We start from the raw sequence: 144,179 nt of genomic DNA, 5'->3' as shown, positions 1-144,179 counted from the left end.
GCGTCAAACTCGGTTTTGCATCTCTGCATCATGGTCATGAGGGTCTGTGGTGACCTGCTCTCGTGACCCTTCAACCCACTGCTTAAGATCTTGCCATAGGGTGGGATGCTGCCTAAGCAGATCTCCCAGGCTAAGTGTTACAGGGGTAGTCACCAATGTGGTCAGGAGATCATTGGGTGCTCATCTTTCTCCTAACCTGGATCGTCCTGACCAATGGCGGTGACTGATCTACGGCCCTGTAGCATCAAGGCTTGGCCTTAGCGGCACTGCTTGTGGTGCAATTGCTTCTCCCGACTTTGGTTGAGGAGGTGAGATTGGCGTGCTTATGCTGGAGAGATCATCGATCTCATCCTCTATGATGGGCTCAGTGTCTTTTAGATGCTCTTGAGCCTCCTTCACCCATTCCTTCACTTTTTCTATGGCCTCTAACTGTCGCTTCGGATGCGGGTATTCCCCTACCTTAGCACTTCCCTTTTCGGCCATCTTAGGGGTTGAAGTCTCTGCCTCTGCATCAAAGACCTTTCCAGCAGGCAGAGTTGTAGCACTCTCTGTTTTTAGTGCAATTTTAGCTTCCGACCTCTTCTTCTTTCGCCTGCAACTTTTCTTCCCTATCGAAGCTGCGTCAAGGTTGCTAGGTCCTGGCAGTGATATGCTGGCCTGCTTTGTCTGGGCACGGGTCATGACCCGCAATGGCATAGGTGTAGCCTCCCCATCGAGGTTCTCGACACCAAATAGCCCCAATGGGACAGATGATATGTTGGCTGAGCTAGAAGACGGCTTTTGCTTTGGGCAATCGACGAAGAGATGAGTGATTCCGCACTCAGCACACCTTTGGTCAGCCTTGTCTCTATTTTGCTACTCCCTTTCAGGGCAGCGTGATGAGACATGACCTGGGTGACCACAAGTCCAACAGGTGATTGGATCCTGCGTCTGCCCTCCTAGGCCTCTACCTCATCCTCTTCCTAATGCCATCACCGACACGGGGCGATAATCCATGAGGATAGCGTTGCCCTCATCGTCATGCGAGACGTAAGGGCATATGTAAGTTTCTTTCTCATTTGGTTCTTCCAAGTAGTGGACTGGAGCATCGCTCGGTGGATGGGTCACGTAAGGACCAGGCGGTCTGGGTATGCCAGTAGGGTTTATGTCATCCTAGAAATAGCTGGCTTAACATCGTTAGGCGCAGAAGGGCCAATGGGACTCCCATTCCGAAGAATGGCTATGGCCTGTTCGCTAGGTAAGGCTGGCCGTAGGGTTGCGAGTATGGAAGTCTTCTTGGTAATCTACAATGCACGACGTCATGACCGAACCTACCGCAGTTAGCATAAGGTCTTGACCTAGGGTGTTGACACTTGACTGGCAAGTGGTTTCCGCCACAGTATACGCATTGGACGTGTGGGCACGTTGGTCATCTCAACATGTCTTGCAACTTGGCTAACTCCATCTTTACATCAGCCAAGTCTTGGTTCGTCTCGGTGGCCTTCCCCTTATCTTGGGATGATGGGACTGATCACTTACTAGAGGCTGACACTCTCTCTGAGCTTCGCGAGTTGGTCTCTTCTAGGTTCGAGCTCCTAGAGCTCTGCTCTTTCAGCTGATCATCGACTTTGATGGCTTCCTCAAACATTCTAGCTAGCACGTCTCGTTGCAAGCTCGAATTGCATGCCAAAGCCTTGTATAACTCCTCGTCTCAAATTACGTTGATGAATATAGTAAAAAATGCTCTTTCTGTCAGTCGCTCGCCCATAGGGATTCTCTTGAAGAGACTCCTCACGTGGGTTACGTAGTCGCGAATGTCCTCCTTCTCTTTCTGCTTGACGTTCATCAAGCGTACTAGTAGATTATCGGAGTATCCAGGCTCGACAAATTTCTTAATGAAGAGATCCTTGAGGCCACTAAAGTTTGCTCGTTCTTCTACGGCATCTAGGCTTGTATACCAAGTCCTTCCCTTCTCACCTAAGTAGAGCCCGAATGCTTGAGAGCGTTGAGTCAGGTCATTGAGGCCGTTGGCTTTGCAAACTTGCTCGAACTACTCTACAAAGCTGTATGGATTGTCGTGGGGTTGGTACTTGTTGAGTTGCTTGGCAACAATAGGGATTTTAGATTGGCTCTTTGAGCCTTGGTTCGCTCCTAATCTTGCGAGCAATGATGTCGCTAGTGCCGCGGCACTTTGCTCTGCTGTCGTGTTATCTAGCAGTCGCTTCATGAGAAGCTCGCTCAGCATCAAGTCTCCTTCTAGGGCTCTCTCGTGATCTGTTCAGTTTCTACCTGCTAAGTTCAGCACTCACTGTACCTCACGAAACTCCGTGCTTTGCCTTTGACTCCTAGCCTGCTGGTCCCTATTGTATTCAACTATGCTTTGCAAAGCCTTGTGGGCTAGTTTTCTCTCTTCCTCTAGGTCTGCAATGATAGCATCTGCCGTCCTACTGCGGTGCTCGTACCGGGCGTGTGCATCGTAGCTGCTGACCAGTTGCTAAATAGCCTCCGAGAAGACGTTCAAGTCGAGTTCCTCATTAGACCTATGGTCTGAGCCTCCTTCTTCCATAGTCGTGTTGTCGTGCTCCACCAAGATTTCGATCAGGTTGAGTAGATTTGTCAAATCTACATCGTTGATGCCACCTGCTTGGTCCTACTGCACGCGTTGATGGTTTGTCTGCATCTTGGGTCCTCTCCTACGGGTGGGTTTCTTGAGTGGTTTATCTGAGTGAGTTCCTTAGTTATTGAATACAATCCTCAATTTATGGTCACTCTGTGTGTGTGTCGCTTCTCGTGCACTTGTGCTCAATCAGGCTTTCAATTTCCTTAAGTGCATTCAAGTGCGAAAATTCAAGGTGAGTGCAGCAAACAATCTCGAAGCGTCTTACACACTCTCGCTTTGTTTCGGGCCTGATAGGCTTATTGGTCAATTTTCTGGCTGCCTTGACAGGGTTCAGGGTTCTTTAATATGTTGCCTCGTTTGTTTTTGGCCAATTAGGTTTTAACTGCTCAGTGCTTTGCGTCTAGGTCTTGGTCTCATTGCTGCCTACTTCAAGCTGCTAAGCGGCTGCTCCCTACGATTTCATCTATTCCGTGTGCTAGAATCAAGTTCTGAGCGTCAAAAGGACTTTCGACAATTTGCGCTGCTGAGCTCTAGCTGGGTCAGGTCAAATTTCTGAGAATTTGATAAAAATTTACACTCGGCCCAGCTGGTCCGAATTATAGGGTCCGAGTGGGTCACTCAGACGGGCCGAGGTACATGGGCCGAGGGCCGAATTCGTGACTCGGACAGGGTAGACTTGGACGGGCTGAGGCATAGACTCGAAAAAAGTTGCTTTTTTAGGTTGGCTCGAACGGGCCGAATTGTCAATTCGGACGAGGTCACTTGGACGGGCCGAATATGACACGTGGTCACTCGGACAAGGTCACTCGGACGAGGCCACTCGGACGAGGTCACTCGGACGGACCGAATATGACACGTGGTCGAGGGCCAAATTCTATGGCTCGAACGGTTTGGCTCGGACAATATTAGTCGATGGTCCAAATGGTCGACTCGGACGGGCCGAGTAGGTCTGGGCCGAGGGCTGATTAGGGTTTCGGGCCGAGTGGCCTGAACGAAAGAGGATCGAGGGCTGATTCTGGGACTCGGCCCAGAAGTGACCGCTCAGACAGGCCAAACGCGGCGCGACGACGATAGCGAGAGGTCGATTTTGCTCAATCCTTGCAATTTAATCAATCATAGCAAGCATAAACCTCCAGATCCTATCTAGGGGGATAGGGGAAGGGATTCATATACCTGAATAGAGCGGTAGGCTCGTCTATGGTGCGATCAAATCGAATCGTGCGATGGCTCTCTCTCTCTCTCTCTCTCTCTCTCTCTCTCTCTCTCTCTCTCTCTCTCTCTCTCTCTCTCTCTCTCTCTCTCTCTCTCTCTCTTTGTGAAGTAGTCACAAATGAGCTCTCCCTTGGCCTCTTGGATCTTGTACCCCTTCCTGGGTATGGTGTTGATGCCCCCAATCACTCACTTGCCAATCTTAGGCATCACAAGCAAGCTCTTTACCATTTTTTGCACGATTTTTGCCCTGTTTTGCCCTGTTTTGCAAGAGTAAACCCTACCCTTCTCTGGTGCGATTTCCTAATCCTAACCTACACTAAATGCAATAAGAATCGAAAGCAAAAAACTGAAATAATTTCTCCATGTTTCCCAATCATCAAACAAACAAAATATCCCAAAATACTCACTTGTTTTGAAGATCAAAAACACCCAAACTTCCTACCTATCTCAAGCTCCTTTTCAGGGATGAATCCCTTACTTCGATGCTCGATATGAGGCGCGCAAGTGCTCAAGCTTGAATCCGTTGGTCCCGGCAACGGAACCAAAATGTAGTGGAAGCTCACGCTCAACCGCCAAGACCCACGGACCGCTTATTGCTTCAAACATTTCAAGTGAGCTCTAATGGCTATCTCTCACCTAGCCGATGCGTCGTCGATCCTATGAGTGTAGTGAGCTTACCTTGATGCCGATACGAGTTCCCTCCTCTCTCACACACCCTGATAGCTCCACGATCCTAGATGCTAGCTCAAGCATCCTCAAGCATCCTCCATCTCCAAGCTCCATCCTTCATAGCCGCGCGCGCAAGAAAAGAAAAGAGAATAGAAGAGAAGAAGAGAAGAGGAGATGGTGAGGAGCTTCACCCACTTGATCCCTCACTCTCACACACTCACTCCCTCACACTCTCACACTCCCTCTCTTAAGAGCACACACCAGCAAGAAGATGAGGAGAAAAGAAGAAGAAGAGAGCTCTTGTTAGCCACACACCAAAGAATGAGCTCTCATTCACTTTTTGAGCTTTATATATACAAACCCTAAAATCCCATGGGCACCCATCCCTTTTTTACATGACCAGCCATTGTGGCAAGGTCCTTTTTCCATTTCCCTCTTCTAGCCTTATGCCTCTAGCCTACACCTGTCTAATATTTTACAATTGGCACAGGAGGGAGCCTAGCGCTCTTTTACAAGAGTTTTCCAAGTTTTTTGAGACGCCTTTCATTTAAAATTGTGCTTTTTGCCCCGGCTTAGCTTTGGAGGTCGCATGCGTGTCTTTGCTCTTTTTCCATGTTTTTTTCTACTTTTTCTTTCCTTTTTCCGCCATCTCGACTTGGGGTTAACAGATGTATTATATGTGTCCTCCATTACAAAGATTTTAGTATATATTGGTCAAATAGTAGAGCAAGGATATCAGATTTGATTTACTGTAAAATACTACTTTGTGAAAGATTATAATGATAAGTATAGGTTAGTCGTAGAGTTTGTTGCATGTTTACTTAAAATACTAGAATTCCTATTGTGAATATTGCTATATATGCTAAAGGAAAAGGAGTGGTTTTGTAGACATTGAAATATGACGCAAACATATTGGATATGCAAATATGCAAAGGTTGAAATTAATGCAGTCCAAGGGTTGGTTACAAGGTAGTTTGATAAGCAAGCAATAAAATATTTTTTGCATGACAGAGATGTGAGCAAAAATATACTTGATGTTGGACATACAGATATTTGGGAGCCTATGCAAAAAAAATCTCTTCATGGTAGCAAATTTTTTATTACGCTTATTGATGATTATTCAAGAAAGCTATGGGTATATTTCATAAAGGAAAAGAGTGATGTATTTAAGCACTTCACAACTTTCAAGGCTATCATTGAAATGGAAACAAACTTGAAAGTTAAGTACTTGAAGTCAAATGGAGGGAAAGAGTACCTCTCTAGTACAATGACTTCTTGAGGTCTCATGGGATAACGAGATAGTTTACTTGCAAGCATATCCATAGCAAAATGGAGTTACAAAAGTTAAAAATAGGCATATTGCAAAAGTTTCACTAGCATTGATTGTTCATATTGTTGTCTATATTATTATGAATAGAACTCCCATAGCTAGAGTTTAGGGGATGATCCCCAAAGAATGCTTTACAAGCAAGAAGTTCAATGAGTCACACTTGAAAGTGTTTGGTTGTATTGTATATGTTCATGTGCGAGATGAGATACGAAAGAAGCTTGATCCAAAGGCTAAAAAACGTGTTTTTATTAGATATTATTTAGAGAAAAAAAAATATCATTGCTATAATCCTATCGCAAGTGAGTTTAGAGTGATCATGGATGTTATTTCTCATGAGATGAGAAATTGGTATACATCTAATGGTAATGCATTAGATGATGATGATGATGATGATGATAGTTATGTGTAGAAAGAAAAGTAGAATCATGGAGCCTCAGTGAACCAAAAACATCATTTGGTATTACATCTATAGTTAGCCCTTAATTTAGGAGGCTAAGGAGTATCGCCACATCTTCAAGTGCATCTACAAGTGTTGCATGTAAAGACAAAGGAAAGAAGAAAGTTTCTAATGGTAATGATACATCTACTAATCAATAGCCTACTAATGATACATCTACTAGTCATTTAGAATTTTATGGAGATTCCAATGGTTCAGAGATTTTGGATGATAAGCTTGGTATTCCTTCCATTATCATCAGGTATACATAGAGCACAATGGTAATGTAAAGGATCCACTAAGTGACCCAGTGGTATGCAAGTCTAGTAAGATTAGATATCCTATTAAAAGATTTTATTTCAATCAGCATCCGTATAACCTGTCAAGTCAAATGACTTTCCATGCTCATAAAATGGCCCATAATCAGCAGTGCTCTTCATATGTACCGCATAATCCTCTTAACTGCATCTAGATGTGGCTTACGAGGCTTGTGTATAAACTAGATAATCAACCCCATTGCATAATTGATGTCAGGACAGGTGATAGTGAGATAAATTAGGCTTCCCACCATTTGTCAATACATATGACATTCTCTATTTCATTCCCAACATCAACTACAAGTTTGACATTCTGGTCCAATGGTGTTTCTATGGCTTTACACATCATCATGTCATATTTCAGTAACATATCATGAGCGTACTATTTTTGCAACATCCATATACCTTGAGGTGTAGACACAACCTCAATCCCAATGAAGTATTTTAGCCCTCCAAGATCCTTCACCTTGAATTCAGCTTGTAACCATGACTTAATTTCAGTAATGCCATGGTCATCATCTCCAACGTTGATCAAATCATCCACATAAATCACCAAGAAAACATAACCATTCTCTGTCTTCTTTGTAAATAAGCTATGGTCTACATGACCCATCTGAAAACCAAGCTACTATAAATAAATACCAATACGAGCATTCCATGCTCTCTTAGTACCTGTTTCATCCCATGCAAGGCCTTTTTTAGGTTGCATACATGTGTCGGATAGTCAGGGTGTACATAGCGCTCAAGCTGTTCCATATACACTTCCTCAATCAACTCACAATTCAAGAATGCACTTTTGACATCCATCTACCATAACTTCCATCCCCTAGAAGCTGCTAATGCAATGACTATTCTTATGGCTACCATCTTTGCAACTAGGCTAAAAGTCTCCTCATAGTCTAAGCCATATTGTTATGCATATCTCTTTGCAACAAGCCGTGTTTTATTCCTTTCCAATGAACCGTCTACCTTACATTTCACTTTATAAATCCATTTATAGCCAATGGGTGTTTTTCCTTTAGGCAAACTAACTAAATCCCATGTTTCATTTTTAGTTGTGCTGTTTATTCTTCATCCATGGCAAGCCAATTTCTATCTACAACTGCCTCACTAAACTTAATAGGTTCTTTGTATCCCATCACTTTTGTCATGTATGCATAATGTCAAGCTGAATACCCATTGTATGTCAGCCTATCAATTGGTTTTTTGATCCTTTTGGACCTTCTCAATTGTGGTTCACTATGCAATTGTCTCTCATGAGGCAACACATACCTGCTTTGCCTTGCACCGGTGGCAGGTGTCATAATTGACGGTATGTCCAATTCACTATCAAGAGTGTCACTGCCAGGTGACTCATATCCAGATGTAAGAAAAGGCCAATTACATCATCAAACACCTTCTCTTTGCCTTTATCTAGTCTCCACCTCATTGACATATTCATGCTAGTGGGGATGCAAAAACATGACTGCGTAATCATCTTGTCCAAGGACTAACAATAGAAGTACCGTCACCTATAGGTCCACTCATGGTAGTACTAGCTAAATGATAATTTTCAACACGAGTAGGGATGGTTAGTCCATCAAAAACCACTACATTCATGCCACCATACCATGATGCCAGTCATCAAACACTACATTCCCTATTAATCAAGGTCTCCTCAGTGGATGGATTATAACACTTGTAGGCCTTTCTATCTTGTGCATAGCAAAGAAAAACACTTTTTATAGCTTTTGGATATAATTCCCTCCTCTTCTCATCAGGTACATGTACGTAAGCAATGAAACCAAACACTTTGAAGTGATTGATATAAGGCTTGTGACCATATAACTTCTCATACATTGTCAAATCATGAATTCCAATTGTAGATGTTTTGTTCAGTACATAAACAACATTGACAACTACTTCAGCCCAATAAGCATTTGGCAAATTCTTTTCATTAAGAATTGTCCTAGCATGTCCCATAAGTCCATGATTCTTTCTCTTTGCCCCACACCATTCTACTGTGGGGTGTAGCTACATGTGAGCTACCTTTTTATGCAATATTTTGCCAAGTACCTGTCAAAATCTCTAGAGACATATTCTTTGCCTCCATCAGATCTCAAACATGAGATATAACATCCAAACTCATTTTTAGTGTGTGTCTTAAAATCCTTGAATACATCAAGCACCTCATCCTTGTGCTTTAGGATATACAACCATGTATACTTCTTGAAATCATTGATAAATGACACATAATACCTAGCACCACCAAAAGATGCATTATGGGTAGGACCCCCTACATCCGAATGTATCAATTACAAAGGTCTTGTATTGTTTCTAACATGTCTTATGAATGGAAACCTTGCATATTTCCCAAACTGACAAGTAGAGCAAACATGTCCAAGTTCAGTATACTTGAACTTTGGCAAGTCAAGTACGACCTTATTTTGCTATATATTTTTTAGTCTCGAAATATTTACATGAATAATGCATTTGTACTAGATTCCTACATCTCTAACTGCTCCATTATCATGGGCAAACATGGCTACTTTCAACTCACGTATAGATGCATCCAAAGTAAACATTCTACCATCTCTCTTACCTTTGGCAATCAATTTGCAGCCATTTCCATATTCCTCAATAAAGTAACCATATTTGTTCAATCTAACTTGTAGATTTTGTTTTGTCATTTTTCCAATCGATAATAAATTCTTAGTAATAGAAGGCACATGTAGTACATCATATAGTCTCTTCTTTCTACCATCAGGCCATGATTAACGGAACCACACGTATATGCTCAATATCATGTTGTGTGTCATCACTAGTGCATACATATCCATGGGAACCTGTTGTCATCTCATCAAACCACTCACCATGCGGAGTCATATGATTGGATGCTACTGATTCTATATACCATTTTTTCTCCTTGCCTTGCTTAGATGTATTCTTAGAAACATGTTGCATAGCAAATAGCCTCTCCCTGATCATCCTGTGTACCATGGGAAGATGCATAATTTCCATGTTGCTCACCTTTTGCCTTCATATCTGCTTTCTTTTTATGATAGTTCTTTTCTATGTGTCCATATCTTCCATAATAATGATAGTATTTATCTCCATTAGACTGCTCATCTGATTGCCAAGAGCCACCTTTGCCTCTAGGTGATATCCCCTTGTCTCTAACGGCTCCAAATCCTCATTGTCCTTGTGCATTTGAGCTTTGCTATGCATTCTATTGCTGCTATGTCCATATGTATTTTGAGTGTCCCCACGACATCTAAAAGCTCCACGAGCTCTACCACATCTAGCTTGATGACTAGAGTAAAATATATTATCTCCGCTCTAAGAGGTACTCAAACTTGTATTCAAGCCAAGCTTAGCTTCCTCATGTATCAACAATGCAAGTAATTCATCCCAATCAGGGGGATCTGCTCTCACAAAAATCAAAATATCAAATGCTTTGTACTCATTGCCTAATCCATTCAATGTAATTCCAATCATGTCATCCTTTGAGACTTTAGAACTAATAGTAGCAAGCTCCATAGATGATTTTAGTGGCTATATGTCACAAAATAACTATACTTTTATTTTTTCGGATTTTTTTTCGAAACTCAAGTAGGTTGAGTTATAACTCCAAAAATTTTTATTCGCCAACATTTCTAAGGTATGTTGAGATTTTGAAGGCTCTTTCTCCATTCATGAGAAACAAATATTAAAAGAAATATATCAAATTTGCCACAGTATTTATAAGTTATAGGATATATATAGAAACATTCGCCACATGTACATATGTACTCATACAGTACATATATAGACACATGTTACATACCACTTATCCTTGCTCCTTCTTTACATACTCATACACATGACTCTCACACACCCCTCCAGAGTCCACACACACACATTACTCAGCATTACATCTACTAGACTTGTATTCATACATACATATACACAATTCTTAGAACCAAAAGGTTTGAGATACTCATGGTTCAATAACTTGAGCTAGTCAGATCTTTAAAGCATGCATCTTGAAAGTTCCAAAGCAAGAGAGAGCTCTACCTAAAACCCATAAATGCTAAGGGACTTCCCCTCTTCATAGACTTGAGAAAAAAAAATGCCTCTCCTTCAATGAATGGTTTATCCAAGAGCAAGCTAATTTCAGCAAGGTGCCAAGGACTCTCTCCATTTCCACATCCAAGATTTCAACAACACACTAGGACCAATCAACAACACTCTTTGGCTAGCTCAACTTCGGCTAGCACTGAGAGATTCTTGTGGAAAATAGTAGCATATCCTAGTCAGTAGTCATCAATAAAGGTGCATCTATTTTTGTCCTAATTAAATGTGATAGTCTCTCTTTGATGCTTAGATTTGAGATAGTTGAAGTAAAATTGATATGGAGCATCTCTTAGGAGGTCCTACCTAACTTAACAAGAGGATCCAAAATTCAAATCGAATGTTTGAGCTACTAACACACAATGATAAGTAACAATGTCAATCAAGAGGTTGGGTCAAGTAGTTAGCTATGTGAAACTCCTTCTCAAGTAGGGTTTTATACAAGAGGGGGTGATGCTCTAATTTTGGATGTAGACCAAGTTACATTAGAGAATGATGGAGAGAATAGAGATGTTGTTGCAGTGAGTTGGATTCGATTGAATTGTTTTGGTGGTACATTGCTACTCTACATTGCTCATGATTTGACAATCCCTACAGGCACTGTCAACTCGATGCATATATGATTTCTTCTAAAACAGGCATTGAGAGTTGCATTTTTATTTGATTTCATTGACTTGGGATTGATCCTGAATTTCTGTGGCAAGTGCACAACTAGGGATAAGCCTAAGTTCTCTAGCATTCTTCTTGGGCAACATCTTTACTACGACTCGTCATGACTAGCAGTTGCATGGGGCATCCTTCAATATGTATAGGCATGTGGTTCACAAGCAAGCGCATGAGGACTTGATTTTTAGGAAGGATGTCCATCATTTTTTCCACATTGGCCATTTGGATTGAGATAAACTTTTGTGGAGTACTAGGGAACAGCCTTCTTGTGCACATATTTCAAGCTAAGTTGAGTAACACCTTAGTAGGATCAAGATTCATGCTCTATGCTAGGGTGATAGTTGTGTGAACACAAGCATTTGTCATACATGGAGCAAGGGAAACTCACGAGTCACTACATGGTCTTTGGGACCAAAATAGATGTAGCCAGTTTTCCAAGCAACTCAACAAGATAGAGATACTCTGGTATTACCTTTTTCAATGACATTTGTATACGTGGTGGTATTACTTTTTGATTATAAGTCACTTGTGGATGAGGGAAGGAGAAATTTGACACAAAAGAAAAAGGCTTGTAGGTGATAAGTCTAGTAAGAGATGTTGAAGACTTTTAGAGCTAGCAATGCGGGCCGCCGTGGGAAAAAGGGAATAAGTTGCACGGAGGAAAGAGATGGAGTGTGTGGTCACCCTCTAAGGAGGGGAAGGGAGGAATCTCCTAGAACCTTCTCTCTCTCTCTCTCTCTCTCTCTCTCTCTCTCTCTCTCTCTCTCTCTCTCTCTCTCTCTCTCTCTCTCTCTCTCTCTCTCTCTCTCTCTCTCTCTCTCTCTCTCTCTCTCTCTCTCTCTCTCTCTCTCTCTCTCTCTCTCTTACAGGTTCGTAGAGAAAAAAAAAGGGGGGAGAGAACTAAGTAGTGTCCTTTGCTTCCTTACAATGGGGGGTTATATAGGGAGGAGGGTGGTGTATTATTGGGGGGGGGGAAGGGATAGGGGGTTTGTGGTGGTGGCAGTGACCACCACCTTTTGCATGGCAGCAAGGGCTCCCAATCTCCCAGTTACCCACGATTTGACTGTTATGCCCGTGAGGGAGGGGGTGGTAGGCCACATGGCCTCCCCCCTCTTCATCATCGTTATTGTGTTCCTCTCCTACTTTGTCAGCATCATCAACTCCTCTTTGTCCTCTTCCCCTTCCACCACATCGCCCTTCTCTTTCTCCCCCCACCACCTATCAGCAATGACAGGGGAATGGTTCCTACACGGGCGGGAAACGTTACACATTTTGATTGGGAAAATTGATATAATAAGCCACCTTGAACTATTGAAGGAAAGCATCCAAATCCTAGGATACCCAATCCTTAAATTTGGAAAATGGAATCTTAGATGTCATCAAATAATGGAACGGAGAGATAGAAGGAATGACCACCAACGTTAGCGAGGAGAAGTATTGACCGACTAACTTTAGTTGTGTCTAAGGGGTGATCAATAGAATTAGTGGAGATCCCCATGATGGAGGGAGTGACCACAAATGTGGAAGGTGTGGGGATACACAAATCCCATCCTTGTTTCGCTCCTCATCACTACAAGAAGTAAATAAGCTAGGAACCTCTAGAGTACAAGCTTGGCTTTGGCTCATGCCATGAATGCTGCCCAAACATGGAGTAGCAAGGGTGACAACAGACCTTAAGAACGTATGTGCATAGAAACTCACAATTGAGGCAAGGATCATCATGGTCGCCAAGTGTAATCAAAAAAATATATAGCTAAGAGATAATGTAATCTATGATAGACAAACATAACATATAGGAAGGCATACTTTAAGTACATCACTTCATTGTGCAAAGAACAAAATTAGTACAAAAACAAAGGAATATCAAAGAACAATTTTCTCATGAATTGTATTGCATTGCGCATCATTTAGAACACATTGCATTGAATACATCATTTGGTTACATCCTAGTCAATTCATAGATTGCTATGGACATGACTAATAATACATGACTTTTGATTCCTCAAGATGCAAATTATAATTCTTTTGCACTTTGTGTCTAGCATCTAACACTTAGCTCATAGGAGCCCCACAATTGGCATTGGCAAGGTTGAAGGGCTTGTAGCCTAAGACCCTTATTTAAACTAGACTTGAGGAGTAAGGGAAAGCTTCTAGATTATGAGACCATTGATGATATAAGCATCAGTAGCAAGTAATGAAATTAACAATATTGATGAAAGCACAAATGCAAACACCTCCCAAAAACTCCTTAAGGACTTTTTGAGCTTTCATGAATCTTCTCAAAGTTTCTAGAAGATATAGCTTTCTAGATGTCCATGACATTACCCCCTTCTTCTTTACCGATGAGTTCTAAGTGGTGGGGTTTCTCTGTAAGGCTCTTGGCTTCAATTTGTGGCATCAATGAAACTCCTTTACTTTACAAAGTTGGGAGTTTGGTTTGCATATTCACTCATTGGAATCATAGCCCTTCCAAGTAACAAGGTATTCAAGCCTTCTATAAAAAGAGATCCTAAAATCAAGGATTGTCTCAACTTCATACTTTGTGTGACCTTAGAGTTCAACAAGTGGTGGTCATTACAAGTTCCTCCCCCTTATTGAGGATGTATATGGCAAGGCTGCAAGTCAGTAAGACATGGAACATTGGGTAAATTCTCATAGATTATGGTAACTAGATATAATAAGTGATTGGATTCATTTGGCCAATGGTATTGAATAGCCCAAGTCTTTAATAATCCAACTTCCAAGAAGAGTGAGAAGAACATAAATCTTGATATAAATGCCAAATTTTCTCTAATGTTGTAAGTTGGATGTTGTATCCATTGGTCATTAAACATTTTCTTTTTAAATATATGACTTTAACTCCTTATGTATATTTAACAAGTGTTTAGTTAGATTTATAGCTATTGGATTATTTGTTATGTGACTTATATAAATGTCTACAAAAAATAACTAAGTCTATAACATGATAAAAGGCTAATATGAAAAGTACCACAACCATGTACAACACGGTCATTAAGTATGGGCCCACTAAGGAAAGAAGAGGTGTCACAATGAATGTGCCATAAGCAAGGATGGACTACGTGGGTGTAGTCCAATTGTAGAATCATTGGTGTATCCTCATGTTGTTGAGATGACAAGCTTAACACATGTGGACATTGATGATGGACCGCGTCTGGTTAGATGGGTCCACACATCTACACTTAGCACGTCAGTGGTCATTATGGCTCACACATGGCCACTGACTCATTACTTATTATATTCAGGTTGTTACACCTATTTACAGCTGGCATAGTTATAGCGCCAGTCGACTAGTGTAGTCGGTTATGCATTGTTTGACTTAGTAGGCCACTTTCCTTTATGTTGTATCTTATCTATACTTTGTGGACATTGAAAAGTGTGTGGAAGAAGAAGAAGAAATCAGCAAGAAAACGTTTTGGCCTCCATCTCTCTTCTTGTCTCTTGAGTGAGTTTCTCCTTGTGCATTCTGTGTGTGTTCGGCGCAGCATCTTGAGCAACTCCTTCCACCACGCGATTCTTGACATGGTATCAGAGCCGCACCACTGAGAGAGGCTGATTTCGAAGGCTGAAGCAAAAGAGAAGAAGCAAGGTTCGAGCAAGCAAGCCACAGGTAAGAAGCTCTCCTATTCTTCCACTCTCTCTCTTGGATAGTGCTTGTGGAGGCACCGAAAGCAGGGTCGAGCAAAAATCTCAGATTGCAGTGAGATTTGGTGTGCGCGAAGAGCGCTATCTATTCTGTAGATAAGCCATTTAGGGCAATGCCACAGTTATTCTGGGCATCTGAGGCCGTTTCAGGCCCCGTTTTAGAGCCGCAAGATTGCATACAACAATTTCAAGGTACACTGTGACTTCGACTGTATTGACCGAAAGTGGGTGCATAGGTTACAGCTTTCAGATCTGTAAGTTCAAAGGTGTTTACCAGTGAGTAAACACAAGGTTTATCTGCAAACTTGTTGCAGATTGCATGTATTGTTGAGCAGACAGTGAAAAAGGCTGTCTGGTATATTGCTGTGCACTACAGGTCAAGGGTTGCAGAAAATTTGCTCGCTGTTGGTATTTTGTGATAATGGCAGAGAATAATGGAAGCCCCATCATTGAGAAGCTCGACAAGAACAACTACCCTTCATGGAAGTTCCGTGTCACGAACTTCCTTATTGGAAAAGGCCTCTACGAGTTTGTTTCAGGTGAAGAAAATGAGCCATAGGTGAGTGATCCTCCAACTGCAGAAGAGACAAAGGCACGGAAGGAATGGAATGCAAAAGATAAAAAGGTCATGTATTGGTTGTCTGCAATAATTGACAATAATATGCTGGGACATATTAGAAATGCAGAGTATTCATATGTAGCTTGGACCATACTTGAAAGTATGTTTTCTGTAAATACAAAGGCATGAAAGATTCAACTCAAGCAAGAGTTGAATACATTGAAGAAAGGGAAGATGTCTATCAATGAGTATGCACTGAAGGTAAGGAGCATTGCAGATGCATTGGCAGCAATTGATGCAATGCCCCATGATCATGATTTGGTGTCATCTACCTTGGGTGGGCTTAACAATGAAAAGGCTTGGAAGTCTTTTGTAACTTCCGTATATGTCAGAAAGCCATTTCCAGATTTCGATGAGTTGGTCTCCCTTATGATCATTGAAGAGATCAACATGCAGAGTGAGACATCTGAAAGAAGTGGTGAACAGGTCCAGGCTTTCTACTCGAGTTCAGGAAGGGGACGTGGCAGGTTCTCAAGAGTTCGTGGTACAGGACGTGGTAGTGACAACCAGCAAAATAGATTGAATCAGCAATTTGGAGATATGCAAGTTTCAGGAGGTCATGGTAACTTTAGAGGCAAGGAGAGCTTTAGAGGAAGAGGTGGATGGCAGAACAGAGGTTCTAACAACTCTGGTATTGTGTATCACTACTGTGGCAAAACAGGTCATATCGTAGCCCAATGTTGGTAAGTTGCAGCAAGGAAACTCTGCATCGTCTTCACGACAGAATGAAGAAAAAAATGAACGTCTGTTTGTTATGCAGCATATGCTGAATGCTGTTACAGGAAAGGGAACACATGATGATGTTTGGTATGTTGATTCAAGTGCATCCAATCATATGACCAGCCATGCAGAATGGTTTGGAGAGATGCAGAATTTACAAAATGCAGGTTATGTGCAGACGGGTGATGATTCATGCCACCCAATTTCACACATTGAAAAAGTTCCATTGTCCTTGCATGATGGTAAGACAAAGAGTCTTTCAAATGTATTACATGTGGGTAGAGCAAGGGCTGTAAGTCAGATTTAATGCAAAGGGCTGCTTTGTAGAAAACTTCAATGACAAGTGCAGGTTAGTTGCAAAGGGAAGTAGAGTTGGATGTATGTTTACTCTGGATGCTGGAATTCCTACTATGAATGCTGCTATGTATGCTAAAGGAAAAGGTATTGTTGCAGACATTGAAATTTGGCACAAACTCATTGGACATGCAAATGTACAAAGGCTGAAATTAATGCAGTCCAAAGGGTTGGTTACAAGCTTGCCTACATTTAGAGTTGCAGAATTTCATAAGGTATGCGAAGCATGTCAGTTTGGTAAGCAGGCAAGACAACCCTTTTCACATGACAGAGATGTAAGCAAAAATATCCTTGATGTTGTGCATACAGACATTTGGGGGCCTACACAAAATGTATCTCTTGGAGGCAGTTCATACTTTGTCACATTCATTGATGATTGTTCTAAAAAGTTATGGATATATTTTATGAAGGAAAAGAGTCAAGCATTTGAGCACTTTAGAACTTTCAAGGCTGTAGTTGAAAGAGAAACAGGCTTGAAAGTAAAGTGCTTGAGATCAAATGGAGGGGGAGAGTACCTCTCGAATGAGTTCAGTGATTTTCTAAGGTCTCATGGGATAAAGAGACTATTCACATGCAGGTATACCCCACAGCAAAATGGGGTTGCAGAAAGGAAAAACAAGCATATTGCAGAAGTTGCACGTGCCTTGATGGCTGAAAAGAATATGCCTAAGCATTTTTGGTCTGAAGCTATTCATACTGCTGTTTATATTATGAACAGAACTCCCACAGCTGCAGTTCATGGTATGACTCCTGAAGAATGCTTTACTGGCAAGAAGCCTGATATCTCACACTTGAAAGTGTTTGGCTGCATTGCGTATGTTCATGTGCCAGATGAGTTACGGAAGAAACTAGATCCAAAGGCTGAAAAGTGTGTCTTTATTGGATACTCTTTAGAGCAAAAAGGGTATCGCTGTTATAACCCTACTCGCTATTATAACCCTATCACATGTAAGTTCAAAGTGAGCAAGGATGTCATCTTTGATGAATGAGCAGTTGGTATGCATCTAGTGGTGATGCATTGGATGATGATGATGATCATGACACTCATGTGCAGGCTGAAAAGCAAGAATCACAGACTCTTAGTGGACCAGAGACATCATCTGGTAGTCCTTGGTCTAGGAGACTAAGGAGTAGCTCTACATCTTCAGGTGCATATAGTAGCACTACAGGTAAAGACAAAGGAAAGAATAAAGTGTCAGATGGCATTGATGCAGTTCTTGATGGAGACTCCAGTGGCTCAGAGAGCTTGGATGATGAGCTTGGCATTCCTTCAGTGAGGACTCCAGGTGTGCAGAGAGCACATGCTAATGCAAAGACTCCATTGAGTGATCCAGTGGTACGCAGGTCTAGCAGGGTGAGATACCCTGTTAAAAGATTTGGTTTTGAAGGTTATGCAGCTCACCATTATGCTTATATGCTGAAACTAGTTGAGGATGTTGAGCCCACATGTTTTGAGGAGGCTGTTGGTCATGCTCATTGGGATGCAGCAATGGATGAGGAGATGGCTGCATTAGAGGCCAATAAGACTTGGGATCTAGTATCATTGCCGAAGGGCAAGAAAGCCATTGGAGATGTGGGTTTATAAGATTAAGCACAATGCAGATGGTTCTATTAGTAGGTACAAAGCTAGGCTGGTTGCAAAAGGCTATGCCCAGACATATGGCATAGATTATGATGAAACCTTCAGTCCAGTTGCTAGGATGGCAACTGTCAGATGTGTGATTTCTTTGGCAGCAGCCAAAGGATGGAGGTTGCAGCAAATGGATGTGAAGAATGCCTTCTTGCATGGTGATTTGCAGGAAGAAGTGTATATGGATCAGCCAGCAGGTTATGAAGATTTAGAGCATCCCACGTATGTGTACAAGTTGAAGAAGGCGCTCTATGGGCTCAAGCAAGCACCTAGAGCATGGTTTGATAAGATTAGAGAGTATCTTGTCAATATTGGCTTTTATGTTTCTGATGTTGATCACTCACTTTATGTGAGAAAGGGAGATGCAGGTTTGGTCATCATAGTCATCTATGTGGATGACTTGATTATTACAAGTGATAGTGATAGTGGGATTGCTGAAATCAAGGATTTTTTGAAGAAGAAGTTTGAGATGAAGGATTTAGGTGAGCTAAGGTACTTCCTTGGCATTGAGGTGATTAGATGTGATGATGGTATATGGTTGTCCCAAAGACAGTATGGCTTGGATATGTTGTCCAAGTATGGTATCACAGCATGCAAACCACTTTCAGTCCCGTTGGAGTAGAATGTAAAGTTGAGTGTTGATGTTGGGGATGAGATAGAAGATCCTACTATGTTCAGGAGGATAGTGGGGAGTTTGATCTACATGACCATTACAAGGCCAGACTTGAGCTATGCTGTTGGTCTTGTGAGTCAGTTTATGCAAGTACCTAGAAAGCCACATTTGGATGTAGTCAGACGCATATTGAGATATGTGAAGTCCACATTACATTATGGACTTTTCTATGAGGCAGGTACAGATGTACAGGTGTCTGAATACACAGATGCAGATTGGGCTGGTAGTATGTCTGATAGAAGATCTACCGGCGGATACATGTTCTCTCTTGGTAGTGCAGCAGTTGCTTGGAGCAGCAAAAAGCAATCTACAGTTGCTTTGTCGAGTACAGAGGTTGAGTATAGAGGTGTTGTTGTTGCAGCATGTGAGGTACTATGGCTACAAAAGTTATTGGCTGATCTGGATGTGCAGGTGGAAGGTCCAGTTGTCATTTATTGTGATAACACGAGCAGTATACGGTTGGCTAGGAACCCTGTGTTCCATGCCAGGACAAAACATATTGAGATACACTACCACTTTGTGAGAGAGAAGGTACTATCAGCAGGTGAGATTGACTTGGTGTATGTCAGCACACAGGATCAGATAGCTAACATCTTCACGAAGGCATTGGGTACAGAGAAGCTTCAAAAGTTTTGAAGCTTACTTGGAGTCGCAGAGATGCAGTTGAGCTTGAGGGGGAGTGTTGAGATGATAAGCTCAACACATGTGGACATTGATGATGGACCGCCTGGTTAGATGGGTCCACACGTCTACACTTAGCACGTTGGTAGTCATTATGACTCACACATGGCCACTGACTCATTACTTATTATATTCGGGTTGTTACACCTATTTACAACTGGCATAGTTATAGCGCCAGTCGACTAGTGTAGTCGGTTATGCATTGTTTGACTTAGTAGGCCACTTTCCTTTATGTTGTATCTTATCTATACTTTGTGGACATTGAAAAGTGTGTGGAAGAAGAAGAAGAAATCAGCAAGAAAACGTTTTGGCCTCCATCTCTCTTCTTGTCTCTTGAGTGAGCTTCTCCTTGTGCATTCTGTGTGTGTTCGGCGCAGCATCTTCAGCAAGTCCTTCCACCACGCGATTCTTGACACATGTTGGTGACCTAATATGTGAGTGAGTAATATCCTACCATACCAAGGTGTGTGGTAGATACTAGCTCATAAAGATCTCGAGATCTTAACACTCTCCCTTGAGCCAACATAAGCTCATGAACTTCAAGCATAGTCCTAAAGTATTCAAGCTTCCCAAGGCCTTGAAGAAAATGTCAAAAAATTAATCCTTTGTGTTTACATATTGCACCTATATCCACCTATATCCCCAAATCACAAGGTAGCTTTCATAGCCAAGCTACTTCACATATTGCAATTATAGCACCCCTATACTTTGCCTTTGTACTAGACAAGGCAACTATCAATTATTTCTTATTGCTCCAAGTAATAGTAGCATTGCCAAAGGAAAACATAAAATCACTAGTAGATCTCGTCTAAAATACTATCATCCCAATATGCATCTGTATAACCATACAAGTCCCATGGTATACTTGTACCATAGAATAAGGCATAATTCAATGTGTACTTGATATACTACAATGTGCACCACATTGCATCTAAATATGGCTTTTGTGGAAGATGCATAAATTAACTCTCCAAACCAACTATATAGTTTAGGTCTGGCCTACTGATCATCAAATAAATAAGGCCTCCCATAATATTTTCATATATAGTGATATCCTCAATCAAGTCACCATGTGTATTAAGCTTAGCATTAATATCCAAATACATAAAAATAGACTCGCAATAAACCATACTATACGTTTTAAACATATCCAACACATATTGTCTCTAAGACAACCATAAATCCTTTAGAGTCCTAATTATCTCTATGCTAAGAAAATAGTGTAGCTCTTCCAAATCCTTCATCTCAAATTCACTCTTGAGAAGACCTTTCACATGGTTAATCTCTACCTCACTATCATCCACAATCATCAAATCATCCATATGTATACTAATGACCACAATACCTCCATCACTCTCATATACATAGAGTGAGTGATTAGTCTATGCTCTGTGAAATCCAATGCTAACAAGGTATTTTATAAACCTATCATACCATGCCCTAGGTGCTTGCTTTAGCCCATTAAGGCCTTATAAAGCCTGCAAAAAATAATCTGGATGACTCTCATTTACATAACAAGATGGCTACTCCACATAAACTTCCTCTTGCAACTGCCCCTGCAAAAATGCATTCTTAACATCCATTTGATGCATGATCCAATCTTTTAATTTAGCCACTAATATGAAAGTCCTTATAGTGGCCATTTTAGCCACTAGAATAAAAGTCTCCTCATAATCAATACCATGAGGTTTCATATACCCTTTGGCAACCACTCATGCCTTATAGTGCTCAATTGATCCATTAGACTTGACCTTGTACATTTTTATCTAATAGCTTTCTTACGTTCAAGTAAAGGTACCAACTCTCATGTATCATTCTCCTTAAGTGCAGCCATTTCTTCATCCATAGCATAATCCCAATACTCATTATCCTTTGCATTCTCAAAACAAGTGGATTCCACATCCTATACAACCCTAGCCATGTAGTGATGAGCTACATAGCTATCATATGCCAATCGCTACATTAGCTTTCTTACTCTACTTGACTTGCATAGAACTAGATCACTACCAAGTGCTTTACCATCCTGTGTGCCTTCTATACACCAAGTACTTTAATAAATGGAATCCCAAACTCCTCATCCAAGCCTTGGTTAGAGCCATCTAAAATCAACATCAACATGAGAGAAACCTGATGATACATCTATCATAATAGGTAAGTTCCTTTACCTTTTCTTGACATCAATGATGTGCTGGTGGAGTAACCTATGACCTCAATCTACCACTCCAAGGTCTATCAATAGAACCACAACTAAGAGACTCTTGTGGTCCACTCAATGTCTATGACTATTGATTTGTTTTCTACACAATCACACTCTCATGCTTGTTAGTCCCAACTACATTTTGCACATTACTATACCATCTACTCGTTTCATCAAAAACAATATCTTTGCTAACTCTTATCTCATATATAATAGGACTAAAATATCTATATCTCTTCTCCTCAAAACAATATCTCACAAATCTCTACTTTAGAATTCAATTTACTTCATACCTCATCAAGAATATGCACATAAGAAATACATCCAAATACTTTCAAATGGGACAAATTTGGCTTTCTACATGTAAACTTCTCTTCAAATGCCATATATGTACAACAACAGTGGGTGTTCTATTCATAATATATACATCAGTAAGCAATCCATTGTAACTTCATTCCAATAGTAATGAGAGAAGTTTCTTTCTGACATTAATGCATGAGCCACCTCTATAATATGCCTAGTTTTCCACTCAACAACTCCATTTTTTTGTGGAGTATATCTACATGTATATTATTCTCTCTATATCATTTTTTTGTAAAAAGTCAAAAAGCTCATTGGAGATATATTCTTTCCTCCATCTGACCTTAGGCATCTAATATGCAACCTTGTCTCCTTCTCAACCAAATCCTTAAAGCTTTTAAAGTGAGTGAACACCTCACTTTTCTCACCCATAAAGTAAACCCACACTTTGCGAGTATAATTATCAATGAAGGAAACAAAATACTTGCAAGAACTTAAATTTGCAGTCTTTGTAGGACCCCACATATTAGAATATATCAATTCAAGTGGCTTCTTGTATGTATGATTTTCATGTGGAAACACATGCCTTACTTGCTTTCCAAATTGGCATGCTTCACATACTTTATGAATCCCATCAACTCTTAACTTAGGTAAACCATTCACAAATTGTTTGGACTACATGTCTTTCAATCAATTCACATTCACGACCAATTCTCTCATTCCAAATTTCAATGTCAACCACAATACCTAAACCTCATGCAAACATGGCAACAACCATTTCAAGAAAATTTACATTAAGAGTAAAGAATCTACTAGCATGTTTTCCTTTTGCAATCAACCTGCAAATCATTTTTATTATATTCTACATAACAACATCAAATGTGAACCAAATGTGAACCGAGAACCTAGAATCCCTGTTCTATCATCTAACCAACAAAAACTAAATTTTTTGCAATGTTTGGTACATGTAGCACATTAGCCAAGTACTTTGTTTTACCATCGTGCATACTCAAATGAACTTTTTTAACACGAGTAATGGGATGAGATGTATCATCTCTTGTCTCCATATAGCCCCCTGGAGACTCTAGACTACACATCTCTCTAAAGCACTCTCCATGAGAAGTTGTCTAGTTAGAGACACCCGAGTCTACATACCATACATTATTCTTTGATGAACCATCAGCAGTCAAAGTATTTATAAAGTGTTGCATAGCAAATAGCTATTCACTTCTTACATCATTAATTATGCTTATTGGATGCAAAAACATCTTATTGCTTTTTTCCATTTCTAATTTTAGTCTTATTTTTTAAGCAATTTTTAGAAATGAGGCCTTTCTAACCATAATGCTAGCACTCCTTGCTCTATCACTAGAACTATGTTGACTATTAGAACTTGCAACTTGACCCCTTTGACTACCCCTTCCTCAAGACTATGTCCACCTCTATTTTACTATGCATCATAACTTTGACCATGACTACCATCTTGGCCTCTATCACAACCTCTATCTCTGCTAGTATAGTAAAACACATGTTTAGACTTGTTCTTGTTTTGAGAAGAAGAGGAATCCAAGCCAATGTTCTTCTCCTCAAGTGTCTGCATAGAAATCAAGTCTACAAAATCAGGGATATTATCCCTCATATTCATAGATGTCCTAAAGCTCTTGTATTCATCCACAAGTCCATCTAAGCACGCACGCACAACATCATAATCATCAACTACCACACCGATGGATCCAAGAGCTTCCACAATACTCTTTATCTTCAAGGCATAATCATTAATGGATAGGTTTTCTCTTTTCACTTCATTCTAAGCTGCAGCTTTCTAGCCTTTGTGTTTACTTTAAATAACCTAGCAAATTCTTCCATGCAATAGTATGGATATTATATTCCTACAAATAGTGTTTCATGCTGTCTATGACACTAACAAACAACTAATACATGACTTTATTCTGTGTGTGCTCCCAATCTTTCCTACCCTTTACCTATTCTATAGTAGCATTTTTCCTAAGAACTTCAGGTGCTACTACCATGTCTCCTTCAATGTAATTCCAAATACCTTTGGCCTTCAAGAGAGTTTCCATACCAAACTTTCATGTATGATAATTGTTCTTATCAAGCTTCCTCTTGACAATCTAGTTGAAGTTGTCACAAATTTTAACAAAATAAACACCTGGAAAAATTTGCAATCTCTAAGTAATCTGATACTAGATGCTCCAAGTGTAGAATCACTAGTGTATCCTCATGTCAATCACTTAACATACTAGTGAGTAATATCCTACCGCATCATCAAGGTGAATAGTGGATACCAACTCATATATAGAGCTTGAGATCTCAAGAGTTAGGGTATCTTCCATAGTTCACAAAGAATGGAGTTTTCCTAGTAGATTTGTGTCTAGCATTATTGTAGGAAAATTTTGCCAAAGTAGGTAAATCCACCCAATTATATTGATGCTAATTCATTGTATATTGGAGATATTGTTCCAAGAATTGATTTACTCCCTCTATTTATCTATTACTTTGAGGGGGGTTGAGTATAGAGAGGTTGGTTTGGAGACCTAGGAGATTGAGGAGACTTCTCTAAAAACTCAACAAAATTTGTGGTCATCAATCTAAAATAGCATCATCTGGTAACCCATGATAAGACTAGATATGTTCAAGGATAAGTCTAGTAAGCCATGAGGTCAATGATGAGGGACTTTGGCTCTGCTGAATATATTATATGTGCATATAAATTCTTTGACTAATTTTCACATTTGAGACCACCAATAGTCTCGAGAGATAAGATCTATCATTTTACAAATCCCAAAATATCTTGCAATTGGAATATCATGCCTTGTTTGGATTATATGTAACTTAAAAAATACAAGTAATATATATAGTAGCCCTTCATAACAGAGCAAGCCTTCAACTTCATGAAAGCCTTCAACACATGCGCCCTTCTTGAGTTTATTGCTTGATATTTTGGGCAAAGCAAGCTTTGGAGAGTACTTTATTGACTTATAGAAGGAAGGTTAAATCTTCTAGAACTTTGCTTGTTATTGTGCAAAGTTGGAATCGTCCTCATTTCAAGAGAACAAAATCTTGTTGGTCATGAACTACATCTCATTTTTTAGGTACAAGATAGAAGCACCAAGACAACACATCATATTTACTTTATTGATTGCCAAGTCAATATGTTATCACAAAATCAAATCTAGAAAGGAAGATACTCTATCTTGCTTGCCATCAATTCAAGACCCAAGAACTCATGATATACTCTCTTTTTTTGTCTATAAAATCAATTTTGTGGCATGTCCCCTTCTCTAATAGATGTCTACATCCATGTTTCAAAAAAGTTAATAATAGCCAAAAGTTCCTTATTATGAACTTTATAATTTATTTCAATTGTGCTACTAAAATTTTTCTGAAAGAAAGGCAAAGCTCGAATGGAAACATACAAGTGGAATCAAGAGCTATGGAGGATGGAGCAAGAAAGCAAGAGAGAGACACCCATATGTGGGAACTCCAATGGTCACAATGTGTGACTGGCCTTCCTTATTTAAGAGTCACAAAATAAAGAATAAAGTGAAAGTGATGGGCACCCACCACCTACAATGCATGTGTGCAGTCACGATGTATATAGTAAATACAAGGTGGCATAGATATAGGCACCTTTACACCCAATAATCTCCCACTTAAAGGTGAATGTGCCTCGAGTGAGGAGAGAACAAGAAAAGTGATGCAACAAGATAAAGTTTTGAAATAGACATCATCTCATCCTACGCCTTTCATCTTCTTAAGGTAAAAGGTTCTGTTAAGAGACTTTTAGTGAGAAGACTTGCAAGATTATCATCAATTGAGATCTTGAAAAGCTCAAGAAACTTGTCCTCTACCACCTTCTTGATTAAGTAATAGCACACCTTAATTTTCTTTGTCTTTGCATGGAAGACCTAATTCTTACCCAATTTAATAGCTATAACATGCCCGTGCCTTTCTCATCCCCCACAGGAACTCCCTCCCCCCTTAATTTCAAAAAAAAAAATATTGTTAGTTCAAATTTTTCTAACTCCCCCTCTCTTTCCCCGCCGACAGCATGTCGGGGAGAGAGAGAGACGGAGTGATGTGGTGGTAATGGGGGGCATGCAGCCCCCCAAGTGGGACGAGTGTCAATGCCACCCACCTCCTCCCCCTCCCTGCTTTGTCACCTCCTCCCTGTGGCAGCAACAACAGCTGCCCTAGGTCATCTGACAGTAACTCCTCCCCCCCTCCCTTCGACAGCTGCACATGGGGATCCGTCAAAGTACTCCACCACCTCCCTCCTCGTCTGAAACTCCCCCCCCCCCCCCCCCCGTGATCAGCGAGTAAGAAGAGGAGAGGGAGAGTGAAGAGAACAAGAGGAGGAAGAGGGAGATAAAGAGAAGGAGAAGGAGGAGTGAAGAAGACGTAGAAGAGGCAGAAGGAGAGAAGAGAAAAGTAAAAGAAGAAGAAGAAGAGGTAGAAGGAGAGAAGAGAGAAGGAGAAGAGGGAAAGAAGAAGGAGAGGAAGAAGAGAGGGAGAGAAGAAGAGAAGGAGAGGGAAAGAAGAAGAGAAGAAGTAGAAGAAGAAGAGGAGAGGGAGAGAAGAAGAGAAGGAGAGGGAGAAGAGAGAAGGGGAAGGTGAGAAGAGAGAGGGAGAAGAAGAAGAAGAAGAAGAGGTAGAAGAGGAAGAGGAGAGAGAGAGAAGAGAGAGGGAGAAGAAGAAGAAGAAGAAGAAGAGAGAAGGAGAAGAAGAAGAGAAGAAGGAGAAGAAGAGAGAAAGAAGAAGAGGAGGAAGAGGGGGAGAGAGAGAAGAAGAGAAAAAGAAGAAGAAGAAGAAGAAGAGAGAGAGAGAGAGAGAGAGAGAGTGAGAGAGTGAGAGTGAGAGTGAGAGTTAGTGAGTAGCCCTCAAGGATCCACGTTCATGAAGCTATCTTTTTCAAGCCACCCCCTCGACGAAGGTCCCCGTCTAATGACTTTTCCTACCCGAGCCTATCGTCTTGAAGGCTGGACTATCCAAACTCCGCATGGCAAAATGGCTCCCAAAAAGAAAGTTGTGGGAAGCATAGGTGCCAAAGCTACCATTGGTACCGGTAATGCAGGAGAGGCAAGCAGAGCAACCAACGCAACAAATGCCCCTACAATCACGAATCAAACCCAGGTTCTTTAAGCTTTATAATTAATTATGTATTACTTCCCATGGAAGAAATGAAGGGGTTAGCTACGTGCATGGAACAAGGACGAGTCGTAGGATTTTTTGGCTACTCTAAGCGCTAGATAGCATGTATGAAATGATAGTGTATGGAGCTCGCATAAGTTTATATGCATGGAATGATACCTTTTACACACATGGAGTGATAAGGTTTTCGCATTATTTCACATAAAATAATAGCTTTTAAACTAGTTCAGTGCATGAATAATCATTTAGAATTCATGCTTCGTGATCATGAGTTAAAGAAACACATGAAATGTTAGTTTCCGTTCGCAAGATGCATTTGCACCGATGGATAGAAACCTGGACTTTCTTATATGCAAGTCACATGTGATCTGGTGCATTAGGAATAAGTATTCGTTGCCAGGTATGAAGAGGGTTAAAGTCCGATTAGGATGTACAAATATACTAAACGCACCATGTGCATGATGGGTAAGGTTGATTGGAAATTCTGCATAAAACCGCACTAAGAGAACTAGAAGGAACGCATGCATCTAGACTGTATCTTGAAGGCCTAAATGAAGAGTCTTGTGTTGTCAAGTGTGTTAACTAAACTTGGTTGGAACTGGAATTTTAAAAGACCCTTGGTTGGGTTGCGAATAAGGCATGTCCGTTGCCTTGATTGACCAGCTAATGCCTGAGTTAGGGTTAAGATACCATAAGGTAAAACCCAAGGGGAAGAGCAAGTCAAAATAAGTTGACTTACCAAGAACATTTGCTTGCATAGTCTTGTTTGAAATTATTGTGATCTCGCCAAGTCATGTACGATCCCGGATCGGATGTTGAGAGCATCCGAGAAAAAGGTCCAGGATCGGATGCTGGGAGCATCAGGGAAAAAGGAATCACACTTTAGCAGTTGGTCGTACTACAAACGGTCTCCGAAATGTCTGTGATTGTACACGTAGGTGTATTATATGATCTCCTTTGCTCAAGGAACTAATTCAAGGAAAAAAACTTCATGTCTGTGATTGTACACTTAGGTGCATTATTTGATCTTCTTTGCTCAAGGAACTAATTCAAGAAAAAACACTTAATGTCTGTGATTGTACACTTAGGTGCATTATTTGATCTCCTTTGCTCAAGGAACTAATTCAAGGAAAAACACTTAATGCTTCAGGTTAGAAGCATGGAGGGAGAGGCAGGAACAGTTACCTTTGACTGTCTGCCTGGCCCTATCCAAGGGGGTTGTTAGCCACTCTGGGTATATGGACCTAACCCGTCGCGAGAGGTCTCTCCGTGGCTGTTACTTGGAGCGGGAGGACGCTTGGGTGCCAGGGGAGGCTCTGGCCGTAAATTCCTTGCCTCCGGATCCCGCACAAGAGGCCGACGTGACTCGAGATGGGATCTCGAGGCCCATGTACTAGTCAACGGGCGGAACTTGGAGCAACAATCCTGTAGATTGCTAGGATAGCCTTCGGGCATGATATTGGATGTACTCCAAAATTATGATAAATAAAGAACAGATATTTGAGAAAAAGGAACTTGCTTAACATTGTTTTTGTGCTAGTGCCTAAGTTACGTGAAGGAACCAGTGATTAAATTGATTAATAAGGAATCTGCTTTTGCATGTCAAACGTAATGTGGTAGGTAATTAGATAACTAAAGCAAATTGAGGAAACTGTGGTGGACGTGACTTAGGTCCGTCCTACGGATGGGTGGTCCTGGCTAGCTGGGAACTTTTCTCAAAAGACAAGATAACGAGACTATGAAGACCTAGCATCAATAGGATTGGAATTCCGATTTATGTTGTTTTAGGGGAAAGGAATGGGACTATGCCTTATGGTAGAGAGGTTGAGCTTCGCATCCCTCTCATTTCCCATTCTCCATGAACCAAGTGCGGCATGAATCCGCTTCAACTGTGTTGTTCCTATGCAAAGTGTTTCATCTGGAGCTCGACGCTAGCTACTTCCCAGAGACCTTGCTGATAGGAAAGGAACTCTGACTTCAGGTCGATCTTAAGTGGGAACAGCCGGACACTTCCGCTCGGGGCAGACTCGGGGGGACCTAGATCGCAAACTCTGTGACATTCCTAGCGAGTGCCAGGCGGAGCTTTCTAGACCCTCTTACCAATGGGCTGCTAAGATTTGTCCCATTAGCAATCGAGCGGACACGTTACAATTGGTATCAGAGCGAACCAACAGGATCTAAGATTACAGGGAACTTAATGGAGAAAAATAAAGGAAATAAGGGGATAGTCAGGGGAAGGTGAGTGGATAGAGTAGTGTTTTCTGTTGAAAACATTTAATTACGTACTTATGGATGCTGGGTTGCAGAGCCACGAAGCATGGGGCAAGTTCTTTGTGTTCCAGGTCATGTTCATGATTGCAATGCGTGCTTCGGATTATCGTCAGAGGCTAGGCAGGATGAATATTTTGGACCGCATATATAATCCTTCACCCCTGTATGCGGAGCAGAGATGGACCGGAGATTCAGGAATATACTACATAGCAGCCCACCGACTCGCGTACCTTCAGACCAACTTGAAGAGAATCAAGTGGATGGAGGATTTAAAGATCGTGAAGCTGTTCATCTTTGTCGAAGCTCACGCAAACGCAACTTTGCATGTTGGCGGCGGTTGACAAGTCAAGCAGAACAAGTACGTCTATGAAGAAGTGACCCGGGTGATCCCTGCTGACAAGATCAAAGTATTAGGGTGCTATGAGAAGAACGGGTATCAAAGGAAGGGATACCCCAAGCTTCCTATGACTTATCATTTCCTAAAAATCCATGACCCCACTCCATATTATTATTCCGTCCCTGTAGCCGATGGTAACACAATCCTATTTTTCCCAAATTGATGTATCAATCAGCTTGTCCTACTTACCCAGAATAAAATGTACACAAAGGGTTATGCCCTCATGAATAAATAAGACTTTTTACTATTGTCTATCCTGATTGTAAATTTTAGCTAAGGTGTTAAGTGACTAAATCACTTGGCTAAAAGCTGTGCTAGTCGTATTAACGTAATATGGGAAACGTTTGATAAGTTGTTTACATAAAGAATCTTATTGTCCAGACACAACCCCAAGCGCAGATTCCAAGCTTGACTCCTACACTAAGTACAGTTATGGTTCAAGAGAAGAAGTTCCTTCTCAGACAAATTAAGCCACCCGAGTTTGATGGCAAGGGAAGGACTGTTCAAGCTGATGTCGAGATCTGGATTGAGTCCATGGAGGACTATTTTGAGGCAGCAGAAACTACACCTGCTAACCAAGCCATGCTCGTCAAACTTAAGCTTACAGGTGAAGCGAAACTTTGGTGGAAATAGTGGTACAGAGATCAAGCGATCTCGGAGGGGATAGTCACTTGGGAGAAGCTTAAGGAAGCTATGCGAGGGAGGTATCTGCCACCTGCCTACCGCACACAAAAGATGAATGAATTCTATGACTTGAAGCAGCTAGGACTATCCCTTGATGCATATTATTCAAAGTTCGTTTCACTCTTAAAGTACATGCCTCCAATGGATATGACACAACAGGTGTCAAAATTCTGTGCTGGGTTTAATCCACCCATAAACACTCGATTGGAATCAATGCACCCAACGGACCTACAAGATGCACTCATTCGAGCTGCTCCAATAATACAGGAAGTGTGGACCAAACTAAGGAACAACAGGACTCGGCCTTACAAAGATCAGAATAAGAGTATGACTAGGGCTCAGACTAAGAGAGCGTAGGGTCAGAATCAGGGCCAAAGAAAGAAAGCTAGGGCCAATGCTATCAACAACTTTGTTCCTACACAAAGTAATGACTGCAACCCACGTTGCTTCCATTGCAATGAGCCCGGACACTTCAAGAGGCAGTGTCCCAAGCTTAGCAGAGGACATCGCCAAGGGCAATTCCAAGGAGCCGCCCATGGCCAAGGAACCACCATTATGGCTAGAGGAAAAACCTCCATTGTTACCAACAAGGAGCTGGACGATGAAAAAGATCCATCCATGGATGCTGACATTGATAGGGCAACGGTTCACGCTGCTCTTCACAAGAAAGGTCCGAATCGCCAATTCTCGGTGATTCAAACTCCATCAGATTATCAAGGTAAAAGCTTCAAAACCCTAATTGAATGTGGCAGTACACATTCCTTCATTTCTCTGATCTGTGCAAAAAGATTAGGGATAGCCACAAGCGATGCACCTACTTTACTTGTGGAGTTAGCAAATGGTCATAAGGTCTCTTGTACTAGGCAAACTACTAAGGTGAAATTCCTACTGGGTGGGAAGCCAACTTCGGTGAGATTCAAGGTAATGAACCTAGGTGTCCACGAATGTTTACTCGGAATGGATTGGCTAATACCCAATGATGCCCACATCCACTGTGGGAAGGGCCAAGTCTCCTTTCAAAATTCTGAAGGGGAACTAGTCACGACTCAAGGAGAGGCAGGTAAGCCAAAAATACAGCTGGCAAAAGCAACCCGAATAATAAAAGGTGTTAGAAAAGGCTTACATGTCTATCTGATTAAATTAAATAAGCTATATCAAAATCAGGAATCTAGGGAAGAACCTTCATGGTTAAAGGAATACGCAGACGTATTTCCTGAAGATTTGACAGAACTTCCTCCTCAAAGGGAAGTCGACCACAAAATCAAACTGGCGCTAGGAGCTTCCCAAGAGCAAAGAGGCCATATAAGATGTCCATTCTAGAAGCTATTGAACTAAAAGAGTAACTCAAGCAACTGTTAGACCAAGGCTACATCCGTCCTAGCAGTTCACCATGGGGAGCTCCACTGCTGTTCCAAAAGAAGAAAGATGGAACGCTTCATCTATGCATTGACTACAGAGGGTTGAATCAATCAACCATCAAAAATAAATACCCCATTCCAAGAATATATGAATTACTTGACCATCTTCAAGGAGCGAAGATCTTCTCTAAGATAGATCTCAGATCTGGATATTATCAAATAAGGATCAAGGAAGAAAATATCCCGAAGATTGCATACAGCACAAGGTATGGACACTTTGAATTCCTAGTGATGTCATTCGGGTTGACGAATGCTCCTGCTACCTTCAACAAGTTAATGCAGGATATCTTTAGGCCCTATCTTGATGACTTCGTACTCGTCTTCTTTGACGATACCCTAGTCTATTCTAAACAGGAAAAAAATCATGAACCCCAACTTCACATTGTTCTTGAAATAATGAGAGCACACAAGCTTTATGCCAAGAAGAAGTGCGCATTTTTCAAGTAACAGATTGAATATCTGGGATTCATTGTATCAGCGGAAGGAATTTCAATAGATCCAGCTAAGGTCAGAGACATTGTGGAATGGCCAACACCAACTTCTGTCAAAGAAATATGTAGCTTTCTTGGATTGATAGGATGGTACAGGATTTTCATCAAAGATTATGCTTTGATTGCAGCACCTCTGACTGATCTACTAAAGAAGCAAGTAGCAATTGTATGCGAACAGACCAGATTTGACAAACTAAAGCAAAGCTTAGTATCAGCACCCATCCTGAAACTTCCTAATCTTAGTAAGGAGTTTGAAGTGGTAACTGATGCTAGCGCACTTGCTTTAGGATGTGTACTTATGCAAGAAGGTCATCTCGTAGCATATTCTTCAAGGAAATTGAAGAGCCATGAAAGGAATTATGCTACCCACGATTTGGAGCTGTTGGCTGTCATCCATGCCCTCAAACTTTGGAGGCATTACTTGCTAGGTAACAAATTCTCCTTAGTGACGGACCACAAGAGTCTTAAATGGATCTTCACCCAGAATGAGCTCAATATGAGGCAACGTTGATGGATCAAAGTGCTGGAAGAATATGATTTTGAAATCAAATATAGACCTGGAAAAGAGAATGTGGTTGCCGATGCACTCAGTCCTCGCAAGGCATTTCTAAATTCTCTTATTTTGCAAGATCCATCAATAGCAAGATCTCTAGCCACAAAGGTATCAATGCCAAACAACCCAATTCTTGAGCTAGCTAAAGAAGAGGCATCTCATGACCCAGTCTATCAGAAAATGCTAAGAGAGATCCCCATCAAGGATCAAGACCCGAAGCTAAAGATGAAGTATCAATAATTCTCTGTCAGTAGTGGACTTGTCTACTTTAGGTCAAGATTATGTATCCTTGCAAGCAAACTCTCAAGAAAAAGATACTTTGGGAAGCCCATGACTCCTCTTTCTCAGGACATCTTGGCTATGCCAAGACCCTTAATGCAGTCAGAAAGAGCTATTATTGGGATAGGCTTAAGGGTGACGTTCTCAAATATGTCACGGAATGTTTGTCTTGTCAACGCATTAAGGCAGAACATGTCAAAATGTCGGGGAAATTGCAACCACTTGACATTCCCCAAATGAAATGGGAATTTATTAGTATGGGCTTCATTGTTGGCCTACCCCAAGTTCAGGGAGGATACAACTCTATTATGGTTGTAGTAGATATGCTAACCAAGGTCGCACATCTCATCCCTGTCTCAACACAAACTATAAAGCTTCAGACATTGCAAGATTATTCATCAAGGAAATATTCAAACTGCATGGGTTACCCAGAAGAATCATTAGTGATCGTGACTCTCTATTCACATCACACTTCTGGAGGGCTATCTTTGAGGCTATTGGGACTCAACACTGTTTTAGTACAGCTTACCATCCCCAAACTGATGGTCAAACGGAACGAGTCAATCAAGTCATTGAAGATATGCTTAGGGCATACTACTGTCGTGAACCCAAAAAGTGGATTCAATATTTGCCACTAGTTGAGTTTGCCTACAATGCTTCTTACCAACACCGTATTCAAATGACCCCTTTTCAAGCATTGTATGGGCACGATTGTCGTAACCCTTTGAGCTTCTCGGATCCAACTTTGAGGGTAGAACCTTCAAGGCAGATGCTGGAAGACATGGATGATCAAATCAAGTCAACAAAACAAGACATCCAAGCTGCCAAGGATAGACAAAAGGCTTACGCTGACTTGAAATAGCAAGACAGATCCTTCATTGAAGGTGATATGGTCTTCATCCGCGTATGTCCTAAAAAGAGTTCATTATCCCTAGGAGAGTACAAGAAGCTAAGTCCGAGGTATTGTGGACCTTATAAGATCATTAAGTGCCTAGGACCTAATGCTTACAGACTACAGCTGCCCACAACCCTAAAGATTCATAACGTATTCTATGTTAGCCTATTGAAAAAGTATCTACCTAATCCAAATCATGTACTTGATGACCAGAAAATTGTAATGCCTAGTCAAGGAGTCCTTGAGCTACGGTGCCTGATAGAGTCCTAGATGTCAGGGAGAGGTATTTGAGGTCAAGGACCTTGAGAGAATACCTCATCCAGTGGAAAGATTATCCCGAAGAGGATGCCACCTAGATGAACGAAGATACTCTCAACTAGCAATAACCCCAGGTCCTCTCAAGATGAGGACATCTCAATTGCTCGAAGGGGGAGAGGATGTAACATGCCCGTGGCTTTCTCCCCCCCTCCCCCCCAATAGGAACTCCTCCCCCCTTAATTTCAAATATATATATATATATATATATATATATATATATATATATATATATATATATATATTGTTAGCTCAAATTTTTTTAACTCCCCCCTTCTCTCCCCACTGACAGCACGTCGCGGAGAGAGAGAGAGGGAGTGATGTGGTGGTAATGGGGGGCATGCAGCCCCCTAGGTGGAAGGGGTGGCCATGCCACCCACCTCCTCCCCCTCCTATAAAAGGTGAGTCTCCTCCCCCTCCCTTGTCTACAAAGAGTGCCCCCCTCCCTGCTTTGTCACCTCCTCCCTGCGGCAGCAGCAACAGCAGCCCTGGGCCGTCCGACAGTAACTCCTCCCCCCCTTCGTTCAGCAGCTACATGGCCCCTTGGGGCTCCGTCAAAGTACTCCACCACCTCCCTCCTTGTCTGAAGCTTCCCCCTCCCCCCCCCCCATGATCAGCAAGTAAGAAGAGGAGAGGGAGAGTGAAGAGAAGAAGAGGAGGAAGAGGGAGAGAAAGAGAAGAAGAGAAAGAGGGAGAGGGAGAGAGGGAGAGGGAGAGAAGGAGAAGGAGGAGTGAAGAAGAAGTAGAAGAGGCAGAAGGAGAGAAGAGAGAAGTAGAAGAAGAAGAAGAAGAGGTAGAAGGAGAGAAGAGAGAAGGAGAAGAGGGAAATAAGAAGGAGAGGAAGAAGAGAGGGAGAGAAGGAGAGAAGGAGAGGCAAAGAAGAAGAGAAGAAGTAGAAGAAGAAGAGGAGAGGGAGAGAAGAAGAGAAGGAGAGGGAGAAGAGAGAAGGGGAAGGTGAGAAGAGAGAGGGAGAAGAAGAAGAAGAAGAGGTAGAAGAGAACGAGGAGAGAGAGAGAAGAAGAGAAGAAGTAGCAAAAGAAGAGGAGAGCAAGAGAAGAAGAGAAGGAGAGAGAGAAGAGAGAGGGAGAAGAAAAAGAAGAAGAAGAAGAAGAAGAGAAGAAGAGAGAGAAGAGAGAAGGAGAAGAAGAGAGAAAGAAGTAGAAGAGGAAGAAGGGGGAGAGAGAGAAGAAGAGAAAAAGAAGAAGAAGAGAGAGAGAGAGAGAGAGAGAGAGAGAGAGAGAGAGAAAGAGAGGGAGTGAGAGTTAGTGAGTAGCCCTCGAGGAGCCGCATTCGTAAAGCTATCTTTTTCAAGCCACCCCCTCGGCGAAGGTCCCCATCTAATGACTTTTCCTACCAAAGCATGTCATCTTGAAGGCCGGACTATCCAAACTCCGCGTGCCAAATGGCTCCCAAAAAGAAAGTCACAGGAAGCGTAGGTGCCAAAGCTACCATTGGTACCGGTAATGTGGGAGAGGCAAGCGGAGCAACCAATGCAATGAATGCCCCTATGATCACGAATAAAACCAGGTTCTTTAAGATTTATAATTAATTATGTATTATTTCCCGTGGAAGAAATGAAGGGGTTAGCTACGTGCATGGAACAAGGACGAGTCGTAGGATTTTTTGGCTACTCTAAGCGCTAGGTAGCATGCATGAAATGAGTGTGTATGGAGTTCGCATAAGTTTATATGCATGGAATCATAGCTTTTACACACATGGAATGATAAGATTTTTGCATTATTTCACATAAAATAATAGCTTTTAAACCAATTCAATGCATGAATAGTCATTTAGAATTCATGCTTCGTGATCATGAGTTAAAGAAACACATGAAATGTTAGTTTCCGCTCGCAAGATGCATTTGCACCGATGGATAGAAACCTAGATTTTCTTATACGCAAGTCACATGTGATCCTGTGCATTAGGAATAAGTATTCATTGCCAGGTATGAAGAGGGTTAAAGGTCGATTAGGATATACAAATATATTAAACGCGCCATGTGCATGATGGGTAAGGTTGATTAGAAATTCTACATAAAACTGCACTAAGAGAAATGGAAGGAACGCATGCATCTAGACTGTATCTTGAAGGCCTAAATGAAGAGTCCTGTGTTGCCAAGTGTGTTAACTAAACTTGGAAGTTTAAAAGACCCTTGGTTGGGTTGCGAATAAGGCATGTATGTTGCCTTGATTGACCAGCTAATGCCTGAGTTAGGGTTAAGATACCATAAGGTAAAACCTAAGGGGAAGAGCAAGTCAAAATAAGTTAACTTACCAAGAACATTTGCTTGCATAATCTTGTTTGAAATTATTGTGAACTTGCCAAGTCGTGAACGATCCAGGATCGGATGCTGGGAGCATCCGTGAAAAAGGTCCAGGATTAGATTATGGGAGCATCCGGAAAAAAGGAATCACACCTTAGCAGTTGGTCGTACAAACGGCCTCGAAAATGTCTGTGATTGTACACTTAGGTGCATTATTTGATCTCCTTTGCTCAAGGAACTAATTCAAGGAAAAACACTTAATGCTTCAGGTTAGAAGCCTGGAGGGAGAGGCAAGAACAATTACCTCCGACTGTCTGCCTAGCCCTATCCAAGGGGGTTGTTAGCCGCGTCGGGTGTATGGACCTAACCCGCTGCGAGAGGTCTCTCCGTGGGTGCTACTTGGAACAGGAGAACACTTGGGTGCCAGAGAAGGCTCTGGTCGTAAATTCCTTGCCTCCGGATCCCACACAAGAGGCCGACGTGACTCGAGATGGGATCTTGAGGCCCATGTACTAATCAACGGGCGGAACTTGGAGCAGCAATCCTGTAGATTGCTGGGATAGCCTTCGAGCATGATATTGGATGTACTCCGGAATTATGATAAATGAAGAACGTATATTTGAGAAAAAGGAACTTGCTTGACATTGTTTTTGTGTCAGTGCCTAAATTACATGAAGGAACCAGTGATTAAATTGATTAACTAAGGAATCTACTTTTGCATGTCAAACGTAATGTGATAGGTAATTAGATAACTAAAGCAAACTAAGGAAAGTGCAGTGGACGTGACTTAGGTCTGTCCTACGAATGGGTGGTCTCGGTTAGCTGGGAACTTTTCTCAAAAGACGAGATAACGAGACTATGAAGACCTAGCATCAGTAGGGTTGGAATCCCGATTTATGCTGTTTTAGGGGAAAGGAATGGAACTATGCCTTATGGTAGAGAGGTTGAGCTTCGTATCCCTCTTTTTTCCCATTCTCCATGAACCCAATGCAGCATGAATCCGCTTTGACTCTGTTGTTCCAAACCAAAGTGGTTCATCTGGAGCTCAACGCTAGCTACTTCCCAGAGATCTTGCTAATAGGAAAGGAACCCTGACTTCAGGTTGATCCTAAGTGGGAACGGCCAGACACTTCCACTCAGGGTAGACTTGGGGGGGACCTAGATTGCAAACCCTGTGACATTCCTAGCGAGTGCCGGAGCTTTCTAGACCCTCTTCCCAATGGGCTGCTAAGATGTGTCCCATTAGTGGTCGAGCGGACACGTTACAATAGCACTCATAAAATCCAAATGCAACATAGGAGTAATAATAATACCAAGGTCTACTGCCAGATGGACTAACTATAGGGCCTCCTTGCAAGCCTCAGTGATGGTGGCTATAATATACTCTGCCTTAGTAGTAGATAAGTCCATGCATTTCTTTACCTTGGGCATCTAAGAGACAACACCTCCAGCAAAAGTAAAGATATATTCAGAGGTGGACTTTTTACTATTTGTATGTCCTAGATAGTTGGAGTCAATGTAACCCACATCTGTAGTATCATGACCACCATAGCAAATGCACATATCTTTAGTTCCTTTCAGGTACTTCGTGATACCTTTCATAGCATCCCAATATTATTGGCCAGCTAGGTGTAACCATATAGCATGCCATGACTCCCACTACAAAGCTATGTCAAGGTGAATGGCTATCATGACATACATCAGACTACCCACTGTGGATACATGAGGGATCTTGACTATCTCAATCTTTTGCTCATCTAACAAGGAACAATTAGCCTGACTAACCTTCACATCAAAAGATAAAGAATAGTCAAAAAGTCTTAGAATCCTACATATGAAATCGCTCAAGTATCTTTTGTATGTACGATTGCTCTATGACAAATAAAGGAGCCCCTTAGAGAGATCGTGCATAATGTGCATACCAAGAATATGTGAGTCCTATGCCATGTCCTTCATCTCAAAGCTCTTCTTGAGCTAAGTCTTCAAAGCATGCAACTCATCGCAAGCTCCCCCAGCAATCAACATATCATCAATATAAAATACCATGATAATAAGGCTACCATCACATGTCTTCTTTATGTATAAACATGGATCCATATCGTTGCGAGTATATTCTTGTGAATGTATGAAAACATCAAATATATGGTACCATTTCCTAGGTGTGTGCTTAATTCCATAAAGGCTCTTTCTCAACTTACACACTAGTTGTTCGTTGCTCTTTTTCATAAAGTCCTTAGACTGTTGAATATATATATTTGCATGCAAGTCTCTATGCAAGAAAGTCATTTTTATATTTATATGATATAGGTCCATATGTAACTATGTAACCAAGGCCAAAACCAAGTGTAGGGTAGTCATATTGGATACATGAGAAAAGAGTTCATCAAAGTCAACGCCATGCTCTTGATTAAAATCCTTAGTAACCAATCTCACCTTATATGCTAACTTAGGGTATCTAGGGGAACTCTTTAACTTGTACACCCACTTGCATAGCAATGCATATTTTCCATTGGGCAAAGGAACCGAATCCCATGGTACTGCATATAGATTTTATCATACAAGTCCCCATAAAGGAAAGTCGTTTCTACATCCATCTGATAAATGTCTAGATCTAACCGTGTAACCAAGGCCAAAACCTAGTCATCTTGACTACGGGAGAAAAGACTTCATCAAAGTCAATACCATGCTCCTACTTAAAATTCTTAGCAACCAGTTGTCCTTATATGTTGACTTGGAACATCCATGGGTACTCCAACTTGTATATCCACTTGCATAGCAATACATATTTTCCACTAGACAAAGGAACTAAGTCCCATGTATGGCTTTTCTATGATGAATCAAACTCAAATTGCATGACCCTCTCCCAAGAGTGACCATCACCTCTATGCATGCCTTCCTCATAAGTAAGGATCTCATGGAATGTATCACCATAACATAGTCCATGGAGGGCATGAGTGATAGTGATGTATATCTCTAGTACTCCATCTTAAAATAGGCTATGGGACCTATACATCCTACCCAACATCATGATCATGGGCCACTGGAACATCAGCTACAAGTTCTCTAGCTAGTTGTATGGTAATAGGAGGCTCCTCCTAAAAGATCACCCTACATATCTCAACTACTTGCTCATGGCTGTATATGCATCTTCTTCTCATCGACAACAACATCGTGGCTACGGATAACCTTCTTAGCTTGCAAATCCCATAGGTAATAGCCCATCTCACTCGCATTCCCATAACTAACAAAGGTGCATTTTATTCACTTAGGATTCATCTTATTGTGTTTATACTTGGATATGTGGTAGAAAGCCTCACATCCAAAGACTCTAAGATGCACATATGAAGGAGGTTTTCGAGACCATACATCCTTTATAACCTAACAACTAATAGCAGTACATGGGGATTTTTTTATGAAATGTACAGTGGTAGTAACTGCCTCGGCCTAAAAAACACAATAAGCTTTCCTAACTAAGCATACTTTGGACTCTTTCTTGAATGGTCCTATTCATACACTCGCCAATACCATTCCAAGGTAGGATATATGGGGCATTCAACTAATTCTTAATACCCCTCACATCACAAAACTACTTAAATGCCTTAGAAACATACTCACCCCCACTATCAAACCTTAGGTATTTCAACTGATACTTATACTCATTCTCAACAAGAGCAAGCCAATGCTAAAGCGTGGATAAGACATCTAAATTTTTACTTAATGGGATATTCCAAGATCTTACACAAATAATTATCAATAAACGTAACAAAGTACTTTGTATCAACTAATGACTAATAGGGCATGGTATTACATACATCAAAATGCACAAGAGCCAGAGGCCAACCCATACACATAATGACAGACTTCTTATGAGAATTATGGATCTACATTTCATTAAGACAACGGTCACAAGAATCAAAACATTTGTAATCAAGAGGGGGAAGATACTACAAATAAGTAAGAATTTTTTATTCCTAAAAAGACAAATACCCAAGGCAAAGATGTTATAAATATACACGTGGTACGTTAGCCACCACAGTCAAAACATGATCAAAACATGGTCAAGAGACCCAATTAAATAAAGAATAGAGACTACCATCCTTGGTATATTGAGCAAGGACACAATTCCCACAAGTAATCTTCCATAGGGATCACCAAAAGATACATAATAGCTGCATCATCCAATTGTCTAGTAGATAGAAGGCTTTTGGTCAAAGCTGGTACATGATATCCATCATTTTCCAATCACACAAAACCTATATCCATGGGGGCAACGTGAAAGAAAGCCCCAAAATCAAGTGGCCAATACTAAGAATTTGTAGATGAATATATATCAACTGAGAAGCATGAAGAGAGAAAGCTACTAAGATGTACTCATCAAATGACTTTGACTGCACTATATTTATCTCTTCAATCTTTACACTAGACTTACTAGGAACAATATTACCATCATCAGATTTTTTCTACACTTTTCCCTTACCTTTCTCTTTATGCTTATCATCATGCATCAGAATTTATCTACACTTTGCCCTTACCTTTCTCTTTACGCTTATCATCATGCATCTTATGGAATTGTGGCCAAATATAACCTTGCTTTCCATAGTAATGATATGTCATAGAGGACTTATGACTAGGAAACTTACTACAACACCTTCCCTTGAGACTGAGATCTCTATGAGTCTCTACCACATGGTCATTACTACTCTTACCATCATGTCTACCCCTAATAGTTAATGCATGAGAAGTATGGGCAACATCCAAATTCTTTTGGTTTATCTCCTTTATGAGTAAAGTATCCTTAATGAGCCTTAACACCCTAGAGTTTCAAGCTATTCTTAGCCATGTTTGCATACATGACTATACAGAAAGCATCCAATGACTCGAGAAGTGTCAAAAGCAGGAATAAGGAAGGCAAGTTATCCTTCAACTCAATTTTCAATGCCCTAAAAAGTCAATTTGCTGAAAATCGAATGAAATCCATTCAAATGCAAGGATACACTAGTCCCTTCCTTCATGCGAAGGTCCATAGCTTGTATTAACTAATATATATATGATGTAGATCTTTTCTTGTCATAAAGATTGTATACCTTTTTCCATAACTACTAGACATTATCCTCATGCAACAACATTGAAATAAATGTGTTTAGATAATGATAGTATAAGGGTGGATTTACATAGCTCATCCAACTCATCTTAATGATCTTGATACATGCCTTCGAGCTTTACACTCTTGGTTTTCAACGGCCTACCCTACTTTTCAGCCAGTACCTACATATATGCGTCTTCTAATAGGTGAAATTGTGCCATCAAGCTTTTCAATATTAAAAATAGCGCTATCATTTGAAGAACAAGCCATAATGATAGTAGACCAAGGTAAAATCCAAGAGAATGGGCTATTATAATTGATTGCAAATCAACCCCCAAAACTCAGCCAAAACAAGGGAAAAATTGGAGGGAATACCAAAGTATAGAGCTATCCACCAATTGCAAGCAATGGAGTGCCAAAGTATAATGTTTGCTCTCTAAGACAATGCCAAAAACTGTAATAACAACAATGTTGAAATACAAACAGCAATATATATCAATCCAACTGTGAAAAAATGGCCAAGAAAGCAAGCTCCCACTACCAGGGATATCCTAGTAGCAACCAGGATACAAAGAATGCAACTAGCAGTGGCTAAGCATAGATCATCAGTACTAAAAAAAGACTATCACAAACTCAAAGTGTTAGTAAACCATACATCCCATAAACATATACATCACAGACAAACTACTGATAGAGGTAAGTGCTAGTATCCAAAGCATACAAGGATAATTGAGTAGCAACCAAGATATAAAGAATACAACTAGCAATCACTAAGCATAGACTATCAATAACAAAGACTTTCACAAACTCAAAGTGTCAATAAACTATACATTCCATAAGCATATACATCACAGAAAAACTATTGACAAAGGTAAGTACCGATGTCCAAAGTATAAGGAATCAAATTATCCCACAAGCAGAAGTAACTGCATCCAATGGTATACATGAGAGCATTTACATAAACCTGAAAGGAGAGAAGGATCGAAGCTTGCACTCAAGAGCTATGCCGGGAGAGCAAGAGCAAGAAAGAGAGAGACAAGAAATAGGAACTCCAACAATCACAATGTGTGACCGGGCCTTCCTTTATTCAAACTGTCACTAAAAGAATAAAGAATAAAGTGACGGTGAACGGGCACCCGCCACTTGTAGTGTGCAGTGGCGGTGATTGTCAGTGTAGTAATACATAGGCAGCTAGGCGGAGGCGCCTTTACCCCCAACAACCTCCCACTTAAAGGCGAATCTGCCCTAGTGAGGAGTGAAAAGAAGAAGAAAAAAGATAGTACAACATGTACACATGTACAACAGGATGAGGAAAGATGTCATCTCATCCCACGCCCATCAACCTCCTGAGGAAGGCAAAGCGCTCTGTAGAGAGGCTTTTCATGAGCAGATCTGCAGGATTCTAGTCAGTTGAGATCTTGACAAGGTCAACAGACTTGTCCTCAACGACCCCATGTATGAAGTGATACGCATGGAAGACCAGATTCTTGGCTAACTAAATAGCACTCATAGAATCCGAATGCAGTGTAGGGATAGCATCAATACCAAGGTCAGCAAAACCAAACGACCCAACCAAATGGCCTCCTTGCAAGCCCCTCAGTGATTGCAACATACTCGGCCTCTGCAGTAGAAAGGGCCGTGCATTTTTACACCCTGGACATCCAAGAAATAGCACCTCCAACATAGGTGAATACATAGTCGAAAGTGGACTTCCTACTATCTGCATGTCCTGCATAATCAGAGTCAGTGTACCCCACGACTCCTATATCCTGGCTGCCATAGCATATGCACATATCTGGCCCTTTAAGTACCTCATGATACCCTTCACAGCATCCCAATGCTTATTGCTAGGTGTAGCCATATAGCGTGCCACAACACCAACTGCAAAGGCAATATCTGGACAAGTGGCTATCATGGCATACATAAGACTGCCCACTGCGGATGCATAGGGAATCTTGGCCATCTCGGCCCTTTGCTCATCTGTCTGCAAATAATCAGCTTGTGATACCTTCACATGAGAAGGCAATGGATAGCCAATAGGCTTTACGTCCTACATGCGAAAGCGCTCAAGGACTTTATGAATGTACTCCCTTTGTGACAAGTAGAGGAGTCATTGATGCCTGTCACGTCTAATACGGATACCAAGTATGTGAGAGACCTGTCCCAGATCTTTCATCTCAAAGATCTTCTTGAGTTGAGCCTTAAGAGCATCTAGCTCATCATGAGCTTTCCTTGTTATCAGCATATCATCCACATAGAGTACCAAAATCAATAAAGAACCATCATGGGCTTTCTTCGTGTAAAGACACGGATCCATAGCACTCCTACTATAGCCCTGTGAGTGCATAACGGTATCAAACTTATGATACCACTCCCTAGGTGCCTACTTCAAGCCATAAAGGCTTTTCTTCAATTTGCACACTAGGTGCTCTCTGCCAGGTTCTGCAAAGCCCTTAGGCTGCTCCATATAAATCTCATCATACCTCAGTCCCCATGTAAGAAAGCCATCTTGACATCCATCTAGCATAAATCCAAGTCAAGTTGAGCAGCCAAAGCCAAGACTAAGCACAGGGTGGTCATCTTAACCACAGGAGAAAAGACTGAGCATCAAAGTCCACACCATGCTCCTGCTTAAAACCCTTTGCTACCAGTCTAGCCTTGTATGCCGGCTTGGGTGTCCAGGGGTACATTTCAGCTTGTACACCCACTTGCATGGCAAAGCCTTCTTGCCCTTAGGCAAGGAAACCAAATCCCAAGTCTCATTCTTATCCAAGGAGTCTATCTCAGACTGCATAGCCCTCTCCCAGGAGTGACTGTCACCCCTACGCATAGCCTCATCATAAGTGAAAGGCTCTCCTGCATTTGTAACCAAGACATAATGCATCGAGGGCTGAAATCTATCAGCTGGACGTCTATCTCTAGTAGACCGTCTCAGGGCAAGCTTTGCTGCCTATCCAACTCCCTATCCAACACCCTAACCATGAGCATCTGCCAGCTGTAGGCTGTCCAACTAGATGTGCAAGAGCTCTCGGCTCCTCCTGAAATATGACCATGCGGATCTCAACAACTCTCTCAGGCTGCCTACGCATCTTGTCTTCATGGAAGACTACAACATGACTGTGGATGACTTTCCGCGCTTGCGGATCCTAGAGACGGTAACCCATCTTGCCTACATCCCCATAATCAAGGAAAATGCATTTGACACTCTTCGGATCCAACTTACTTCTCTTGTCCCTGGGCACATGGCAAAATGTCTCACATCCAAAGACACAGAGATGGGCATAAGAGGGAGGTTTTCCAGTCCATACCTCCTCTGTAACCTGGAAATCCAAACCACTAGAAGGTGATGTGTTTATGACATGCACAGATGTACTAACTGCCTCAGCCCAAAAGCTCTCTGGTAGGCCTGCATGGCTAAGCATACTGTGTACATGCTCCTGGATGGTTCTATTCATCCGCTCAGCCAAACCATTCTGGGGGGGGTGTAGGGGGCAGTCAACTGACACTTAATACCCCTCTTATCACATAACTGCTCAAAAGCATGTGAGACATAATCACCCCCATTATCTGTCCTTAGGCATTTTAGCCATAACCCAGACTGGTTCTCAACCAATGCAAGCCGTCTCTGAAACACAGCCAAGACATTGGATTTTAGCTTAATGGGATAAGCCCAAACTTTCCATGAAAAATCATCTATGAAAGTAACAAAATACTTTGCACCACCCATAGACTGACAAGGCATGGGCCCACAGACATCCGAATGTACCAATGCCAAGGGCTCACTCATGCGTGGCCTACCAGACTTCTTATGCATAGACCTAGTCTACCTGCCATAAAGACACTGCAAAAAGCATTTTCATTCCCTTCAAAGACATATGGCCCGAACGGGCATGCCAGAGAGATACATGTGGGATAGAACCCACAGACAAAACATAATCAAGGGAAGAAGCGGATACAATCAAGGGATAGAGACTGCCATCGCCTTGGCACCTCTCGCAATCACAATTCTGCCACGAGTGATCTTCCATGCAGAGTCTCCAAAAGATACATGATAACCTGCATCATCAAGCTATCCAACTGACATGAGACTACGTGTCAAAGTAGGTACATGGCATACATCCTGCATAACAAAACTGCTACCAGAAGGAAACTGTAGCCTAACATCGCCAATGCCCACAATATCAAGAGAGTTGTCATCACCCAAGCGCACAGAACCCGAAACAGTACGGTATGAATGAAACCACTCTCGGCAAGGTGTCACATGAAAGGACGCACTTGAGTCCAAGAGCCAACACTGTGCATACATAGAGTGTATCTCTATCATCTGCGAAGCGCTAGAAGAAGTTGCAAGGATATAATCATCATCAACATCCTCAGGTTGTATAACATTGATCTCTTCAATTTTAACACTAGACTTTGCAGGCACTATGCTGTGATCAGAAGACTTATCCTGCACTTTGTCTTTCCCCTTATCTTTGCACCTTACATTGCGCAGTTCATGGCATTGTGGCCTAATATGGCCCTTTTTTCCACAATGGTGACAAGTAACATCTGCATTCCTACCACGGGATTTGCTACGTGACTTCCCACGAGACTTGGACCAAGATTTCTGAGAATCCCGTCCACGGCCACTGCCACTGCCATGCTTTCCATATCCATCATTCCTGCCTCTAACTGTCATAGCATGCGACACGCGATAGGCATTCAAATTCTTACGGTTAACCTCTTCCTGCAGAAGAGCACTCTCAACATCAGATAATTTCAAGGTAGCAGTAGAGGCACATAATGTAGTGCGGAATACATCCCATGACTCATTAAGAGTACCAAGCAAGAAAAGAGGAGTGACATCCTCTGCAAAAGTGATGTCTTGAGAAGTCAAGTTCTTGAGTATAGCATGGAACTGGCTCAAGTGAATAGACATAGTCACATTCTCCTTCATGCACAGATCCATAAGCTACTTCAGCCAATACATCTGACTCGCTGGACTTTTCTTGTCATAGAGATTCTTGATTTTATCCCACAACTGCAATGCACTATGTTCTTCCTCAAATACATTGTAATGAACCTGTTCTATGAGAGATAATACAATAGTGGACTTGCATAACTCATCAAGCTCAAACCATTCCTCATCTGGCATAGTTGCAGGCAGCTGCCCGGCTGAACCTCAATGGTTTGATCTGCGATTTTTGCACCAACACCTACCAAATCTGGCTCTTCCAATAAGAGTAATTCGTACCATCAAGCTTAGTGATGTTGAAAAAAGCATGATCAGTGGACGAACTTGCCATAATGCAGGCTGTAAGACTGCAGGCAGTTCAAAACTGCTTGGGAGCAAAATGCTACTAGAAAATAGGTAAGGGCTAAGAAAGATTGGGAGTAGAGTAAAGTCATATATTGGTTGGCTATTTGTGTCACAGATAACATGATGGGCTATTTGTAAAAATCTGATACCCCTACTATTGCGTGGAATAATTTAAAAAGGCTGCTCAAAGTAAACACAAAGGCCAGAAAGCTGCAGCTCAAGTAAGAGATGAGAACTAAGTGAAAAGAGAAAACTTGTCCATTAATGATTATGCCTTGAAGATAAAGAGTATTGTGAAAGCTCTTAGTTCTATCATTGTGGTAGTTTTTATGATGATGATGATGATGATGTCTGTGCATGCTTAAATGGACTTAGAGATAAATACAAGAGCTTTGGGTCATCTATGAATACAAGGGATAATATACAGGATTTTGCACACTTGATTTCTATGTTGATACATAAAAAAAATAGCATTAGCTTGAATTCCTCTTTTTCTCAAACCTCTTAAGAACATGAAACAAGTATTTTACTCCATTAGCATAGGTGGAGGTCATGGGAGAGGCCAAGGTGATGATTCTGGTCAAGGTTATGATGCACAGCAAAATAAAGGAGGACAATCCCAAGAAAGGAAAAGTCAAAGAGGGCACGTTGCATATTCTAGTAGGAAACAGAATTCTAATGATACCAAAGTGTATTGGTATTGTAGTCAAAAAGGCCACATTTCTAAAAATCGCTTTAAAAATAAGACTAAAAAAATAAAAAAAGGCATCAAGGTAATTATGCATCCAACAATAGAAACAATGATGATAGAAGTGAACTGTCATTTGTTATGTGGCACTTTATGAATACTATGAATGTTGATGGTTCACCAAAGAATGATGTGCGATATGTAGACTCATGCCTCTAACCACATGACTTCTCATGGAAAGTGGTCTAAAGAGATGCATAGTCCAGAGTCTCTAGGCTATGTGGAGACAAGGGATGATACAACTCACCTCATCAGTAATATTGAAAAATGTTCATTTGGGTATGCAAAATGGTAAAACTAAGTACTTGGCAAATGTATTCCATGTTACCAAATTTCACTTTACCTCCTTTGTTTGCCATAGCCAGTAGTACCTACTTGTGTTGGAGCTCCTGGATCTCTTCAACCAAGCCATATCTCACTGAGATTTCTTCTAGGGGTATCTTCTTCTACTCTAGAAGATTATCCTTGTTACATTGCAGTAGAACATTGGCCTCCCTTCTTCCCAGCATTGCGTGGTATTCATCTCGTTGCTGCCCCCCAACCTGCGTTGTTTTCTCTTGTAGTACTAGCGCCATCATCACACTCCACAATGTCGATAATTTACTTGGGGCTTTTGAAGGCCATGACCTAGGCTACTCTCCATTCAAATCTTGTGCCAAATGGCTCACTATGGTGGCTACACAAAAGACTAAAATACCAAGCCCGGTCCTAAAACCCTAACTAGCAACCATAGTCACTTTCATTAAAGCTCATAAAACTCTACATTTTCTCACTCCTCTCAACTCACTCAAGTATCTACCACTCTAATCCACTGTATCACTAAAGTTCTAGTAATATTACCACATCAAATTAGTAAAGAGGGGAAGATTCAACCATCAAAGTTCAATGTTAAGCTCAACAAGCATAGCATTTTTTTAATACTCGTTAGTGCTTATGTCTCTTGACACATCCAAGCAACTCAGTTGTTAGTCTGATCTGAGACTTTTAGTGCTCATTTACTATTGCTCATGCCATCCAGTATAGGGAAAGATTGACTTTCATTCTACTTCAAAGGAACGGGCTTCCACACTTGACAGACAAGGATCAAGTTGATCATGATGAAGAAGGGCCTTTGGTTAATAACCAGTGGGCCAAGAAAAGAAACCCATAAATGTTGCTATTGCAGTTGTATGGCAAAAGAATGATGACAAAGCCTAAGCCATCATCAAGCTTGAGGTTGATGACAATTATATCCACCATGTAGACACACGTGATACATCTCATGCCACTTGGTGTAGGCTTTGTAAGGCCTTAAGGGGTTGAAGCAAGCACCCAAGGAATGACATGACAGGATTGCAAACTACCTTATCAGTATTGGATTTCACAAAGCATATGTTGATCACTCACTCTATGTATGTAAGAGTGATGTAGGTATTGTGGTCGTTACTATATATGTGGATGATTTTATCATTGTGGGTGATAGTGAGAAAGAGATTAACAATGTGAAGGGTCTCCTCAAATTTGATTGTGAGATGAAGGATTTGAAAAAATTGTGTTATTTTCTCAACATTGAGATAATCAGGAATCTAGAGGGTATATGGTTGTCACAAAGATAGTATGTGTTGGATATGTTAAAAAAGTATGGTATAGTTGATTGCAAGCCTAGTTCTATATCTTTGGATGTTGATGCTAAGCTTAGTGCACATGAGGGTGGCTTGATTGAGGATGTCACTATTATCAAAATATTGTGGGCATCCTTATCTATTTGACGAGATCACTAGGCTAGACCTAAACTATACAGTTAGTTTAGAGAGTCTGGCTTCCGTAGAAGCCACATTTGCAACCTTATTCTATGGTGCAAGTGTACCATTAGAATTGCATGGTTACACAGATGCAGATTAGGGTGATAGTATTTTAGAGAGAAGTTATACCATTGGTTTTATATTTTCCTTTGGGAGTGTTGCTATTACTTGGAGCAGCAAGAAACAGCCTACAATTGCCTTGTCTAGTACAAAGGCAGAGTACAAAGATGTTGTAATTGCATCATGTGAGGTAGCTTGGTTGTGCAAGCTACTTAGTGATTTGGAAATGCAAGTGGACAAGAAGGTTATCATCTACTATAATAACCTTAGTAGCATTCAATTGGCTAGGAACCTAGTGTATCATGCATGGGCCAAATAAGATTCATTACCATTTCATTCGAGAGCGGGTTTTGGAAAGTGATATTGACTTCGTTTATATCAATACAAAGGATCAAGCTGCTAGCATTTTCACCAAGGCCTTGAGAGCTTAGAAACTCCAACACTTAGGACTATGTTTAGAGTTCGAGCCCGTGCTATGCTAGAGGGAGAGTGTTGAGATGTTGAGCTCTACATGAGCTAGCATCCACTATGTATCTTAGTGATGTGGCAAAATATTATTCACTAACATGTTAGGTGCCCGACAGGAGGATGCGCTAGTGATTCTACAGTTAGACTATACCCATGTAGTCCATCCTTGTCTACGGCGCATTCATTGTGCCACATGTTCTTTCCTTAATGGGTTTACACTCAGTGATTGCATGTACATACATTATGGTACTTTCATATTAATCTTTTATCATGTTATAGACTTAGTTCTTTTGTGTGGAAGAAGAATGAAGAAGATATCTCTATGTGTGCTCAAGTCTCCATTGCTTTTGTATATGTGCTCTTGGTCTCTTGACCTCCCTTTCCTCTTGCATGTTTTCAATTTACAACAAGGCTAGATCCATGATACAATATAAGATCTTGATACAAGACTAAAACAATTACAAGATAAGACAAGGTAAGAACTAGAGATTTAGAGCTTGAATTGGAACTAGGGAGGATTTACCTTGCATGAGCCACACAACTAGCATTGATAAGGCTGAAGGGCTTGAAGCACAAGACCCCTATTTATATTAGAGTTGAGAAGGTTAAGGGGAAGATTCTAGATATTGAGATCATTGATGGCATAAGCATACTGACATAAGCGATGACATAAGCAATGTTGATTCAAAGCAACGATACAAGCGCCTTCTTTGCAATTATTTTTTAACTTTTTCAACTATTAATCTGAGGTAAATTATATATATTGTTTCTATAGTGTAAAATCTAACTCAACTTACCTTCATTGGGCTTGCAGAAAAGGGTTTCTAAGATAAAATACATACCTTATAGCTTCCAGAATATGAAAAAATGTGAAAAAATGGCATGTGCAACCCAACTCACTAAAACACATCAACATGAGTCTTTTTTAGTATAAACAGTGTAGTCGAGCATTCGGATAAGTAGAATAGCCTATCAACATCACAATCAGCAAATCATCAACTCTCTCTCTCTCTCTCTTTCATTTTCTTTGTTACAAACTATCATAGACCCCTTCTTAAAGGCCGTGCTCAAACCCCTTGCTTAAGTCATGTGCTTTTGGCAAGTATGTCCTCTACTTCTAAACAACAAGTTGTCATTTGCTTAAGGAATCCTTATACTTGTATACATCAAAATCATGTATCAATATATCTTTCGAAGTGTCCAAATCCAAATTATTTTGCTTCAATCCCAATCACTAATACCTTCCTAAATTAATGCCAAAATGGGTTATTACAACCCCAAATCAAGCCTCAATGGCTCAAGCACCTTGTTGACTTCGATTTAAACCTCAATGACGAGAATACTACCTATTTTAGATGCTACTCTGATACTAGTTAAAAGGGAAGTAATTGTGGCATAGAAAGTAGAAGCTATGGAGTGCAAGAGGGTTGAGTAAGAAAAATACACAAGAGGAATGTGGATACGAAATGAATGGTGCCATTATTCTTTGTTATCTTCACTTATATATAGCTGTAGATTATGTACTTATACAAGGGGTGCTCGCTTGACTATTGGCCATTGGGCTTAACCCCAACAATGCATATGAATACACTTAGAACCATCGAGGTACTTTTTCCCTCTCTATGAGGTTTTTTCCATCGGCCTTATATATATACTATTCCTTTTAGGCTACACTAAGTCTTCTAAATCTTCCAGGTTTATACCTCTCAAGACACTTTGAGTTGTGCTCTCTCAAGCTTCTTTTCCAAGCTATGTATGTGCATTCCTACAACCTTAAATCAGCATGTTCCACATCTTCCATGCATTCTACAACAATACTTCCTCTAGTATAAAGTGTCAAGGAGCATATACTTGTTTAGCAAGGGGAAAAATGTTACATTACATGAGTATGTACAAGTATCCTATGGCCAAATAGTATCATAATAGTAGTGTCACAAGCTCAAACAAACAAGTGGATAATTAAATGGAACATCAGAGTTCTTTGTTTTTGTTTTAAAAAGTGGAGTATCAGCAGCACCTACAAACAAGTGGATAATTAAATGGAGCATCAGAGTTCTTTGTTTTTGTTTTAAAAAGTGGAGTATCAGTAGCACCTACAAATCGTTTTTGAATAAATGTCTTCTTACAAGTGGTAAATAAACTCGTGTGATATTTGAGCATCAAGCTCACTCACATGCAACTCGTAGAATATCATGTGTGTGCCACAAAGGCCTATGTGAAGAGCTAGGCATTATATCAAAATTTTAAAAAGTCAAAAACCTACATGGAAGCAAGGAAAATTGAAACATATCCAAACTTGAATGTAAAGCACAAAACTAGATAATGAAATGTTAGATCTCTAGTATATGCAACTTGTGAGCTCCTTGTCTCTATCTTTATCTCTATTCTCTATCCTCCATGGTTGAAGCACAAATGAAAAGGAGGTTCACTTATTTACGTGAGAGTATTCAAGAGCTTGAGAATGTGAGAGTTTCTTGGCTCACTTACGTTTTCTCCCTTGTCTTCTTCTCGCTTGAGGTAAATCAAGAGGAGATGCATGAGCTACTGTCACTAATCATAGCCTACCAAATGCATCTCTCGTTCCTCAAAACTACAACACTTGAAATTTAGTTAAAGATAACTACTCATAATGATTCATGAGCTTTTTGCGAACTTTCTCCTACTCTTGGAGAAGAGTGAGTAGGCAGAAAGGTGTTGCGATAGGAAGCAACTTAGGTGAGATAAGATAGGCATGGGTATGGAGAATCATTGGAAAGAATCAACAATCTATCATGCCACTCTTCATGTACAGTTTGCCACAACCCTCCCTAAGTAACACAATTTTACTATCAAGTAAATTGCATAACCCTAACTCTAAAACTAGCCATGATGACGTGGTTAGGTTGTGGTAAGTACATAATTGTGGAGAGTGTACTTGGTTAGAAAACTTTGAGTTAGCTACTAGCCTAAGGACCCAAACACTCTTCTTCTTAAGTTCTACATATCAATTATGTTTGTAAAGTTCTAGCCATCCTCTTTTGGGACCAATCTTTACACGCACCCCAATTTGTGCTTCTTGTACACATGCTTGCACAAAGATCTCTTTAAGAAGTGCATAATGTGTTGTGCTCCAAAGCCATTGAGCATACATCTCCAAAAGGGAATACATGTTTGATTCAAATGGTTTAAGTCGTCTTCAAGATCTCTGCTGCGAACTCTTTAAGTTTTGTTAGATGTCAAGAAACTTGGTCATGACAAAGGCACATTAATTAGTCCTCTCGACCACTAACCCACTACTAGGTTGGTCGAACAATCAACAAACTTGAGATATAAAGGCGTGACTAATATTGTTTGATTGAAGTCACAGATCTAGCTCAATAGAACATGGCACACAATCTACCCCAAGCAACCACAATCAATTTATGCACGAACTAGATCTCTATTAGATCAGCTTCTCTAAAGTTGTTATGATTAATTACAAGATCGTACGTACTCATGTACACACTAGGTTTGAAAAATGTAGCCTACAAAGCCATTAGCAAGCTCGTTGGGATGAACAGTGTCGATTTGGATATGGCTAATACAAAGGGCTCAACTGATCGAGTCTTAAGGTCGGGGGGTCAGTGCATGATTCGTCTCAAGAGCTGCGCTAGATCATACATAGAGAGTTCTAGTACGGTTTCAGCAGCAGCGACAAGACATGCTCCAGCTTCTTTCACGATCCTAGCTCCAGGCACGCACACGACCCGCCCCACTTATCATGTGCGCGAGAGGGTGCCTGCAAGATAGAGATGTAGATCTGCCTAAATACCAGGATGATACGGTTGTACAATTATCAGACATGGATACCTTTTACAGTGAGCCATAAACTACGTACTTTACCGACTGGCCCAAGGCATCGAGTGACACAGCGCATCGGCACATGAGATCAGAATAGCTTCCGCCTCTATTCCCATGCGAGGGCTGCAACCGACAGACGAACGGTAGAATGATCAGTGAATGTACTGAAAGGAAACGGTCGTACTGTACTGAAACTCCTGTATCCCAAAAATCGTGAGCGACGACCATGTTGCTGGTTCTATGGAAATGAGGTTCTCTAATGTCCCCTCGTATATATGGGATTCTGCAAACTGTAAAAGGATCCGTTTTCTTAAATGACCAAGAATTGAAAGCTCCATCATCCAGCACAGAAAACACCGATTAAACCCACGTAATTAGCCTTCTCTTCTCCTTAACCCTTCTATATTGGAACTTGAGCATAAAGCTGAAAATACGAAGCGTGCATGCCTGAGTAGTAGTACCTTACGACTCGACCAACGTTTAGGCAACGAAATGTGCTATCACTTTATGCAATTCACGTAATAATTGTTACACGTCGTAACCGTTACAGATATATTTGTTGGGGGGATGTAGCAGTACATATAATGGCTGTGAAATTTCTCATGTTTCGCAAAATTGCTCATCAGACCATCGAGCACCTAAACCTACCTAGTACACGATATAGTTGCTGGTCCAGTCCCCATTGGGGGGCTTCAAAATTGGCCATTGGTACTATTGTAGGTTTTGTATAGACAGTTGACTAGTGTTGAGCTAGATTGAAATCGAAAGAATGTCTAGTATCTAAATATATATCATTTTCCCTTTACAAAGCAGCCACTCAACATTCAGCTGAGCTTTGCAGCAGAATTGTCTATTGCCCCCTTTTGTGCTGTGCTGGTAACATGACCTTCTTGACCTCCTTCAAGTGTCCCAATGTATGCAGCATGTAATACTGGTTTAATACTCTCTGATACAGCTGCAGCACTTCTTGGTTCCCTCTTTTGTCTTTTCCCTTTAGGAATGAACCCAAAAGTAGGTGCCAAGTTTACCACCTTAACCACTCCTCCATGTAAACTTCGCACAACACCAGTTTTGCAGCTTCCTTTGACTGAGTTTAAGACCTTTTGTCTAGACAAAGGTGCATACTGTTGCTGCCGCTCTTTCTTCCGCATCTCTTCGTGGCGTCGAATGCACAGCTCATCATCTGTATCCTGGAAAACACCCACCAAGACATTGAAGATGGGTGTGGTGGAGAAAATATGTTCCAAGAATTCATACAAAGTTTGTGGTAGTTTTAACCACTTCACTAGAACACAAGCACCCTGTCCTATTTCTCAAAGCCTTGTAAGAATAGGTGCAGCATGCAACATATATGTTTCAAAACATAATCCTCATGGTATCCCTCAAAATTGAGGAGTTGGGGGCTTCACCTCATCAGAGGAGCTCTTTTCATCTTGGATCCTTTTCTCGTCGGGTAAAGTATTACTTTCCACAAATCGCCACTGTGGAGTTTCTATGAATGTTGGCCGAGGTGGCTCGACAAAGTTAGCCATCACATTCCCTGGCATAATCATGTCATTTATGTCAAAGTCACTGTTTCTCCTTCGAGAGCTGGTGCTAGCAGCAACTTTGGGACCGCCAGTCACTGATCTAGCTCCTAATCGACTTGGACTATATAGAGCTGTTGAACCAGAAACATTCTTTGAACCCAATTGGCCAAATTGTTGGAAAGTGAAATTTTTGCGCAAAGCATTTTTCAGCTTCTGCACGTGCATTTGTAGTGCTTCAACATGCCAGAGAAGTTGCTCCATGGAATCCTCTCCCCTTGTCAATTCATCTGCTGATGACTCCATTTCATGGCTGAAGTCATCCCCTGCAATATTATTTTAAGAACCTTGTGTCAACTCATGTTACATACACAACATCGTACAGAAATATCATGTCTATACTACAGACTTAACAATTCAAAACACACCTACATTACATGGTACTAAGTCATTTCTGCATTTACACGTGGCATACAGTCAACCTATAGAAAAGCAATACATTCAGGCTCATACTAATACTACAAAGTCACCAACATCTGATTTAACCATCCTATTCAAATCCCTCATTAAACACTCAAAGTTTATAAACAGGTAATATAGCCAGTTTGCTCGTCTTTTTGCGAAGGAAAGGCTTTTAAGTCTACATCAGGGACAAGGATTCACTTGGCCAGCAAGGAACAAAACTTTGATGGGGCTTTTCTGACCATGTTTGGTACTTGTATCATGAAACTGGGCAGTTCAAGTTCATCTAGAGGGGATTAAAGAAGACTGTCCAAAAGATGTGACAAATTGAGTAGGAATTGCTGGTCCTGAATCTCAGCATGCTACTCGACTTGAGCATATCTCCCAGATTTCCTCAAAATTTGAATATGGATTTCCAAATTCAACTTCCGCATCCTCCAAGCTCACAGGAAAACTGCCATTTTGTGCTAACAATGCATAAATTTGGAGATAGATTAATAGCCTGTAACATTTATACTCAAAAGGTGCATTGCACCTGCATACATGAATCATTGGACCACAACATGCAAGCCTGAAGTCAGCATGCTACTTTTCAATTGGTTTAAGATATCTCTGAAGTTTAGGGCTGTGTTCTTGAAACCTCTCATATCCTTACATGATTGCAAACCAATTATGCAAAGCTCACGGTCTAATACAAATAGTGCACTCAATCAAACTTAATGCATGAGTACGTTAGATCATATGCAACAGCTGATATAAGCTGCAAAAGATGAAGGAACGTACAATCTACTTGGTTTTTTTCAAACCAAGGTCCGTCATCAGCTGATGATTCTTCATGATTGCGATGTGGCTTCCTTTCTGCATGGAAACTAAATTTGTTAAGACATCAGAAACATGATTGCATGGTCACAAATTATTACAGCACACATAAAGCAGCTTGCAGTAGCTTCACCATATCTTGAATACACAGGATGTCTTAGCATGTAGGCCTCCAAGTTTGGATTCTCTTCAACTTTTCTTCTCTGTTGTCGTCGAAATATTTTGTTTTCTTGGTTGTTCTTTGTATAAAGTCCAGTTCTAGCTGCCTCTGATGCATCCAGATGCTCTGAAAAATGCCGCTTTCGCTCCCTGGAAGCTGCAAGTATCTCATCATACCGGTTAGATTCGGCCTGTAGCTTCTTGACACGTAACTCAAGCCAGCGACATTGCCATTCAATGCCTTTCCTGAACGTTTTCCACTCGGAATTCAAAGCTCTCTTCTTTCTGGAAAGAGGACAACAATCTGAATGACAATTCAACTCAATCGACTCCATCAATAAGCACAATCTCACAAACCAAAATAGTTCGAAGAGATGAAAACAGGTACTAAAGCAAATGCATGAAGATTCACCTTCTTGGAGCTTGATTGCTCTCTTCAAAGAAATCACCTGCACCATTGCCATCACGAAGCTGTGATTCAACTTCACAAGCTTCGTCTCCTGCCTCAAGATTCTGAGTGCAGCCAAAAGAGCTAGAACATTCCGTTGCTTGATCCTCAGCATCTATCCTGGCATCCTCTGCAGGTACAGGTTCAACTATTTCAACAATCACGTCCTCTTCCACGACCCTCACAGAACTTCCTTCTTTATTGGCAGGAGAACTGACCTTGTTGCTCAGTAAATCATGGTCTTTTAAACTTAAATCAACAGATACTGCTTCATTGTATGCCAAGATAGATTCCTGTTTTTCTACTGCAGTGTGGCTCATGCCATCAGCTTGCTGAGAATTTTGAGCAGCACAGTTTGTTGGTGGAGGCTCTCCATTAGCTTCCTCATACTTCACTTTGTTTAGAGCTTTTAGCTCTACAAAAGCACTGCCTGGAGTTTTCTTGGATATACCAAACTTTGCTTTCTGCCAGGATGACTGTTGCTCCAAAAACCGTTTGCCTCTTCGTAACAATGAGTTTGCAGAATTCCAAATTTCTGATCGTTTCTGATTATATACCATTGCGTTGTGACAAATAAGCTCAAAATCTTCCTGATTAATGTATCTATTGTCATCAGTATAGAGAATGACATAATATGCTGAACAGCACATTAAACCAATGCAAAGTAGATTTCGTAAAGAAAAACTAACCACAAAAGATTTCCAGGACATATACTGATGCGAGTATATCTTCTCCCGCATTTTAAGGAAGCACATGGGATTTTTGATAAGCTTAGAATAGTTTGGAGCAAAGGAGTCATCAACAGGGTCCATAAAGTTGCCAGGTTCATCAAAGCTGAGAAGACAGCACAAATGTGAGCATAAAACTACCAGGGTTCGCCATCCCATGGAGTAAAAAACAGGCTGTGACAACCCAATTTTTGTATATTTACCAACAAGTTAACAACTTTTCTTTTTGGATCTATAGAGCTTGCATTTATGGGTCACACACACACACGCACAGAGACTCCCTCCCTCCCCCACACCCCCCCCCCCCCCCTCTCTTTCTCTCTCTCTCTCTCAAAAATGTGTAATAGTATTAACTATGAAGGAAGTGCAAGAGTCACATGACCACATACAAAGTGACTTTAAGAGCTGGCACCATACAAGGGAGCCACATCATCCCTCACAAGAACACACACACACACACACACTTGCTCGCTCGCTCACACACACTCTCTCTCTCTACACGAGAAATGAAAGAGACATGGATGCTCTGCCTGTGAAGTTGCCATGGACAGCATCATCCCAAAGGACCCAAGAGCGGGTGATTGTACCATAACTAAAGTCTATACTCAAGAATGGAAACCCCAGAATTTTCTGGCAAGAAACATTTTCCCGCTTGCAAAAGCCCTCCTAGAGACCACAGCAATGCACTATGAAGGTTTCCCCACCTACTTTGGGATCCACTGGCTTCCACAATCCACAGAATTGCAGTCCACTCTATTGTGAGACAAAAGCTGTTGGATACTACCTTTTCAGCAATCTGCTCCTGAGAGAGAGAGAGAGAGAGAGGTTATTCAACTCCTTCAGCTCCACAGTCTACTCCAGCGTAGGACAAAGGTTGTTGCCCACCACTTGTGGCTCTACACGAGCCACCCATTTACCCTTCTCCCTTATATGGAGCCATGGTCACTGACTCCAATGAGGGCATTGAGGAGAGTATCTATTATATCCCTAGGCCCTACCTCCCATCCCTCTTCTACTCAATTTTGAACAGCCATCTCTGGGAACTATCTAGCCTTTGCTCCCTTGCAACCTCAAATACCTTCTTCAATACCATTGACAACTCTTCCTTCGCCATCAAACACTCCACAAACTCTGATCCATGAGTTTTCAAATTTCCTCTCTCTATCAAAGGGGGATTCAAAGACGGATCCTATTTCGCCATCTTCAAAATGAGATCTGCTTCCTCTAGTTTCAGAGGGGCCCCTACTTAGCATGCCGTCCTTCACTTACAGCACAAGGACATGATATTTTATTACTTTGCTTAGAATTTGAGTAAAAGTTAATCAAATGTGCTAAAGTGACTTACACATGTGAGGTGCAAGTTAATTATTTCACACTGTGACACCAAGAACCGACAAATATCAGTTTGGTGCCAAAGGAAAAAGTTGTAATAAGTTATATCTGACAGGTACTAGGTGGTACCCTGTGTCAGATTTTGTCCTAGACCAATTTATTGGCCACTAATGTTAGTGGTGACAGTGGAGACTAGGCATTAATTAATTACTTAATGCCTACCTAAGGGCTAAAGAGCTGCTCAAGGATACTTGAAAGACAAATTGGCTTGGCCAAATTTAATTATTGGTTCCATAGCAGCTCTCTCCTCAAACCTCTTCCAACAACAATGATGCATCTTTATCTACTACTTCCTTTGTAATAGGTAATCAACACCTTAACCAACTTTGGCCCCTCATCCTCCTCATGTTAGATGAATGCGAAGCAATAGCAGCCAAAAGATGAAGTTGTTGTAAACACAAAGACTAAAGAAAAGAACAAGATACCAAAGGATGAGTGTGTGCCATAGTAACATGGAACAGGGAGCAAGAACAGAGACGGAAATGGGATCGTGGACGGGGGATGGCTAAAAGCAAGGAACGGTTTTACGTCCCTCAGACTATGCGTCGACCCTCCATCCTCTCATAAACAACACGCGAGATACTTCTGTCTCACCACCCAGCCACGCCTAGAAAGTTGCTGGCCCCAACTCTATCGTGACTCGACTACCAACCGTCAACTTGAGGTGAGCTATTCTATTTTTCGAACTCACTTACTTTCTAGGCTTCCCTTAACCCTGTTTGGGCGCCCAAGGACCTCAGACAGTCATCCCTCAAGTGTTTCCCATAAATTACATTCCACGTAATATAACATTTCCTCCCCCTTAAGAATCGGTTTCATCCTTGAAAACGATACTTAGAAGATCCAACTGTAAATTGGGAAGCCTTTTCCCTAAAGTACTTACTCGCTCCCATGTTGAGCTTTCTTCTGAACAAACTTTCCATTTCACCAAATATTCTTGATAAATAGTATGCCTTGTTCATCTGTTACTAATATTTAAAAGTCTTTCTAGTTCATGTAGAATAGATTGATCACCAAATAGCTCCTCAATGTTATCATTTAAGATTAAATTATCCATATCACCCATCTTCTTTCTTAGCTTGCTTACATGGAAAACTGGATGTGTTTTACTACCAGCATGTAGTTGGAGCTTGTAAGCATGTTCTCCCACCCTCTTAAGTATTGTGAAAGGACCACAATACCTGAAGTGACAGCTTTGGACATCGTCCCATTTTCATGGTTTTAGTTTGTGCAAGCACCTTAAGATAGACCAATTCCCCTTCTTCAAAGGAGATGTCTCTTCGGTGAGGATCTGCATAAGCTCTAGCTTGATTTTAAGCTTTCTTAATATTTTATTGAGCAAATTTTAACATACTATTCATATCCTCCAAAAAATCATTGGCTAACTGAACCTTTTCCTTATGCAGTCCTACTGCATGGGGAGCTCTGGACTGAAACCCATACATTAGCATAAATGGACAATATCCAGTGGAAGAGTGCTTGGCACTATTATATGCAAACTCTGCTATCGGTAAATACTCTTCCCAATTAGTTTGCCTTTTACTTACATATGCTCTCAGCATATCTTCAAGGATTTGGTTAACCCTTTCAGTTTGCCCATCAGTTTGCGGGTGCTCCGCCGTACTCATGCTAAGTTTAGTATCCAGCTTCCTAAATACAACACACCAAAATTGACTATCAAATTATCTATCCCGATCAGAAACTATATTTGCCGGAAGGCCATACAATCGGTATATGTTCTCTATGAACAATCTAGCCAATTCTGGTGTTTTAACATCAATTGAAGTTGGAATAAACCTAGCCATTTTGGTTAACCTATCCACAATCACCCACACAGAGTTGTGCCCCCTCTGTGTTCTGGGTAATGCCACAATAAAGTCCATGGAGATACTCTCCCATTTTTCCAAAGGAATCTCTAATGGGTGGAGAAGTCCTCCCATTTTCAATCTTTCAACTTTATTAACCTGGCATTTATTACATTTGACCACATAGTCAAGGATGTCCTTATTCATTCCAAGCCAATAGAACTGCCTTTTAATAAGACTATAAGTCTTATTAACTCCTGGATGTCCCACACTAGGGGTATCATGACACTCAAAGAGTATCTGGCGCCTTATTTCTTCATCTTTCGAAACACATACTCTACACTTGTAGAGTAAATAACCATTATCAATGGTAAAATTCTTCCACTTGAACCCCATTTGAGCAACCCCTGATGCTCAATTTCCTTGTTGAACATTCTGAGATGTTCCCTCCTCAGTGGAGGCTCTTCCATTTGGATCCCCATTTTCTATTGCTTCCCATATGTTGGAATATGCCAAATCAACCAGGCATTTCCCTTTCAACGATTCAAGCAAATCAGAAGTGAACTGAGTAAAACTCAATTCATTTATGATGGGCATTCTGCTGAGTGCATCAGCCACTAAATTATACTTTCCTTTTCTATACCTTATCTCATAGTCGAACTTTTAGAGAAGTTTGACCCATCTAGCTTTACGCCCTTGTAGATCCGGTTGGTCATTAAGCCACTTAATGCTTTCATGATCCGACAAGATCAAAAGTCTGGCACCGTATAGATAGTGCCTCCATTTCTTCATTGCATGTACTATTACATACAGCTCCCTCTCATAAACAAAATAATTCCATTTTGCATGGTCTAATTTCTTGCTTTCAAAAGCAACTGGTCGACCTTCTTGTAATAAGACCGCGCCTACTGCCCTATCACTGGCATCAGCTTCAACCACGGTTTATTGGGATCCACAATTAATAGTACTGGAGCTGTAGCAATAGCTACCTTAAGTTTTTGAAAACTTTCATTTTGGTCTGTTTCCCCATTAAAGCTCTTCCCTTTTCCTTTAAGTTGGTCTATCATTGGAATAGCTATCTTTGGCATAATCTCGAATAAATCTACGATAAAATCCAGATAAACCCAGGAAGATTTGCAACTCTTCTAGGTTCCTTGGAGATGGCCATTCAATAATTGCCCTTACTTTTTTTGGATCCATCTTGATTTCCTCCTTCGACATAATGTCCCAAATATTTGACCTCTTGTGCGAAAAATTCACATTTAGTTTTCTTCGCATAAAGGGAATGGGTTCTAAACAATTGGAATACTAACCGTAAATGTTCTAAACGTTCTTCTCTTGATTTACTAAAGATCAAGATATCATCCAAGAAGACTACTACAAAGTGTCCTAGATAGAGCCGTAACACACTATTCATCAGCTTCATAAAAGTAGCTGGTGCATTAGTGAGACGAAAAGGCATCACCAAAAAATCATAATGCCCATATCTAGTACGAAATGCCGTCTTAGGAACATCCTGGGCCTTAATTCTTACTTGGTGATAGCCTGATCTTAAGTCAATCTTTGTGAAGAGTTTTCCCCTTTGTAATTGATCAAAAAGATCTTCCATTCTGGGCATAGGAAATTTTCTTCACCGTTATCTTATTAAGTGCTCTATAATCAACACAAAGTCACATAGAACCATCTTTTCTCTTCACCAATAAAATTAGCGAAGCCCAAGGTAAATTGCTGGGTTGTATAAAGTCTTTATCAAGGTAATCCTTAATTTGTATTTCGACTTCTTGGTGCTGTGTTTCATTTAGCTTATAAGGTGGTTTAGAAATAGGATGTGTATCCCTATCTATGTCAATTGGGTGATTTACATCACCCCTATTTGGTGAAAGGCCACTTGGTAAATCAAAAGGAAACACATCTTTAAATTCATCTAACAAACCACTTAATTCATTACTTACATTCAACTCACAAACATAAGAAAATTGTTGCTTTATATTACAAAAAGTAAAAGTGTTCTGTACAAGAAGGGACCATAACATATATACCTCACAAGCTTTCTTCTTTATCAGCTTCTGAACTTCAAGGGAACACATCAAAGGGTTATCAGATACTTCATGTTCACCTTGAATCACAAAAGTCTTACCATCTCTTTCAAATTCCTGTGTATTATGATGATAACTACACTTTAAGGATGGTTCTAATCCCCATAGCCACTCCCTCCCTAATGCAATATTGGCTCTTTCCATATTCATAATTTGGAAATCAAGCTTATCTTTATATCCTTGGATCTCGATTTCCAAATTGGATACCATTGTATCCCATATTTTATTATCCTGACCTTGCATCATATGAACAACATATTGATGCTCACTCTTTTGTTGGGGAAGTTTTAACTTTTTAACAAGTGCATAACTTATGAAGTTGTGGGTGGCAGAGTCATCAATCATGACTCTAACCCTCTCCCCACCTATCGATCCATGTACTCTAACTAAATCATGTGGCCCAAAGGTAGGTTGCCACATAGAAGTTGACATACAACACCTGTGTTGTATATCCTTGTGCAAGACCTCTAAAGATTTATATTTTTCATGCCCCTTTAATTCCAGGGTCTACACTACATGGATTTGTTTCTCTTTTCCCTTGCCCTTGTCCTTATCCTTTCCTTTATCTTCCCCCTTTTTTCTTTGAGGGCAATTCCAAGCAGCATGGTTAGGGGATAGGCAATTGAAACACAGCCTTTCTTTTTTTTTGCCTTATCAAAGTCATATTGACTTAACTTCGGTCTTACATACTGTTTCTTTTTCAAAGGGTTATTTCTTACCCTTAAGAAATGGCATTTTCCTTTTAAATTTGCCTACAAATTTTGAGGCTTCAAATTCCTTAGTCTTGGGCTCCGTATCAATAAGACTAGTGAGTGCACCTAGACGCATATTATTTTCATTGACTAATCCAAATTTAATTGCCTCTTCAAGCGTCTTGGGTGAACTCCTTTTCACTTCCTTTTTACACGCCTTATCTAGTTCCCTTATGTATCCTCATCTTTTGAAATTCATCTATTCCTTCCAATTTGAGGATTATCTCACGATACTCCTCCAAATATGTCAACAAAGGTCTTCCCTTTTGTCTGACAAAATCCCAATCTTCCCAATTTCTTTCCATTTCATTTTCAAGAAGGAATTCTTTTTAAAATACCGATTCAAATTGACCCCAAGTTTCAAGTATTTTATTTGCCTCCTTTAAAGTTCTCCACCATTTATATGCCTTTGGCCCCAAGGTTAAACTAGTCTCCATCACTTGAAGATGTGGTGGAGTATTCTTTAATTTATGCAAGTCTTCCCATTTTTGGAGGAAATTAAAGATAGTGTCTTTATTTCTATCTTTTTCCTTCCCATGAAACTGAGGGGGCTTCATATCTTTTAACACTAGGTTATCCCTCAGCTTTTAGTGGGGTTCCCTAGGGTCTCGCATAGTCACATCTAGATCTTTCGATGAAGATGGAATATCTGAGGTCTCTACCTTACCTTTAATCCTTTCTAATAATAAGGCTAATTGAGATTTTATTTCTGTGAGTGCTTGAGTTAGCAACTCCATTTGAACCCCCTGTGCTTGCACACGAGCAGTTAAATCATCAAATTGTTCTCACGTAGCAAAAAATTCTTCCCATTGTTCTTGTATTTCCGTTTCATGGGGATCCACCATAGGGTGGCCCCCAGAACTAGAGCCTTTGGTTACCCCCTCTCTCTCTTTCCCCTCCATCTATACACTGGAATTGGAAAGCAAATATAAGAAATTTGCAAACAAAGATGAGGTACTTCCCTGATTACAAAGGTAGGATAGATGTCGATGGCCTTTATATCTCAGTGGTAGAGACAGCGTGAAGATCGATGCAATTTTCCTCAGATCTGCACTAGTTGTGTGCAGGTTGCATGGCATACAAAACAAGGCTTGTCAGGCAGTGACAAAATAGGTCGTGTTTTCCTTGTGTATAGCTCAGCGGTAGAGCAATCAGCTGCAGTCCAATAGATCACCAGATTGTGGCTGGAGTAGTTGCTAGTGTGACCGGTCTTAAAGCGGGACGTAGCTAGCATGGCGATTAGCGTGGGCCATATTCGGAGCGACGATCAACATGGCCCCTATGTTTTTTAAAGATCACCAGGAGAGGAGACGAGTGAAAACTAAAACGTTGCTGGCCACGTGTCACTGGTCGCCTAAAGACGGACGACTGCCCAAATGTATTACGGTCGCCTGAAGTTGAGCGACGACCTAAACGAATTGTGGATCGTTTAGAGTCGGGCCGAAGAGGACATGGCTTTGATACCAGTTTTATGTTCCTCAAACTGTGCGACGACCCAGATACCAGTTTTACGTCCCTCAAACTGTGCGTCGACCCTCCGTCCTCTCATAAACAACACGAGAAATACTTCTGTCTCACCACCCAGCCACACCTAGAAAATTTCTGGCCCCAACTCTATCGTGGCTCGATTGCCAGCCGTCAACTTGAGGTGAGCTATTCTATTTTTTCCCATAAATTACATTCCACGTAATATAACAAATGGGGACGAGGGGTGGGACGCGGGAGGGACCGGCATACATAAATAGCATTTGAAAATGTATGCATGTGATGTGGTGGATGGATGTGTGGGCATAGTAATAGGGGATGCCCGTTTTGTAGCTTCTCATCCCAGTCCCATCCCATGTTAGAGCCCCCTCTCATGGTAACAAGGGATGGCAATTTATTTTTCTTGTCCCCGTGGGCCCATCCCTATTGCCATCCCTATCTCCAAAACCAGTTCTATGTTACTGTGTATGTGGGTGAATGTATGCTACCAAAAAACATACAAAAAAACCACCCCCTAAAAGACACCCACTCCACCCAAAAATAAATAAATAAAAACGTCCCCTAACAGAGGAGACGTGACAAGGGGATGGCCAAGACGGAGGGACGGCTGTTGGGGATGGGACAAGGGATGTCTCCGTCCCATTTTGGCATCCCCATTCGGCCCATCCGTTCAAGACAGTGTTCTTGCGTTCCAAGGCCTCGGGACGGCCGTTCCCTGTTACTATAGTGTATACCAAGGCACGAGTTATGGGCAACCAAGCAAAGTGTTCTCAATCTCACTCTATCCAACAAACGAGTGTGTGTCAAGGCACCACTTGTGGGCAACCAAGCAAAGTGTTCTCAATCTCACTCTATCCAATAGGATGCAATGTGCACGTATCCAATGATAATGAAATTGTGAAGAGAGATGAGTTGTGGGTAACTAGCAGTGTGTTCCAGTCTTCCTCTCACCCAAGACATAGTGTGTACATATCAAATGATAATGAGATCGTGAAGTACCCCTTACCAGCTAGATGTAGTGTGCATATATCAAATGATAATAAAATCGTGAAGAGGTAGCCTTTAATTAGGCAAAAATAAAAGAAAATGATGATTGATTTGGCTACCATCTTATGAGGCCAAAAATGTAGGCTGTCCAACCAAAGATATGGTGCCCACTCAAAAATAAAATGCACCCAAATATGATTTTTGTACATCCATAGTACATACATCACTAAAACCCTCTCTCAAATCATGGGTGATAAGTACAATACAATATACGCTAAAACCCTCTCTCAAATCATGGGTGATATGTACAATACGATATACAATAATAGAAGACACACCACAATACATATTGCAATCGAATAGAACCATGGATATCCTAGCAATGAGTGATCAAGCCACCACAAAGGTGCCTGAGAAAGCCACTAATGTTGATGTCAATCATACCAATCCCCAACCAAACAGAGTAGAAATAGTTAAATCTTAATGTCTGTCATGAACCAACTCCTCAAATAGCACATCATGACCATGGATTCCACACCTTTGGCTAGACCATCAAAGTGTTCCCTCATGTGGAAATAGACTAGGAGCAAAGACCGCTCTATATGCCACCTCCTATCATCAACCTAAAAGACAAACCATCTTCAACTTTTGAATCTACCTCACTTTGGTACCTACAAAAAGCCATACCCAAGGTCCACCACACCTGCATATGGATGAGGCTCACATGCCCCACCACCAACACACGCTCACACTCCCTCTATGGCATTGGAGAGTCCAGTGAAAAGATAGCACTGCAAGGGCCAGAAGAACAATTTTGAGGCCCCTACAACCTTTGCTACATGGCTGAAATCGGAGTCATAATTGCAACACCACTAGCCTCTTATAACCCTTAAGGAGGTGCCCCTTCTTGCCACAAAAGTACCACTAACCCTTCTTCTACGTGTCACCCCTCTGTGACGCAGCCAAAGCACCCAAAAAGGGGCCACCAGAATGAGATTGAAACCTCTGATGGACAGTTTTCAAAGCTAAGAGTGAGTGCGCAAAGAGTTGAGAGCAATAGAGTGAAAGAGTGAGCACGACACTTGATGTTCGGTACAAAGACTAGTGTACCACTTTTAGGTTTTGAATATATATAAAGTACAACAAAGTGAAGGGTGTGTTCACACCTAGCCACGGTAAAAGACACGGTGAGCCTTTATTCCCAACAACCTCCCATCTATAGACAATGTACTTGAAGGTAGAGGAAAGAATCAACTAAGTCTATGTATGTACAAAGCTGAAAGACACATCTACTATCAAAACCCCATCATTTGGCAGCAATGAGCAAACCGCTTGGTTGCAAGACCCTTCACAAGAAGGTCAGCAGGGTTATCATCTGTATATATCTTGACAAGCTCAATGCCTTTGCTGTCAAGTGCATCCCTGATAAAGTAATACTTCACTTGTATGTGTTTTGTCTTTGCGTGAAAGACAGAATTCTGTGCTAGCATGATAGCACTCTGACTATCACAGTGGAGGATAGGAGCCTCTGTAATCCCAAGCTCTCTCACCAAACGTGAAATCCATAAAGCCTCTTTGCATGCCTTTGCGGCAGCCACATATTCTGCCTCTATAGTAGACAATGCAATACACTTTTGCAGCCTAGATATCCAAGAGACTGCTTCTCCTGTGGAACACATATCCTAAAGTAGACTTCTTGCAGTTAGGATAGCCAACATAGTCTGCATCCATGAAACCGACAACAGATGACTTCTACTTACCAAAGCACATACACAAATCCTTTGTGCCCTTAAGGTATCTCATGATACCCTTCACTGCTTCCCAATGCCTTTTGCCAAGATATGTCATGTATCTGCTGGCCACTCCCACCACAAATGCAATGTCAAGACATGTAGCAACCATAGCATGCATCAAGCTACCAACAGCCGAAGCATAGGATATCTTGGTCATTTCAACCTTTCCATCATCTGATGTAGGGCTGACATCTACACTTAAATTTTACATATGAAGGCAATGGTACACTAAGAGCTTTTCTCCCCTCCATATTGAAACACTGCAAAACTTTTGTAACATACTCCTGCTGTGACAGATAAAGAAGACCCTTTGATTTGTCTCTGAGTATACGCATGCCAAGAATGTGATTTGCCTCACCAAGATCATTCATATCAAAGCTATTGTGTAGACTCTGCTTCAAGGAGTCCAAGGCATGAACATCCTTCCCTACAATTAGCATGTCATCCACATACAAAGCCAAGAGAATAAGACTGTCATCTACTGCCTTCTTGGTGTGTAAGTGGTGATCAGCTTGAGAACGATGAAACCCCTGAGATTGCATGAATATATCAAATTTGTGATACCATTCTCTTGGTGCCTACTTCAGTCCATACATACTCTTATGGAGTTTACATACCATGTGCTCTTTTCCCTTTGCAACAAAAACCATCAAGCTGTTGCATATAGATCTCCTCATGCAGATCACCATGTCAGAAGGAGGTCTTTACATCCATTTATATGAGTTCCATGTCCTCACATGCAACCAAGCCCAAGATGGTTCGTAAAGTAGTCATTTTGACTACAGGAGAAAAGATTTCATCAAAATCAATTCCATATTATTACTTGTATCCTTTAGCAACCAAGTGTGCTTTGTACTTTGATAATGAGCCAAAAGTGACTTTCATTTTATAAACTCATTTGCAGGGTAGCACTTTTGTCCTTTTGGTAAATGTAACAAATCCCAAGTATCATTCTTCATGAGAGATTCCATTTCTGATAGTAATGCTTTTTGTCATTTCTTACTATCATGTCTGTCCCTTGCTTCCTGGAAGCATAACGGTTCACCACAATCTGTTAACATGACATAATTAGATACATAGTTTACTCCAAGAACAAATCTATTTGGTTGTTTTTGCACTCTGGTCAACCAATGGACCCAGTGGTCAAAATTTGTTTGTTGTTCAGCCTGCAAATCTACATTAACAACTTGTTGTTCTACAAGTTTAACATGTTGTATAGCTAATTCAGGTTGTTCCACATGCACATGTTCTTGCTGAATTTGCGGGACATCATGGGCAAGATCCTGCTGATCATTTTCAGCATCATTCTCTCCATTTTCAGGGACATTTATAGCAGATATTTGCTGCTGTCTAACAGGCATTCTTTGTTGTCCTATTGGTACATCCTCTAGGAACAACCCTTCTGACCTCCTCTATTCTTTCGGGCTACTTGTGCATGCGATCTTCCCACTTTGCCATGTCAGTTTTTCACTCTTTCCCCCTCATCCTTATCGATGAATCTGTGTTTGGACCACAGCCCATCATCTACTGTCCCCACCAGCCTCTAGAGCTCACATCACCATCTTTTGGAAGACTGACATTTGGTTGTCATCTGTCAGCCTGGCCGACCGTCATCATCCTGCAGCTGATTGCCATCACTGCAGAGCTACCACTACTGTATCTTGATCAGCCTGCTGCCTCACATCCTGGCAGCTGCACTTCCAGCCTTTTTGCACTTTCCTCAGCCCAATCACACAAGAGATGGACAGCACTCATTCTTCACTTTTCTTCTTCTTTTTCGTTAGTGTTTTGTCTGAGTTCTTTGTGTTAGTCATGTTCATACGTAGAGTTTTCAGCAAGCTCATAAAAGGTAGGTACCAGAGTTCCATTTTAAAGTCTGATCAGCTTGACAAAATAATGGCATCTAGGCACATCAAAAGGAAAATTTTATGTTATCCTTACAAGATCTTCAACATGTAAAATATTTCTGCAATTGTTTGATATCAATACTTAAACAGCTTTCAAAATAACCTACAGCTAGACATTCATGTCAACTTGATAACAGACAGCATGCAACCTTACATAAATCAAGTTCAAGCTGGCAGCACAAAACTTATCTAAATGTATACTATCTATAATGTGAACTTAAAAAACCATTAACAGTCACTTGTAATGCAATCCACAATCATGAAAAAATTTCCCCATACCTTACTAGCACTTCTAGAATGTCATTCAAATCAATTTCACTTCGTGTGATTGTTTCTCCCTGACTCGAACTTCCAATACCAGTATTGGCATTGAATCCAGTATAGTCTCCATTCCCAGCATCACTACACATGCTTTCCCTAGCTGTCGACTCTTTCAGTCAATACCCATAATAATCTCGAGAGCTCCCAAAACTTATACTTCCAGAAATCAGTTAACAATCTTCCTATAAAAATGAAAAGAATTGATATCAGCCATTGTTCAAAAACATGTCAATTCAAACACCACTCAGCCTTGAAAGTATAAGTTAGTTGATTATGATGTGCAAAACACAAATTTCATGCATACCTTCTTGCCATTTCTACATATTTCAAATCTATAATAAACTTCAAGCAGAATTTGCTGTCCAGTAAAATGCTGGCCTAAACTTCCATAAATAGATATCTAAATATTTAAAAACAAAAGAAAGGGCATAAAAATAGAGACAAGAGCAAGGTAAGTGCTAAAAGACACGCACAACATCCTTGAGGCATGATGAATTGCATGTGCTAAGGCATGTGCTAAACCCATGCATACAGTCCAATGGTAAAATTGTAACTATGAACTTCAGCTCCAACACAAAAGCAGGAAACATATCGGTCCAAGAATGCATGACCCACCTCGCTCATTGTCTTATTAGTCAAGGCCAGTAAACCCTTGTATCAGGTCCTGTGTAATATTTTCGCACAGTTAAAAGTTGGTTGGTTAGTTTAAAAGTTAGTTAGTCAATTAATAAGTTAGTAAGATTACTAACTAAAGCCTAACTAAAGTAAAAATTAACTTACATTAATAATTAACGATTTTTATTTAATTAAAAATATCTTCTTTTTTTAACCGAGAGTCGTAAATCCGATATTTTTCTCGGATTGACAAAGAACATAGCCACCCTTCACGGAAGTTACAACATGAATGAGAGTTATGAGCCATATTAATCATTAGTGGTAATATGTATAGTATGGATGATCCAAAGATACTAGATTTTTGGGCAAAACTAGCATATTTTAAATATTACTTATTGTAAATATCTTAAAGAGATATGGAAAATTCTAGAACTAGATGTCATGTAAATTTTTTTTAAAAACAAGTGATTTTATAGCTAGTTTTGGAGATTTAATACAAAAAAAGAAGGATTTGCAAAATCACACGCGCCGCGATCACAATCTACAAGCAATAAACAGCACTTCTAACAGGGAGAAAAAGAAAGAGTAATCTGAAAGATTTCTAACCAACTGTCTTGGAGTTTTACTTCCCTTTTAGAGCCAATGGAACCATCAAATTTATGATTTAAGCATCAGATCACTGATTTTCCAAGATTCCCTACACAAAGCGCTCTTTTTCTCAACCACAACCCCTCTTCTCTAATTCACCATAAATATGAGGCATGGGAAGCACAAGGAAGACAAGGAGACCCCAAGAGGCTATGAGAGAGAGAGAGAGAGAGAGAGAGAGAGAGAGGAGACCCTGAGAGGCTACAAGGGAGAGAGTTAGCTCGATTCCCCCTATCCCGATCTTCGCCATCTTCTCTTATGCTCTTCCATCTCAAAATCCATTCCCTCCTTATCTCTCGAATCTACTTGTGGACGATGGCCCCTAAGCGAAGAATGCCGTGTGCGGATGGCAATCCTACATCCGGCAACGAAGCTTCAGGCGAAGACATCACTGTCAATCCAACTGCAGTACTAGTCGTAAGTAATGTATTTCCAAATTGATAGATGCTTGCTTTGATTCTCGTACGAGATATATTAGGTCCCATACTATGATGCATGAGTATAGGTCATCAGAAAGGATAAATTTCATCTCACATATTCGAAAGCTTGCAAATTGCATGTATCAAGGGAAGTTAATTGCACCTAGTTGCATATGGCTTATTCATTGATAGAGCAATTACTAGGCAGAATCGGTTAGGGGTTATAAATGGCATAATCGTAAAAAAAGAATGACATTAAGAATTGTGCATACAAGTCTTAAGTAAATTTTACATAGAATCCTTCTTTGATCCCAAGGGGGAGAGCAAATATGCAACGGAAATGTTATCACATCTATTCTTGCATTGTTTGGGAAGAATACAATTGGTTTTGTTGGTTGATGGAACAACATCCTAAATGATTTTACATTCAACTGGTTGTTGATTTGTGGTTTGGATAATTATTCCAAGTGCTTGTGATTTATGGTAAATGTATAGCGAGGGTCTGTGATGACAAGTTGCCATGGAAATAAATGAATGTTTTCTTGGAAAATGATATTAGGGCTAAATGCCTTGTTTGTGCTAGATTCTTAAAGGATTTAATTGAGGAAGGATATTTTGCATGGGTGGATCATCTCCAAGATCGCATCGTGGATCAACCCGAGAAGGGCACTGCTCGATTCATTGGCCGAAGGTCGAGTGGTGAAAAGGCAAACCACAAGAATGATATTTCACTCCTAGACAACTTGCGGGTTAGGTGGAGCTCTGGACGCCCCTTGCTAGGTCTAGAATGGACTTGAAGACCTCCGTGGCCTCCAACGTCTAGGCATGTTGGGAGATCCTATTCTAGATAAAGAATAGAATTTGTGGTGCCATGTGATTTGGACCAATTACTTCTGCTGGGCAAAAGGGATACATAATTTCTCCTGTATGGGCAAGAGACAAAGATTAACTTCAAGATAAGTTAAGGAACTTGTTTGTTAATAGATTGCTTCCTCTGTATTCGTATCTGTGCTGTAAATTATGCGAACGAACCCCGTTCCCTAAAAGGCTTGATTAAGGAAGTTGATTTTAAATGTCACACATAAGTGTGGTAGAACCTAATTAGATAACTAAAAGACGCCTATTGAGAAAAGCCAACATGTAAAGAAAAGGACAGTCAACATGTAAAGAAAAGTATTCTAAAAATAGAAGATGTCAATGTAATCAGTGACGAGAGTGACAGTCGCAATGATATACTCTTTGCTTCTTCTTTAAGTGCACAACCATTGATTGTTGATTCTAATGATGACTCACTTGGATTCTTGATTTAGGTGCCTCATTCCATGTGACACCACACCGTGAGTGGTTTTCAGACTACAGCTATGCTAGACATGGTGTTATCCACTTAGGAGACAACTATGCATGTGACATTGCAAGGATTAGCAGTGTGCTGTTGGCATTTCAAAATGGTTCAATGTTCACCTTGCATAATGCGAGGCATGTATCCCAGCTCAAGAAGAACTTCATAAGCACAAGGCAACTAGATGATGAAGGCTATCACACCACTTTTGGGGATGGCAAATGCAAGATATGTAAGGGATCTAGGATTGTTGTTAAAGGCTATAAGAGTGGCAATCTATATCCATTACATATATCTAGTGTACGTGATCATATTATCGCTATAACCAAGCAACAAAGTGTATTTTGGTGGCATAGCCGATTGGGGCATGTGAGTCAAACTGGAATGAAAGTGCTTTCTCGTTTAGGTTATTTGTCATGTTTGAGGTATATTGATTTTGATCATTGTGATTATTGTATATTTGGAAAGGCATGCTCAAACATCACATAAAAAATCTCTTTTATTAAAATCTTCACTCTTAGAATTCGTACATTTACATGTATATGAGATGCTAGGGCTGTTGGGAATAAAGGCCTCGTGCCTTTTAAATGTACTCCAGTGTGAACACACCCTTAGCACTTGTACTTACATATATATATCTATCTAAAAACTTGAAGATACTATCTCGTCATTGTACCTAATAACGTACTCACTCTCTATTCCACTCTCTCTCTGTCTCTCACTACGCGTAGGACAATCTTTCTCGATCTCCGTGCCTAACTGGTCCCTACAAACTGGTATCAGAGCATAAGGTGCTGCAGACGATCATCAAGCTGAGGCAGAAGACCAGCATGGTGACAAGACAGCTCAAAGGCGAGCAGGAGAGTCACAGGCATGAGCTACAAGCATCGTGTTGCCAGTCACAAGTGATAGGGCCAGGAGTGTGGTGAAGGGCAACCAGCTGACGAGCATCTCAACAAACGTGACATGCAGGCAGTGGGTAGCGGGAGCAGCAGTCGACTGCAGCACGTGACTACAGCAGGCGTGGACCAGGCATGCATCTACAGCGCTGACGAACACTAGGCAACCAAGCAACGACCATGCCACAGCAGACAGTAGACAAACAGGTCCAGCAGACAGCGCGTGCAGCAGTCGTCGGCACAGGTCGTGCATGGCGGGATAGTCGAACGGGGTTAATGAACCCCGTCACACATTTTTTTTAATTCGTTTTTTTTAAGAAAAACAAAAAATTCAACTTTTACCCCTCTCTTGATGGGGTTTCGCGCGCCAAGCACAAAAGGCTAGATTTGTGCAATTTTGGCCCAGAAATTTGGAGCTTCTTCAGATTGAGTACTGTTTATGCAAAATTGAGGCATCTGGTCAGAAATTGCAGACATTGTGCGCATTTGAATTGGGGATTTCGCCAAAATTATTGAAATTTTGCTCATCTAAGTGAAATTTCTCAACATTGGACCCATAAAATTTGAGGCTTTTCCCAGATTTGGGGAATGTGATGCAGAACAAGCAAATTTGTCTTAGAAATTACACGAATTTGTAAAATCTTGCCTCTGACATTTAGGGCTTTTAATGTACATGCACAAATTGGGCTGAAATTTACCCAATTTCTCGACATTGAGTCACATTGGACCCCGTGCAATTTGGGACTTTTGCAATTTGGGCAAAATTTGTGCAGCATTTAGTCATTTTATGTACATGCAGGTCGAATTCCACGCAATTTGGACATCAACACTTGGTAAAATTTGGAGGTTTTGGCAAAACTCGACTGTTCTATGTATGACAGAGAAAATGCAAATGTATTATTGATGCTTTGAGCACAAATTTTTGGGGCTTTTGACCATTCGTGTCAAATTTTATGCCCGTGTGTACATATACAACAGAAATTGCAGCTGAAATTTTGGGATTCCTCATGTAATGTGATGCACATGCCCTTGGAACAGCTGTAATCAGTTGGATAATGTTGTAGCACATGGTTTGGTGCTTCTGAAAATTTAATTACAGATCTGAAATATGTGCTTCTACGTGGTCATTTATTGCTGATTGGTACTTGTTTGTACCTTGGTCACTTGGGTGACAGTTTGGGCCTGCATTTGCTGGTTTTTTTGACACATTTGGGCTGAAAATCATAGCTGGCAACAATGACAGCAGTAATCTAATGCACATAAAGAAGCTTGACGGAGCACGTAACTTTGCAATTTGGCAAAAGCAGTGCTACAATATCCTGTTACAAAAGAAGCAGGCAAAGCCGATAAAAACCGAATGGGCAAAGCCCACGGACATGGATCACGACGATTGGGATGAGTTAAATGAGCTTGCACGCTCAACCATAGAGCTATCGATTTCTGATGCCTTGCTCTTCAACATTGAAGGTTTGGATTTTGCATATGCTACACAAAAGAGTGCTGCAAGCAAAGTGTATTGGCTGAAAAAGTTTATGGATTTGCGTATGAAAGAGGATACAGCAATGTCTACTCACTTGAGTGAGTTTAACTCCATTTTCAGCCAGCTGGTTGCCTTGAAGTTCATGATTGATGAGGAATTTAAGGCAACTTTCTTGCTTTGTACTCTACCAGAGAGTTGGGATACATTCATGACTGCTATGAGCAATTCTAATGTAATCCTTTTGTATGCTAATATGAGAGTGCTCTACTTATGGAAGAGATGAATCGGCAGAACAATGCATCCAATAAGTCTTCCAGTGCTTTGCATACTAGGGGCAGATCACAGCAAAAGGGCAAATATGATGGCAAGGGACTCAGTAAATCACGTGGCAAAGATGTTGAATGCCATCATTGTGGCAAGAAGGGTCACTTTAAACGTGACTGCTACAAATGGAAGAAAGAGAAAGGAAAAGGCAAGAAGATAGATGATAGCAAGGAGGAGAAGAAGGACAGACAGCCTAAGAAGAGCAGTGTAAAAATTGAAGAGGTGAATGTAGTCACTCATGATAGTCACACTGGGAGTGGTGTACTCTTTGTCTCTTCACACTTTGGTGCATATGCTTTACTTGCAAATACAGATGATGACATGCATACTTGGATTCTTGATTCAGGTGCTTCCTTTCATGTCACCCCTCATCGTGAGTGGTTTTCCACCTGTACAGGGGATCGACATGGTGTTGTCCATCTTGGGGACAACTATGCATGTGAGATTGCAAGTTTTGGCAGTGTGTGGTTACAGTTTCAACATGGCTCTGTCTTTACACTTCAGCATGTACGGCATGTACCTCAGCTCAAGAAGAGCTTGATTAGCAAGAGCAATTAGATGATGATGGTTTTCATACCACCTTTGGTGATGGAAAATGAAAGATCTGTAAGGGATCTAGGTTTATTGCCAGAGGTTGCAAGAGTAATACTTTGTATCCACTTCATGTATCTAGTGTGTGTAACCATGTTGTTGCCGTGACCGAGCAGCCAAGCGTTTCTTTGTAGCATGGCCAGTTGGGACACATGAGTCAAACAGGAATGAAAGCACTTTCTCGTTTGGGTTACTTGCCTTGTCTTCGTTATGCTGATTTGGAGCATTGTGATCATTGGATTTATGGCAAACATGCACAGACGTCACATAATAAGTCTCTTTCTTTGAAATCTTCTCCTCTAGAGTTAGTACATTCGGATGTATGTCAAATGCTAGGATTATCTTTAGGGGAAAAGAAATATTTTGTCACCTTTGTCGATGATGCTACACGGAAAGTATGGATTTACCCTATTCGTAGCAAGGATGAAGTGCTTGACAAGTTTAAAAAATTCTTGGCATTGACTAAAAATCAGACAGATAAGACACTTAAGTGTCTTCGCTCTCACAATGGTGGGGAATATGTATCCAAGGCCTTTCAGGCATTTTGTGACAACAAAGGGATCAAGAGGGAGCTCACTGCCCCTCATAATCCCCCCCAAAATGCAATTGTAGAGCATATGAATCAGACCATACAAGATAAGGTCCGTACAATGCTATCTCATGCTGCATTACCCCATGGTTTTTGGGCAGAGGCTGTTATGACAGCCGTTCACTTAATTAATCGGTCACCAAAGTTTCAAACAAGTCTTTGGGAGGGGGAAGCTCTCCAAGAAGCATGGTCAGGCAAGCCACCTTCATATGCTCATCTGAAAGTGTTTGGCTACGAGGCTTTTGTGCACACTCGTAAAGAAATACACAGCAAACTTGAGCCAAAGTCCTGTAAATGCATTTTCCTAGGATATGGTGACGAAGGTGAAATTGTCAAAGTGCAGCGGTGCGGAAGCGTAGGACTGAGAGAGAGAGAGAACGCAAAGAGAGAAGAGAGAGAAAGAGACAGTGGACGATGAAGATCTGCTGTATAAAGAATGCTGAATACAAAGATATGCAGATATATACACGGGCACAGTGCGCTGGATTGCGTGTCTCCACCTCGACGATGCAACCTGCTGTCCACCTCGAAGTCCGCTGCAGTCTGCACTGTCTGCTGTCTGAAATCTGCGAATAGAGACGGAATCTGCGCATGTCACCGGTCTGTAATCTGCGAGCAGAGAAGTGTCCCAGACTGCTGAAAGTGCCAGATATAAATAGCCGAGAAACGGGGCAAAAGAGGGCGCCAGAAATAGCCAGGCGGCTGCATTAAATGCAGCCGACTGGCTGCTGCAAGTCGGACTGCCACGTGGCAGTCCGACTGTGCAGTCCGACTGTACCAGGCCTGCCCTGCTGCCCTGATCTGATCTCTAACACCCCCTCTCAGAGCCTGGGCAGGGCAGAAGCCTGAGGGATCTGGAATGTCTCCAAAGTAGAGCCTGAGGAAACGCCTTCGTAAACAAATCCGCAAGATTGTCCTCTGTCTTGCAATACTCCACAGTGATGGTCTCATCCAGAAGCTTTTCTCGGATGAAGTGGTACTGGATCTCAATGTGCTTCGTCCGGGCATGAAAAACAGGGTTCCGTGCCAAGGCAATACAACTCTCATTGTCACATCGCAGCAATGTAGGACGAGTCTGGGGGCACCCAAGCTCCTCCAATAATCTCCGAAGCCACACAACCTCGCATGTGGTGGAAGACGCGGCCCGATACTCCGCCTCAATAGACGAAAGGGCTACCGTGGGCTGCTTCTTACTACTCCATGAAATAACACCTGCACCCAAAGTAAAACAGTAACCTGTAGTAGACCGCCTGTGGTCCACGTCACCAGCCCAATCCGAGTCGCTCCAACCTGCAAGTACAAGATCTGACCCATCTGTCCCCGCGGGGTAATGAATCCCTAAATCAGACGTCCCCCTCAAATACCGAAGTATCCTCTGAGCAGCCTGCCAATGCACCGTCTTAGGTTCACTCATGAACCCTGCCAAGAGCCCAACAGCAAAACATAGATCAACCCTCGTGTTGAGAAGCCAAATCAAGGATCCAATCAACTGTCGATAGCGGGACGCATCCGCCAAAGGAGAAGCTGAATGGGCAGTGGCCTTCCAGTTCGAATCCATAGGAGTAGATAGGGCCCGACAATCCTCCATCTCAAAAGACACCAAGAGCTCCTGTACATATCTTTATTGAGAGATAAAGATCCCCCTCTGAGACTGATAAATCTCATGGCCTAAAAAGAAATGGAGTAGACCCAAGTCCGTCATCTCGAACGTCCGATGTAAAGCTGACTTCGTCTCCTGGACCTGCTGTGCATCATCACCTGTGACAATCAAATCATCAACATATAATACAAACAGCACACAACCATCCTCGGAAGTGTGAACATACAGCTGCGGATCGGCCTTGGAACGCCGATATCCCAACTGAGATTGGAGAAACGAATCAATCTTCTCGTTCCATGCACGCGGAGCCTGCTTGAGGCCATACAAGGCCTTCTTCAACCTGTAGACTTTCCCATCGGAAGATCCAAAGCCAAGAGGCTGCTCAACATAGATCTCCTCCTTCAAATCACCATTGAGGAAGGCCGACTTCACATCCAACTGATAAACAGGCCATCTCCTATGACCAGCCAAAGCAAGAACAGCTCTAATGGTCGCCATACGAGCTGTGGGGGCAAAAGTGTCATGACAGCCAATCCCTGGGCGCTGTGCAAAACCTTTAGCAACAAGGCGAGCCTTGTGTTTATCCAAAGTACCATCGCTGAGGTATTTGGTCTTGAAGACCCACTTGACTCCTATCACCTTCTTCTTCGGGGGGCGAGGCACGAGTGACCAAGTGCCATTCCTCTCAATAGCCTCCAACTCGGCTTCCATAGCTTTCTTCCATGGTGTGGACTGTAAAGCCTCCTTCACGGAGGTGGGCTCTCGATCCTGCATAACACGGGTCATCAAACAATAGTTGGAGCAAACAAGCTCCGTAGAATGTGCCTGGTGCCTCCGTGACCGCCACGGACCATCCTGCGGTCCCCACTCCTCAGGAACCCCCTCGATCCCTAAATCACGGAGTGTGTCACGGGCCCAACGAGGAGGAGGCCGAACCTCCCCTCGTCTTTCTCCATCAGCAGAAGACTCTGGAATATCCACCGGCGGTAACTCCTCAGAGGTGTCCAGTGGAACAGTAGACTCTGTGTCAAAAACAGAATCATAATCAAAAGGCACGGGCTCCAGTGGAACTGTCGAAGGAGCCCAACTCTCCCCTGGATCTCCAAGAACGGGATGCTCCTCACCCGTTGAAGTAGCCGGAACCTCCACAAACCGCACATCACGGCTAGTGTACACATCCCGCTTGACGGGATCATACAATCGGTAGCCTTGGGACTGGGAGCTATAGCCAACAAATACCTGTTTTCGAGAAGCTGCTTCAAATTTATCACGGTGAGCCTTGGGGATGTGAACATAGGCATCACACCCAAAGACCCGAAAGTAAGAAACATCTGGCTTCGTCCCAAAATAAGCCTCAAATGGGGTCATTCCTTCCACGGCCGAAGTAGGGGATCGATTAAGGATGTGGACGGCAACAGCCACAGCCTCGGCCCACAGAACCTGAGGGGTCTGTCGGTGCTCCATCATGGTGCGCGCTATCTCGATCACACTGCGGTTCTTCCGTTCAAGAATACCATTTTCTTGAGGAGTGTTGGTATTGGCAAACTCCTGGTGAATTCCTCTATCTGCACAAAACCGAGCAAACTCATTAGACACAAATTCACCTCCCTTGTCGGATCGCAAGATCTTCAACTTCCGGCCTGATCGGTTTTCCTCAAAGAGAAGCCAATCCTTGAAGTGCGAGAAAGCTTCTGACTTTAGTGCCAAAAAGTAGACCCTTGTCATTTTGCTGTAGTCATCCACGATCAGCATGAAGTACGAGCTCCCACGCAGGGACTCATTCCTCATAGGGCCACATAGATCCGTAGATACTAGCTCCATCGGTGAAGTAGACCGCCGCGAAGCTGTGTGGGGAATGGCACCCCTATGCTGCTTCCCCCGTATGCAGGAGACACATGGCTGCTGGCTCACCACTATATCCAGCAACCCTCGAACAAGCTGTCCACGTGACGCCCTCCGAAGATAGTCATAGTTCAGGTGACTAAACCGAGCATGCCATAACTCTGACTGGGACTGAGAGGTAAGAAGAAGAGTAGAGAGGGCGGTGGAAGACTTCAGTTTGTAAATGCCGTTCTCCTCATATCCGGATGAGAGAACCTTTCTCGATCCACGATCAAGGACTCGCATTGTAGTACTGTCAAACTCCACCAAGAGACCAAGGGAGCAAATCTTATGAACTGAAAGAAGATGGTACCCTAATCCTGGTACATGCAAAACCTCTGAGGTATGGGTATCACCTCGACCATCCGGAATAAGCTGCATCTTACCCCGACCTGCAACAGAAACTGAAGAGCTGTCTCCAATGAGAATCTACCCACGCGAGGGTCGCAGCTGGGCAACACCATTTGATGAAGGAGTCTTGTGCCGTGAGGCACCACTATCAACGATCCACTCTCGAGCCTGGGGAGCCGTCATCGCAGCATCAGAAGCATTAGGTGAAGCGTCCTCAATGACAGCTAGATGAAGAAATGCAGCTGATGAGGGTGCAGCCACCGCTCCAGAATCCTTGGTGTCCTTCTTCTTGGTGTCCTTCGTGTCTTTGTCAGGGCAATCCTTCTTCCAATGGCCAGTCTTTCCACAAATATGGCATGTGGAGTCTTTGTCCTTGTCCTTCTTGGATTTGTTATCCCCCTTCTTCTTCTTTTGGTCCTTCCCCTTCTTCTGAGAGGCTTGACCTGTCAATGCTTCCGACTTGGAAGCATTTTGTCCCTTTAACTGTTCCTCTTGGTCCAAGACCATAGGAACCAACTCTTCCCACCGAAGAGTAGACTCTCGCCTCGAAGCAATAAGGGCAGAGTAAAATGTACCGAATTGTGGCGGCAACTGGGACAATAGTGTGATCGCCATGTCTTCGGAGGAAATCGGCTTCCCCGCATTCTGAACCTACATCTGTAGCTGCCTTAGCTTGTTAATGTGCTCCCGTAGCGAAGAAGACTTATTTACGGATAAGGTCCGCATCTGTACCTCCAAAGAAACCCGCTTCATTAGGGTCATCCGATTGTACATCTGATCAAGCTCCAGTCATATCTCCCGAGCCACCGTCAAGTGCTCGATGTAAGCGATCACGGCTGTAGAGCATGATAGAAAGAGAAAGGATCGAATCCTGGCATTCAGTTTGTCCCAATGAGACTGGGCCTTGGCCAACTCCGCACGAGCATCGGAAGAGAGTTTGGACTCATCTCTTACCGAGGGCCGATCAATCTCCTCCTGTACCAACTCCGCCAAATCATAGGACTCAAGAATGGCCAACATCATGACGCGCCAAATGCGGTAGTTGTCGCCGTCGAGCTTTTGATCTGTAGGAAGAGCCGGTAAGACAGGCACCTTCCGGTCCATAATCGCCTGGAACTCCAAGTCAATCTCTGTAGACATCTTCACCTGCAATGCCTTCACAAACGCAGAAGCAGCCCCCTCTGACTGGGAAAACTCAGCCTGCTAAGGCTCTTCCGCGTCCTGATCCTTCTTCACCCGCCGGAGGCGATGAAAAAGCAAAATCTGCACTTGTAGACTGAAAACTCAAACTTCCTTCGCGTCAAACAGCAGCAAATCCACCACCTGTACTCCTTTCCTGTGCGCCCACACTCGTTTCAGCCTTGTTCCAAGGCGCAGCCCTCCTGTCTGCCCTTAAACGCAAAAAACGCAAATTTATGTCGCGATGGAAACTCCTCTTCAGGTTGATTCTGCGCTCAGTCAGCCCTCAAACACTGCTCTGATACCATGTCAGAGTGCAGCGGTGCGGAAGCGTAGGACTGAGAGAGAGAGAACGCAGAGAGAGAAGAGAGAGAAAGAGACAGTGGACGATGAAGATCTGCTGTATAAAGAATGCTGAATACAAAGATATGTAGATATATACACGGGCGCAGTGCGCTGGACTGCGTGTCTCCACCTCGACGATGCAACCTGCTGTCCACCTCGAAGTCCGCTGCAGTTTGCACTGTCTGCTATCTGAAATCTGCAAACAGAGACGGAATCTGCACGTGTCACCGGTCTGTAATCTACAAGCAGAGAAGTGTCCCAGACTGCTGAAAGTGCCAGATATAAATAGCCGAGAAACGGGGTAAAAGAGGGCACCAGAAAATAGCCAGGCGGCTGCATTAAATGCATCCGACTGGTTGCTGCAGGTCGGACTGCCACGTGGCAGTCCGACTGTGCAGTCCGACTGCACCAGGCCTGCCCTGCTGCCCTGATCTGATCTCTAACAGAAATGGGGTATAGATTGTGGGATCCCGAGAAAAGGAAAGTAGTACACACCAATGGCTTTATCTTCCGGGAAGATTGCATGCACAAACAGCCCGAAAAGACTGAGGAGGTCACTAGAGTTGTATTCCGGGAAGAAATACCTTTTGGACAGCAAAATGTGCCCGCTGTACAGTAGCAAATACCTGCTGTAAATGAACCTGTAAATGCAGGAAATGATGCTGGAAATGATCAGCCAGCTATTGCCCATGAAAATGATCCATTACATGTGCAAGAACAGCCAAGACAGCAAGCTGTTAATGCTGATTTGCAGGCTGAAATGCCAGGACAGCATGCTGAAAATGGAAATTTGCAGGAACAGCCAATAAATAATGACCATTGGGTTAGAAGATCGTCTAGGGCTACTAGACAACCTGACAGGTTTGTTATTGGTGCAATTAATGTGGCTGATTATGTCATGTTGACAGACTGTGGTGAACCGTCTTGCTTCAAGGAAGCAATGGACAAACAGGACAGCAAGAAATGGTATAAAGCCATGCTGTTAGAGATGGAATCTCTTGAAAAAAATAGCACTTGGGACTTGATGCACTTGCCTAAAGGGCAAAAAACCCTTCCATGCAAATGGGTTTACAAGATGGAGGTCACTTCTGGTTCCTCGCCAAAGTACAAAGCAAGATTGGTTGAAAAGGGATACAAGCAGGAGCATGGAATTGACTTTGATGAGATTTTCTCTCCTGTAGTCAAGGTGACTGCATTGAGAACCATTTTGGGCCTGGTTGCAATTGAGGATATGGAGCTCATACAAATGGATGTAAAGACTATGTTTTTACATGGTGATCTCCATGAAGACATATATATGCAACAGCCTGAAGGGTTTGTTGAACAAGGGAAGGAAAAAATGGTATGTAAACTCAAAAGGAGTTTGTATGGGCTGAAACAAGCACCAAGAGAATGGTATCATAAGTTTGATACATTCATGCAGTCCCAAGGATTTCATAGAAGTCAAGTGGATCACTGCTTGTACACCCAAAAAGCAGTAGATGGCAGCTTGATTATCTTGGTTTTGTATGTTGATGACATGCTAATTGCTGACAGGGATACTCATGCCTTGGATTCATTGAAGCAAAGTCTTCATGACAGCTTTGACATGAAGGATTTTGGTGATGCAAATCACATTCTTGGCATGCGAATACTCAGAGATAGATCGAAACGCTTACTCTATCTATCTCAACAAGAGTATATCTCCAAAGTTTTGCAGTGTTTCAATATGGGGGAGGGGGAACAATTGCGGTTCCATTGCCTCCATATGTGAAACTCAGTACAGAGGACAGCCCTACATCTGATGATGAGAAGGTTGAAATAGGCAAGTTACCATATGCTTCAGCTCTTGGCAATTTGATGTATGCTATGGTTGCTACACGTCTTGACATTGCCTTTGCAGTGGGAGTGGTTAGCAGATACGTAGCAACCCTTGGCAAGAACCATTGGGATGCAGTGAAAGGTATTATGAGATACCTCAAAGGCACAAAGGAGTTGTGCATCTGCTTTGGAAAGAGGGCATTTGTTGTTGGCTTTATGGATGCAGACTGTGCTAGTCATGCGAACTGCAAGAAGTCCACTTTTGGGTATGTGTTTACTTTCACAGGAGGAGCAGTCTCTTGGATCTCCAGGCTACAAAAGTGTGTTGCATTGTCTACTACAGAGGCAGAGTATGTGGCTGCCACTGAGACATGCAAGGAGGCTTTATGGCTTTCACGTCTGGTGGGAGAGCTTGGCATCTCAGAGTTACTTGTTCTCCATTGTGATAGTCAGAGTGCTATCATGCTAGCACAGAATCCTATCTTTCGTGCAAAGACAAAGCACATACAGGTGAAGTACAGGTGAAGTACCACTTCATTAGAGATGTACTTGATAGCAAGAGCATTGAGCTTGTCAAAGTACATATAGACGATAACCCTGCAGACCTTCTCATGAAGGATCTTCCAGCAGAACGGTTTGCTCATTGCCGACAGATAATGGGAGTTGGATAGATATATATATTTCAACTTTATACATATCTAGACTTAGCTGATTCTTTTCTCCTCTTAAGGCACATTGCCTTTAGGTGGGAGGTTGTTGGGAATAAAGGCCTCGTGCCTTTTAAATGTGCTCGGGTGTGAACACACCCTTACCACTAGTACTTACACATATATATCTATCTAAAAACCTAAAGGTATTGTCTCGTCATTGTGCCTAAAAACGCGCTCACTCTCTACTCTGCTCTCTCTCTCTCTCTCTCTCTCTCTCATTGTGCGTAGGACAGTCTGTCTCAATCTCCGTGCCTAACCGGTCCCTACAAACCGTCTCTGGAGGGAATAAAATATTTTATCACATTTGTTTATGATGCCACGTGCAAAGTATGGATTTATCTAATCCATCATAAAGGCAAGGCATTAGATAAGTTTAAAAATTCTCAGCACTTGCTGAAAATATAACCAAGATGACAATAAGTGTCTTCCCTCTTACAATGGTGGGGAATATGTGTCAAAAGCCTTTCAAGCCTTTTGTGATAGCAAAGGGATAGAGAGGGAGCTCACTACCCCTTATAATCCAACCACAAACGGTATTGCAAAGCATATAAATAGGACTATTCAGGAGAAGATCCGTAGCATGCTATCTCATACTACATTACCCTTGGATTTTAAGCAAAGGCTATTATGAGAGCCGTACACTTGATAAATCAATCACCGAAAATGTCTTTTTTTTAAAGGGGGGTTTGGGTGTCAAAGTGAAGCAATGTAAAAGCGAATGACCAAGATGAAGAGTAATTAGAGAGAGAAGAGAGAGGAGAGAGAGACAGACAAACAGAAAATCTGCAATGAAGAATGTTATATAGGAATGCAAAAATATACACAGGTGCAGAGAGAATATCTGCGTGTCTCCACCTCGAAGATCTCAATCTCCGTCAACCCCAAGAGCACTCTCCATGGTCTGCAGCCGGACATACGTGAAAACCAACTAATAGAGATTGCTGAAATCAAGGCCTTTAAATAGGCTCGGAAAAACACAAAATAATGCAGGTCGGCTGCATTAAAGCTGTCCAACTGCCTGCCACATGTCACTTGCGCCCAGCCGACCAACAATGTGTCATCTGCCCTACTGCCTGCACTCCTGCCACATGGACTAACTACCGAAAACTCCACCTACCTGTCTAGGGAATATCACTCTCTAACACACCCTCTCAAATCCTGGACATGACAAAAGGCTAAGGGATCTAGAGTGCTGGCGAAGTAAAGCCTGGGGAAGCACCTTGGTAAACAAGTCTACAAGATTGTCTTGTCTTGCAACAGACCAAGGAAATGTTCTCATTCAGAATCTTCTCCCGAATGAAATGGTACTGGATCTCAATATGCTTCTTCCAAGCATGAAACACAAGATTCCTAGCGAAGGCAATGCAACTCTCATTGTCGCACTATAGAACAATACGACCTATCTACAAGCAACCAAGCTCCTTCAGAAGCCTACAAAGTCACACTGTCTCACATGTAGTAGAATACGCCACCCAATACTCCGCCTCAGTCGACGAGAGGGCAACCATGGGTTGCTTCTTTTTGCTCCATGAAACAGCATTAGCACCCAAGGTAAAACAATAACCTGTCGTGGACCTCCAATGATCCACATTACTAGCCCAATCTGAATCACTCCAATCTGTAAGTACCAAGTCTGTAGCACCTGCACTAGCAGGATAAGAAATCCCAAAATCAAGAGTCCCTCGTAGAAACCGCAAAATCCTCTATGCAGCCTGCCAATGCACCATCTTGGGTTCACTTATGAACCCGGTCAGCACACCTACAGCATAACATAAGTCAACACGAGTATTAAGAAGCCAAATCAAGGAACCAACCAATTGTCTATAACGGGTAGCATCCGCCAAAGGAGAATCAGAATGAGTAGTAGCCTTCCAATTCAGGTCCATAGGAGTCATAAGAGACTTGCATCCCTCCATCTCACACGTAGCCAAGAGCTCTTGTACATACCGCTGCTGGGAAATAAAGATCCCCCTTGGCGTCTAATAGATCTCATGACCTAGAAAGAAGTGAAGAAGTCCCATATCCGTCATCTCAAACTTCTCATAAAGTGCTGCCTTCGTTTGTTGGACCATCTGAGTATGGTCACCTGTCACAATCAAATCATCCACATAAAGGACAAACAACATACGACCTCCACCTGAGGTTTGTACATACAACTGAGGGTGAGCTTTGGAATGCCGATACCCTAGTTTCTCCTAGAGGAACGAGTCAATCTTCTCATTCCAAGCATGGGGAGCCTATTTAAGGCCATAAAGAGCCTTCAACAACTTATACACATGTCTTTTGGAAGCCACTTCAAATTTGTCGCATTTTTCTTCGGGATGTGGACATAGGTATCACACCCAAACACCCTAAAATAAGAAACAACTAGCTTAGACCCAAAGTATACCTCATATGGAATCATACCAACAATAGTGGAAGTAGGGGAATGATTAAGGATGTGAACTACAGTAACCACAACCTCAGCCCATAGACACTAAGGTGTCTGACGATGCTCCATCGTGGTACAGGCCATCTTGATGACACTGCGATTCTTCCGCTCCAAGATGCCATTCTCCCAAGGGATGTTTGTATTGGCAAACTCCTCATGAATACCATGATCTGCACAAAAACAAACAAACTCATTAGAAACAAATTCTCCACCCTTATCCGATCGTAAGGTCTTCAACTTTTGGTCTGATCAGTTCTCTCAAAGAGCAACCAATCCTCAAAGTTGGAGAAAGCCTCAGACTTCAGCTTCAAGAAATAAGCCCATGTCATCTTGCTGTAATCATCCACAATTAGCATGAAATACAAGCTCCCTCTAAGGGGCTCCATCCTCATCGGTCCACAAAGAGTGGTAGAAACAAGCTCCAAAGGTGCAGAAGACTGCCTTAAAGCATTGTTGAGAGCAACATCACGAGTCTGCTTCCCACAGATACAGGATACACAAGGCTACTAGCTCACCACAATATCCGACAAACCTCGAACAAGCTGTTCCTTTGACGCCTTCCAAAGATAATCATAATTGAGGTGGCCAAACCGAGCATGCAAAAGCTCAGACTAAGTTTGGGAGGTAAAAAGAAGAGAAGTCAAGTCAAAAAAAGACGGCAACTTGTAGACTCTATTCTTCTCATAACCTCAAGAAATAATCTTTCTCGATCCACAATCAAGAATCCGAAAAGAATCCTCATCAAATTTAACCAAAAGACCGAGGGCACAAATCTTTTGCAACGAAAGGAGATGATACCCCAAAGTCGGTACATAACGTACCTCGAATGTATAGACACCACTATGTCCATCTCAAATAAGATGCAAGTTGCCCCGTCACTGTATAGGAATAGACAAACTGTCACCAATGAGAATCTAGCCATACGAAGGCCGCAAATGAGCAACACCTGCTAAAGAAGGATTCGCGCCATGAGACACCACAGTCCACAATTCACTGCGGAGTGAATGGGACTATCAACGCAACATCAAAAGCCGTCAAGGTCGGATTTTCAACCACCTCCAAGTGGAGAAAAGCAACTGATGAGGGAGCAGCCACCGATCCAGAATCCTTGGAAGATTTCTCCTTCTTCTCCTTGTTGAGGCAATCCTTTTTCCAGTGACATGTTTTGCCACAAATGGGACACATAGACTCCTTTTCTTTGTCCTCCTCCTTTTGGTCCTTCACCTTCTTCTGAGAGGACTGACCAACCAAGCTGAAGCAATCAAGGTGGAATAAAGCCCACTAAAGCAAGGCGGTAACTATGAAAGAAGAGTTATCACCATGTCTTCAAAAGTGATCACCTTCCCTACGTTTTGAACCTACATCTAAAGCTGCCTCAACCTTTTGATATACTCCTACATAGTCCGCATCTGTATTTCCAAAGAAACTCGCTTCGTGACAATCATCCGATTGTACATCTAATCAAGCTCCAGTCATATCTCTTGAGCCACTGTCAAATGCTCAATATGAGAGAGAACAACTGTAGTACATGAGAGAAATAAAAATAAGCAAATGCGAGCATTGAGTTTATCCCAATGTGCCTGAGCCTTTGCCAACTCCACCTTATCACTAGAAGAGAGTCTGGACTCGTCTTGCGAAGAATGAAGATGAAAAGCCTCTGTAACAAGCTCCACCAAATCATAGGACTCCGGGATGGCAAGCATCGTGACCCGCCAGATGCGGTAATTATTGCCATCGGGCTTTTAATCTGATGGAAGAGCCAGTAAGATGAGCACCTTCCGGTCCATGATCACCTGAAATTCAGTTCCGTCCTTAGAAGACGTCTTCATCTACAATGCCTGCACAAAACACAATGAGCATCCCTCTCTAACTGTAAGAATACAACGTGCTAGGGCTCAAGTTCGCTCGTCCCGCTGCTCCTTTACCCATCAAGGGCAATGAAAAGGTAAAATTTTGCACTTGAAGACCCAAAATGCAGCCTTCTTTCTTTTCTGACAGCAAAGAAAACAGCAACAGCCCCAGCAAATCTTCTTTCTTACACGCCCACGCTTGCCTTAGCCTTATTCTAATGCACAACTCACCTGCTCGCACTTGAATGCTGAAAACACACCCTTGTATCGCATTGAAATCTTCTCTTCAATTCAGTCCACCCTAGGTCAGTCCTTCAATGATCTAATACCTTGTTAAGAGTGAAGCAATACGGAAGCAAATGACCAAGACACAGAGTGAACAAAGAGAGGAGAGAGAGAGTGAGTGAGTGAGTGAGTGAGTGAAACACAAAAAATCTACAATGAAGAATTTTGTATAGGAATGTAGAAATATACACGAGTGCATGGAGAATATCTACGTATATCTCCACCTCGAAGATCTCACTCTCTGTCAGCCCTAAGTGCAGTCTCCATGGTCTGTAGCCTGAAATCTGTAAAAACCAACTGATAGAGACTACTGAAATCAAGGCCTATAAATAGGCTACGAAAAACATGAAAAATAATGCACATCAACTGCATTAAATGCAACTGACTGCTGCAGTCCAATTGCTTGGCACGTGTCACCTTTGCCTAGCAAACCTGCCACGTGTCATCTGCCTTGCTGCCTACGCTCCTACCACGTGGACTACCTGCTGTAAAGTGCACCTATCTATCTAGGGAATGTCACTCTCTAACACCAGGGGTTGTTTGGGGGGCAAGGGGAAGGGGTGTCTCTCTCTCTCTCAAGAAGTGTGGTCATGCAAGCCATCTTCGAATGCACACTTGAGAGTGTTTGGCTATGAGGCTTTTGTGCACATGAACAATGCAAAAAATTGGAGACAAAGTCATGTAAATGCATTTTCCTAGAATATGGTGGCAAGGGTGAAATGGGGTATAGATTATGGGATCCCAAGAAAAGGAAATATGTACGCTACAATGACGTTATCGTTCGGGAAGATTGCATGCATAAACAGCCCGAAAAGACTGAGGAAGTCAAAAAGGTTTTGTTTTGAGAAGAGATACCTGTAGGATAGCAAAGAGTGCTCGTTGTACAACAACAAATGCTTGTTGTAAATGACCCTATAAATGCAAGGAATGATGCTGAAATTGATCAACAAGAAGCTGCCCATGATATACCATAGCTTCAACAAGAAAATATGCCAGTAGAACAGTCAGAACAAGCAGAACAGCATGCTGAACCATTTCAGAAGGGTTTTGTTCTGAGAAGAGATACCTGTAGGATAGCAAAGAGTGCTTGTTGTACAACAACAAATGCCTACTGTAAATGACCCTAAAAATGCAAGGAATGATGCTGAAATTGATCAACAAGAAGCTGCCCATGATATGACACAGCTTCAGTAAGAAAATATGCCAGTAGAACAATCGGAACAAGCAAAACAGCATGCTGAACCATTTGAACAGCAAGTTGTTAATGCAGATTTGGTTGAACAACCAACAAACACTAATCATTGGGTCCATACGTCGACCAGAAATACCAAACAGCCAAATAGGTTTGTTCCTAGTGCAAATTATGTTGCTGATTATGTCATGTTGACACATTGTGGTGAACCATCATGCTTGAAGGAAGCAATGAACAGAGAGGCAAAGAGGACAGCAAGAAATGGCATAAATCTATGTTGTTCGAGACAGAATCTCTAAATAAAAATGGTACTTGGGATTTGATGCATTTGTCACAAGGGAAAAAAATCCTACCATGCAAATGGGCTTGCAAGATTAAAGTCACTTCCGATTCCTTGCCAAAGTACAAAGCACAACTTGTTGCAAAGGAGTACAAGCAGGAACATAGGATTGATTTTGACAAGATCTTTTCTCCAGTAGTCAAGATGACTAATTTGCGAACCATATTGGGATTGGTTGCATGTGAGGATATGGAACTCATACAGATGGATGTAAAGACTGCTTTCTAACATGACAATCTACATGAGGATATTTATACATGCAACAGCCAAAGGTTTTGTGGCCAAGGGGCAAGAAAAGATGGTACATAAACTCAATAAAAGCTTGTATGGGCATGAATGGTATCATAAGTTTGATACATTCTTGCAATCTCAAGGATTTAAAAGGAGTCAAGTGGATCATTGCTTATAGACCAAGAAAACAGCAGATAGTAGCCTTATCATGTTGGTTTCATATGTGGATGGCATGATGATTTGTGATGGGGATGTTCATGCCTGGGACACATTCAAGTAGAACCTACACGACAGTTTTGACATGAAGGATCTTGGCAAAACAAATCACATTCTTGACATGCGTATACTCAAGTACAAATCAAAAGGTCTTCTTTATCTGTCACAACAAGAGTATGTATCCAAGATTTTGCAACATTTCAATACAGAGGGGACAAAAGCAATTGGCGTACCATTGCCTCCATATGTGAAACTTGATGCAAAGGATAGCCCTACATCTGATAATGAAAAGACCAAAATGGCCAAGATTCCATATGCCTCAGTTGTGAATAGCTTGATGTATGCTATGGTCGCTACAAGTCTTGACATAGCGTTTGCGGTGAGTACATGGTTCCTAGTAGAAAGCATTGGAAAGCAGTGAAAGGTATATGAGGTATCTTAAGGGCACAGAGGACTTGTGCATCTCCTTTAGAAAGCAAAAGGCATCTATCGTTGGCATTACGAATGTAGACTATACTGGTCATGCTGACTACAAGAAGTCTACTTCAAGGTATGTATTCATCTTCACAAGGGAAGCAATTTCCTGGATTTCTAGGCTACAGATGTGTGTTGCATTGTCTACTACAGAGGTAGAGTATGTGGCTGCCACTCAGGCATGCAATGAGACTTTATGGCTTTCACGTCTAGTGGAAAAGCTTGGCATTACCGAGACCCTTGTCCTCCATTGTGATAGTCAGAGTGCTAGTATACTAGCACAGAACCACGTCTTTCATACAAAGACGAAGCACATACAGGTGAAGTATCACTTTATCAAGATGTACTTGACAACAAGAGCATTAAGCTTGTCAAGGTACATGCAAATGATAACCCTACAAATCTTCTCACGAAGAGCCTTCCAACAAAGCGATTTGCTCATTGCTAACAAATGATGGGAATCGGATAATATATGTATTTCAGCTTGGTTAAAATTTAGACTTAGTCGATTCTTTTCTTCAACCTTAAGGCACGCTACCTTTAGGTGGGAAGTTGTTGGGGAAAAAGGGCCACCATTCCTTTTATATATGCTCAAGTGCGAATGCATCCATACTTTATATATACGAACCTAGCATCATGGACCATGGTTGTGTGTACTAGGACGTGTCAAGTGTCCAATCTCAAAACCAATAGAAGAGGAAAGGAAGAGAGAATAGGAAAAGAAAAAGGTGAATACAATAATAAAAATTAGAAAATTCATTATTCCTTACCGTATCTATGAGGTTCTCACTGTTAGATTTCCGGACTTGCGAGTTGCGTCACACGTCTTCATTGTGATTCCTTATATAGATTGGGTTCAGCTATGAGCAGGCAGCAATCACAAATCTGAAATCGGATTTCTTTTGTTGGCTGTAGCCTATTATGGTTCATGGACAGCAGTTACCCATTTGTTGTTTGCAAAGAATACGAGAAGAAAAAAGAGTGATCAGTCATGAGTTGAGAGTCAATACTTGTCAAAAGATGACGTACCAGTGAGACAATAGGGTTTGCAGGAGAACACGGAGTGAGCTCAGCAAACATGGAGAAGAGAAGAGAAGAGAGAAGAAACTCTGATGAATGGAATGATGAAGTTCTCAATCATGGAGTGAATGTGATACAAGGGAACAAGGGTGCCGTAGCATAAGGAAGATGATGAAGACAGCCATGAACCACGAACCGCAATGTCCTCCTGAAGGGGTGTGAGGGTAGTGGAGAGGCTGGAGAGAAGAGATGACAGACCAAATGAATCAGCCGTGTGGAATGAGTGAGAGAGTGGCCTATAAATAGGCATAGTCAGTCTAGGATGGCGCCCCTTTTTGGGGCTGCAAACCCTAAACGCAAAATGCGGGTGAAGGGTGAAGGGTTTCTCAACACTTCAACTGTTGAGAAACCCTTCAACTGCAGTTTGTGTTTTTGTGTTTCTGTGTTTTGCGTTTAGGGTTTACAGCCCCAAAAAGGGGCACCATCCTAAACTGACTGTGCATATTTATAGGCCACTCTCATTCATTCCTTACGGCTGATTTTATTCAATCCGTCACCTCTTCTTCCCAGCCTCTCCACTACCCTCACACCCCTTTAGGAGGACATTGCGGTTCGTGGTTCGTGGTTGTTGTCATCATCTTCCTTGTGCTACGGCACCCTTGTTCCCTTGTATCACGTTCACTCTATGATTCAGAACTTCATCATTCCATTCATCAGAGTTTCTTCTCTCTTCTCTTCTCTTCTCCATGTTTTGCCGAGTTCACTCCGTGTTCCTCCCCGCCAACCCTACTGTCTCACTGGTACGTCATCTTTTGACATGGTATAGGAGCTGCATCTGCTCACCTAGCAGTGAAGATCCTCCACTCCAGTGAAGACAAAGACCAATAGCGGGTTCGGCATCCGCTTCTCTTCTTCTTCCGTTGCATCAAAATCTCGTTTTTGCAAATTTCAGGTGTTTCAGCTTGCTGCCCACACCCCGTTCGCGGTGGACATCTCAACCGAAGCTGTCAATTGCTGTCACTATCAGTTGGTGCCTGATTTCCAGCCTTCTTCACGCAATTTGGAGCTACTTCCAGCCAGGTGACTGCTGTTCTTGTGCAGACCTGTTACCGTACAGCTTGCCACATCATCACAATCATGCTGCCTGCGTTTTTAGTCTTTCTCTCTCCTCACCTGCGTTTTTCTACTGATTGCAACCTCTTATTGCTGGTCGCATCCTCCTCCCACAGACAGCTCCCTTCCAGCCCTTCCACTACCCTCCCACCCCTTGAGGTGGACATTGCGGTTCCTGCTTCACATTGCCCTCACACCCCTTGAGGCGGACATTGCAGTTTGTGGTTCATGGTGGTTGTCCTCTTCCTTCTTCAGCAAGGCACACTGGTATCCATGGCTTCTTTACCAACAGATGACCAAACTATTAGGTGCTCCTACTATGGCATCACCGGACACACCACCGATGCTTGCCGACTTCGACCTTTGCTCCCCACACCTCGAGAGTACATGTGTCTTCCACCAGGCACTCCTTGTGCCACCTCTCCTTTCTGGGCCACAGAGATTGTTCTACATCGGCTATCAAAGTACTATGCTCAAGTCAATAAGACGCACCCAATGCGCACTAAGTCCTTTCGAGCACATGGAGGATCGATTAGCGCTACGACCTCCTAGAGATCGTTGCAATGCCAGCGGCAATCTTCTCCCACTTATTTTCAGGTATAGTGGCTTCCACGACCTACGAATCTGCCATCCACTCCATCGAGAGACAGTGATTGTTTGATACCGTCTCCTCGTCAGTCCGCTCCTTCAAGAGACAGTGGTTGCTCGACTCCTTCCTCTTCTTCGGCTACCCAGTCTGCTCCACTGAGAGACAGTGACTGTTGCCCACCTCTTGCTCATTCTGAGCCCTAGCCTTCCCCACCCTCGACTACTCAGGTTCGAGAGGCTATCTCTGAAGCTCTTCGGCACCCCAGATACCTTCTTCGGCACGACCGACGGTACTTCCTTCGTCATCACACATTTTGGAGTCTGTGATCCATGAGTTTTTGGATTCCCTATCTACTCCACCGGGGGATTCAGAGAGGGATGTTGTTTCTTTACCCTCAAAGGGATCATCTACTTCTTCGCCTTCAACAAGGGCCCCTCCACCTCCCACCTCAGAGGGGGAACCTACTCCACATGAAGTTCTTTACCCATCCTCTACTTTCTTAGGGTGGTTGTCTTCGACCAGTCATCTCCTCTACTGGATCTTCAAGTACCACCTACCTCGGGATCTTGGAGGTTCAGCCCCGACTTGGTGACGAGACCTTCCTGTTCCTTCCGGCATGGATGCATGGAGCTAGTGGCTTCTCTCCCGAGGTTGAGTTTCGGGTTCTCCAGTTCACTCTGTCTACTATTCTTTACTACAAGTTTCCTTTCAGGTGGAAATCTCGGATCTTAGGGATCCTCTATATCTTCTTTCTCCTCTTCTTTATTCCTCGGTCAGCATGGAGCCACCTCCCAGGATCAAGTACAGGCATATCCTTATGGTTCTCGGCACCACACAAAGTCCAACATTCCTCCTATGCATTGCATGTTTTCATCATCTTTGTACTAGGGCGCTTGGGCAAGTGAACAATTTTCCCACAAGGGACACTGTCCAAGTGGCACTTGTTGCATGCGCATTCTTCAACATGTAGCATTGCATCTCCACCTCACTCTTCTCTTGTTCCCCTTTTTGGGCCTGAGGGGGGGTGTTGAGAAACCCTTCACCCGCAGTTTGCGTTTTTGTGTTTCTGCGTTTTGCGTTTAATCTACTCTAATACCATGTCAAAAGATGATGTACCAACGAGACAGTAGGGTTTGTGGGGAGGAACACGGAGTAAACTCAGCAAACATGGAGAAGAGAAGAGAAGAGAGAAGAAACTCTGATGAATGAAATGATGAAGTTTTGAATCATGGAGTAAATGTGATACAAGGGAACAAGGGTGCCGTAGCACAAGGAAGATGATGAAGACAGCCACAAACCACGAAACCGCAATGTCCTCCTAAAGGGGTGTGAGGGTAGTGGAGAGGCTAGAGAGAAGAGGTGACGGACTAAATGAATCAGCCGTAAGGAATGAATGAGAGAGTGGCCTATAAATAGGCATAGTCAGTCTAGGATGGCGCCCCTTTTTGCGGCTGCAAACCCTAAACGCAAAACGCAGAAACGCAAAAACGCAAACTGCGGGTGAAGAGTGAAGGGTTTCTCAACAATACTTACCACATGCAAAAGCAAGCCGAACAACCAACACATGTAGGAGCATGCCACAATTGGAATCAAGGGCAAATTGCAATCACAAACCACTCACAATTGATAAACGCAGTCCCCCATAATTCACCAAGAACAAAATTGTTAATTCGTCCAGAGTCCAACTCCACTTCACTAGGATTGGATCGTCCACCGTCCATGATTGATCATTGGATTGTGATTCATCAAGGCTTTAAATAGCTTAAGCCTCAGTGATCGTCTGACATAATTAAATAAAAAAAGTTAATGTGTGGTCGATTGTCGAGTATTATTAAATTAAAAACGCCTTTTTTAAAAATAGTTGAAAACCCTATCCTAATAGGCCTGAATCCTAGCTAACCTGCATGGGCCTATAGGTGTCTTAGTGAAATGAGTAATCCCTGACTCTTACATGAGGCCCGGACACCACCTAGAAATGGTAATAGGCTCATTCCACCACAAGAAAGTGAAAAGGCATTTTCGCTTGGGACATCTCGCATACGACTCTCTTTAGGAGTTGTTGCATCCACAAATGGTTAATGGCCTTTCACGCCTGAAGCTATCGCCAAGATATCCATAAAGCTTGTCGACTTGGAAAGTAGCACTTACCCCATTCCCTCAACAGTCTACACATAGACCTAAGGCGCCTCTTAGAGTGATTCATGTTGATCTTTGTGGGCTGACATCCACTAACGCCTTGAACGACACATTGTACTTATTTTTTATTCTACATAATCATTCTAGATACATGTGCATGTACTTTGTCAAGCATAAGTCAATATCTATACATATACTTGGGTGCTATTGGTGCATAACCAGATTGGTCGTTGTGTAGGATGTATGAGTGACAATGAGGGCGAGTTCACCTCTCGTGAGTTTTCAAAGTTTATCAAGATCATGGCATTTCGCCCCAGCTTACCTCTACCAACTCCCCTTCACAGAATGGAATCGTAGAGTGTAGAAACCGGATCATCATGAACATAGCATGTTTAATATTGTTCGCAGTTAAGCTCCCCGAGCACCTTTGAGCCAAGGCTATTAATACTTCGGTGTATATCCTGAACCGTTGCTCAACTATGACTATCCCTCAAAGGACTCCCTATGAGACATTTTTCTGGCTCTCAACCTATAGTTTCCCACTTGAGAGTCTTTGAGAGTCATCCCTACACACACACCCCTAATGATAAAACAGGCAAGCTCACTCCTCAAGCTGATCTCTTGATTTTTGTAGGATACTCCTCCAAATCAAAATTCTATCGTTTGTCCAATCCTCAAACAAACAAGGTGATCATTAGGAGAGATGTAGTGTTTGATGAGAGGGATATTGTGGAATTTTCTACACCAAACTTGGAGCCCTTTCCTCACATTATTCCCTCAAAGATAGTGCCTTCTAAGCCAAGTCTACTCATGGTAACCCTGAAAACGTTTCACTGCCACTGAAACAAGAAACCGCTGCAACGGCTAAAACGTTTCACTAAACGCAACACTCAAAATGAAACACCTGACTAAAACAAGATTTTTGAAATAAAAAAGTGAATTTTTTTGTGCTTTTTTGAGAGTTTTTAAATACTTTGCATATATGATACACATAATTTATTGACATGAAAGGGTTTGCATAGTATAAATGTGTAAGTTGTATCTCATTATTTATAAGAAAACTAAATCACATATATTATTCAACCATAATTTATTGACATGAAAGGGTTTGCATAGTATAAATATGTAAGTTGCATCTCATTATTTATAAGAAAACTATATCACATATATTATTCAGCCTTTTTGTTGTGAGGAGTGCACAATGATGTGCGAGACAAAAATGAAACAAGAGCAATGCTAAGAGTGAGAGTGAGAGAATCACAAGATGAGTGTACTAGTTGATTTATGATATACAAAGAATAAAATGTATTTATATGTTAGGGTACAAATAAGGGTTTGTTTACACCCATAAGTTTATACACACAGAGATTAAGGGACTTTACACCCAACAACCTCCCACTTAAAGGCCTGAAGTGGTATCTTTAAGCTAGCCAACTCCCACTAATTGAATGCAATTCTCATGTTGAGCCTTTGCAAGACTCTTAGTGAGAACATCTGCAATGTTATCTTGGGTTTTGAACTTAGTCAGTGTGACAAAACCATCATCCAAGACCTATCGAGTCAAGTGGTACCGAACATCTATATGTTTAATACATGCATGAGACATGGCATTCTTAGCCAGACATATGATACTCTAGCTGTTACACCCAAGCACTAGAATACGGGAAAGAAAACCAAAATCCTTTTAAGTATCTAAAGATACATTTCACTGCTTCCAATTGTGGCTTGCCAAGGTTAGACATAAATCTACTAATAATTCCCACTGCATGAGCAATGTCAAAACAAGTTGCAACCATGGAATACATCAAAGAACCAAAAGTTGATGCATAAGGCATGCCCTTCATAGCAGTAGCAACTACATCATCTTTTGGGCAATCAGCTTTGCTAAGCTTTATATATAGTAGTAAAGGCACACCAAGAGGCTTAGCATCAACCATATTAAATTTGTCAAGTACTTTGTTGATGTACTTGTCCTGTGAAAGAAACAAGGGTTGCTCTCTATCTCTTTTAATGGCATGCCCAAAATGTGTTCAAATGCTCCCAAATCTTTCATTGAAAAGGCTGAACTCAGCTGCCTTTTAAGAGCATTTAAAGTACTCTTATGCTTTCCTATAATCAACATGTCATCCACATATAAGACCAATACAATAATGCTTCCATCATCAGCCTTTTTAGTGTGTAAGCAATGATCTGCACGATTGCATTTAAATCCATGGCTGAAAATAAAAGTATCAAACTTTTTATACCATTGTCTAGGGGCTTGTTTCAACACATATAAGTTGAGCATTTAAAGTACTCTTATGCTTTCTTGCAATCAACATGTCATCCACATATAAGACCAACACAATAAGGCTTCCATCATCAACCTTTTGAGTGTATAAGCAATGATATGCACGATTGCATATAAATCCATGGCTGAGCATAAAAGTATCAAACTTTTTATACCACTGTCTAGGAGCTTGTTTCACCCCATATAAGCTGCGTTTCAGCTTAAAAACTAAATGCTCTTTCCCTGCAATAGTAAAACCTTCAGATTGTTTCATACACAGCTCTTCATCCAAGTCACCATGAAGAAAAACAATCTTCACATCCATCTGATCCAACTCTAAATCCAAGGATGCAAATGAGAGCAAACAAGACACAGAGTGTAGTCATCTTCACCATGGGTGAAAAAACCTGTTGGAGGTCTATGCCTTCCTTCTGTGTATAGCCCTTGGCAACCAAACATGCCTTGTACTTGGGCTTCCCATCAATATATTTCACCTTGTAAACCCATGTGTTAGGAATAGCTTTCCTTCCTTGGGCAAAGGTACAAGCTCCCATGTGTTATTCACATACAAAGACTTCATCTCTTCCTACATAGCAAGCTTCCACTTTCTCTTGTTTTCACATGACTGTGACCTCCTTTTTGGTAATGTGCATATCACATGCTGCAGCCATAACATCTACATCATTACATCAAGCTGCAACAAGTATCTCTCTAGTGTCAGAGGAGCTCAGCCGAGAGAGATGGAAGTTCGAGTGAGCGTAAGTGTCAGTTGGAGAGAGAGAGAGAGAGAGAGAGAAAGAGAGAGTAGAGTCAAGTACAATTCGATAAGAGTATACCAACAATTCTATTGGTACACAAAGAATAAAATGTATTTATACTTAGGGCACCTAAGGGTGTATTCACATGTACAATATGCGTGTACTATACACGGGAGTTAAACCGCACCTTTATCCCAACAACCTCCCACTTAAAGGTCCGATGTGAACCTCTAACTAACCAACTCCCACTAGTCGTATGCAATGCTCGTGTTGAGCTTTGCTTAGACTTTTAGTGAGAACATCTGCAAGGTTGTCTTGTGTTTTGATCTTCCAAGAGGTCTTCTCACCTATTGTGAAGATGACCACTTTACATGTGCTTTTTGCTCTTACTGCTGTTTTGAATTTAGAGCTGTATCAAATGGATGTAAAAATAGTATTTTTGCATGGTGACATTGATGAGGAAATCTACATGAAACAGTCCGAGGGCTTTGTAGTTCCTAGAAAAGAACAGATGGTGTGTAAGCTAAAACGCAGCTTGTATGGGCTGAAGCAAGCACCACGGCAGTGGTACAAAAAGTTTGATACTTTTTATGCTATCTCATGAGTTTACGCGCAGCCATGCAAATCATTGCTTGTACATGAAAAAGGATACAGATGGCAGCCCCATAATACTTGTTTTGTATGTGGATGATATGTTACTAGCTGGGAAAAGAAAGACTAGCTTGGATGCTCTCAAAAATCAGCTGAAATCAGCTTCCTCCATGAAAGATTTGGGGAATGTAGAGCATATTTTGGGCATGAGGATTCGTAGAGATAGAATGCAGAAATTGTTGTTTTTATCTCAAGAAAAGTACATTGGAAAGGTACTGGACAGGTTTAACATAGCTGAAGCTAAGCCTTTTGGGGTACCCTTACCTCCTTATCTCAAGCTTAGCAAAGCCAACAGTCCGAAAGATGACATGGAAGCAAATGCTATGAAGGGAGTTCCTTATGCATCAGCTTGTGGCTCTCTTATGTATGCTATGGTTACTACTCGTCCAGATATAGCTCATGCAGCGGGAGTTGTTAGCAGGTTTATGTCAAATCCTGGCAAAGCACATTGGGAGGCTGTCAAGTGTATTCTTCGATACCTTAAGGGTACACAGAAAAAGTATTTGCTATGGGCAGGGTGCACTTAGTTTGCAAGGTTATTGTGATGCAAACATGGCAAGCGACTTGGACACTCGTAGGTCCACCAACGGGTATGTCTTTACAGTTGCTGGTGGGGCTGTTTCTTGGTGTTCCAGGTTGCAAAACATTGTTGCACTGAGTACCACTGAAGCTAAATACATATCAGCTACTGAAGTTTCTAAGGAAGCTATATGGTTGAGCAGACTTGCAGATGATCTCGACATGTCTATGGGTACTGCAGTTTTGGGATGTGATAGCCAGAGTGCAGTGTATCTGGCTAAGAATGCCATGTATCATTCACACACAAAGCATATAGATGTGCAATATCACTTCATCAGACAGATTCTGGAAGATGGTCAAATCACATTGACCAATACTAAAACACAAGATAACCCTGCAAATGTTCTCACTAAAAGTCTAAGCAGAGCTCAACACGAGCATTGCATTCGACTAGTGGGAGTTAGTTAGCTAGAGGTTCATATCGAACCTTTAAGTGGGAGGTTGTTGGGATATAAAGGCCCGGTAACCTCCGTGTATATAGTACACGCAGATTGTACATGTGAACGCACCCTTTACGTGCCCTAAGTATAAATACATTTTATTCTTTGTGTACCAACACATTGTTGGTATACTCTTATCGTCTCGGACTTTTCACTCTACTAAAAACTCTCTCAAGCCATCACACTCACTGGTTCACTCCTGCTCGACCTCCATCACTCTCTGTTGTGCCCCCCCTCAGTTCCAACATGAGAAAATGTATCTTGGTATGGCTAGTAGTATGCAAATTTCCATATGGAGTAACATTGCAATGGTCTAAAGTATACAAATAAGAATGGTGCCTAATGCATCTAGTGCTCCTAGCATGTCAAATACACGAGGGGCTAGTCAACTAGATGCAATGTTGCATATTAGTTAAATTGAAATTACAACAATGTGAGAGTATAAAGCATTGCAATGCTTAAGGGGAAGAAAGGCCTGCAACCTAGTAGAGGTTTCGAGGTAAGTAAAGTCAGAGGTAAAGTTTCCATATGTTTCTTGTTGAAGCTTCAGCATTATTTCACCAATAGATGCAAAGTGAATGGAAAAGGATGACTTGGCAAGCATCCTCAATTGTTGCAACTTTACCGAGGTGCCATTCAATTAGAGCGGCCTTTAGTTCAAGGCTCAATCAAGTTCAACAAAGCAAGGGTCTAGGGTATGGCGTGATGCTCAAGGGAAAGGTAGCACTTCCACTCCTCCGATTGTGGACAACTCTTGTATGTAGTGGATCTCGGATGAACTTAGCATGCATCCAAGATATTGTGCTACAATATGTCTGCCATGAGGTCACTACTCAATGTACTAGTCACTGTGAGATATATGCAGATGAGTATGAGTTTCACCTAGGCACTAAGACTATACTCTTGCATTAGTTTGGGATCAGTTCAAGTTAGGCATGAGCTTTTGTCTCCATTTTGAGACCAAAATTCTGATCAATTTCAGCTCAGTTTTTTATCAATTTGAGAATCATTTATCGTCACTTTTGAGATCAATTTTTGCATTAGTTACTGATCAGTTTTTGCAAACAGTTTAAGACCAATTCTCATATCAAAAAGTGATAAGTATATGATCAATTGATACTTAGTTTTCAATGGTTTACAGCTAGTTCCATGGACAACAGCATGTGAATAAATGCCATTGAGAGTTTCACTCATGGTTTATATTGAAAATATGCTTTACTAAGGTTCTGAAGTCAGAACAGTTGAGAAACATAAGTTATGGGTGTATCCGATGGGTTTCTAGTAACAGTTCTGAAATGTTATTTAAATTTATGTCACGTTTATGCTGGATGGAAATTTTCGGCAAGGTTTGAGGAATGTGGCATGGTTAGACAATAGTGACCAATGTTGTGACTGAGATGCCTTATGGAAATTTCAGTACAGTATGTTTTTTCTTTGACACAATGCGGTGCAATTGAGGATGATTGCATGGATTTCAAGAGGGAGGTTTGCCATCGAGACATGAAATTTTGACCTGCTCTAATCTTGCTGATAAGATTTGATTAAGATATCAATCAAGCGTGCAAGGTTGTTTAGCACATGTGATGCACATGGCAATTATTTCATGGTAACAAGCCAAGGACCCCAAGAATGCAGTGGATATCAAAGACAAAAGTTGTAATAAGTTATGCCTAACGGGTACTAGCTGGTACTCAATGTCAAATTTGGGCCTAGACCAATTTATTGGTCACTAATGTTAGTGGTGATATTAGAGATTAGGCAATTAATGCTAGTCTAAGGGTCAATAACTGCTCGGGGATACTTGAAAAACAAATTGGTTTGGCCAATTTGATTATTGGTTGGAGAAATTACTTTTTTTAAAGCATTGGAATAATTATTAAATTAATTTTTTTAATTAATATTCTAATAATTAATTTAATAAACTCAAAATGCTAAAAAATGGAATAAGAAGACTACCACTTGGCAAAACTTTCCCATGCAAGTGCAAAAAACGTTTTTAGGGGCTGGTTGAAGTCTCTTCTAGCCATTGTGAGAGAAAAGGAGACTATTCGAGAGCAAGGAGAGGTTGCTCATGTGATTTCAACCACCAAGAATCAATCCTATACCATGTGACAACAATTTGGAGCTCTCTGAGAACAGGTGACAACAAGCCAAGATCCTTTTGGTGCACATGATAGCATGCAGGAGGGGGCAGCACTCTTTCTTGTGGTCCTAAGCTGTAGATGACAACTTCCATGGCTGTTTGGGTAGGGTAGCAGCAATTTTTCAGCATTTCTCGCAATTAAACTCTGAAATTTCTCTCTCTACAACATTCTCTCTCATCCCCTGACCATTTCTCAAGTTACCTCAGCATTTTCCAACAGTTTGAGCCATCAAAGGAAAAAATTTCAATCATTCTCTACTATAAACCCTAGTTTACAGCATAAATTAGGGTGTTTTTGACAAGCGCCTTGGGATGCGTACTCAAAATTAAAGGCCTAGGACTTGAATTCCAATAGCTGAAATTAAGGAATTCCAAGGAGTTTCAAGAGGCCAGCCAACCAACCAGCATAGCATTTTGCATGAGCATGATCACACCTACATTGTCTCTTGCATAACTCCAATGCATTGGCAATCTATTCTGTACACATGGATTTGTGTGCAATTATCTACTTTTGGTCTTTTGGAGTGATCAACTTTGAATCCACCATATTCATCGCATTGCACATGGTAGTCTCCAAGGCAATCTCCCTTGCTTGCTTAGCTTTGCTAGCCTGCTTTCCATATGCTTCTTTGCCTCTCCATATATCCACCTTTTGTCTATTCCTTCATCATTGACACCTAGTATTGGTAAGGACAGCTTGTTTATTTTGTGAAAGCCTTCGAGTCTTTCCCTTAGTCTCCCGTCAGTTACTTAATCAACCACAATCCGCGTTTTTTGAAACAAACACTCAAAATTTTATTTTTTTAATTTCATTGTTCCATCTGCCTTTGCAAGACTTTATTAAGCTACTCAACAGTCAAGGTGCACCCTTTGTCCGATGCCTTGGTCTCTCTGGAGTGACCACTTGGACTCCCTTCATAACACGACCATCATCTCTATAGTCTTGATAGAGCATTGAGCAACCACCATGTACCCTTTGTCCAATACCATAGCTACTTTGGGGTGGGACACCTTGGGATAAAAACACCAAAACAAACAAAATTTTGGTTTGACCTTCCTTTCTAGCGCATTGGCTTGAGATGGGGTATTGAGATAAAGTAAGCATTACATGCTAAATTAGCCTCTTAAACAACCCCAAAAGTGCTTCCTTAATGAAAACCCTAAAATGGTGCACAATTTGAGAGAGTTTAAAACAATACGAGGTTTGAGATCCCGAAACTTTCTGTAAATAGGTAGACTATCCTCAATTCAGCTCGATCTCATTTTTGCAGGCTCCAAGCCCTCTAGCTTCACTACCCACACCTTGTTCATAAAGGACCAACTAAGGCTACTCAACCTTGTCTTTGAGTTAACCTAACCCTAATTTTTTCTATTGAGTTTATGATTTGTCATACATTTTCAATTATGTTTCCAAGTTACGGTATTTCTTCACAACCCCTCGTGCAATGAAAAAGGCTCCCCCTTTGACAACTCAACCCCCCCAAAAGAAATCTAAGGAGATAGTGAAGGGGTAAAAATACTTAATGACAAGGTAGAAGAAGGAGATGTCAAGGGTCAAAGGAGAGGGAGATGCTATAAAAGAGGAAGGATGGTTGTTTAATCAATGATAAAGAACCACATCCAATAGAAGAACCATCAATCGGATCTTCAAATGCCGCAACCTCATTAAAGATCACATCCCTACTCACATTGATTTTTCTTTTATTCGGATCATAGAGTCGATACCCCTTCGTGGTCAAGCTATAGGCTACAAAGATAAGCTTATTCTATTTGGGATCGAGTTTGCTCCCTCTTTTCCTTTTGTCCACATGGACATAAGTAGCACACCCAAAGATGCGAAAGTCGGATATGGAAGGCTTCTTCCCAAGAAAAGCCTCATAGGGAGCCATATACTTCAATGCTGAAGTAGGGGGTCTATTGTGGGTATGAACTGTTATAGCCACTACCTCACCTCAAAGGGAATGAGGTAAAGTCCTATGCTCCAACATTGACGATCAGAGCCCATCTCTAGCATGGTCCAATTGGCGCACTCCACCACACCATTCTCAAATGGTGCAGATGATGAGACACACGAAAAGCACACTAAACTAGAAGAAAACGCAATCAAAGCTTCAAATATCTTGTCAGACTCTAACTAAGGCTCCCAACCACGAGATGATAGACTGACAAAATAAGGCAACAGTTATATCCCACAAACACTTATCTTTTGGAAGTTGGCTCGAACTTATCTCATTGTTTTTTTGGGATATGAACATAAGCATCACACCTAAAAACCCTGAAATAAGACACATCTATGGCCGATATAGGTGACCGATTGAGGATGTGGATAGTGGTGGCCACTACCTCAAACCAAAGACATTGTGATGTCTGCCAATGCCACATCACGGCTCGCACCTATTAGAAGTCTAGTCAGCTCATGAGTGAGTCTGGGCATTTTGGTATTTATTACTAGTTGACCAGCATTTAATGTTGGCAGACCTAATCACACTATTGGCAACTTCTGGCCTATTTACTTGGCTCCTCTTCCACAATCTATTCATTCATCATCTACAAATTCTAGTGTAAGGCCTATTGGAGAGAGGGGGCCGGTGCTATTGCCCACACAACCAATGACTCACTCTTGTATGTGATTGTCTCGTGTTTGGTGTATGGATTCAGTTTTTGTGCATGTCTCTAAGTTCTCCCTTTGTAGTGTTTTTTCTTTTTTCTCTCTTGTTGTGCAATTTGTTACAGTAGTCTTCGACACTTCCGTCCAATTTGGACCCACTTCTAATATGGTATTAGATTTCAAGATCATCGTCTGGCATAGTATCAAGCGTCTGTGTTTGAGCTCCGAGTGTTGTTTTCTACTATTGCAGATCTGCCCACTGCTCTTGCTGATCATCTGGCTGCAATCTGTTTCCAGATTAGGGAGTCCATGTTTATTGCTGTTCGGCCTGTCAATTGCCCCAAAAACCTGTGTTTCATCAATTGTACCTGTGTTTTGCTGTTGCAGTCACCTTCCTAGCTGTGTTGACTGCATTTAATACTATTGCTGCCTGCGCTTTGATTTTTAGCATGTCTTTTCTGGTTTTGCATTTTCTTCAAGCTAGGCGGCAGTATTTTCAGCCTACTTTTGTTGTCTTCGGTCCTTCTAGCGGGTTTTGCTTGATTTTATTTTGTCTAATCAAACTTTGTCCTCTTACAGTAGTCGTTTTGTGATCGCCCTATGTAATGAAGCATAGAAGCCTTAGGCAAAGGCTTCGTGAGGAGATATGCTGCATTGTCCTCCTTGGGATAATAGGCCACTGCTGGCTCGGAATCCATGATCCACTCTAGAACATAGTGATAATGAACCTCTATGTGCTTTGTGCAAACATGAAACACAAGGTCCTTTGCTGGAACTAGAGCACTTTGGTTGTCCACATGCAACTTCATAGGTCCAAGCTAAGGAAAGCCCATCTGCACCAACATGCAGCGAAGCCAAACCATCTCCATAGCTGTAGAACATAATGCACGATACTTTGCCTCTGTGGAAGAAAAGGCCATAGTAGGCTACTTCTTGCTACTCCATGAGGTAACTCCTAATCCAAGGGAGAAGGCATAACCTATAGTGGACCGTCTCAAATCCACATCACCTACCCAATTAGAATCACTCCAACCAAAGAGAGTAACCCCCTCTCCATACATGATCCCATAGGATCAAGTCCCCTGTAAATAACGAGAAACACACAAGGCCACTCTCCAATGCTCTTGAGTGGGAGTCTTCATGAAAGAAAACAACAATGCCACGATAAAAGAAATATTCGGTTGAGTGTGAATAAGCCAAATGAGGGAGCCAACAAGACACTTGTAACAAGTGGCGTCTGTAAGGAGGGCTCCCACTGCCAAAATCTTGGACTCCGAGTCCATACGGCACAAAATAGGCCGACAATCAGCCATACCATACTCCAAGAGAAGCTCCGAAATGTACATGTGCTAGGGAATAAAAATGCCATGTGCCATCTAATAGATCTCCAATCCAAGAAAGAAATGGTGGATCCCAAGATCCCTCATATCAAACTCCTGTCGCAAAATCTCTAGAGTACAATCCACCTCGAGTATAGCTCCATGTAATGATAAGGCCATCCACATACAAGATGAACAAAACACACCTATCACCCTCGACCTTGAAGTGTAGATTAGAGTCATGAACTGATCGATGAAAACCACTCTATAGAAAGAATCCATCAATCCTCTAGTACCAAGCGCAATAAGCCTGCTTCAAGCCATAGAGGGCCTTCCACAATCTGTAGACACAGTCCTTCCCTAGCATAAGAAAACCTAGAGGCTCTGAAACATAAATCTCCTCCTCAAGGACACCATTCAAAAAATTAAACCTTACGTCCATCTGATAAACAAGCCAACAATGGTGGCCCGCAAGAGAGACATGCGAGCCATAGATGCAAAAGTCTCAAAATAGTCCAACCCAACCCTTTGACCAAAACCCTTGGCAACAAGCCTAGCTTTGTACTTATCCAAGGAACCATCTACAAGGTACTTGGTCTTATAGACCCACTTCACACCTATCACCTGCTGCTTCGGGGGACACAAAACCAACTCCCAAGTCTAATTACGCTCAATAGAATGGAGCTCCTCCTACATGGCCTGATGCCAAATATCTTGTGCAAGAGTCTCCTCAACTCTAGTGGACTCACTGTCATGAAGAATCTATGACATAAAAACATGAAATGCATGTCTGTGAAAGGGACTCCCCTTCACCAAGAGAAGGTCAATCCTCCTCATCGAAGGAAGGCTCCCCCGCTGACAATTGCGCATCCCTAGAAGACCTTGGAGGGGAGGCTGAAGGAGTGGAAACATGCAACGAAGTAGTAGTTGCATCCGTCAAAGGTGGTAGGGAAGCCGAGATGAAGGATGAAGGAGGGAGAGGAGCCAAAGACGAAGAAGGGGTACTAAGAGGCAACCTAAAAGGAAGTAGAGGAACTAAGGGTGGGGGAGGGTTAGTCGATGATGAAGAAACACCTGTAAGAGAACCATCAATAGGATCCTTGGAGGCCGCAACCTTATCAAAGATCACACCCCTATTTACCTCAAGCTTCCCTGTCATCGAGTATAGAGCCGATAGCCCTTCATGATAGTATTGTAGCCCACGAAAATGAGCTTCTTGGACTTCGAGTCAAGCTTGGTCTTCCTCTTCTTCTTATCCACATAGACAAATGCATCACATCCAAAGATGCAAAAGTGAGACATGAAGGGCTTTTGACCAAAGGAAGCCTTGTAGGGAGTAGTGTCCTTAACACAGAAGTTGGGGAGCGGATATGAACCATAGTAGCCACCACCTCATCCCAAGGGGTATCGGGCCATCTCGAGCATGGTTTCATTCACACACTCCACCACACCATTCTCCGAAGGTGTATTCAAATGGGTATAGTTCATCCAAATGCCATGATCCTTGCAAAATTAAGAAAAGAGGTTAAAAGTAAACTCTCCACCAGGATCTTCTTGTACGCCATGAACTTTGGAAGTAGTCTATCTCTCCACAAATACCTTCCACTTACAAAAACGGGAGGATGTCTCACTCTTGTACTCCAAAAAATAAGGCCACGCATAACAATTGAAGTCGTCTATAATCAACATCAAATACTCAGCAAGGAATTTGCATTTTCAGCAAAATGCAAGAAACAAGGGCCACCTAATGCCGAGATGTCCCTAGATCCTAGATGCTATTGCCTAGCCGTCTGGAGAAGTCCCTAGTTGCCAAGAAGGTAAGGGCCGTGAATGCAACAAACACAAGCTAAAAACTTGTGCTTAAGAATTTTGGGCTGCTCCTCTGCAATGAAAACATGCTCTTCTACAAGAAATCTCTAAATTATGTTCTCATTTAGGCAATGATACCATGTGAGAGAGTGCAATATAAGAGAAACACGAACATAGAGAGAAGCACAAAGAGAGAGAGAGAGAGAGAGAGAGAGAGGAAGCAAAAGATAAAGGAAGAATACTGCACTAATTGAAGAATGCTGATACAATGGGGATGGACTAATCAATCACTATACTCAACCCAAAGCATTAGTAAGGGCACCAAATTAGGGTGATGACAATGGCAACACCAAGCATGGAGTGTCGGAGTGTGCACATACAAACGGAAATTGCTGGCCGACGAGCAATAAATGCTGGTCACTCTCTAAAAAATACCATTAAAAATAGGAAGGCCCTAGAAAAATTCCTAGATGACAATGACAATGTCCAATAGGTGTAGGCAAATTGGAAAGTAAAAATTGGCCTAGGAATGCACACAAGAAGCCGATGATTGAAGAAAATGCACCTAAACTACCAGAGCTCCTATGTCTCCGTCGGACTCTCACACGAGCTCATAACCAAGAGATGACAGAATGACATAACTAACATAGGCAGGCTAGCAAAAATCTCCTCTTTAAGTCTGCCCACAATCAATCAACCCTTCAGCGCTGTTCTAATGCCATGTCAAAGTGCAATGAATGCAAAAGCATGTGACCGGACTGAAAAAAAGCAAACATAACTAACTGATCAATAAATAATTAAAAAATGATGTGAATACAGGCTGCCTGCCATGTGGCACCCACATGCCTTGCCCTGCCCAGCACTGTCCCACCTACCCAAACTGCTGCAACAACTGCTGCAAACTGTCTGACCTAATCAGCAAATGCATGAATCTGCCCTAAAATGCTTGTACACTGCCTGTAGCCATCCAGGGGATGACCAAATCTCTAACATCTTCTTCTTTCTTCACAATGGTTCTCTTCTCTCATGTCTGTGCAGCCTATTACAGTGGATGCTCATGCTTTCATCACTGCACCTTAATCCAACAGCTCTCTGCTGACCATTGTTGCTGCTGCAAGATCATTACTGGCCTCCACAGCCACCTCAGCCTGAAATGCACCACTCAGCTGTCTTTGACTGCTGCTACTTTACATCAATTGCTGCAGCCACTATATGCTGCATCATGTGCTAAGATGCTGCATCCTACAAGTGAAAACACAGCCTCAGCCACTTGCAGTTATTTTCCTTCACATCCTCACAGTTATATACCTGCTAAAGTTGGCTGGCTGCTCATTTTGACAATCTGTATGATTAATGATACACTCCATCCAACTTTTCATGGCATCTTCTACTCTTACCTTCAGCGGCACTCAGCCCGGCACACATCCTCAAGCATCCCTAGGTATTCAGCCCCCTTGCTCTCTTTTATTTCCGTTCAGCTGTTCTAAATGTATGCAAGCAACAACTCCTAGATTGAGAAATTTTACTTAGCTACCACCTTACTGGATCCTACACAATTTTACAAGTCCGTGTCAGATTGAATACAACTTCCTATGTACATCCAGTGCAGTGCACTCATCCTGCCATTTTATCCCTACCATGACTTCTAAATTTGAGTGATAACTGGCAGCTTGTTGTAAACCACGGCCAAACTTGGCTTACTGATCTTCCTTTCAAGTGTGGTTCTATGCATAAACCCAAATAAGACAAACGAATCCCTTTGACAAAAGGAAACTTCAAAGGCCTTTAAGAAACTATAGCCCCAGCGTGAGCTTGAAAGCAACTTCATGCACCCATCCAATGCTAACTGCCACCTCCAACAGTGACTAGCAACTTATTGAAGGTCGCCACAAAATGCCACCAAAAATTTACAGAATGATAAGATGCCAGCTTTAGAACCAAACCTGGAAGAACATCATGCAGGAGCCGAACTCACGTCGGCAGTGTCGTCGCATCATTTCGAACTGCGTACAGGCCTACATAAAGCATCTGCGTGCAAAAGCCGTTGACAGTAAAAGAGCTACATAAGAAGCATCTCCGGCGAGCTTTCAAAAGAGACAAAATAGCTTCCGCGGACCTGTCGAATTTCTCCGTGCTATTATTTTCTTTGCACGAAAGACCTTAAGCTGCGACTCCTCCTCCTCTTCCTCCTCCTCCTCTTCTTCTTCTTCCCCTTCAGTGCCGACGACTAGATCGAGAAGCTCGATGCAGAACCGAACAAACGGAGGGGATGGAAAAGGAGAAGGGCGCATCGGTTTCGAGAAGGAAAAAGAGGAAAAGGAGAAAGCAGCGATGGCGGCCTTGCACGAACGGAGCAGGTGGGAGAAAGGGAGAGAAAACGGCACCCCTTTTCCCTCTCTCTTTCTCTCTCTATCTCGCAGAGAACAGAACAACAATCGCCAAAAAACGATAAAAAGGAGACACCTTAAAAGGTCGACAAGATTTGGAGGAAACAATCCAGACGAAGAAGATGAAGACCAGGTGCTCAAAAGAAAAAATACAATTTTCTTTTTTATAATTATTTTCATTCCATCGAGCGAGCACAACACAGAGTAAGTTGAGTTCACTGATGCGCGGCCCCACCCACCCCTTTTACATGTCTCGATGAAAACAACCGGTCCACTTTTTAAATACATTATTATATATTGTTCCGGCCTTTTATACATATATATATCCCCATCCCCAAGAAACACAGGATTCTTTTTTTTTCTTTTTGACTGCTGGTCATACTATGAGGGTAGTAGTCCTCCCTCACCCAAGTGATGGCATCATGTGATGCGCATTGATAGCATCCACCCTCTACTCGTGAAATCTTGTCCCACAAGCCTTTCGGCTTTCTTGTAATTATTCTCGTGCCTCCGTTGCACCTCATAATATACTTATCGTGTTACCTTCATTCTGTGTCATGTTACCTTGCCCGTTACATGTTACCTTCCACTGCCCCATGACGTGTTACGCTTCCGCATTCCATGTTGTGTCGTGAAACGCTTCCGCAAAACTATGTGTCAGACGGCTCTGAAGAAGACGATGAAAGCCAGAGGAAAGCAGTCCGATCAAAAATATGAGCACGAGTTCCTTTCACCTCCCAGCCTTGCCTAGTTCATTGCTAGCCAGACTCATCGTGATCCGATTGCCAGCCGTCAAACCTTGGTGAGTCCTATTATTCTTGGACTCTCTTAAATGCTAGGCTCCCCTAAACCCCATTCGGGCGCCCAAGACCCCGGACGGTCATGCCTCGTGCATGTTTCCCTTAATTTACTTTATAAATATAACATTTCCTTCCCCTTAAGAATCGGTTTCGTCCTCGAAAACGATACTTGGAAGGTCTAACTGTAAATTGGGAAACCTTTTCTTTAAAGTACTTACTCGCTCCCATGTTGAGCTTTCTTCTGAACAATCTTTCCACTTAACCAAACATTCTTGATAAATAGTATTCCTTGTTCGTCTATTACGAATATTTAATATTCTTTCTGGTTCATGTAGATTAGATTGGTCATTTAATAGCTCCTCAATGTTATCATTTAAGATTAGATTATCCAAAACACCCAGCTTCTTCCTTAGCTTACTTACATGAAAAACTGGATGTATTTTACTACCAACAAGTAGTTGGAGCTTGTAAGCCAGTTCTCCCACCTTTTTAAGTATTATGAAAGGACCACAATACCTCGGTGAAAGCTTTGGACATTGTCCCTTTTTCATAGTTTTAGTTTGTTCAGGCACCTTAAGATAGACCAATTCTCCTTCTTCAAAGGAGGTGTCTCTTCGGTGAGGATCTGCATATGCTCTAGCTCGATTTTGAGCCTTTTTTATATTTTCTTGAGCAAATTTTAACATACTATTCATATCCTCCAAAAAATCTTTAGCTGCCTGAACCTTTTCCTTATGCAGTCCTACTGCAAAAGGAGCTCAGTCCTGAAACCCATACATTAACATAAATGGACTATATCCAGTGGAAGAGTGATTGGCACTATTATATGCAAACTCTGCTATCGGTAAATACTCTTCCCAATTAGTTTACCTTTTACTTACATATGCCCTAAGCATAACTTCAAGGATTTGGTTAACCCTTTCAGTTTGCCCATCAGTTTGCGGGTGATCCTCCGTACTCATGCTAAGTTTAGTATCCAATTTCCTAAATACCGCACGCCAAAATTGACTATCAAAATTTCTATCCCGATCAGAAACTATATTTGCCGGAAGGCCATATAATCGGTATATGTTCTCTACGAACAATCTAGCCAATTCTAGTGTTTTAACATCAGTTGAAGTTGGAATAAACCTAGCCATTTTGGTTAACCTATCCACAATCACCCACACAGAGTCGTGCCCCCTCTGTGTTCTGGGTAAAGCAACAATAAAATCCATGGAGATACTCTCCCATTTTCCCGAAGTAATCTCTAGTGATGGAGAAGTCCTCCCATTTTCAATTTTTCAGCTTTATTAACCTGGTATTTATTACATTTGACCACATAGTCAAGGACGTCCTTATTCATTCCAGGCCAATAGAACTGCCTTTTAATAAGACTATAAGTCTTATTAACTCATGGATGTCCCGCACTAGGGGTATCATGACACTCAAAGAGTATCTGGCGCCTTATTTCTGTATCTTTCGGGACACATACCCTACCCTTGTAGAGTAAATAACCATTATCAATGGTAAAATTCTTCCACTTGAATCCGGTTTGAGCAACCCCTAATGCTCCATTTCCTTGTTGAATATCCTTAGATATTCCTTCCTCAGTAGAAGCACTTTCATTTGGATCCCCATTTTTTATTGCTTCCCATATGTTGGAATATGCCGGATCAACCTGGCATTTCCCTTTTAAAGATTCAAGCAAGTTGGAAGTGAACTGAGTAAAACTCAATTCATTAATGATGGGCATTCTGCTGAGTGCATCAGCTACTATATTATACTTTCCTTTTCTATATCTTATCTCATAGTCGAACTCTTGGAGGAGTTCGGCCCATCTGGCTTTACGCCCGTATAAATCCGATTGATCATTAAGCCACTTAATGCTTTCATGATCCAATAAAATGAAAGTTTGGCACCGTACAGATAGTGCCTCCATTTCTTCATTGCATGTACTATTGCATATAGCTCCCTCTCATAAACAGAATAATTATGTTTTGCACGGTCTAATTTCTTGCTTTCAAAAGCAACTGGTCGACCTTCTTGTAATAAGACCGCGCCTATCGCCTTATCACTGGCATCAGCTTCAACCACAAATGGTTTATTGGAATCCACAATTAATAATACTGGAGCTGTAGCAATAGCTACCTTAAGTTTTTGAAAACTTTCATTTTGGTCTGTTTCCCAATTAAAGCTCTTTCCTTTTCCTTTAAGTTGGTCTGTCATTGGAACAGCTATTTTGGCATAATCTCGAATGAATCTACGATAAAATCCAGATAAACCTAGGAAGATATGCAGCTCTTCCAAGTTCCTTAGAGATGGCCATTCAATAATTGCCCTTACTTTTTCTGGATCCATGTTGATTCCCTCTTTCGAGATAATATGCCCCAAATATTTGACCTCTTGTGCAAAGAATTCACATTTAGTTTTCTTCGCATAAAGGGAATATGTTCTTAACAGTTGGAATACTAATTGTAAGTGTTCCAAATGTTCTTCTCTTGATTTACTAAAGATCAAGATATCGTCCAAGAAGACTACTACAAAATGTCCTAGATAGGGCCGTAAAACACTATTCATCAGCTTCATAAAGGTAGCTGGTGCATTAGTGAGGCCAAAAGGCATCACCAAAAAATCATAATGCCCGTATCTAGTACGAAATGTTGTCTTGGGAACATCTTGTGCCTTAATTCTTACTTGGTGATAGCCTGATCTTAAATCTATCTTTGTGAAGAATTTTGCCCCTTGCAATTGATCAAAAAGATCTTCCATTCTGGGCATAGGAAATTTATTCTTCACGGTTATTTTATTAAGTGCTCTATAGTCAACGCAAAGTCGCATAGAACCATCTTTTTTCTTTACTAATAAAATTGGTGAAGCCCAAGGTGAATTACTGGGTTGTATAAACCCTTTATCAAGGTAATCCTTAATTTGTCTTTCAACTTCTTGGTGCTGTGTTTCACTTAACCTATACGGTGGTTTAGAAATAGGGTGTGTATCCTTATTTGTGTCAATTGGGTGATTTATATCACCCCTATTTGGTGGAAGGCCACTTGGTAAATCAGAAGGAAACACATCTTTAAAATCATCTAACAAACTACTTAATTCATTATTTACATTCAACTCACAAACATAAGAAAATTGTTGCTTTATATTACAGAAAGTGAAAGTGTTTTGTACAGGAAGAGACCATAACATATATACCTCACAAACTTCCTTCTTTATCAGCTTCTGAACCTCAGTGGAACACAACAAAGGATTATCAGATACTTCATGTTCACCTTGAATGACAAAAGTCTTACCATCCCTTTCAAATTCCTGTGTATTATGATGATAACTACGTTTTAAGGATGGTTCCAATCCCCATAGCCACTCCCTCCCTAGAGCAATATCAGCTCTTTCCATGTTCATAATTTGGAAATCAAGTTTATCTTTATATCCTTGAATCTCAATTTCCAAATTGGATACCATTGTATCCCATATTTTATTATATTGACCTTGCATCATACGAACAATATATTGATGCCCACTCTTTTGTTGGGGAAGTTTCAATTTTTTGACAAGGGCATAATTTATAAAATTATGTGTAGCAGAGTCATCAATCATGACTCTAACTCTCTTTCTAGCTATCAATCCATGCACTCTGACTAAATCATGTGGCCCAAAGGTAGGCTGCCACATAGAAGTTGACATACAACACTTGTGTTGTACATCCATGTGCAAGACCTCTAAAGATTTATACCTTTCATGTCCCTTTAATTCTAAGGTCTGCACTACATGGATTTGTTTTTCTTTTCCCTTGCCCTTGTCCTTATCCTTTCCTTTGTCTTCCCCCTTTTTCTTTTGAGGGCAATTCCAAGTAGCATGGTTAGGGGATAGGCAATTGAAACACAACTTTTCTTTTTTGGCCTTATCAAAGTCATCAGGACTTAACTTTGGCCTCACATATTGTTTCTTTTCAAAAGGTTGTTTTTTACCCTTTTAAAATGGCATTTTCCTTTTAAATTTTCCCACAAATTTTAAGGTTTCCAATTCCTTAGACTTGGGCTCCGTATCAGTGAGACTAGTGAGTGTACCTGGACGCATACTATCTTCATTGATTAATGCAAATTTAATTGCCTCTTTCGGCGTCTTAGGTGAACTCCTTTTTACTTCCTTTTTACAGGCTTTATCTAGTCCCCTAATGAATCCTCTTGTCTTTTGAAATTTATCTATTCCTTCCAATTTGAGGATTATCTCACGATATTCCTCCAAATATGTCAGCAGGGGTCTTCCCTTTTGTCTGACATAATCCCAATCTTCCCAATTTCTTTCCATTTCATTTTCAGGAAGGAATTCTTTTAAAAAGACGGATTCAAATTGAGCCCAAGTTTCAGGTATTTTATTTGCCTCCTTTAAAGTTCGCCACCATTTATACGCTTTGGGCCCCAACGTTAAACTAGCCTCCAGTGCTTGAAGATGTGGTGGAGTATTTTTAAGTTTATGTAAATCTTCCCATTTTTGGAGGAAATTAAAGATTGTATCTTTATTTCTATCTTTTTCCTCCCCTTGAAACTGAGGGGGTTTCATATCCTTTAAAACTGGATTATCCCTCAACTTGTGGTGGGGTTCGTTAGGATCTCGCATAGTCACATCTAAATCTTTCGATGAAGATGGGACATCCGAGGTTTCTATCTTATTTTTATCTCTTTCTAACAATAAAGTTAATTGAGATTTTATTTCAGTGAGTGTTTGAGTTAAAAATTCCATTTGAACCCCTTGAGCCTGTACACGAGCAGTAAGATCATCAAATTGTTCTCATATAGCAAAAAATTCTTCCCATTGTTCTTCTTGCATCTTTGGTTCATGGGGATCTACCATAGGGTGGTCCCTAGAACTAGAAGCTTCCATTACTCCCTCTTTCCCTTTTTCTGCCATTAATACATTGGAATTGGAAAGCAAAGATAAGAATTTTGCATACAAAGTAAAGTACTTCCCTGGTTATAATGACAAAGCAGCTGCTGTTGCTGGATTTATTAGTAAACCCGAAAAGTGAGGAATAATTTTTATCTTTCGAACTAAGCCGGTCACGCAAGAAATGGAGCTTCTTTGCAGAGACGACTAGTATTTAGTCCCCTTCTTAATGATCACGCAGACCATCAATGCACCTTTCCTAAACTTGTTCTCTCCTCAGCCTGTACTTGTTATACAAGTGCAGTCGGAGCTGGCGAGAGAAATTCCAGACAATAAAAGATAACGTGCAGTCGGCTAGTCACAGAGAGGCCAAAGGGTGGTGTCAGTTTTTTTTTTTCATGTTTGCATCTCACGGAATCCACGTAATCCAGGACATGGCATTGGACATAAAGGACAGTCTCTTTTTTCGCCAGATGATAAGTGACGTGAGTGGCGTGGCGAAAATAAACGTCACATCACTTGTATGACGCGTCACCAGAGCACCAGAGACGAACGGCTTCACGGAACATCATGTCACTTGTATGACATGTCACCAGGGCGCCAGAGACGAATGGCTTCACGGGTCAACGAAACGAGACCCGTCGGCTCTGATACCAATGTCAGACGGCTCTGAAGAAGATGATGAAAGCCAGAGGAAAGCAGTCCGATAAAAAATATGAGCACGAGTTCCTTTCACCTCCCAGCCTTGCCTAGTTTATTGCTGGCCAGACTCATCATGATCCGATTGCCAGCCGTCAAACCTTGGTGAGTCCTACTATTCTTGGACTCTCTTAAATTCTAGGCTCCCCTAAACCCCGTTCGTGCGCCCAAGACCCCGAACGCTCATGCCTCGTGCATGTTTCCCTTAATTTACCTTATAAATATAACACTATGGGACCGCTGAATAGAGGGTGATCCCTTATGAGGGGGTGGATGTTGCATGCCCCATAACGGGCCTCAGAAGGAGGGTCCGTTACACTTTTGTCAAAGGCTGCCATCAAAAAAGAAGAAATTGAATAGAGGTATGCAGAGAAAAGAAACCTCCTATTAGATTATCTGAAGATGGAGTCTTTCAGAGTGGAATTATGTAAAACCAAGGTGGATAAACTCAATGGCAAAACAAAGCCCCTTGGTACGGTGCTGTCGAAACTGGACCGGCGCATCGAGAAAATATGTAGTGACCTAGTGTTATGCCATGATGAGCTGAAAATTGTTAATGCGGGTATTACACATTGTCGTGACTATCTTTTAAAAGTGGGTGACTGGGATACCCTGGATCATGAAGGCACCCTGAAAAGAGGGATTGCTAAAGAGTTTGGTGCAGATTCTACTATAGGTGGCTTGCCGACATTAGAGCCTCAGAAGATAAATCTATTGCATCCAACATCACAATAGGTGACCACGTCAACCCCGACTACCCACCCAAACCCACAACCCAAACCACGTTGTCAAGAGCCCAATGCTAGCTCCAGTGACGACTATTCCAGTGACTACAATGATGACTCTTGAGTCTTATGATGATGAAAGTGACTCTCAAGAGTCCAGAAAACCTAAAGACGACTCTTCGGAGTCGAGTGCTGATGAAGATGACTTTGCGGAGTCCAAGGTTGATCAAAAACCAGCAGAAGAAGAAAAAGAAGAAGAAATGGAACATGACTTTGCGGAGTCACATACAGATGAAGATGACTCTACGGAGTGTGTATGAGGGTAGTAGTCCTTCCTCACCCACGTGATGGCGTCGTGTGATGTGTGTTGATAGTGTCCACCCTCTATACATGAAATCTTGTCCCGCAAGCCTTTCGGCTTTCTTGTAATTATTCTCGTGCCTCTGTTGCACCTCATAATATACATATCATGTTACCTTCATTTCGTGTCATGTCGTGAAATGCTTCCGCAAAACTGTGGGACCACTGAATAGAGGGTGATTCCTCATGAGGCGGACTCCACGGGGTGGGTGTTGCCTGCCCCATAACGGGCCTCAGAAGGAGGGTCCATTACACATACCATGGCATGTCTCGCACCCATCTTATTTTCTTCTTCGCACAGTAAGACTTCTTTTTACAGGTGCAACTATGTGATGTTTTGTAATTATCTTTTTTGTTTTTTTTGGGTTAAAGAGGAAAATATAAGTGTACACCTAAAATTGAAGAAAAACTTACACGCTTGAAATTATCTTCTTTGTTTTTTTTTTTGGGTTAAAGAAGGAAAACATAAGCGTACAGCTAAAATTGAAGAAAAGCTTAAACGTTTGGAAGCTTTCAGGCTTTTCAAGTTTGTGAACTACAAAAGTTTTAAAAAGCTTACAGGAAAGCTTTGAACGGCCTGGTCACGCCAAGGTTCAGTGGGGGTAGGGGAACCCCTCTCGCCCCATTCCGCCCACTCCTCACCAAGGCGCACTCAATAGGGAGAGTGGGGTTTCATTACCTCTCCAATGCCCTTGCTAGGCTTCACAAAAAAGGTTGTTGTAACCCCGCGCTACGAGGGTTATCGATTCTTATTGATTGACGAAAGAGTCTCAGAGCTAGCAAGCCAATTAGATGCAAGTTTGACACCTTTTTTACACTTCTTTATGTTGCCTATTTACAAAACCCTGTGTAAAGTGATTCATTGCGATCAGAGTGGAACACGAATTTGCAAGCCCCCCCCTTAACCCTGTTGCCCCTGGGTGCAACGCAGCTCTAAGAGCTATGCCACACTCAGGTTTGTAGTAAGAGCCCCGCCACGCCTATGTTCATTTACTTAGCTTGGAGGGCCTCTACCACAAATAGCTTGCATCCATACACAAGTTTATACTTGTGTGGACCCCATAGAATAACACACACTAAGACAACAAAATATATATTTAAAAAGCGAGTACACAATGTAAAATATATTTCCACACAAAGAGAGAGAGATATTTATATATGTATGTATGTATGATGCTATGTACTCAAACTTGTACTAGTACACAATTTAAAAAACATTTCCACATAAAGAGAGAGAGAGAGAGAGAGAGAGAGAGAGAGAGAGAGAGAGAGAGAGAGAGAGAGAGAGAGAGAGAGAGAGAGAGAGAGAGAGAGATAGAGAGAGATTTATATATGTATTTATGTATGTATGATGCTACAATACTCAAACTTGTACGAGTACACAATTCAAAAAACATCTCCACACAAAGAGAGATATATTTATATATGTACGTATGTATGTATGATGCTACATAATCAAACTTGTACGAGTCTACCTAGTATCAGTGTTTTTGGTGATAGTTCTTGCACTTGTTGGAGTCCCACAAAATTAGGAATACAAGTCAAGCAATTAAGCCACGCTCACATTAACTTAACTACATTGGCCATGCCTAGGTCAATGGACCTAAACGTGGTCTAGCTCTAACTAGAGTACATATATCACAACCACACGATTTCAAACGTAACTTGGACCTCACCTCTACCAATTAGGAGAGAGAATGTGTAGCCATTTGGAGGGTAGAGAGAGAGAGAGAGGTGAGAGAAAGGAGACTTGAGGAGAGAGAATCCAAAACCTACCAACAATGAATGATCAACATGTCATTTTAACTCTAACTAGTTCATAGAGTATGGAGATGCTCCATCAACTCCTAAAGTTATGACACAAAAGTTAATTGTGGTTAAGTAAACCATCCAAACATTCTTAAACTATATAGACTTGTAGAAGTAGAATTTACCTTGGCATGTCCTAGCTGTAAGCTTGTGAAGGCTCTACAATGTTTCTCTCATCTCCATAGCCCAAGACTTTGTCTTCATGAAAGCAACACGAGCCTTGACAAAGCATTGTGCTTATGGATGTGCTTCAATGTGCAATGTCTATTGTCATTCATGGTGCATAGGCCACAACCACAATTAAGCATATGCTATACCCAAAGACTTGACTAGACTTTCAAGACTCTAACAAATGCAAATTGGTATATTTTTAGTGCATTGCCAAGCATTTTTGCATAAATTGAAAACCCCTAGAGTTGTGTCTTTTTTTTGTAGGATTTTTTAACGCTTGGATTGTTTGCATGACTATTTTTCTTGTTGCTTTTTAGTTGAATTATTTGTGTTTGTTTAGACTAGGAATTATTTGTGTCATTATTTTGGATTTGTTGAGCTTGAGAACTTGGTAGTCTTGGTTGAGATTGGTATTTTCTTGGACAAGTTAGAGCTGAGTTTTGATTGTTGCTGTTGGGTGTCCTAAATCAAGTATATCTCTTGCCGATATCTTTACATATCACGAGGACTATGGGTCCATGAGCACTTCACATTGCACTAGTTGGATACACTGTACTCAAGGGTCATCTCCTAATTTTTTTCAATTACTTCCATGCCATGGGTTGGGTTGATGCACTCTTTGCACCATCATTAAAGCAGCACTAGCGCACCATAATGCCTACTATAGCTATATGCAATAAAATTTAGCTACATGTACACTTGAGAGAACATCATTCATTGTGCACTCACAAATTTTTGCATGCATGAGAGTTGGGATTTTTATCACTGAATTAGGAACCTCAAGATGAGTGGGAAAGGTGGTTGGGTGCATTCAATGGTCATAAAGGATGCCTTCAATTCTGATATGGGTTGTTTATTTGATTAACATCATAAGGACCACTATTTTTCTGAGTAGTTGTGAGATTGAGAAGGGTGAAGCAAAGTGCAATGATTATTCTTTTCGCTAAAAATTGAGAGGCGAGGTTAAGGATCCTAATCTAACCAAGAAACTGTGTATGACGCATGAACACTTATAGTTAGGCTAGGCACTAATCTTCTTAGTACATTCATCTTTTCAAGTGTTGCATAGATTGTGTGATTGCATGGCATGAATTCCAACTTTGCACTTTTTCTCAACTCATATATAATAGAGCATTGCATACAATTTCTAAGTATAATTTGGGTTAGGACACACTGCCTTGTATAACACACACACACACACACACACACACACACACACACACACACACACACACACACACACACACACACACACACACACACACACACACACACACACACACACACACACACACACACACACACACACACACACACACACACACACACACACACACACACACACACACACACACACACACACACACACACACACACACACACACACACACACACACACACACACACACACACACACACATGGAAAGAAAACACACGTGGAAATTATCCTACTTATCAACATCATATATCCAATCCTCACTTGTGATTGTTCTTTTTTGTGTACACATCTGGTAGCAAACTAGGAAGACTCTGACAATTCATGACAATTTCGAAGCCCTTGCAAGAAAACTGGATTATGTGGAAGTTCATTCTTACAACCAGGCTACTAGTTCAATGAGAAGAAATTATGGAGGCTCCTATCTTACAATGCTGAGTTTAGGTGGCTTCATATTTGACATTATCAACCTAATTAGACACTTTGGCATGGTATATAGGGACAATGGATATTGAATAAGTGTCGTAACATCAAGTTCATTTCAAGCTTTGATGGGGTGTCATTTCATGTTTATAAAGGTGAGATGAGTCGCGAACAACTACTACAACAATAACAATAGCTATTGCATCAATCATAACAATGGACATGTAGAATAATACCTAGCAACGATGACATTGCACTGACGACATAACAATAGAAACGATGTCAATATCATAGTGCCAGAGGAAGAGTTGGACAGACAATGCTGATGAGGAAGATGATGATGAATTCCTTGCACACACTTGCCATCCCTCATCATTAACAATTCTCCATGAAATCATAATAATACCAACAACACCTCCATTACTCCTCCTTATCATCATCAACATAAATCATAACACATGAAAAGAGGTTTCGAGAAGTATTATCATTAGCTAGTCATGCTAGAACAACTGCATCACTAAGCATAGTACACCAAAAGATCAATAAGCATAACGAAAGTGGCAATAATGATGATGGCAACGATGGCAGAGATTGGGGGTTGGTTGTGGCACTCATATTCTTCAATGTGTCATGCTTAGGAAGGCTCTTGGGGTTTATTGTCTGGCCATTTTGAACAGGAAGATGGCATTCTACAAACAAAAATGAAAAGTTGAAAAGCATTAGATTTATTTTTTTTGAAAAAAGTTAAAACGTTTGAAAAGCTTAAAAAGCTTTTAGCCTTTTAAACATACGTAAAGGGGAAACACTATAAAAAGAGAGAAGACTAGAGAGTAATGGAACCCTTTGTTGATGGAAACTTTGCTTGTGTTATGAGAGTAGAGGGGTCACACCCAAAGTGAAAGATGGAGGCAAGTAGCTAAAGACCATTGTATGACGAAGAGTTGTTTTTCGAACTACTACAAGTATGGTGCAAGTATTTTTGGTGGCGCAATAAATTGTAACTATAAAAATTTGAGGTAAATAGATATTGATTGTTCTTTGCCATCTTCTTTTAGTAAATCACCTTGTATTATGTGAATTCAAGACCTTCAGTTTCGTTTTGTGGTTGTAGATGTTCTACTTACTGTGTGTGCTTGAAATTACAAGTGGCATTGATGTAGCTGGTTTACTTGTGCTTGGTCAACTTGTTTGGCTAAGCTCTTTACTTAAACAAAGTTGTTTGATTTATCGGCACTCCTTTTCTTCATGTGTTTTCGAGTTGTGCTCACATTTTAGCTTGATCATTACTTGCGAAACAACACAAGGAAGTATGGTATCATATCTTAGTTATCTTAAGTCTTCATTTCAAATTCATAATACTCTTTTTGTCTAGTTTAAAACTGGCAAGAGGCTATAGATATTCTTCCTAGCACTTGAGACTAGAGATTGTTCCTAGAATATTTTCTCCACATCCCTTTAAAAAATATAATGCTTTCAAAATTTTCATCATCTAATACTATGGCAAATGGAAGTTCAAGATGCAAACTTTAGTAATGATTGAGAATATGTGGAAGATTTTTATAGTTGAAGAAGAAAGACCAACTCATGTAGGTGAATAAGGAAAATCTTGGAGCAAACCCAAGCTCGAGGCTTTACAAACATTAATATAAGTGATAGCATGGTTGGCTACATCCAGAATGCAATGGGTGCAAAAGAGGCATGGGATATCTTAGCCAAAATGCTTGAGAGTAAAAGCACTACTAAAGTAATTCATTTGAAGTCTAAGCCATATGAAACAACTAAACATTCAAATAAAAGTATGCATGTTTACTTTCTAAAGATTAAAGACATTGAGGATGAACTAATTCATTGGGTGAGAATGTTAAGGAGAAAGAGATCTCACATGTTTTCCCAAATATTTGAAGAAAGACTATAAGCACTTTGTCACTTCCATTTCCATGAGGGAAAATAGCCCTTGCAATGGTAAAAGAGGAAGAGCAACCACAAGAAGAAGATATCAAAGAGAAAGAGGAACCCACTTTAACAATGATTCAAGATTTAAGAATCAAGGAAAATATTCACCAAATCACACACATGAGCCACAAACTACCTTTAAAAAGAAAGAGGCAACTCTATGAGAGCATGATGAAAATGATATTCAACAAAAAGACAAGGCCAATGTAGCTATTGTTCAACCCCTCAATACCACAAAAACCATCAATAATAGGGGATGATTCACAACATACTATTGAATGAGAAGACATAGTTTCCATTCAAATGTCCTCAAGCAAGCTAGAAGACTTGTTTAATATTATTTTAGTTCCTTATATAATAAATAATCTAATTTCAATTGGTTAGATTAGTAAGCAAGGACATGAAGTTACATTCGATCCAAACAGATCCCTTGTACAAGAGTTCAAAGAGAATAGCAACCTAGTTGCACAAGGAGGAGAGATTAGAAGATTATTCAAATGAAGACATTCACATGTTGTCAAACAAACTACTCCATTGAGACTCCCTCTACCTCAAATACATTCTAACATAAAAGATTGGGATGTGTGAACAACAAAAGCATTGTGCATTTGAAGAGAGAGAAGGTAATGTAGCTACTCCTATTCTAGTTCAATGAAGACAACCATACCTATTCACTATTGGTTGCTTTTATATATCCTTGTTGTTCCCAAATATTCTTGGCAATGGGAACTTGACTTTGCTTGGTCAATTACCCAAATTAGTTATTGTCATATTGTTGTATTTGTTACAGTAGTGTTGTAATTACTATATTCAACATTCTTTATGAGAGAAAATACTTGGATTTGAGAGTCTACTACTTGCAACTAGTGGATAGCTCTCTATTTTGATTATCCCTCCTATTTTTCCCTTATTTTTAGCTAACTTTTGGGTCTATTCTATAATCATTTACAACAACATGTACTCTTGAGTTTTGCATTGGTATCCTATCATTATGGTTGGTTCATTGAATGATAGTGCTATTCTCAATATTAAAAAGCTTGATAGCACTAAATTCACCTATTGGAAGATGTAAGTATGGTAGGTACTGGTTCAAAAGAAGCAGGTTAGGCCTTTGAAAACCGAGAGTGTAAAGCCCGAAAGCATTGATTAGAATACTTGGGATGAGCTATGAAAACCAATAGTGTAAAGCCTAAAGGCATTGAACAAGATACTTGGGATGAGTTGGATGGGCTATGTAAATCCACTCTCATATTGTCAGTGTCTAAACAAGTTTATTTCGATGTTGTGGCACCTAAGGATAATGCTTCATAGTTATGGGAAAAGATATGCAGCCTTTATGGCAATAAGCAAAGTCCTACTTAACAAATGTATTGGTTGAAACAACTCATGGATGTTTGCATGAAAAAAGGGACTAGTGTATCTTCATATTTAAATGAGTTTCACTTGATTTTGTAGGGCATTAACTTTAAGGATAATCTCTCTCCCTTGTTCTTCCTTCTTGTGATACTTCCTAAGTCACCGGACACTTTCTATATCTCCATCGTGCTAGTATACTTAAGGCTAGTTTGAAACTCCAAGACAATGAGGGTGCCATACTCATAGAGGAGATAAACAAGAAGAACGTGGATGTAGCCTATACTTCTTGTGCATTGAGTGTTAGGGATAGACATGACAGTAAGAGCAGTAATGACCTCGTGGTGGAGACTCATAAAGGTCTCAATCTTGTAGTAAGCCGCATGATTGTAATTCCTCTCTTACATGTCATTATTGTGGAAAGAAGGATCACATTCAACCATAGTGTGATAAGATATGTGATGAAAATGTAAAGAGAATGGCAAGGATAAAGTGCAAGAAAAATCGGATCATTGTAGCATTGATCATACTAAGTCCAGTGTAAAGATTGAAGAGATAAATATAGTGCAATCTAAGTTGAATGATGAGTACACACTGATAGCTTCCTCTCTTGATGCTTCTCAGTTAACCCTCTACATATTCTTAGTGTTGGCTACTTGGTTGTGGGGCTTTGTTTCATATTACCATGCATAGGGACTGGTTTTAGTCCTATAGTAGCATGATAGGTTCTGTGAGACTAGGCATCGGGGATATAAGACTGCAGTTTCCCTTAGGCAACTCCTTTACTTTGCATAATGTATGATATATATGAGCTTTGACCAAAAGCCTTCTATCTGTTGGACAATTGGATGATGCATGCTATTATGTATCTTTTAATGATTATGTATGGAAGATTATCCATAGGAATCTTGTCTTTACTCAAGGTGCCAAGGCTAGAAGCCTCTATCCTTTGTTTGTGTCTAGGTCCCTTGACCATGTTTTGGCTTTGGCTGACATAGCACATGTATGTTTATGGCATCTTTGCCTTAGGCACATGTTTTTAAAGAGAATGGAAATGCTTACTCGTTTGTAGTATCTTGCATCTCTTGATTACAAATGTTTTAATTCTTGTGACCATTGTCTTTATGGTAGGTAGACATGCAATTCTCATAAAAAGTCTAGCATTATGTGCATGGGTGAGTCTCTATCTCTTGTGCATTCTGATGTGTGTAGTCCCATGCCCTGTCAGCCACATTGGGTGGTGCAAAGTACTTTATTACATCCATTGATGATTATTCGCATAAGGTTTGGGCATATCCTATTAAGCAAAAATTGAATGTCTTATCTACCTTTCAACGTTGGCTTACTCTTGTTGAGAACCATCCTAGTTATCGGGTGAAATGCTTGAGGTTTGGCAATGGGGGCTAGTATGTTTCTAAAGCATTTGAGCAATTTTGTGATGAGAGGGGTATTAAGCATCAATAGATCACCCCATACACCCCACCCTAGAATGGTGTTGTTAAGCACGTGAATAGAACCATTCAAGAAAGAGTTCATATGGTTAGTCAAGTAGGCTTACCACAACATTTTTGTGCTAAGGCAGCCATACATTTGATAAATAGATCCCATGCACTACTATTAGTTGTCAAGTTTTAGAGGAGGGATGGTCTAGAAAACCTCCTTCGTATGTGCATATTAAAGTCTTTGGATGTGAGGCTTTCCACCATGTACACAAGGAAAAATGTAATTAGTTGGATCTTAAGCTAGTGAAATGCATATTTCTTAGTTATGGGGATGTAGGTGAAATGGGTTATCGCCTATGGGTTATCCATAACCATGATGTTGTTTTCCATGAGGAGAAGATGCATAAATAGCCTAAGTAGATAGTTGAGATACACATATGATCTTTTAGGAGGAGCCTCCTATTACCGTATAGCTAGCTAGACATGCTATAGTTGATGTTCTAGTGACCTGTGATTATGATGTTGAATAGCATGTATAAGCCCCACAACTTGTTTTGAGACCATCTACCAGAGATAGATGCCAATCTAATTGGTTTGCATCCTCCATGGACAATGTTATGGTAATAAATTGCATTGAGCACCTTACGTATGAGGAGACCATGTGTAGAGGTGATAGTCACTCTTGGGAGAGGGCTATGTAGTCTGAGTTTGATTCACTGCAAAAAAACCATATATGGGATTTGGTTCCTTTGCCATGTGGGAAACATACATAGCTATGCAAGTGGATATACAAGTTGAAAAGTACTCTTGGATGCATATAAGGCCAAATTGGTTGCTAAGGGTTTTAAGTAGGAGCATGGTGTTGACTTTGATGAAGTATTTTCTCTTGTAGTCAAGATAACTATCTTATGATTGGTTTTAGCCTTGGTTGTGCAGTTAGATCTGCACCTTTATCAAATGGATGTGAAAACGGCTTTTCTACAAGGAGTCTTGAATGAGGATATTTAAATGTAGCAGCCTAAATGCTTTATTGAAAAGGGCAGGGAACACCTAGTGCGCAAATTGAGAAAGAGCCTTTATGGCCTTAAGCAAGCACCCAAGGAATAGTACCGTAAGTTCGATGCTTTCATGTATCCACAAGGATATACTTGTAGTGATATGGATCCATGTTTATACACAAAGAAGGCTCATGATGGCAACTGTATTATCTTGCTACCTTATGTCAATGATATGTTGATTGCTATGGGAGTTCATCAAGATGGATGCTTTGAAGCCTGAGCTTAATAAGAGCTTTGAGATGGAGGACATGGGGCATGCCTCACATATTCTTGGTATGCACATCACATGTGATCACTCTAAGGGGCTCCCTTACTTGTCACAATAGAAGTACATACAAAAGGTGCTTAAGTGATTCCCTATGCAAGATGTTTAGCCTATTGGCTATCCTTTACTTTTCCATGTGAAGGTCAGTCAAGCCTATTGTTCGTGGTCCACATATGAGCAAAAGGCCGAGATGGCCAAGATCCCTTATGCATCTGCAATGGGTTGGTTGATGTATGCATAATAGAACCTCATCCTAATATAGCACATTTACAGTGGGAGTTGTGGAATGCTATTTGACTACACATGGTTGGTGATATTGGGATGTTGTGAAGGGTATGATGAGGTACTTGAAAGGCATTGCAGATATATACATTTTCTATGGTGGCTAGGATACTACAGTTGTGGGTTACATTGACTTTGACTATGCAAGACATGCAACTAGTAGGAAGTGCACCTTTAGGTATGTCTTTGCTTTTGCTAGAGGTGTTATTTCTTGTATGTCCAAGGTGCAAAAATGCATAGCCTTATCTACTATTGAGGCAAAGTATATTGTAGCCATAGTGAGGCGTGCAAGGAGGCCCTGTGGTTAGACCATAGAGGCAAACCTTGGTATCAATGTTACTCCTATATTGCCTTCAGATATTATGAGTGCTATTCAGTTGGCCAAGAATTTGGTATTCCATGTGAAGAAAAACCCTCGACAAACCACATTGAGGTGTGTTATCACTTCATTCAGGGAGGTAGTAGAGGACAAGCTTGCTAAGCCTACCAAGATCTTGATTGACAAGAATCCTGCAGATCTACTCACCAAATGTCTCCCAATGGAACATTTTTCCTTTCTTAGGAAGATGATGGGTGTAGGATGAAATGACATCTATTCCTCATCATATTGTACTTTATATGCATTTGTACTTTGTCATAATTTTTCTTGTGTTTCTTCTCACTTGAGGCACATTCACCTTTAATTAAGATGTCGTTGGGGGTAAAGATACATGTGCCTATGCCATCTATATTACTATTCACATCGTGATTGCAATATACAAGTGTGCAATCATGGTCACTTTATTCTTTATTCTTTCAGTGACTATTGAATAAGAAAAGGTTGATCACACATTGTGATTATTGGAGTTCTCACATCTTGCATGTCTCTCTCTCTCTTGCTCTCTTGCTCCATCCTCCATAGTTTGCATCTCTCTTGTTTCCACTTGCTCAAGCTTCCACTCGTAGGGTTAATAATGGTAACCTTCCAAATGCTCATTAGGCCAAAGTTATAAATAGTTTGCTATATATCTTGCAAAGAAATTCCACAAAATCACTTATTAATCACACTCCAAAAGAGGCATATATGGGTAGAAAACCAAATGTATCCCATCTTAGTGTCTCATTGTTGCATACATGCATGTTGATGATGAATTGAGAAGAAAGCTTGATCTTAAGTCTCAAATATGCATTTTCACTTGTTATTCCATTTAATCTAAAGGGTAAAAACTACATGAATTTGATTCTATGAGTTTTTTGGTCTAAAGAGATGTTGCCTTTGATGAAGATAACAAGCAGTATTCAACCCCAGCAAGTTACTATCATCAAGATGATAGACATGGCAGTCATATTTCAAAAAATACAAGCTCTGCTTCAACTCATTTCAATGTTGATGTGTGGTTAGAAGAATTCAAAGAATGTAGGTGGAAGTTTAGCACAGTTAGCCCTTAGAATATTTACAAGAATCACTCATGCTCTAGAAAGGGTTGGTTATTTATAGTGCCAATCTTGCTACTAAAAATGTAGCATTTATATCAAAAGTCTCTTCCATAGTTGAAACTTAGTCATACAATGAAAGATGAATAACAAAAGAATAGGATTCATCCATGGATAGAGAATACAAAAGTCTCTTCCATAGTTGAACCTTAGTCATACAATGAAAGATGCATAGCAAAATAATAGAATTCATCCATGGACAAAGAATACAAACCTCTTATGGACAACAATACACGAGAACTTGCTGATCTACCAAAGGGTAAGAAGCCCATTAAATATAAGTGGGTTTACAAAGTTGTTAAATGTTAATGGTAAAATCAATAGATACAAAGCCAAGTTATGTGGTAAATGTTTTGCTCAAACAAATGATGAAGATTATAATAAAACTTTCTCTCGGGTTGAAAAGATCACAAGTGTGAAACTTGCTCTTCCTAAAATCACGATGGATGATCCATACACAAAATGGGCATAAAAGTGCTTTCTTGAATAGAGATTTGTATGAAGAATTCTACATGCAACAAACCGCCAAGATATGCAAATGTAAACTATCCAAACAAGGTATGCAAGTTAATGAAACTTCTATATAGGCTAAAGCAAGCCACTAGATCTTGGTACACCCGAACGAATTGCTTCTTACAAGCTTATGGATTTTGGAACAAGAATGCTGATCCTAGTCCTACATAAAGTAGGAAGGTAAGGACACTACACTCATTATTCTCTATGTTGATGGTCTCATACTCATTAGTAGTAGCCTTGGGAGCAAATATTTTGGTAAGTTACAATATGTTCTTGGGCTTGAAGTTTTACAAGGGATGCAAATTAAAATTTTTGTTTGTCAACACAAGTATGCTAAGGATATCTTGAAGATATGGGAAATTAGTGGTTACCTAATCTACATAACCATGACATGTATTAATGTTTCTTTTGTTGTAAATGTTGTTAGTTGGTTCATGCATGAACCTATGAAAACTCATTGGATTGCAACCAAGCGGAGATACATGTATATCAAAGACACTTCAAATTTTGGGTTATTTTATGAGTCTATTTTACTTGAATTATATGGATACACAATTGGGGCTAGGAATATTGAGGATGGAAGGTCTAATTCAAGCTGCTCTTTGGAAAGTGATATAATCAGTTGGTCAAGTAAGAAGTGGCCCATTGCATTATCATTTGCTAAAATTGAATATAAAGGAGTAGCCAATGTCACTTATGAGATTATATGGTTGAAAAGAATACATGAAGATATTGGTATACTAGTTTAAGGACCAATTGAAGTCTTTTGGATAATATCTCAAGTATTTATTTGGCTAATAACCCTATATTCCATCATGGTTATACTAGTTTACATATATATATGGTTAGTCAAAGTACTCCTATATTTTAGGCCTGATTTTTTCTCAATTACTCAACTCCCTACAATAGTGTAGATTTGTAGATTTGATAATTTTAGATCTAACCATTAACTTTTTTTGACATAGAAAGAGAAAATGTTCCCAAGATCACTCTCCACACTTTAATTGTTGGGATTGAGATGATTCTTATTCTATGCTATTGAGGTATAGACACTCCAACCTTAAGTACATACTAGTCTACTTGATTATGAATTCATCCTAATCAAATATTTATGTCATCTCCTTGTCATCTAGTTTTAATTGAGGTACTTGAAGTGTTGTGCACCTCATTCTTTGATTTTGCTTCATATATTGCATTGAGACATTGTACATAGAAGTGTGGAGTTTGCTTTATAGACACCAGAGAGACATTATATATAGAAGAACTTGAAATGATGAAAAACTGACAATTGTGTTGTGAGAGCACTTTGAATCCACATGAATGTAGATCATGAGTAGGGGAAATAAATTTTGATAAAACTTAATCATTAACCAGCATACATGTGATTGTTAGCTAGCATATAGGCAACTGTTAATGAGCATGCAAGCACCTAGTAACTCACATACATGTGCATATGAAAGCATCCTTAAATAGATGCCTAATCATCATTGGATGACAAAAACCATCTATGACATGTTAGTACACATCTCAATAAATGTAGTCCATCATGGATATATTGGTTTATGTGTCCATATGGTTGGTCTTCTCAACTTCTCAACCCCTTACAACAATGCAAATTTATAGACATGATAACTTCAAATTCAATCATTAACTTTTGCTAGTGTAAAAAGAGAAATTTTTCATAATATCACCCTCCACACTTTGATCATTTGGATTGAGCCAATTCTTACTCTATACTAAAATACAAACACTCCAACCTCAGCTATCTAATTCTCTTGCATTTGAGGGAACTACATGGCACAGCTACCTTGGAGTGCAAATCAAGAAAAATCTCATTGTTGGATCAAGTCTATGTCTTCTACGAGTTGTTCCCCTATTTGTGATGTACATTCTCATTGTCTAGATCATGTAGACATTACTTTACCTAACACTGAATCAACATTTATTATTATGTAGTTTTTCAATAAAACAAGAGTCTCCTACATCCATTATTACATATTGAGCTAGTCTCAAGGACCATTGTATAGTGAGAGTAAGAAGAGTGAGGGAGTGTGGGAAGACATGGTTCATATTACTCTCTTTCAGTTTGTTGAATCACTTCTATTATCTACTTGAGAGTTAATTATTCCAATCAAATATTTTTGTAATCTCTATGTTTCCACTTTCAATTGAGTTATTTATAGTGTCTGAGATATGGTTCTGAGAGTTTTATGATGGTATAATATCTTACTCATCTTAAATATTCATATTGGATTCATTGTTATCTTTGTCCATTCAAAATCCACAAGAGCCTAGAGGCATTCTTCCTAGCTCTTGGCTAGAGGTTACTCTTAGGATATTTATTCCACATCTCTTTAGAAAATAAAATCCATTCAAATCCCTCATCATCCAAGATGTCTCTAAGTGATATCTCCTTAGTTGGTGATGCAAACAAGCCTAACAAAAGCAAATGTAGCACATGGAAGTTCAAGATAGAAGCTTTACTAATGATTAAGAACATGTGGAAGATTGTTGGAGGTGAGGGAGAAAGACCAACTCATGGAGGTGAACAAAGAAAGGATTGGTATAGAAGAGAACCAAGCTCAAGTCTTCATCAAAATCAATACAAGTGCACAATTGGCTACATTTTGAAATGTAATAAGTGTGAAAGAGGCATAGGATATCTTAGAAAAAATGCTTGAGAGTAAGAGCATCATCATAGTGATGCATTTGAAGTCCAAGCTAAATAAAGCATCTAAAAACTTGAATGAAAATAGACATGATTAGTTGGTAAAGGTAAGAGGTATCGAGGATGAACTAACTGCATTGGGTAAGAATGTCAAAGAGGAAGAGATCTCACAAGTTACTCTCTAAGGTGTGGATAGTGGCCATAATCACATTTTCACTTCCATTGTTACGAGGGAAAAATTTCATTCACTAGAATACCTCAAAGCCCTTCTTATTCAATAAGAAGAAAGGTTCAAGGAAGACACATCCACTTCCAATAAACAATAATCATCAAACCTTGGAATAGTAAGAGGAGAAAGAATAACCACAAAAGGAAGACATTGAAGTGGGAGAGAAACCCACTTTTACAACAACTCAAGATTTTAGGATAAAGATGAACATTTAGCAAGTCAACACATATTGGCTACCAACTACCTTCAAAGAGGAAGAGGCAACTCTATGGGAGCATGATGAAGAGGATATTTGACCAAAAGATAAGGCTAATGCAACTATTATGGTTGTGAAGGACATTGGAAAAGAAGTTGTAGAAAGAAGATGGCTAATCAACAAGGAACACGGCCCCAACTTCAAAATGGACCAACCATCAATGGAAATGTTTCAAATACCAACTACATGGCGTCAACCTCAAACCAACCAATAATGGTGGTGAGCAAATCTTCATATCCACTTGCGTGAGCCACTCAAATCAACAACTTCAAGATGAATGGAGCATGGACTTTGGTGCTTCTAATCACACGACTCATCACTAAAAAAAGGTTTGAGTTTAGCCCCTCAATACCACACAAACAATTGGTATAGGAGATATTCACAACATACTATTGAAAGAGAAGACACTATTCCCATTCAAATGTCCTCGTGCAAGATAAGAGACCTATCTAAAATTCTTTTAGTTCGTACATTATCAGTAATCTACTTTCAATTGGTCAAATTGTTAAAATAGATGTTTTGTATAAGAGTTTGAAGAGAATGGCAAAGTAATTGCACAAGGAGCTAAGATTGAAAGATAGCTCAATATGAAGACATTCATTCCTCATCAAAAAAATTATTTGAGTAAGACTCCCTCTACTTCAATGATGCTATTGCATAGAACAACAAAAGCATCATGCATTTAAAGGCTAGTTAACAACATTACCAACAAAAGCACCATGCATTTGAAGAGAGAGAAACTGGTTGCTAATCCTAATATCTACACAAAGCAAGAAGGTAAGGATTCTGCACTCATCATTCTATATGTTAATGATCTCATACTTATCAATAGTGGTCTTGTAAGGAGGAATGCTATAAAACATTGGTTGAAATGGAATATGGTATGAAAGATCTCGGTGAGCTACAATACTTTCTTGGGCTTGAAGAAGTTGAATATAAAGGAGTAGCCAATATCACGTGTGAGATGGTATGGTTGATAAGAATGCTTGAAGATATCAACACACTAGTTGATGAACCAATTGATGTATTTTGTGACAATCTCTCAAGTGTCTATCTAGATGATAACAGTATCTTGCAAGCTAGGACTAACAACTACTTCGCTCAAGAGGAAGCCTTGAATCAAAAAATTGATTTGATTCATTACTCCACACAGGATCAAGTTGCAAATATCTTTACCCCATTGAAAATGTGAATTCACTATCTTCAAAAATAAGCTTGTGTATGCAAGTACACTTCTATGCATGGGGGGGTGATAAAACTCAACTATTAACTGACATACATGCAATTGTTAATACTAGCATATAGGAAATTGTTAACTTGCATAATACATGCAACTACTCACTCGCATACATGTGTATGTGAAAGTGGCTTTAGATGGAGGCCCAATCATCAACCATCTTTGGAATGCCAATAAACATCTCCATAAAGCTATTCCATTATGGATATACCAGTTTACACATTCATATGGTTGGTTAAAGTGCTCCTACATTTTAGCTTGGATTTTTCTACTAAACTCCCTTCAATAATGCCAATTTGCAGAGCTAACAACTTTAGATCCAACTAATAACTTTTGTTGATATAGAAGATAAATGTTTTCAAGTTCACTCTCCACGCTTAGGCTATTGGGATGAGCTTATTCTTATTTTACGCTAAGATATATGTACTCCAACCAGAGCTACCTACTTCTCATGCATTTTAGGGATTGTGGGAAATACCTAACTTGGAGTGAAGATTTGGAAACTTTTGGATGTTAGAAAGTTGGTATCTTCCACGGAGTTATTTCCGTGCTTATGATATACATTTTCACTACTTAAGTCATTGAGATCATGTAAGACTAAGTTGGTATTTACTAAACTCATTTTTTCATGCAAAACTCGATTTGCCACATCCATTGTTAGGTATTGAGCTAGTCTCAAGGACATAATTCGTATCTCTTATCATTGTATTACTTATCTTCAATCAATATATTATTTGTTTCAACGTGTTTAATAAGTTCTACTGCTATTACATTGTTTGTTTCCACTATAGTCTGCTTGATTGTGAGCCCATTCCAATCAATTGATTTAGTTGGAGTGTTGGGTATCTCATTCTCAAAAATTTATAATGATATGAGAGTTAATTCATCTTATGTCTTTATTTAAGATTCAACACTCTATCTATCTCATTTAAAACTAACAACTGCGGAGGCATTCAGCTTAGCTCTTGGCTAGAGGTTATTCTAAGCTAACTTTCTTCTACATTTCTTCAAGAAATAGAATCCTATCAAATAGCTCATCACTTAAATGTCTCCAAGTAACATCTCTTTGCTTGGTGATGCAAGCAAGCTAACTTTCCTCCACATTCCTCTAAGAAATATAATTCTTTCAAATCCCTCATCATCTAAATGTCTCCAAGAGACAATATTTTATTGATGATATAAACAATCTTGAAAAAAACAACTATATTGCATAAAAGTTCAATATACAAAATTTATCAATGATTAAGAACATGTGGAAGATTGTTATACACAAAGAAGAAAGGCAAGCTCATGGAGGTGAAAAAATAAACAATTGGATAGAAGAGCAACTCAAGCTGAAGATTTCATAAACATCAATGTAAGTGATAGCATGGTTGCTTGAAATCTAAGCTAAATGAAACAATTAAAACTTCAAATGAAAGTGTATATGATTACTCACAACAAATCCAATGCCCCTTTGTGTAAGCGAGGGATACCTAGACCCCTAGTAGCCGTAATAGATATGCTTGCTCCCAACTTATGCTTCATATCTTCCTTATGCCATGAAAAATCCCTAAATAACTTTTGAATCTCACCTTGACAAGTTTTGAAAAAGGGAAATATGATACCACAAGCATTGCACTACAACTAGTTTGCTTAAGTTCGAGAGTCGAAGAACTTTCGAATAAGCCAATTTGGCCTCAATTCTTTCTTTCAACCACAAAAGTCATTGCTTTCTTAACAAGCTAATCCCTAATGGACACCCAATTTATCTAATTACCTTACATGGGTCAATATTATAAAGGTGGATCCTTGGAAGCACATCATTATTCTCCTCAAAATGAAGTTTGAGCACCTTAATTTTACCTAAGCTAATCTTGGAACCTGAGACCATGCAAAACTCATTCTAAAACTAAAATAGGCCAAATATATTTTCTTCTTACTTGACAAGGTTCTTATTGTCATCAATAAATATATTAGAACTAAAGTGGAACTATCCGGAAGAGATAAACATTTTAAGAATTAAAATTTTTATATTCCTTAACATTGGATCTAAGATAGCTACAAACAATAAATATGCCAAGGGGAACCCTTGTCTTATTGGACACTTCAACAAAAAAGCTTCTTGGAAATATCCATTGACGCATGAATGAGGAGAGGAATTAGAGAAGAAAGCACTAGTAGCACTGCAAAAACTAGGCCCAAATCCAATCTTAGCCAACACCAACATAATGAAGTCCCATAAAAAAGGATCATAGGCCTTGTTTAGGGTTATGTTAACCAATTTGTTTAGGATGCGTGCTTTTATCAAGTAAAATTTATTCTATATATCAATGCCTTAGGAGTGTGATAGCATTCTAATCCTTGCAAATAACCCTTTAATAGATTTGATCAATAACTTGATGACTCCAACATTAATTGAAGGAGATATTTTGCCCAATCTACATACTTCCTTGATCATCATGGTCAAACCTTTTGTGCAAAAATCCCAATATTGGTGGAATAATTCCAAGGAAGACCATTCTTACTCATAGGCTTTTTTTTTTTCATCGAACCCACCATTTTGACAAAGTCATTCTTCAATGAAGTCTCTATCCAATAGACATGTAATAAATCCTTCTCATAAATATCTTTATGTAACTTTAGCTCTTTTCCTAGAATATTTGAAATAATTTTATCAAAATTATTGTTAGTTACTTCTAATATTAAGTCGTAGCCCCCTTTTTTCAAACCGCCTTAAAGAGGACACTTGATGGACAATCACCCACCTTGAGCCATTGAATTCTAGATTAAAATCTTCCATTGTATACTCTCAACTCATCTTGCATCTCCAAAAATTATTTAGTTTCTTGTAAGAGATTAATAACAATTTGATTGTGAGGGCTAGAATATAAGACTGTCATAAATTGTAACTATAGCAAGGATCATCTTCCTTTTCCTCCTTGCTTAATCTCTACCATATTATTTACAAACCTGCATGATGGTGGTAATTTTCCCATTGCAATTGAAAATAGGGTATCCAATAACATGATCAATGGAGCAAACCTCCATAATTTTAATTTTAAATGATCTGTGAGATTAAAACAAATAGTTCAGTTTGAAAAGGGAGAATCTTTCTTCAATTTATCCTTACACAAAAATTCAAGCTTTAAAAATATAGGAAAGTGTTAAAAAATAAAGAGAGATCAGAGATAACTTTAGCTTCCATTCTTAGGTCTACCCCACTAGCCTTTGTTAGACACATATACATGATCTAGATGAGTGGCTCTTCATTCATGAAGCTTGTGTATGCTTATTCCTCCAAGTGAACCATTGCAATAGCTGGTCACCATTTTAGTTACCCACAAGATCAACAAGTTCATATTCTCTTTGAAAATTATTCCATATTTCTAGTTTAGCTATCTATAAAGGACCTCCCTCATGGGAACAATCCATGTCATAGAGAACAATATTCTATTCACCCAAGAAAAGTAACTCTTCAACATCCATGATTCAACTAGCCTTAACCACCATGATCACTTCTCTTAATATTCCAATTAGGCTCACAAATCTTGATGACATGCATCCCAAAACGAACCATTTGAATCACTACAACCAAAAACTCACTCACACCACTAACACAAGATAATACATTGGCTAACACTAGATTTGTAGAGTATTAGGGTACCCCATGATCCCTCATTAGGGCATCAACCTAGCACTCATACTCCCAAAATGTCAAATCAACCCAGTTAGCGGCATGTGGAGCTAAACTCCATAACCTTTTGAGATATCAACATAGGATTTGCAAAATCATTAGGATTTTTCTTTATGTTAAAACTCTAAGGCACTCATACCAAATCCATTCAATAGAGATACACTTTTTCTTTTTCTATTTAAACTCATTCAAACACTCCCACCTAAAACTAGTTAAGTAGTAGGCATTGCAAAAGTGAGAGAACCAATTTTTAGAGATTAGTTCAAACCCTCTAGAATCCTAGACATGCATTTTCCACACTCGAATCCTTTAGAATGAATCCTCTAATCTTCTTTCAAGTTGACAAACAAAGTTGACATGTAAAGCACCTTACCTAGAATGCTTGCAATAGACTTAATATTAGTATCAAAGTGAAATGGAGACTAGAAAAATGACATCCACAAAGGGAAATTAGAGAGCAATACCTTGGAAGGAGAAAATCCCATAAAAAAGGAACAATGTGGACCAAGTTTCCTTTGAAACCAAGTAAACATGATAGGATCCAATCTTTCTCCATTCCAAACCATAAAACCATGCACACATTTCTTGGACATTAGTTTTCATGTCTTACACCAGAGAAAATTAATGGATCCATATATATTTTTGTATTGCATGATAATTATAATTCATATACCATCCATATAGCAACCTATACATTAGAGCGTTCCCAAGTCCCTCCTTTTAGTAAACCAACATTTCTTTAACTTGGCAATTTATGAGGTGTTCATATTAACTCATTTGGGGACCCATTGATGAGTCTATGCCATCACATATTAAAATCAAAGTTTTCGTGTTTTTTTGGAAATTTTTAAATGTTAAAATGTAAAACTTAGGATAATTATTTAAAGGTTCTCATCTAGGTCTTAAGGTTCCCCGCGGCCCCCCCCCCCCCCCCCCCCCCCCCACACACACACACACACACACACCCATCACAATATGGTATGGTTCACAAAGCATGTTGTAATTCTCCCATGTGATATTGGTTTCCCTTTTAAGTATAACCTCAAAATTTTATACCATATTTTTATTGTTTATTAACAAGGCTCACAACATGTGTTTAATGGGTGGTTTTATGATGCATGCCAATTGATACCTTGAAACTTTATCTACCTCTTGCTCATCTTAGCTATAGAAAAACTTACCATTTTCTCATGTATCTTCCTTCAACATTTTCAATACTTAGTTTGAAATGAGTGAGGTATCATAATACCACCTTTTCCAACTTGATGTGCGAAACTAGGGTTAGGAAAAGACTTTCTGGATTTGCTCCATCTAAAGAATTCAATGGTAGACCTTACAAAACTTTCACACTCTCCCTTTAAATTAGGCTACTCCTTGTTGAGAAAATCTTTCTATTATATCATACAATGTATGCTCACTTTCTTACTCTCTTTTAATAGACCACTTGAACCTTGTGTCATTTTTATTTCCACTCTTTAAATAACAATGGTGGTAGGACCTTGGCCAATTCTTAGATCTTGTACTCTTTTTACACCTTGATCAAGAAATATACACAACATTTTTCTCATGCAACTATTAGGATTCATTCTTCAAGATGCCTATAGATTGTTATTCAACCATTTGACAATAAATTATTGATCTTAAAGGTAGTAAAATGGCTTTTGAATGTCTTTTTTTCCATGAGAAACATCCAGAATATGATGGTTTTAGAAAATTGCAAGGGGTATCATTTTCAAATTTTTGTTGTTCAATGATTGAAGGTGGAGTTTAAAATTGGCAAGATTTGGAGTTTCAAGGTGGATATTTAGCTTTCTCAATAAAAATGCATGAGATTGGAAACATTTGGAGTTTCAAGATGGATATTTAGCTTTCTTGATAAAAATGCAAGACTTGCAGACCTAGCCACATCGGTTTCTCAAAGTGCCTTTACTATGCAAGAAATCATAGGTTATGATTGCCTAAATCACCTACAAGCCCAATGGAAGAAAAACAAATCTAGAGTAACAATGGCTTTTAATTACTCCACAAGAGCTAGAAATGAAATCCTCATTCGAGTTGAATCTACCTATAAGGAACAAATTGCACCTAATAAGAACATGACTTGTGTCTAGCCAACATAGAGATGGGTCACATGTCACAAATAAACCTAGCCCTTAGCTTGCTTATAAACTTATCTTAGCCTTTATATGTTCTCAAATGTAGGAAATTTTAAAGATGTGTAGAAAGTGTATACTATTTAATTAAAAGAGCTTAATCCACATTAAAGAAAGTGCTAACATGATTAGGTTGTTGCTACTAGTTCATATCATACTCCAATGCTTCGAAAGTCTCATTAGTTCACATCTAGATAATTAGGTTGTTGCTACTAGCTTAAATCCTACTCCAAGGCTTTAGAAGTATCATGAGTTTACATCTGACACATACCTCCTCACTTTGAAGTTTTTGTTCTACTAAACTAAGGATACAAAGGATTGGTTGATGCTTTTCTCCATCCATAGAGTCTTATCAACTTCAATGCTGATGTAAATAGATGCTAGATGGGGTACTATGATTGCTCAATAGTTGTAATGTACTAAGGAGTGGCAATGTGTCTATTGGAATGAGTGTGTAAAATAAGAGTTGCCTTATAATTATTTGTGGAGCATGAAGGTGCATACTTTACATTTACCAATGGTAGTTTGTAACAAAATTTTAATTGTCATAAGGAGATATAATATGATGACACCTCTCAAGGAGTTTGATTAATTTACATACTATGAATATTCATCTATACTACTAATTTTGGAAGCTACAAAACTAAACTGGTTGTGGTTTTACTTTACTTCCAATTTCAATCTAACAAGCCAACAACAAGATTGTGCTACATTATATTAGCAACTTATTTTCTTGCAATCAATGACCTTGAGTTTGGCTTTTCATATGATGAAGTTAGCCCTTCATAATCTAGACAATTGTCAGTAACAATAATAACTTCATTCTATGCAATGCCCAACCATGGCATATTAATCATAGTCATAAGTAAACAACAAACACAAAATTTTAAGGGAAGTTAGCTAGCTTCAAAACAACTTTGCAAAGAAGTATTACATTTACTGCTCTTTTCTAAGAGTTTATGTGATAGTGTGACTTTTCTTAGTCCTTCATGTATGATGGTTTCATAAAAGATAAGATCATGGAAATGGTACTTTTCATGCTTAAGTTACCTTTTTATATAATTGTACAACATGCCAAGAGAGTCCTTAATAGTTTGAAGTCTTCCCATTATCAATTGCCTTAGAAATATTATAGATATATCTATGCATGATTTTGTTCTGGAGATCACACATGGACTTGCTTATGTTATCTACCCAATCAAAGAGTCATGTGTGCTTTGGGATAATTTCATTTTATTGTTATCTACCATTTACACATGGCGACGTTAGAATATTATTTGTAGTGTCATGCAATAGCATCATCTAGATTGATGCGCCGATGTTTAAAGAGAAAAGTAAGATTCAAAGTACAAGTTTGCTCAAAGAAAGCTCAAGCTCTAAATATTCTGAAATGATTTAAGGCTCAACACAATGTTCTTTTAGAAAGGAAAAAGTTCACAATAATCTTTTGGTAAAAATCTAAGACTAGGAATGTCAAGTAATGTCTTAAAGTTGTATGACCACTTTAAGGTTTCAATTAAATATTGCAATGGAAGGGACAAGTAAGCTTTGGTAATACATAGTTGGATTTGATTGTGTGCTTTGTAGAGATGTTCAGTATATCAAAAAATTAGAGGACTATTAAGAACATTCTCAATGCATATTGGCATGTGAGTGTCTTGTGTGTTTCTTACATCACTCTCTAAGTAGACCCACACAATACTTTCAAAATATGAGCCTTGGATGCTTATCACTACAACTATAATTGGCTTACCAGTTGAAATTCTATCAAAGTCACTATAAACCCCCATGAACCATATAACAAAATTAAGAAGCTCGTTCTTAGTGGTTGTAGTCTTCATAAAGGATCCAAAAGCATTTTTCATCATTAATGGAGACTCCTTGTTCAATGGAACTGACCAATGAAAAGGCTTCAATTAATCATGCCCAAACTCATGAGTAAGATACCTATACCTTCCAGTTTGTCAAAAGGAGAAGCCAACATATTGGCCATGGTGTGGGAAAATCCTAGTTGGGCTAATAATGAGGACAAACACACTATGTGGATGCCACCTCTATCATACCCAATTTCTTTAAAATACCCCCCTATAATGACA

General features: G+C 40.7%; 1 protein-coding gene across 3 annotated transcripts; it reads right to left on the bottom strand.

Moving 5' to 3' along the window:
- Positions 1–54,634: 54,634 nt before the first annotated feature.
- Positions 54,635–112,540, bottom strand: LOC148010400 (uncharacterized). 3 transcript variants are annotated; one of them, XM_087671958.1, is made up of 9 exons: positions 112,177–112,540; positions 112,004–112,088; positions 70,796–71,019; positions 58,261–58,405; positions 57,536–58,161; positions 57,098–57,408; positions 56,929–57,003; positions 55,567–56,009; positions 54,636–55,347 (listed from the first exon to the last, which is right to left on the bottom strand). In XM_087671958.1, the coding sequence occupies exons 3-9, from the start codon at positions 70,924–70,926 to the stop codon at positions 54,982–54,984; spliced, it is 2,097 nt and encodes a 698-aa protein (XP_087528084.1). In that variant the 5' UTR covers positions 70,927–71,019; positions 112,004–112,088; positions 112,177–112,540; the 3' UTR covers positions 54,636–54,981. The 3 variants fall into 3 exon arrangements, with proteins under 3 accessions (XP_087528086.1, XP_087528084.1, XP_087528085.1); XM_087671960.1 differs by lacking the exons at positions 70,796–71,019; positions 112,004–112,088; positions 112,177–112,540 and having other exon boundaries at positions 54,635–55,347; positions 57,536–58,174; positions 58,261–58,356; XM_087671959.1 differs by lacking the exons at positions 70,796–71,019; positions 112,004–112,088; positions 112,177–112,540 and having other exon boundaries at positions 57,536–58,157; positions 58,261–58,395.
- Between the last annotated feature and the right edge of the window lie 31,639 nt (positions 112,541–144,179).

Source organism: Lygodium microphyllum, chromosome 29, assembly GCF_053477565.2.
Source record: "Lygodium microphyllum isolate KBCC chromosome 29, Lygodium_microphyllum_v1.1.10, whole genome shotgun sequence".
Taxonomy (NCBI): domain Eukaryota; kingdom Viridiplantae; phylum Streptophyta; class Polypodiopsida; order Schizaeales; family Lygodiaceae; genus Lygodium; species Lygodium microphyllum.
Note: the sequence above shows the minus strand (reverse complement) of the source record. Positions and strands in the feature narration are given on the sequence as shown.

Excerpts from the sequence above, each read along its gene's own strand:
- LOC148010400 (XM_087671958.1), bottom strand. The coding sequence starts at position 70,926 with ATGTGTAGTGATGCTGGGAATGGAGACTATACTGGATTCAATGCCAAT. Across the intron at positions 58,406-70,795 it reads ATTCTAGAAGTGCTAGTAAG|CTTTGATGAACCTGGCAACT; the intron begins GTATGGGGAAAT and ends CTGTCTTCTCAG. Across the intron at positions 56,010-56,928 it reads TGAAAAAAACCAAGTAGATT|GGGATGACTTCAGCCATGAA; the intron begins GTACGTTCCTTC and ends ATAATATTGCAG.